At 40.1% G+C, this 144,179-nt stretch overlaps 3 protein-coding genes across 5 annotated transcripts; all 3 read left to right on the top strand.

Moving 5' to 3' along the window:
* Nucleotides 1-26,307: 26,307 nt before the first annotated feature.
* Nucleotides 26,308-113,656, top strand: EXOC6 (exocyst complex component 6). Of its 3 annotated transcripts, none has more exons than XM_058810091.1 (22): nucleotides 26,308-26,511; nucleotides 47,213-47,384; nucleotides 48,673-48,720; nucleotides 48,834-48,924; nucleotides 49,824-49,869; nucleotides 55,929-56,133; nucleotides 57,207-57,362; nucleotides 58,002-58,070; nucleotides 61,427-61,510; nucleotides 61,593-61,639; nucleotides 62,030-62,150; nucleotides 64,059-64,130; nucleotides 64,729-64,826; nucleotides 65,925-66,030; nucleotides 67,855-67,964; nucleotides 68,999-69,110; nucleotides 69,914-70,048; nucleotides 73,000-73,179; nucleotides 81,770-81,911; nucleotides 89,655-89,728; nucleotides 111,589-111,701; nucleotides 112,534-113,656. In XM_058810091.1, the coding sequence occupies exons 1-22, from the start codon at nucleotides 26,390-26,392 to the stop codon at nucleotides 112,664-112,666; spliced, it is 2,436 nt and encodes an 811-aa protein (XP_058666074.1). In that variant the 5' UTR covers nucleotides 26,308-26,389; the 3' UTR covers nucleotides 112,667-113,656. The 3 variants fall into 3 exon arrangements, with proteins under 3 accessions (XP_058666074.1, XP_058666073.1, XP_058666072.1); XM_058810090.1 differs by lacking the exon at nucleotides 26,308-26,511 and adding an exon at nucleotides 28,621-28,710; XM_058810089.1 differs by lacking the exons at nucleotides 26,308-26,511; nucleotides 112,534-113,656 and adding an exon at nucleotides 28,621-28,710 and having other exon boundaries at nucleotides 111,589-111,705.
* A 708-nt stretch (nucleotides 113,657-114,364) lies between these two features.
* On the top strand, nucleotides 114,365-121,559 carry LOC131561417 (cytochrome P450 26C1). Its single transcript, XM_058810702.1, has 6 exons — nucleotides 114,365-114,556; nucleotides 114,631-114,855; nucleotides 114,976-115,251; nucleotides 116,856-117,011; nucleotides 120,425-120,925; nucleotides 121,197-121,559. Exons 1-6 carry the CDS (start codon nucleotides 114,365-114,367, stop codon nucleotides 121,557-121,559), a joined length of 1,713 nt encoding a protein of 570 aa, XP_058666685.1.
* Nucleotides 121,560-125,245: 3,686 nt separating this feature from the next.
* Nucleotides 125,246-128,042, top strand: LOC131561407 (cytochrome P450 26A1). The gene is made up of 7 exons (XM_058810691.1): nucleotides 125,246-125,434; nucleotides 125,632-125,856; nucleotides 125,946-126,233; nucleotides 126,342-126,491; nucleotides 126,816-126,950; nucleotides 127,167-127,319; nucleotides 127,512-128,042. Exons 1-7 carry the CDS (start codon nucleotides 125,246-125,248, stop codon nucleotides 127,851-127,853), a joined length of 1,482 nt encoding a protein of 493 aa, XP_058666674.1. The 3' UTR covers nucleotides 127,854-128,042.
* The last annotated feature ends 16,137 nt before the right edge of the window (nucleotides 128,043-144,179 follow it).

The following is a 144,179-nucleotide window of genomic DNA, read 5'->3' as shown; positions in this document are numbered from 1 at the left end:
TTGTTTGCTTGTGGCAGGGGAGGCTATAAAACCACAAGATAAAAATACTTAACAGCCAACTAGCAACTCCCTTTAGAACAGGTGAGATCTGAATATCCATTACCCCAGAGTGTGTGCCATCCTTCACGTCAATACAAAGTGGTGTGAAGGAAAGGCAGAAGTGTAGGCTCAGAAACTATGATAAAGTGGGTGTTAATCTGATTTTTACCACTCTATTAAAGCAGTAAAGTATTGCTTTCTCCATTGCGATATATATTTTTGCAAGGCTTCTTACGGGCTTTAAAACAACGACAAAGATTTTTGTACCCTTTCATAATGTGTATTTGTAAATCAGAATAAATAAAATTCTTCCTCCTCCTTCAATAGCTTTATAATTTTAGCTGCTTCCCATCTGGGAGTGGTACAATTTAGCAACAGCCGTAGAGGGCAATGCACACTCCTCCTCTTGTCTTGCCAGGGATGACACAACAGTGGCTCCCCCCGTAGCTCTGTGCAGGGGACAGAGCCCCACCATGGCAGGACAAGGTGGAGAGCTGCCAACACCCTGCGCCCTCAAGATGTGAACCTGATGTTGGGGTCTGCTGGGTGGTTATCCATGTCTAAATCGTACCTTGTGCCTTCCCTGGGCTGCCTCCCCTTGTTTGGTGTCACCAGCCCGAAGGGAGGGCGCAGAGCCCCGCGGGGCTGGCGCTGCGTGCTCGGCTCTCCCTGCCTGTGCAGCAGAGCAGGCACTGCTGTGTGCAGCTGCTCATTTGCCTAACCTGATGGTAAACGCTCAGGGGGCACTTCTCCATGTTCTGCACGTTGGTCACAATCGACTTATTAATTAACATAGCGGTGGGAATCAACGATCAGTGGCTTTGTTTTTCTGTCTCCCTTCCACTAACTTGCTTTTTGCTTCAGGCAAACAATCCAAACTCTGTCCACATCCTCAATCCTGTAGAACAGGAGTGATAATACCTGCCAAGGAGCTGTTTGTGAGCTTTGCTGAGCTCTTTAGCATCCTCAGCAGGAGGCAGCGTAGAAACATACAGCAAACCTACTATTTCAAAACAACCCGGTTTTAAGTCGTGGCAAAGAGCTCCCACTAAGCCCGGGCACAGCTCTCAGTCCCTTCCGGATGGTCCCACCATTCCTTTAAGAAGTTGCAGCCAAAGTAGCTCTTCTGGCCCTTTTCTCCCCAGTCATTGTTCCCACACACCTTGTGAAGACTCACACTAGTGGAAACTAACCACTTTGTTTGTGTTTTTTCAGGTTAATTTTCAGCAGAAGTTCCCTGAGCTAAGTGGCTGCAGAGTTTCCTGACTGCTCATACTCAGAAGAGGCAGGCTAAGAGCTCTCATCTGAGCAGGTCCAGGGCTGCACCTTCCAGTCCTGGAGGCATTCAGGTTAGCTTAAATTTAAATTAAATGCTTAAATTTAAATTAAATGCTGGGAAATCTAATTCTCAGCAAAGCTTCTCCAGGTAATGATAGGTAACCGGAGCAAGCCCTTTGAGGCACGTAACCTCACCATGTTTGTTAACCGTGCATCTTAACCTTCAGCACGGGTGAGAGTTTGGTGTTGTGGGTTAGCTGAAATTCAGTGATCCACCATGTTTAGGAAACAATGAACACACAAATCCTGGAGTGAGCCTTTTCCTGGCTGTCTGGCTAGGGATGGAAGGGAAGAAGGTCTGGCTTGTGCTCTGACCCTGCTGTCTTTGTAGCCCTGTCTGAGCTATGGCCTTGCAGAGGAGGAGCAATCTCGGTATCTCAGCCCTGAGCTGCGGGTAAGCTCATTAAAAGCTGCGACTCAGCTGAGGTTTTCAGTAATCCCCAGGTGAATTGGAAGATAAATGGGTTATATAAGTTTGTGAAAGCCACAGAGTTAAGGAACTTTTCTGGGACAGTGACAGACTTCACTTAACACCTTGGAGACATAGTAAAGTAAGTTTGTAAGTTAAACAGAGTATCAAGAATGTCTCACATAGTTTTCTGTACTGTTGAAGACCCCACTCCCAGACAACAGGATAATATAAGCAAAGTACTTGAATCAGTATTCCTGGCTGCTAAGGTAAAGATCTAGCAATAGTGCCCATTATCCAAAGTGGTATTTCTATCATAAAAGATGGGAAAGCTGTTATCTTTTTTTTTTTTTCTTTATTGCAGAAGTATTTTTTCAGAATTGCTTTTTTGTTTTATTTAGAAATGTATATATCCTAACAGCAATGGATGACTTGCATCATAAAGTAGTGCGCTGTTAAACAAATGTAAATGTGAAGAAAAGGTTTAAACAAATGCTGGGAGGTTTCTGAAAATGAAATTGATAAAATAGGCTTAATAACTAAGTGTCCTAATCCAGGCAAGAGGTTAATAAGGGTTCCCTCATAAAGGGTTTTTGATACCTGTTCCTGTGAAGCTTGCTAGCTTTTGTTCAGCTCTGAACACAACTGCCTACAGTAATGGTAGCTGGAAAGAAACAGTCCACATGTGATTAAAAAGAAAGTACTGCAAATGCTACTGCTGGTAAAACGTCCTGGGTAGTGATGGCTGTTTTCTCATAGTGCAGTTTGTCCATTAGTGTGCATAATGAGCAGCTAAAGGCATTAAATTACACAGTTGAGGGGCTAACCTTCTGTGACGGACTAATGTGTGCTCGACCAACAATTGATTCACTTCAGGTTCTCTTCAGGTTTCAAAAAAAGCACTACAAGTTGAGAGTTGGTAGCTTTTTGCTGAAGTTTAAAGAAATTACACTCGACTGATCAATGTCCAGAGAATCCCAGGACTTTTCAAGTAGGCACTGAAAACAAACCCTGCCACTGCTCTTGGCTTTGCCAGAGAAGTCTATGATAACATTATAAAGGTCAGTGCATGGGAAGCATAGACAAATACACCAGTTTGGAGTATGCTTTTTCACTGTGCTGGATAGCTCTTTAAACCCAGTGGAATTACATGGTCCTACAAGTCTAGTCTACTTCAAGGAAAATGTTCAAAATTGTCTTTTACTATGCAGTTATTAGGAGATCCTGCCATGTCTCCTAAAGTATGTGAATATTATTAAAACTTATTTCTATATTTTGTTCTTTTTTCTGTATGTATATGATGGAAAGAAAGCACACACAACTCATAGGTCATGTTAAAATGACCTTTGGAAAATTTGAGGTGCTCTCGTTTCTTCAGCGTGACGTAATTAGGTTTTAGTCCTGAGCAGAGATACTGGAAAGCTCAGTTGTGTCACAGTAGTTTGCATTATACTTTTACCTTCTTGATGGTTAACTTTCTTGATTAGGAAACACTCTCTCCCCTGGGAGCTTCAGACAGAGAGTTCTCTGACAGGAAAATATACTGAATCCTGTAGATGTTGGGTTTTGTACAGAAAAAACTGTGTGGAGAGATGAATTGCTAGAGAAGCTGACAACTTTTTTTTTAAACTTGTACACAAGTAACAGGTTTTCTGGCTTTTTTTTTTCTTCTTTTTTTCCTCTTTTTTAAAGCAGCTTATTCAGCTGTAAAGATTTGGGTTTGCTGCTTAATTAGCTGTTTAGAATTGTACACTTTGCATAATCACTATTTGACTACATTTTGAAAAAAAAGGAAGTTCAGTCTATTCGTTACTCAACTAAAACAATCTAAAAGGCCAATCATACTTTCTGATGTCTCTTCATTGCAATGGAATTTTGAGGTAACTAATTCTTCTAGTCAAAGACACTGTGACTTCTGCCTGATCAGTATTATTTCAATCTTGTGCATGGTCTTATCTTTCAAGTAGAATTTTCCATAAGGGGAAGTCAGTATATTTCAATATATGGGGACATGAATAGTTTACTCGACTTAGGGCATATGTGTGGAAACAGCAAACTGCTCTGCAATGTTCAATGTAAAAAATCAAAACACAAACTGGTATGCAAGTATGTATGTGAGTTCTTACTTTCCAAGATTTTTCCATTTATGCATACAAATGTATGTGTATTGAGGTAGATGAAAACCTCTTCAAAATGTTTTGTACTGCTTGCTTTTTATGTTGCAGAGGGACCTGAACATGCCTGCCAAAATTCTTATTCGGTCATACTGGAACAGAAAACGAACAATATTCTTCCCCGAATTTTTAAACACATAGCTATCTTTTGTAACTGATAGCACAGCTAGCTTAATGTTATCAGCATTTCTGTGGCATTCTCAGTGGCTCTGACATGTGCAGTTAAGATTAGCAGGACCGTTACAGCCCATTCTGAAATCCTCTGCCAGGCTGTATTTGAGAGAGCCACCTTCATCACCATAAATGCTGACCAAAATGGGCTGGGGTGTGGGACCGACATCTCCAAGAGGATTTTAGCAGAGCCCTTTCTCTGCCATCCTTTGCACTCAGGTTCCTGCTCCAAGCTCTCTTTGTCCTTCCCCTTGTGGTGCCTCCTGCCCAGAGGGGCAGCAGCAGCAGCAGGGTTTGGGTCTGGGTGCCCTCTGCTTCTCTCAGGGGCATTTGGGGCACTGCCACTGCTCAAGGCCTGGGCTGAGGGGGAATGTAGGGGTGGTGCTGGGGCTCAAGCACTTCCAGGCAGGTGCTCACAGAGTTTGCAGCAGTATCCCTTAGTTCCTGTTATGTCTCTTGTCTATATTGATGAAAAGCGCATTTCATGACAAAGGCAGGAAACTTTTAACATGAAAACGGTCAAACTGTTGTCACAATTCAAAGCAAATATGAAGTCTGGATAGAAACACAATATAAACATTCCCAGGAGAGCTTTCTGAGACTTGTTATGCAGAGCAAAGTTGGCAGAGTGTTCCATTTGCAACGCTAAAAATCAAATGGGTTTTTGTTTGTTGTTTTTACAAAATTTAAGTGACATTTTATTTATTTTAAGGATCGGTTGCTGACGCACAATATTCCTCTGTCCACTGATTCACATCAGATGAGCACTCCTTCTGTAGCCCCAAGTGTCTGCACGGCAGGCTCGTATTTGCAGTTGAAAAATCAATAATTAATTCATAGCCAAGATAAAGAGCTCAAGCCCATTAAGAGATTACCACCAATGTGAAGATTTTCAGTTGTATTCATAGTAAAGGAGGAGGAGACTGAGAATGTTTGCCACTTAAGTTTAGTCTACGACCCATTTCTGCTCTTTCTAAGCTGCCTATCACTGGGTTATCTAAGTAACAATAAGCTAGTCACTCAAGTGTGATACTAAATATTGGTTTCAAGATAACTTAGTATAATGAAAATGAAACTTGTTTTGACAACGATAAAAATGTTTGTTCAAAATTTTTTACCATAATTCCCAAGTGAATAAGCAGTCCTTGACTTCCCCAAAAAAAGTATCTGAATTATTTTTTATTCAAAACCAACTTGCAACTGATACATATAAATTGTTATCTAACTGATTGCATTAATGTATCTGCAAGAGAAATCTTTCCAGGGAAGGCAATGTACAAAAGCTCAGAATAAAATTAGCAAATATGGAAGATTAAAGGGAAAGCAATCAATTTTGAATTTGATAAAAAATGAGTGAGTTTCCACATTTCTAATATAATGTAGAGACAATGGAAAAAGGCCTAAATTGACAAGTACTAGTGTATTTTATTATTTATTTTAAACATTTTTACTTATTGCTGCCACTATGATAGTTACTATCTCATAAATCACATAAGCCTGTAGACATCCACAGCATTTGGTTCTTTGCTCAAGTGTTAAGAGGCTATCAGAAAAAGAATCAGAAATAGGCCTGCTATTTTCTGCAGCCTCACACCCTGACAGCACAGTTATCAGCAATCACTGGACTGTGCTTTCATTTACCATTTCTCCAGAGTAAATCTGATTCTCCTCTTCTCCTCCCTGCCTGCCGCACAGATTCCTGCAGGGGCTGTGCCCCATCGCTGTGGCCCTCTCAAACCCAGCCCTCTGAAACAGGACAAAGGAGAAGGCTGCTGAAAAGATGGTTTGTTTTCTATAACTTGGTGTTTCACAGACTGGAAGCCCTGTATAGCTGTGCCTTGGCTCAGCAGGGTTGTGCTGTGGGCATCCTCAGCCCTGCTCTGACCACGGCTGCCTGCAGGGACACGGGAAGGTGTAGACCCAACCAGCAGCGTGTGGGGTACAGGAAGGACCAGAAGAAATGATGATATTATGGCTCTTTATGTGTCAAGAAACACTGTACAGGCAAGTCCTTGAGAATATCACAAGTAAAATGTCACATTAATTTAACTGATGATTGTGCTGATCTTATTGCTTCTCAAACTTGCAGTAGCCAGAGAAGTTTTTTAAATGTTTCAAAAATAGGTAGCATTGGATTGATTTTTAATATACTGCAGTTGTTCTCTCACTGGTAACACAGTCTGAGCTCCTCAAAAAAGGAGGTTCAAAAGAAATGCACAGAACTGATGAATGTTAGCAGAAATACTTTGTACAGAACAGGTTGTAATGGCCAGAGTGGAGCCTTCTGGTGCCTCTGATGTCCAGGCTGGTTCCAGGACATTCCCCTGTGAGGTGAGAGAAGATGCCTGCATAGCAGGTGAGCTGTTGCAGAAGCACCTGTGGAATATCTTCCAGGCTTCAGGGATTTCTCTGTGCTTTTGATAATGTGTAAGTAGTTTTCAAGTGTTGGTTCACCCTTTAACAGTTGACTATGAATTCTTGATGCTTTGTATTAGAAATTGCACATGCTTTGAACCTTTAACTTCCATGGGTTTTTATTTTGTGCTCTAGTCAGTTTGCATATGAAGAAATACCTCCATATTTTAAACATTTTCCAAATTCTAATAAAAAACCCAAACAACTTCTGGTGCATGTTAAATACTCCCATTTGAAGCTCATTTCCCCTGTGACTTTCAGTGTGAGGAAAACTTGGCTGCTCAAAGAATCACAAAATTAATTCAAAGTGATTATAAATATAATAAATTTCTTGGCATTTGAGGTGACATTGGTGCAAAATTGGGAGGAAATTCCATGAGAAGGAATTAATCCTATTTCCTACAGGATTTTTCCCTCATAGAAAACAAATCTAGCCTTATTCTTTAAACAACCCCTCCTTATTCCTCCATTTGACTAAAGTTTTTAGTTTAGTTTTCTTTAAAACATTCTTTAAAATGTGAGTAAAAAAAAATTAGCTAGGAGGTTTCTGAATTGCAGGGCAGCAGCTGCAGCACAGAAGCCTTTGGGAGAACATGGATCTGGAGCTCAGAATTAAGTGTAGTTCCTCAAAGAATCATTTCAGCAATGTGTGAGGAGAACTGCTTCGCAGTTTACTGAATCTTAGTCACTTGTGCTTTGGCTTTTGCAACAGCCACGTGAAAAAGAAAGGGTTATTTATTAAGAGCAGAACAGTTCCCTTTTAGTTCTGTAGCAATCATGTCTCTTTTTTTCCAGTCCATGGAAAGTGTTATCTCAGGCAGCTTTGTGCAGGAAGTTCTGTTTATCACTTCCTCACAGTTGCAGTTTGTCTAGGACTTAAATATATGATATCAGATTGCATCAAAATGTGGGCCTTTGTGTGCTTAACTCATCAAAGGAGTGGACCCTCAGGACTTGATATCACTCCACTGCATATGCAGTCATGTAGCAAAACAAAGTCTATCTAAACAGGACAGGACTATTTCTGTTGGTAGTGTAGCAAAGCTAGCAGAATTGGTGTAGTTTCAGGTATCTGCACTGTTTCACTTCTTGTTTTTAAATTTATCACTTTTTAAACAGTGACACGGTTTGCCTGTTTTTACTATGTAAACTACAACGAAAACAAAAATATTGCTTCAACAATCAAAAAAACTCAAAAACCCCAGACTCAGATGGGATTTACTTGGTGTACACTGTTGGGTTGTCTGCTTATGTGACAAAAAAAAAAAAAAAAAAAAAAAAAAAAAAAAAGAATTCTAAAGTTTTGAATCCTTGTCTTTTCAGCTGGCTATTGCTCCCACAAATCTGAAATGGTAGATGGTTATCTAGACAACTGTGTGTCAAATGAGCTCACTGAGGCTGTAACAAATCCCAAGAGTTACTGCAGGAGGTTGGGTGCAGGTTAGGAACCTGCTCTCCCACCTTGGTGGCTCTGTTTCTATTTTCCCCAGGCTTGCCAGAGCTCCCTTTGCAGCAGGGCAGGCTGCAGTGCCAGATGTTGTCACAGGAAGTCTATTCAAACTGTGGAGCAACACTTCTGCTCCCAGGACAGCTCCTCTGCGCTGACTCTGGTTTTTGCCAGCACCCTGCCCCACGCCCCTGCAGGACCTCACCCAGCTCTGTTGGCCCTCCTGCTCCTCACAAGCTGCCTCCGTGCTGGCTGATAAGAGTCCAGGCACTGCACAGCCCCGGCTGGGAAGCTGCAGCTTCAGCTCTGCTTCTGCTCCTTCCCACACACTTCTGGTGGGTGTTTTAACCATGTGATAGATGCAAAACTGAGAATATGAAATTAGGATAGTATCCACTCCAACGTCCATGATGTGACTCGCCTTCTGATTAGTAAAATCTCCTAGTACTGTTCAAGGGAGGAAAAAGAGGTTTAAATGACTCAGCAGTAAAAGACAAAGTAAAAGTGTCTCTTCTCTTCACATCTCTTTTTTCACCGGAGAAAGAAAAAAAAAGTTGTTATTCTTAGAAGGTGGACACAGAAACAGATTGAGGGCTTTTTCCTTCTCCCTTTTCCAATTATTTTAACTGTATATTAGTTGATGAACATGATCAGGAGATTGCTCCAAATCCCATCAAGCAGCTGCTGGGGGAGCCAGTCAGCAGTGTGACCTGAGCAGAGCCATCCCATCTGAGCACAGGGCCCCCAAAGCTGCTGAGATCTCCTGGCAGGTGCTGGCAGAATCCTGTCAGTCCTTGGGTGCAAGCTGGGAAATAATCGAGTTTGCCAATTCTGCTGGTGTCCACTCTGCCTCCTATGCCAAGGAACCCTGGGGGGCTCCTCCTTTTGTCTTCCTGCCTTTGGTTGCTGCCTCCTACCACGTTTTGCACAGAAGGGGTGGTGTGGGCCTTAGCACTCAGTAGAGCTAAAGAAATTGTTGAAAAATGCAGGACATGCTGCTGTGTGCTGTAACTTTGAGCCTTGTCAGTCCTTGTGAGGAGTGAACTCTCACTTCTGGCCAGAAAACAGGAAAGTGCATAAAGCCAAGGACTTTTTTAAAGAAGTTGAACTTTTCTCCCTTTTTCTTTCAGTTAGATTATATAGCAAAAGTGAAAGTCAAGAACATACCTCAAAACAACTTGTCCTGCTCTTCAAAATAGTTTTACTTCGAAAATAGCAGCACTTTGCAGGAAGTAAATGTGCACTGTTGCCTCATGAAGAATATGTCTCTTTTCACTGCTGTGAGGGAAACCTTGCTTTTATTAGTCAATATGGATAATCAGTTCTGTGAAAAAGACTTTACAGCTACTAATCAGCCATATAGTTTTTCACATACACATTTGCACAGTGAAAACTGGAAGTTTTGTGTAGTTCTGTTTTGTGGAACCTCACACTACCCTACAACTGCACTCTACAACTCAACTGCCCCTTTTTTGAATTTTTGTTTTTTTTTTTATTAATAAAGTCTTAAATATTTAAATAGATGATGGTGCCCTGTGTCAGTGAGGATGTACAGCAGGTCCACATCTCTGGGGAGTCTGTGGCTTGTGGACTCATGGACTCGAGTGTGCATAAAAGGTCTGAACAACTGAATTACTAATTAATCTTTCTAATTAAGCCAATGCCTTTAAATAGAAATCCTTTGGTGGTTCTTTTAAAAGTTGTTTATTTCTATTTTTAGAGGGGTTGTATTTTTTTGCGGGGGTGGGGGGGTTGCGTTAGTGTCACCCAGTTTGGGGTTTTTCAGTCCTCATTCAGAGCCCCATATCCCCACGTGGAGCAGGATGTAAGGTCATGTCAGCTCTGCTTAAATCCAAGCAAGGTTAGCCAGAAGGAAGAAGCACCAGCTTAATGATTTCTTGGCTTGGGCTGCTGTAGGACTCCTGGAGATGCTAATGAATGTTAATTTAAACTTCTTATCACTGCACTAGCAAGACCGTTCACACGTTTTCCACAGCCGCCACGAGATTTAGGCTGTTGTCCTAATTGCCATTGTTCTGGCTGCTAGCTATTATATTTACCACAAGCTGTTTTCATCTTGTTGGGAGCATGGTGCTAAACTGAAAAACACCTATCTTAGCAATTTGCTGCCTTCTGGAAGCTGAAGCAATTACAGTGGAGTATGCAGACAAGCTTCTATACAATGTGTGTAAATTTCTGTCTGTGGTTCTAGTAGATAAATTTGAGTTCCTGGAACCTTGTACCTGATTAGAAATGTAGGCTCCATAACATAAAGCACAGCACACAGTCTTTCTGGAAATGTTAAAGTTCTTTTTATTTAATTCTTTTTGAAATTAAATGTAACAGATTTACCAAGATGTATGTGATCATGGTAAACCATCACGCCTGATCAGGTCTGAACTTATCCCACAACACAGCATAATGGGGGATCCACGACCTCAGTTTGTGTGTTTTTACTCAATGACTCTGTCAGAGATGGATTTTCCTATCCCACAGAAGCTGCTCAGAAGACCACAATATTTGCACACTCATGGTGGTACCAGCCTGGAAAATTACTTCAGGAAAATAAGAGCAAAGGAGAGAGACCCTTCTCATCTCAGTCCAAGACAAATGGCTACCTTAATCTGGGACCAAATTTTTCTCACTTAATGGAGTTTGGTGTTAGACTAGCTACTTGTGGCAGCTACATGGTATGAAAAAGCACAGTCCCCTTTCAATCTTTGTGCCATAATTTTCTGCTGCCTTTTGTGCACCAGGAGCAATAGCTGTCTGACCCAGCAGCCAGCCAGCCTGGAAAGGGACAAGAAAAAAAAAAAAGCAGTTGTATCCAATATATTTTCTGCTGTTCTCATTCCTTGATCCAGTTTATGGAGAGGTCAGGAAATTTTTGCCCTGGGCAACAGATCCAGCATTTTGGGCAACAATGCTCTATAAGGTTATGCTCAGCAGTAAGTTAAGATAAAACCTCAAATGTCTGACTTCCTAAATTGCTTTCTTCTCTTTCATATTTTTAGGTACAGCTATTAACCTACTTTAAAAAGGAAATTCATATCAGAAGTCATAGACTTTTATTTTGAGATTAATTTGTCCAGAAAAAAAACTTTCTAAGTTTAAACCAAGCTTAAGGTTGCCAAAGAAGTTTGGTTACATGTATACCTGTTTCATTTTTCATACTCATCTCCATTTCCTTCTTTTGCTGGAATATTTCCAGCCTCATCAGAACCCAAAAGTACCAGAAATAAATTAGAGACACCCAATTTTGCAAAGCATAGGTCTTCTTTTGCTGAGAATCCTGAGCTAGGACTTGGGAAATCTGGGTTCAATTTTCTGCCTTGCCACTCATTTGGAGTTTGATACTGGATAAGGAGTTTGGTACAATGAGTCTCTGCTTCAGGCACCCACCTGGGAGTTGGCTGGAGCAGGGAGATCATGGGTCCAATCCATGCACAGGCCATTCACTAAAGGGTTGGACTCAATGATCCTTGTAGGCCCCTTCCAACTTAGAATATTCTGTAGCTTTTCTCTATTCTCTATTTCCAATAGTTAATCTGTGGTTCCACACTGCTGTGGTGATCGGAGCTGTTTGTGAGCACAGAGAGGCTCTTTAAGAACAACAAAATGCTGTCACATTTAGACAAACATAGGATTGGGGTTTGTTTCCCAAATAATTATTTTTATCTTGTTTCAACCTGCTGGAGAACAAGCAGTGTTTGTTTCTGGAGACACATTGTCCCTGTCCTAAGCAGCTCTGTGAGGGTGTGTTGTGACAGTGCCACTGCTGGCCAGGTGACCTGGAGTGGGATGTGCTACACAGCCCATCTTCAGTGGGGCTTTGCAGGGACTCCCTGAAGATGTACTGTCTCCAGTAAGACATTTGAATTTATTTTTTTTCTTTAAGATCTAAAAGTTAGCAAGTCTTGAGCAATGAGCATATTCATGTTTGTATTCAGCAGTGTGACTTGCTGGGCAGTGCATCTATAAGTTACATGTCTGGCTCTGAATTCAAGCACAGAAGGGATGATCTGACCCTAAGGTTAGAGATCCTGGCTCTGGAGATGAACTTGCCATCTCACATAGCCACTTTCTGGTGACCCAGTCTGGGTGTTCTGCACATGGAGAGCTGTGTTCCCAGATGCACAGGAGAATGGTGAATTTGAAAGGTATAAATGAATGTCTGAAGGGTAGCCACAGCTTCTCATCAACCTTGACTCCAGTTAATGATCTGAAGAATGTGCTTGTTATCTTGGGGAATGGTGAATCAATTCACCCGCCAGTTTTAGTGAAAGTTTTGCTCTTTGGGACTTGTATTTGCAAAAATGAATAGAATAAGTGTAGCACAGAGCCAGGTGTTGACAAGGATTTTTTAGCACTACAAGAATCCTCAGCTATTACATTATGACCACATCAAATTCCATGGTCTTTCTTTAGCCAAAAGATACTAGGAGGCAAGGGTGTAACTTATTACAGGTATGAATAATAAATTATTAACACATTACTTATTTTCATGAGTAAGCACATCGAATGTATCCTGCTAGATTTCATGACTCAAATTTTTGAAAGGGCTAAATAAATACAAAAATTAAAACATTTAATAGTGAATATTCTATTAGTTAGAAATTCAAACAACACAAACAAAACTAATTGCAGCAAACTATTCAGCAAAGCACATTGCAAAAAAAATCCTCACAGGTAATTAGATTCCCAGAAAAAATTTAATCGCAGCTGCCTCAGCAGTTAAAAAAGACAAGTATCAAAGTTTATTATAACATTGCTGTGTAATGGTTTACATATTTGTCCATTGCACTTAAAAAGAATAATTTAAAAATTATTCTCAAGCAAATGACTAAGCTCTTTATAAAGTGCTATTGTACTCACTGAGTCATTTGCCTTCATCATTAGACAATGACTAAGCTATCTTTTGAATCTTAGCTATGTACCTGTATAAATAAATTACCATCATACAATTACTGTATTATTCTATTTTTAAATTTTCATAGTGTTGTCCAATTTTATATTATGTGGTTTTGAAAAGCTGTCTACAAGAAAGAACATCTGTATCCACATGTGAGTTTAGTCAAAAAGACTGAAGTTGAGGTCAAAGGCACTTTCATTGCAGTAAGTTCTAGTGACAAATGAAAGATTGTTTTGAACTTGAAGCCACTTGGACATCCAACCTAAGTATTTTTGTTGTAGATGCAAAACCTGGAACCTGGAATTGTTTCTACCTGCTTCAGAAGCACTAAGAAAACCAGAAGTTGAGTAAACCAGAGTAAGATGATGTAGTTTTCAGTACTTGGTACACTTATCATTCTTAGATGAACGTTTGCCAAAAAAAACCAAATTGGTTACTGAGGTGTTGTGACGTACAATTGACACAAGACCTTTGAAAACCTAAGCAAACGTGTTTGGGTTATGACTGGATATGATGCATAGGCCACATATGTCTCTGAAGAGTTGCATTGCATTACAGCAGTGGGTGAGGTCCTAAGATTGGATTTGATATTGAATATAAACCAACAATAAGAACTTCAAAGTTAGTTCCACAATTTTTAAGAGTTTGTCAGTAGTCCTTGTTGCAGTAAGTTCACATGTGGTGAACTGTGTATAGAAGACCTATGCCTGTATGGTTATCAACAGTCTGATTTATGAAAATGTGGTGGTTTATGCTAGACAAGAGTTTTTGTGGGTGACAAACATTTTTCACACCAATCATTGTTTCAAAATCCTCTTGTAAAGCTGTTTTGAGGAATGGAGTTTGGGGGTTGGTTTGGTTTTTGAGGGTTTGTGTATATCTCTCTGCTTTCAGTTTGTGAGTATGGTGCTTCTAAACCTATAAAAACCAGGACTCTGCAAAACACTCCCTTTTTTACAGCCTGTCTAGACCTCTAGAAATTGGGAGTGTCCAGCACTTAACAACTGATGGCTGAGTGTGCATATAGATTTGGTTAACTGCATAAATGCCATCTCCATCCTTAACTCTGAATTTTTGGCACTAGTCAACGAGTGATTTACTCTTAAATTAACGAGCAAGTGCAATGAGGAGTATCTCACCAGGTCTGCTGTACTGTACCATTATCAAAAGGTAAATACAAGTACACCAGCCAGAATCATCACAGATTCATAAAATATTCTGAATGGGAAAGGACCCTCAAAGATCACCAAGTCCAACTCTTGGTCCTGCACGGGAGCATCTATGTGCCTGAGAGCATTGCCCAGACACTTCTGTTCTGTTGTACGGGCAGCTGTCACCTGCAACAAGCAGTTTTCCTCACTGCAAACCCTGGGCATGGCTCAGGGCATGGCAGAAGCCATCTGGGTGCCAGTGATCAGGAGGAATGAGGCACACAGCGCAGCAGGAGACTGGATGTGTGCAGTGAGCTGCGCTGTGCCCCCAGAGCCTCCCCACATGAGCACCTGTCCGGGTGAGAAGGTTGTGCTGGGGATGCCCAGGTGAGGGATGCTGGTCCTGGAAGGGTCTTGCAATGACCCCTGTAGCTAAGGAAGAATTGAAGGGCTCAGGAAAAAGTGTTCTGAGACTCTCAAAGATGTTGACTGCCACTGGCATGGGACTCCAAGAGGCCCCAGCAATAAGGATCTCAGTGAAGCACTCAACCATTTAAAGTGATCTTAAAATGCTTACTATCTTGCAACCAGTAGAAATGTTGAAGTAGCAGGCAGGGAGATGGGGTCCCTTATTTTTCTGGATGTTTTGAAACTGTTTCAGCTCTGAAAAAGCAAATCCTTTTGTGAATGATTAGTTTTCTTTAAGCCTGCTTGCAAGGGGTCATCCTGAAACTGAGAGGTAATCCTGTCTCTGTCTCTCTGCTAAGCTAAGCTGGGCTTCAGTCCAGCTGCCAAAAAGGAAAAAAGGGAAGAAAAAAAAAAAAAGAGGAGTTTATTAAACTAATTAAAACAAAACAAGAATGTTCAAATTACTTTCTTTTAAAACACATAACTGTCTGGATTTGAACTAGGTATTTATTGACCAAAGTTTATTATTTCTCTCTCATTTTTAATCCTGTTGATGATGAAGTATTTTAAGTAGTACTGGTTAATTCTTCTTATTAGAACATTTCCCTTCCTCTTTTCCCTCTTCACCTCATGCTTTATATCTACAGAGAACATCAGGTAACAAGGCAAGCCTGGCTTCTGACCAAAAAGGTATTTTAGCTAGAGATTCATTAGTGTGTACAAAACCAGCCAGCCTTGTTTAAAGGCACTTCTTACACAAGAAGAAAGGGGTTCAATTACCATATTTCATTTAAAGTGAAGATTAAACATCTTTACCAGGACAGTGCACTAATCCCATGAATCCTATTTATGTTGAAATGTAGTGCTATTGGCAATAAACAGCAATTTGAGAAGTCATAACCCAAGGAAATAATTGTCAAGTGACTTTAGAGCTCCCTATAAATTTCCTCTTCATGACTTTGGCAGTAGTGTTCAACAACAGAGTTAAATATTTGTTTTAGGTGCTCCTGCCTTTAACAGACTAATTAAAAAGATGGAATTCTTTGATTCTATCTCAAATAATTTTACTTCTAATCTCTCTTAGGCGAAGTCAGCTCTGTAAATGGAACTAAACATATTTTTTTTTCTGAATAGAGACTTTACAGTATAGCAATAAATTCAAGCACTGGGAAAGTAAATGCAACTGAAGTACCCTTAATGATGGTATTGTGTAGTTGTTATGGTTGTTATCCCATGACACAGACCTTTACCTTGAAGGCCATAAATTCTTTGAGAAATAATTCTAATGGGAAGGTGCATTACTTAAACATTGTGTTTCAAAATGATGAAAACCATGATTTAAATTTGAAAAACCAAGTCACACAAACTGAAGTAGTAATAATGGAGGGGAATTAAACTTTAGGCTATCATGCAAACCTTCTAAATTTGTATTTCCTGAGAAACTGCACAATGGAGCTGTTCCCAGAGCTGCTTCTTCATCACACACATGCCCGGAACTTGCCATCAAGGATCAGGCCCCCATTCTGCTCTGCTCCTGCAAACTTAAAACCAGTGCCCGAAACAAAAATTGTCAGTCTAAATACCTGACCCACTGAAGTCAATGGAAGATTTTTCATTGATTTTAATGATTTAGTTCAGGAGCTAAGTAAGTATTTCTAAGACAAAAATCAATATTGTCCCACAGTGGTAATGTTTTCATGTGCTTCTATTGATCCTTTTGACACAGATTACAGGATACCTTGGCACTGTCAACATACCAGGTTTTAACAAACTGATTTGATTTATTAACACCTTTGATTAACATCTGAAGTAGCAAGTATTTATCAAATGTCAGCAAACAAATGTTCAGCAGACAGGTCACCACAAAAAAATGACTTGTTGCACAATGTAAGCTGAAGTTCAATAGGAAAAGGCTTTCTGTAAAATCAGTTTATGTGAGAGCCCTACCATGATACACACAGCATAAGTTGGGCATTGAAAAACTGGGGTTTTTTTAACCAACTGTATAATCAGGTCTAAAAAATGCTCTTACCTCCCCTGGAGTACCTTTACTTGCCTCCTCACATGAATGGTGAAAAAAGCATTTCCATGACAGCACGATTGTAAAAACTATGCCAAATTTTTCAAATCCAATGGAACTTTGTTGTTCTGTCAGTTATGCTTTATGATTTTATAACCCATCTTCTACATAAATACAGTGAAATGCATCATTCTCTTTCAGAAAGACTGCAATCCACTGCTGTATTTGGAGCATCTGACTTGGAAGTCCTGGGGCATCAGAAGTGGGACTGGTTGTCAGTGATATTTACAATGGGATTGTTCAATTGACAGCCCTGTAATTTAGCTTTGCCCCTTTATGAACCAACCAAAACCCTTCAGTCATTTCTTGAGAATGACTCTGAAGTCTCTAATTCAACTTGATTTTTGTATAACTACTGGAAAAAAATAAATAATTCATGCAATTTAACAATTGTATAGTAGTAGTCTAATGGTGCACACCTTTCTTCCTACGTAAAAGAAAATCTATTCTTTCATGACATCAGACTCTTCCACATGATACTGTTTCTCAGTCTACTAATAGTCACCAGAATGATCCCCAAGTTTAAATTATCATTTCCTCCCTTTGAAAGGATCTTTTTCTGCTGGAAGAATATTTGAAACCTTTCAGAATTTTCCTGATCCAAACTACAAGTTACTTCTGACACAGACTAGGATGGGCTACATTAATTTGTATTTTCCAAACCAATATAAAGCCTAATTTGCTAATGGAATTGGTAATCATGTGTCACACATAAGCTCTTACAGTATGAATATCTCTAACAGTTAAATCAATCATAACAAAAATGTGGATATCATGTAAATCTTATCAGGATCACTAAAATAATGGCACCTCTGTTTACAAGGTGTCGATTGGTTTTAGAGGCTTTGATAATGACTCCAGACAGTCAATAAATACAGAGACTTTTACATGGCCACTAGGAGCCGAACTAAACTATCTAATCTTTTTAAAATGACAGACAACACAATGAACTCTGAACTTAATCCCCTCCAAACATTAAGGAGACAGTTCAGTGCTTAAAGTACTATTCAAACTCAAACCCTACATTAAACAAAAATCATTAAGTGTCTGATTTAAACACACAGGAAAATTCAGAGGTAAGACTGATTTTCCTTCCCCATTGTGCCTGGGCAGTGGTCTGTGGTGGGCTCCAAGTCTGTCGGTTGCTTGTCTTGGGCAAGGAAAATACCTCTGTGACTTTTGAAAGTTTGCAGTCAAAGCATTGGAAAAAAACCCTTTCAAACTGAAGGCTTAATTGCTTTTTGTCTCAGTCAGGCAAAATTTCCCCTAAGGTTTTGAAGCAGACATGGGAGACAATGTTACATGCTACATTTCAAGTTGCAAAATTTACACTGTTGGGCTCATAACCTCTGAAAATGATACATTGCCTTTAAGAGGAAAAGGAAATTGTAAATGTAAAGCTTATGTTACACTGAGAGATGGGGGAGGATGGTGGCAGGTAATGGCTGACATATAAGTGGTGTATGTATATGTAAATATATTACATCACCCTTTATTTCAGCTTGTCAATTTTTGAAATAAATAAGAGGACCATTCAACTGCAGGACAGTTTCATCCAGTAGTAATAAAGTAAGGGAAGAGAAAATAGAAATATCTTTTAAATTATCACTAGCAATTCTTCTGAGATGATTGTTTGCTTTCTAACATTATCAGACTCCCGATTTGCAGCGCAAATCTGAATCCTTCCAGTACTGCTAAAAGTTCATTATTACCCCGTTTTCCATGAAATGCATCTTCTCTGTGCCTTTTGTTAGTTTGCCTTATAAACGTACCTCTCTGGACTATGAAAAGAGGAATTAATCTGTTCTAACCTTTTCAGTGCATCCCTTTTGCTTCCCAATGTAAAATCTAATGTGAAAAATGTTTTTGTTTTATTCTTAATGTGACTCAGATATCTTTAATATCTTTCCTGGCTAATTGGAGATAGGATGTGTTAAATATCTGAATTTCTAATTAATTAATTCCACTGAATAGCTAATATTTCCTGAAATCTTAGTATCTCAGGTAGACTGCTGTATGCAAAGGGGGAAATATAATTTAAATTGTAATTTGGACTTCACATTTTTTAATTACCAAAATCTGCTTCCATTGTAGAATGCAATTTGTTGTCTGCAATTTTGTTTTATAGTATCCTCATTGCCTTGGTAAATTTCAGTGTGCAAATGGCTTCAAATATTTTATGTTATTAACAATGGTTCTTAAGTCAGGAATTTCTGATATTCCCACTGGCTGGGTTTTGCCATGATTAATTATTTAATCTTGTCTTTCCTGCAGTGCTTGATGAGCAGACTATAGCTTCTTGTTGTTGTCACTCAGATGAGCTACATTATCAGGACAGCCTTAATCTTACAATGGATTGTTATCTGTGTTCTCAGGATGAGATCAACCAGCAGAAGTGAGAGTGTGAGTATTTATTTGGCATCAATGTGAGATATTTTAAACCATTTTCTAAAGTCTGAATTTACATTAACTGTATACAAACTCTATATTGATTTCAGACTCCAGTTATGCTAATAGATTTTCCTTACTGAACAAAATATTTCAAGATATTCTAATTTTAAAAACTCTCTAAATCCTTACTTTAGAATATTTTTTATTTTTTATGTTTGGCTGACAGGTTTTTGATAATCAGTACTTCCTCTGGTGATCATTTGTGGTAGAATTAGTGGAATTTCATGACAGCCTATTATACAGCACTTTTCCTTAGCAAGAGTTGCCTTTCCTTTCCATGGTGGCCTAATTAGTATTTCCTGAATCAGAGAATGGCTGAAACATTATGAAACATTAGCTGAAACAAATAGCTGAAACATTATGAAACATGAAATGTTTCATAAGGAAAAAAAAGGAAGATAAAGTACCAGAGCTCTGCCAGGTCTGTGCTGAATGAAAATCCACAACTGCCAACATATTTGGCTTCTGTTTTTTTCCTTCTTAATTTTTTAAAACTTTTCTTAGTCCTTCTAATAGATTGCTTCCTAAATCTGCCCCTGATTTGTTACCATGCATTTAAAGACAAGTACTGTAGTACATCAAAATCTTACAATAGGAAAGTTTGAGTTAAAGAACTGTGCAACTGGTTGTGAATAACATCTAACCAGGACCCAGCTAGAGCAGAACTACAAGTGTCTATAAGATATACTGCAGCATCTTTTACTCTCAGAAGCTCCTTGGTCCATGCTTTCTCTCCTGTTCTCTTTCCTTTACCATGAGTTCCCAAATTCACTGCATTTGGGCATTGCCATCACACATCAAGTTATAACTAAGATTAGTTGAAGGCATCTGTATTCTTTTTTCTCTATTTGTACCAGTGGTAGCAATGACAGGGTTTAAGAAAGCTGAATGATGCCTGCTGGCAGTGTGGGCAAAGCATCCTCGGCACGGGCTGGATGGCAGAGGACTCCCAGACTCACTGTGTCCCCTTGCTGTGGACTGTCCCTGGTGCACCTCGTGTAACACAGGCCCCCAGCTCTCCTCACCGTGGTGCAGCAGTGGGGACCCTCCTTGGCTGGCTGTGCTGCTCAGGGCAGCTTGCTTGGAGGGCCAAGCTGTCCCTGTGCCATGGGGCGCTCTGGAACTGCTCCTGGGGCTGGCCTGCTGGCTCAGACCTGGTGTCTGTGGAGGTCCTGCTCTCCTGAATGGAAACCAAGTATTGCTTTTTGCATAAAATCCCAGGTGTGTCATGGCCAGTGAGCTTCCAAACCAAGAAGAAAGACAAAGGTGTGACTTTTTTTTCCTCTAAAAAAGAATAGCATTTACCAAATCTTTAATTCCAAACAGTGCAGCAATTTCACAAGGAGTACTCAGCAGTTTTCCAATTTTTTAATTGATCAGTGCCCTTACTTTGTCTATATGTGTATTTATAGCAGTGTAACACTAAACCAGATTTGCCTTTGTTTTTGTGATTTATGCATTTTTTTTCTTGAACAGGAAAGCATTCATTATCAAATGTTGTGAGAACAATACAGTAACTGGAGGTTATTTTATATGAAAATATTGTTGATTGTTCCTCCTCTAGAAATCTCTCTTGGCAGCTCACTTCCTGCCAAATGAATCAGCAAAAGCTGCTCATGAAAGTTGTTAATATATAATACAATCACCCAGAACTGCACTTGGTCCTTATCTATAAAGTCCTTTTGTGATCAATGATTCACATCACCTTTTGATTACAGTCTCTGAGCACAAACAGTTTCTTAATATAAATTAATGGCCTTGGAATTTCTAAACAAACATTCCCTTTTGTTTAGCATCATTTCCTATTTTCATACCAAAACAGAGTCTTATTGTAATTGTTCAGTTTTCACTGGAAAAAGTGTTTGTGGCCTGGAATGTTCTCAAAAAACAAGCGGCTCCTTTCAAAGCTAATAGTGTTGATTTACAAGGTCTAACGTGCCATGTTAATTGAATATAGCTAGGAAATATTACAGAAAAGCAGCTAGTGTGGTATGACACTTTAAACAATGATTCTTGTACTCATTTACTGGAAAAGAGATTTTTTTCTTGAAGTATAGTATTATTTGGCAATGTTGTTTCCTTGGTTGGTTTTTCTTTTTTTTTTTTTTTTTTTTTCATAGTAATAAGACCCAGCTATCTAAGCAGCAGATAGTCAAGGTACTTCCTTTAAATTTCCTGATTGCTGCTAACACTACTGAATAGGCATGGGTTCTTCAGCAAAATGAATACTGAAGATTTCCTCTGGCCAGATCTGACTAGAAGAACAATTAAATACCAACCATCATGCAGTGATAACTTAATGCTAACTGTTCCCTCTTGCAAACTTCAGGGAGCACGAGTGAGTGGAGAATGTAGCAGAAGCATAAGCCTGACCTGCACAGAACTGGAGCAAAAAACTAGCTGATAATATTCCTTTCTAAGGCAGAGTTATTACTTAAATCAATTAGGTGGAGTTCTAACTAAACTGAAATAAGAACCTGAGAGACTGAAAATGCCTATGGAGATATTTAGTTTAATTAATTATTAGCTAAAGTGATTCAAGCCTATATTCAGATAAGGTTGGTTTTTTTCTTCCTGAAGTATTAAAAGAATAAAGGCCATGATAAAAATGATCAAACTTGTTAGTGGGTTGTTCATAGTAGTTTCAATTAAAGCAATTCAGTTTGCAGTGAGAACAGACTCAGAGTGGGCACCGTGTCTCTCACTCACCGTGGCTCAGCTGACAGAGCAACTCATCAAGCTGGGACCACTTGGCCATCACCAGTCAGATGTCCATCATGTACTCATCCTAACATCAAAAGTAGTTTTAATTTCTGACTTGTTCATATCCCGGACTAGAACAGGGGCTGTTTTTCTCAGGAAAGTTCTCCTGGGTTACATAAGGAATATAAACATTGTGGCCATCTAAGATTGGATGCTCTTAAAAGTGTGGAGAAATAAAAGCCCTCCTGTTCAAGGACAGTAATGTCCTCCAGAAAACAATCTGTAATAGAGCTCCCCACTTCCTATAAAGAAGCAAAGCCCTCAGGCTCCCAGGGCATGCCCTTGACTCAGGGTTTTAGTCAATGCCTGTTCCTTAAAAGCACTGGTAAGCAGAGAGAAAATTTTTTGTGCATCAGTGTTTTGTTCTGTGGAATGATAAAGATGCTACTTTGTAGCATCATTCAAATGCTATGCTAAAAAAATACGGTTTTTAGCATAGCATTTAAATGAAAATGAAATAGTATTTGTTCTTCAATGGCAACTAGCATGATATAAACATATTATATATATATATATATATATATATATATATATATATATATATATATATATAAAATATGTAATGACAGACTCTCCTCTCCTTCCCACTGTAGTCAGACTGAAGCGCCTCTGTTCAACCAGTAGTTTTGATTACTTTATTGACTCTTACAAAGATAACATCAGCACCAGCTAAGGATCTCTCCAGATATTTTTAGGCACTTGCAAGATGTCAGTGAAATGCCAAAAGCAGTTAGTGATGCACTGCCCTCCTAACAGGAGAGATGTGTGCTGTTCTGACAATTTACCATAAAAAAAGCCCCATGTGAACCCCCAAATGTGAACACTGTTCATTCAGTATTTTGGTGAAGATTGTTATATACTCTGTCCAATTCTTAAATCTAGTGTAATTAAAGCAAAAAAACAATGTATTTATGATTTTGACTACTATTCAGAAAACATCATTCACTTAAATGCTCTGAAATTAAAAAAGGTAATCTCCCTGCTGATATCAAATGTACTGGCTGTATATTAGGCAAAAAGAAAAGGCAAAAAATTGCAGTGGTAATTCCATCATCTCCTCATCTGCCTGTTTTCCTTAAGAATCATTTGATAGGGTTGTTGCTACCATGCTTCATCTGAGAGGCAGAAATGGGTCTGGCCATCAGAAAAACAGGCACAAGGGGAATAGAAGCAGTCAGTTCAGTTTCTAGGGAGAATGAGCTGGTTTGCAAGGGTCCAGTTTGGGGATGAGCCCAGGAAAGAAGGCAGTAGCAGAGCAGGAGATGCCAGAGAAATGACTAATGGCATTGTTGTCCTTGTGGAGGGATGTAAAGAGGAGATATCTAGGCAATGACCAATGAAGTAATTTATTATGGATGGCATTGCATGTGAAAATTATCTATAGTAATTCCATTTGAGGGTGAATATTTTCCCCTTCTCTCTTTTCCATGATTCATTCAAAATGGATTGCAATCCAACTGGGAAAGAAAATGAAACAGACTCAAAGCTGCTAATTGTGCACTGGCAATTGCAAAAAAAGGAAGTAATCTGCACTGGAATTGCATACCCAGTAAGGACCCTACTCTACAGCTCATTACACTTTTTGTAATGGTCATGTGGGTAAAATGTATTTTTAAAGTATCAACACAGGCAGGAAAGATTTAAACCAGCAGTTCTTGGCCCTCTGGTATCCCAGTAGGGTTGGGGAAGAGTAGGAATTAGGGGAGGAAGGGGAGAAAGTACGTGGTGAAAGTGGTTTTGCTTTAGATAAGCCTCTGCATCCTGTTTCACAATATTGTTGATAATTTGCCTCAATTTCCCCTCTTGCTCTCTTCTGAGCTGTGAACGATTTTTACACCTTCAGCAAGAAATAGGTGCTTTGGATCATTTTTTCAAAGGAAAATCTCAGGATGATTGGAACAATGGCAACAGCTCTATATCTTACAGAGCCTGAGGTTTCTGCCTGTCCAGATAATGAAATACTTCCTTCACAGAAATAGTATGAATTTAGCCAGCACAGAAAATACCTTCTCATTTTCTGCTGGGGACTTCTAGAAGAAGTCTCCTCAGGCTTCTTGACCTGGTTAAATCTGAACTAGTACAAGTACTTAGTACAAGTATGATGCCTCAGAAATGATAACATCTCTTGTCCTTTTCTGCATGGAGAGTACCATAAATTAAAAAAAAAAATTACTTAGTATAGTCTTTGGTGACAAACTATTTAGTTGCAGCCTCCAAGTATGTTATGTATAGTTGTGAAGCAAAGCTACACCGTTCTGCCAGAAGCAGATGTCAAGTGCCTATACTGAATTTGTCCCTTTGTCTAAAGATACTTTATTTCCTTGAACGAGGCAGTTCCCTAAAGCCTTTTGAGAGTGGCCCTGAGCTCAGCTGGAAACAGGAGAAGCTCCTGTGTGACTGAAAGCTGTAGATGTTGGGCACATCTGACCAGCACTGGAATTGCAGTGGGGAGGAGCAGCTGGCAGACGTGGGGAAGGGGAGCACAGGCTGGACAGACAGCACGGGGTAGAAGCAGGGTCAGCTGCAGCAGGAAGGGCTTCTGGCAGGTTTAATGTACTCCTGCCCACAGATCTGGGGTCAGATACAAATCCACCACTGTACCTTGGATCATCATCTGGATGTCATGGTCTTAGGTTCAGTGGGGGTGTAAAACACTCTGGAGAGCTGAGCAGCCAGGCTTGGGGCAATCCTGTCCAGAGAACCAAGGTACTTCAACAGCCACTGCCACAACTGGAGACTGTAACATCTGCCTATTCCTTGGTCATTCCCCTTTGTATTTGTTTGCTTCTTCTTACATTGTTTTGCTTTGTTATTAAACATATTTATTTCCAGGCAGCTGTGATACCAGCAAGAACATTGGCACAACAGATTCAGAGTCCTGTTTATTTTGGTTAGCTGATATCCTAAAGTAAGCTACTGTTTAAATGTTTGGGAGAGGAGGAAGAAGAAATTTTATCCAAAGCCTCTGTAAGAATTGAACTAATTTAAAATCACATAAATATATTCATAAAAGCATTTTGTATAAATCATCATGCTTCCATCACTGCATTCTATTTTTATTGCCAGCCACAGTGTGTGATGGCTGGGTGTAGATGTCTGAGGCATCTCTGATTTACCTGCCCTGCCTCTGCTCTTCCACAGTGGCAGTAGATGTACTTTCTTCTATCACACGAATAAGCTTAATCTTGTTATAATATTTGCAGTTTACTTTCACACTGTCACTTTATAGTTGTTAAATTAATTCTAAATCCAATGACTGTTAAGATTAGAAATTAGTAGTTTCCACATCCATCCTTTCATCTGCGTTTGTGTGACATCCAGTGGCTGAATGGGTCAATCACAGGCTCCCATTTCTGGTGAAAAGTGTAAAAATTACTCTCAACTCCATGTAGAACATGAAAGCAGGAAATGTATTGCATAATAATGCTAACAGAGCATTTGCTTAATTTTGATTCAAAAATAAACTGGTAATTAAAGCAGCTTGTTCAAGGAAACACACTGCAAATTTGTAACCTTAACTCACTGCAGCCTTTAGTGTTCTTTCCCACTGCTACTGATGTGAACTCATCTCCTCAGTGTTCCCACTGGGCACAGAGAAGTGAATAAACTGTTTATCACCCTGCTCCTAAAGGAGTAATCTCTGTTTTCCTGCACTTAACTGTTGACTGCATCACGAGTGTCTGAATTAGTCAATTTTGTCAGGAGCAGTACTGAGCTTAGGAGCCAAATTTTGATTAAACCCCTAGCAATATTTTAAAACCCCAAAATGTACTGATTATCCAAATGATATTGAATTAGGCTTCTAAACAGTTCTTTAAACTTAAAGATCTAGAACTTCAGTCTCATGTTTGAAATGACTGCCTGAAATTAAAGTAATTCATGGCAGTTGTGCAAGGTGTTTTCTTTGCCATCATCATGAAAATGATATGACAGCAGCACTGGTCCCAACATGTCATCCAATTTTTTCCATGCAGGTAATAAATTAGTAACAGCTTTTTTTTTGCTCATACTCATAAACCCCACAGTTATCTCAGAGCTTTTTCTGCAATTTGTTATTAGAAGTAGCAACTACTAATGCTGAAGAGGAAAATTATGAGAACAAAAGTGTTTCTCTGTTTTTCTAATCTGCTTTATGAGATCCATAAACCTTTTTCATAAATCCAGCTAAGTCCTTGTGTGCAAGCTTTTTATATAGCAAAAGGAAAATATAATTTAAAAAATAATAATTTTAATCTCATAAAACTTAACAGAGAAATGAAGCATTGATGTCTAGTGCCTGAAATTCCTTTAAAGTTATGTTTTCAAAATTATTAAATTTCAGGTTTAATATTTATTTCAAAGATGTAAAAATATTATTTTGGCAGGAAATTTGTTGTTAAGACTAATATATATTGGACACACACACACAAAAGACTGTGCAGGCCTGGGTAGTGCATACGAGGCAAATGATACCAGCAGACAGGAAAAGAGCAGCTGTGCACCATTCTTGGACACAAAGTCCTCAGGAGTCACGAGGTTAGCACAGGATCTCTTTTTTATGCTTGGTTTTGCTGACTAGAGAGCCACTTAGTCAACTCTAATAATCAGAATAAAAGTCCTCTCCTAAAGTTAGATTAGTTTTATGCTACTCTATGGCAAGGAAAAGCAAGTCAAATCTCTCAGAATTGTATCTAGAAGAAAACAAAGATCAGATATATGAAAATGCCCTTGCTGAGATCCAGTCCTTTGAGCTGCCTCTTGGAACCACCATAAGGTATGCTTCTTTTTAATAGTATTATACTCTTAATGATGGATTGTTCCTTCTAAAGCTGTTCTTTCAGTCAGCAAAATATATTAGAAACTTTGTTTTCCTGACCCTGAAGCCTACAAGAAAGCTGAGTTTAATTTCAATGTGATTGGCCCTCAGTGAAAAAGTACAAGCCAAGGTCACCTACTCTGCTCTTTCTTTTCACCTGGACAAAGCGATCTGTTTCTGATGGCTGGCTGCAGATTTGTGAAAAAGAAAGTGCTCTTAAAAATGAAAACAAGGAGAAATGTTCTCTTTTGTGTAGCAACTTTTTAAAGTCAACAGCTACATTTTAAAAAATAATTTACTGCTTCTTAAATTTTTAGTAAATGCAACTTTTGTTTTAATCACCAAAGACAGAACTACTTAAGGTTTTACTGTTGATATTTCGAAACGTCTGAAGATTTAATTATTTTTGTTTTGTTTGTAGCTTATGGAAACTGTTAATTAGTAAAAGTGCAACTGAAAAAATTCCCCTGCATATTTGTCCTTAAAAAAAGTAATTATATATAAGATTGTAATGTAATTTGTCTAGGTATATTGTCAGTATTTGTAGAAGAGTTTTAAAAATAGCCTGCCTGGCACTGTAGGCGCCAGGTTGCAGTAACCATCAGGCTAAAAAAAGAAAATTAAATTTACCCCGAAAAATGTGTCAATCTATAACTTCAGTATTTTGGTGATGGGAAAAAAAAAAGAATGTGGGAAAATTGTTATTGCATTTGAGTGATTTCTTGAAGGAAATACTACAAGTGGTAGGATTTTTCCTTTTTTTTTATTATGCAATTTGTAAGCACTTGTCTACATTCAGAATAGTCCTTGTTGATTTAGTAGGTGAATGAACAATCTGAATCAACACTGAATATGATAAAGGCACAGGCACAGACAAGACGTGCATCGTCTTTGGTGCCATTTATTAACTCGTGTACAGGTGTAGTTGCACCAGGGCAGGACAGATGATGAGCTTGATAATAGTAACTGGAAGGATGCCAAATGCAATTGCAGACCTTGATGCATTCACATTTGTCAAATGCTGTCAGTTCCTTACTGGAAAAAGTAGCTACACATCACCCTGAAGTTTTACATATCTGGCCTATTGCTTTACACAAACTTCCCACTTGTGTGCAGATAACTTTGCCCAGAAAGCAGGTGCATCCTGTCTCCTGAGCATGCAAAACCCAAGGATTAGTTAATCCCCGGCCACAGGCCACAAAGTGTAAAATTTACATAGAAAATAGGTTATTCCTCCTTCGTTGACACATGAAGCTTTGCTGTACAAAGCACTAGGAAACATTATGCTAGTTTCTAGTGAAATACAGCAAGCCACTGCACATAGAGGTGCACTTTTTTGGTTTGTCTTGGTTTTGTTCTATTTTACCCCGACCCCCAAGTTTCTATCGTGTAAAGAATGGAAGGAATGACGACTGACATAACCTGAATGCAGAAACCCGGCAGAGCCTCCGCCTCAGGGGTCGGCGCTTCCCTCCCTGACGGGACGGGCACGGTCAGCGTGTGCGGGAGCAGTCGAATCAAAACAAACAAAATAATAATAATAAAAATAAAACAAGACCACACCATGAACTAGCCACAAGACCAAACCAGAACTAGCTCAGGGGAAAAGGTCCTGTTGAACCCTGTAAGCCTTTAAGGCGTCTGTGCAGCGCGGCGGGCAGCCGGTCGGTCCGGGAGAGGGGTCGCACTTTGCGCGTCCCTCGTTTGTCACAGTGCCCCGAGCGGGTCGCACGGGCAGGCGCCGGGCAGATGCAGCTGCCCGCGGTCTCTGCCGGACACCAGAGCCCGGAGATGCCATGGGAACGGAGGGGCTTTGCCGGGCTCCCCGACTTAGCCCTGCCCCTAACAAGGGCAGCGCAGCCCTGCCGAACTGGTGCGAGCCCGAAGGGCGCGGCCTGGCGCGACCTGCGCCCCCTCACCTGCCGCAGCCCCTCCCTCCTCCCCGCCGCCCCGCGCCCGGCGCGCACCGGCGAACCCTCCCCGGCGGCTCGCGCCGGCCCCCGCCCGGCTCCGCGGCCGCTCCTCCCTCGGCGCCTCCCGCAGCGGCGCGGCCGCCGCGTCCCTCCCATCCAAGATGGCGGAGAGTCTCCCCGAGCATGATCGGATCCTGCAGGAGATCGAGAGCACCGACACGGCCTGCGTGGGACCCACCCTGAGGTGCGGGGCGCGGGGGCCGGGGCGCCGCCGGCGGGTGAAGCTCCCACGCCCTGCCCGCCCGCCGGCCTGGGAGCCGCGGCGCGGCCCGGCCGCGCTTTCTGACAGCTGCTCCCCAGGGACGGCCCGGGGCCGCCCGCAGCGCCGCAGGCGGGAGCGGCCACGGTGGATGCGGAGGGGACGCGCGGCCCCCGCTGCCGCTCCGTGGGGGCCCGGCCGCCGCCCCCCGTCCGGGCGCTGCGGGGCGGAGGGAAGGGGCCGGTGCGGCGCGGGCAGGGAGCGGGGCTGTCAAGCCGTGCCACCGCTCTGACAGGGAAAGGCGACCGAGCGGAGACGGCGGCCGTGGCCCGGCTCCGGGCTGGCCGCTCCCTGGCATTGTCTGCCGGGCCCCGGCGGGGCTGGAGTGCGGCCTCGGGACGGGGCGGCCCTGGGCCCGGCGCGGGTGGCCGGGCTTGGGGCGCCCGCCGTAAGCCAGTGCCGGGCTCTGCCGCCCGCACTCGGGCACGGGCAGCTCCCTGGGTGTGCCGGTACCGCCGGGTCTGTGCTGAGAACGGGGCCGGAACCGTATCGTGGGTGGGTGTTGCAGTGCTCCGATATCAACCTCTCATGATGCGGTCTGAAACCCACTACCCTGGTCTGTTTACCTGGAAATGTGACAGTGTTTAGAGAATGTCTGGTGTGCCATGACTGCAATGGTTTGGTTTTCTGTCTTTTTCCTCCAATTCTACATGCTGCTAAATGGCTTAGCCTGCATTTTGAAAAAAAGGTTTTGCATAACCTTTCCTGTTAGAGGTGAATGTGGAGGTACCTTTCAGTTAGAGCTGGGGAGATAAGGGCAGGGCCTGTGGAGAATGAATTGGGTTGTAGAGGAAACAGGGGAAAGGGGATCTTCATCGTGGAGCTTTGCTGGTGCTTCCCAATTAAAGATGTCTGAAATAAAAAAAAAACATAAGCACTAGCCAGACGGGGGAGAGAGAACTGTGAATGATATCTCCTTGAAAAGATACAGTGAGCCTGTGTGCAGAAAACTGGAAAAGGCAGTTTGTGTGGCAGCGTGCTGCAAAGCAGTGAGCATGGTGCTGCTGGCTTTTCCTGCAGTGGGAATGGTGCCTGCTGGAGAGTGTGGACAGGGCTGGGAAAGGATGAACGTGGGCTACATGGGTGGGAACGCAGTCCTGAGAAATGGTGGAAGAGAAGTTCCTGTTACATGATGCCAAGTGGGTCATTTTGCCCATCATAGCAGCTGATTTTGAGGTTAGCTACGTGTGTCTACAGTGGATCCTCCACAGCTGGGAGGTGGCAGTCTGGGCATTTGTGTGAGGCTGGGGCTGATCAATCTTCTGAGAGCAGCGCCCATGGGGAATGTGGTGGGCTCCTCTAGACATCGCACGGGGACTGCTTGCTGGCTCAGTCTGGTCTTGGAGGTCAGCTTGGAGCAAACTGCACTCTGACCTTCTCTCATGTTCCTTAAGCACAGCTGCTGTTGGGAATTCATTGTGGAGATGCTGAAGCTGAGCATCGCAAGGAGCCTCACCTGTGGGAGTCTGTGGGCTTAGGCTGATGGAAAGTAGCTGGGATGCTTTCAGGCTTAAGTTGTCCCTGGAGGCAGTTTCACCATGTTAATCACTTAACAAGCCCAGGCAGGTTAAAGCTGATGCCTGCAAAAAACCACAACAAAATATTAAATATAATTGCACTTTCATCACTGTCTTCAGTATAGAGCTTATATCAGAGTAACCTGTAGAAAGAAAAGAGTGTTGGGCTACACAGCAGACGAAGGCATCCACAGGTGTGGATGGGGAAGGGACCATATGAATCTCTTAGCCATATTAAGCATTTAAAATGTGCTGATGTCTTTATAAATTCTAAAACTTAATTTCTTATTTTTTGCATGTTTCTATCCTATCACCGATTTTCCAGTAAGGGAATTTTACATTGCTGACTTTCAGGATTTTTAGGGAAAAAGTGGATGTTGGTCTGATTTAACCGTAGTGTTCAATTACAAATAAAAAAATTTAGGTGAAAGAGTGGTTACACCTGTCTGAGTGTTTTGAAAGAAGTCCAGCAAACACCACAGAAGTATGCTTCTCCCTAAGAGCAGCAGTATTTAAGATCAGATCTTGAGCTGTCTGCTCAGCTGTATGTTACAATTTGTGAATTGCTGTGTGAAACTGAAAAGTCTGAAATCCCACATCAAATTACAAGATCTATTTCAATGAAAGAAGCATGAATGTAAAATGGAGCATTATTTTCTGCATGAGATCTAGGTTTTTACTCGCTAAACAATGTGAATCAAAGAAAGGAGTTGAGTAATTCTACGTGCAGTTGCATAAGGCTACAACATGAAGTGATCCATTGATTTCCAGTCACAGAAGCTATTGAAGCCAGTTGTCTCATGTAATGACTGAGATTGCATTAATTTCGTTATGTGAAATGGAATATTTTTGTTATCTCTGGGTTATAATGCTGGGAGAATGTTTATAGCATTGCCACATCAAATAAAATACCAACATACCTACTTAAATAGCAGAACAAAAGCGGGGGCTTGAGGTGAGTGGTTTGGATAAGTAGCATGAGGTAATATTAAATGGTGAAGAATGGAGAATATGCAAGATCTGACTTATTCTTAATTGTTAATATCAATATATTAATGTCTTCATAATGCATCCATGCTTCACAAAGGAAGTGTACATTTTTCTCGTGGGCTGTATGTAGGTTCCATGGAAACACATTTTTGCTCCTATTTTTCTTCAATGTTTTGCTTGCTGTTTGGGTATAGCTGCTCCTGCCAGGGTGCTGTTTCCTGCCCTGCTATAAGAGTGGCAGCACTTGTTTTTGTGATACAAAAAATAATAACATTTATAGATATATAATGTTTTTGTGTATAATTTACTGGTAAGGAATAACATACAGACTGATTCTGCAGGTGATTTTCTACTGCTGAGATCTACCCATAAAGAGGAATGTGAAATGCAGGTCCTTTATAGGAGGAATCAGCATACAGCTAGTGCAGTTGGGATTATTTACTGTTTAGGAGAGTTAGCTACTAAAGACTGCTCTGCATCTCAAGAGAGGAAGAGATTGTATTGGATTAAATTAATTTTCTTTTTACATTTTAACTGGATGGATTTATTGATTTAAATTTGCTGCTATTTTACTTGCATCTCTAAATTCAGTGACACATGCTGAATCATTATAAATGAGACCTAAGCCAACATGCCTTTCATTAAATAGGCAGACTGTGTCTATAGCAAGCCAGGATTATTTTTTTTTCATCAGACTCTGTGAAGCTTTTATCAGCATCTTTTTGGCTTTAATGGCTAACAAAATGAGATTAATGACAAAACTTGTTAAAGGCTCATCACTCTCACCTTTTTATAGAACATGTTAATATCATGTAATTCATGTTGCATACATACTTTTGAGTTTCTCTCAGGGACAACTATCTCATTTCTAATCTTTAGAAAGTAAGTGGAAAAAGACAAAGAGAAAGAAAAGCAGTTCCCATAATCCTCTCAACAACAACAGAAAAGTCAGAAACTTAATAACAAAAAACTTAAGGCTCTCACTGAACTCTGGGTTTTAACACTTCGTGAATAGTCAGCTGGACAGGCTGTGGTAGCTAGTAAGACAGATTCTCTTCAGAAGAAAATAATTGACCTTATTTGATGGTTAGTTTATGGTTGGTTGAAAAAGGTCAAAGTGGAACTCGACAGAGTAGAAGTTGTTCTGCCAGGGCCCTGTGTGCTATAGATATGAGTTTCTTTGAGTCTGTAGTAGTGTGTAGTATTTTAAAGCTTTTTTTTTTTTAAATAGATGAATTAACTCTTAAACTCTAGCTTGGCAAAATATTTCATAAGCATATGGTAGACTTTCTCTAAACACTTCATCTTGTGAGCTTTGCGTCACTGAGTCTGCGGTGTTCTGTGGTTCCCGTACACAGCCTGTCAGGGGAGTACCTCCATGCCCACAATACGTTGACTGAACAAAAATACAAAAGTAAAATTAAATATAAAAAGCTGTGGGGAATTTGATAATGGAAATTCTGTTGCTAAGGTGAAGTTGATAAGGAGGTGCTGTGTCTGTTGAGGTATCTGTCTATAAGCAGAATGTACTCTGTAGCTTTAACTGACAATCACAGCTTGGAAAGTGCTCCTCAAAAGTCAGTGTAAAATTGCTTTTAATTCAATTCTCTCTTCCTGAAATATGTCATCACAAAGCCGTTGCCTGGTAGATGTTAGAGCTTCTTGTAGGCTGCTCTAAGTTGTGCTGCCCATGAAACATCTTTGAAGAGTTCGTAGAGAGCCTCCTGTGAAGACATTTCTCTGTCCTGTTGTCTCTGGCTGAACAAATCACAGCCGCAAGCACCGTTCAGTTGATGCATTTCTGCCTGATGCTGCAGTATGCTGCAGTCACCTTCCCCTGGTCTAGGACTGCATTGCACTGGTAAAAGCAGCACTGAGCTGAGACTGCAAAGCAGAATCATTTCTGTATAGTGCTGCATTTTTCTTGTTCAGATTAAGCAGAGTTTGGAGGTTGGATATCATAAATGAGTTTGGCTGAAGTGTTAAATTGATAGCTGTTCATTCTGGGCTTCTGTCCTTGTGTTGCAGAAAAGCCAAAAGTGAAAGCTACACTTTAGTAAGGCATCATTAGAAAAATAAGCAATTTTGTCCTTTACTGATCAAGGTCCTGAGAAAATTCAGAGTTAGAGATATGGAGTAATTCTGCTGCTTTTACTGGGTTGTGGTACACTTTGAAACTGCAGGTGCTTTGCCCAGACTGGGGTCTGTAGTTTGTATTTTGGAGATATTCTTGTATTCATTGAGGGGGCCTGTCCAAAGCAAAATGAATGAAGTGCCTAAATGTTATGTAACTTCTGTTTTACTGAAAGTGCACATTGCAGTTACCAGCAGGCATGATTTAGGTATGTGATTCTGGGTCTTCAGCACCACAGTTAGTAAGTGTAGCATAGGCAGTATGAATGAAATCTGAAAATGTGGGAAGATTTTACAGCACTACACAATTGCAGTCAGGGAAGTACTTTTTCTGCCTATGGTCTGTTGGGATTTATGATGTGGTTATCCAATAACAAAATGTGGTTGCCTTCATTTTTCTCCTGTGGTCTTACTTGTCTGGTAGGATTGTCTAAAGTTATTTTTCAGTGTTTTCAGTATTTTGGTTTTGGAGCATGAGCCAGCAAATAGCGTTTTTGTCTATAGCTTAGTCTTGTTTTAAATATAGAGCAGACATAAGAATACTCTGTGATCATCAGCCAGTGCTTTAGATGAGAATTTTAATGGTTTGATCATATATTTTGATTTCAAATGGTGTGGTAATCTTTTACAGAATTGTAAGCTATTGGTTTGAAAATCAATAGACCCTATCTTTATTAATGGTCTGTCTTCAAGCCCTTCTTAATTTTCAAGTTAATGCCTTTTATTCCTGGGTTCCCTTTCAGACAGAAGTTACAACGTAGCCCCAAAGAACTGGAAAATCCTTGTGTGATAGCTGTGGTCTCTTTTGGATCAGGACTGTACTTTCATGTATATTGTTGTGGTTTAACCCCAGCCAGCAGCCAAGCCCATCTAGCTGCTCATTCACTCCCCCACCTGCAGTATGGGGGAGAGAATCAGAAGGATAGAAGCTGGAAAACCTGTGGGCTGGGGCAAAAGCAGTTTACTAGGAGAAGCAAAGGCTGCACACACAAGCAAAGCAAGGACTGAACTCACTGCATCCCATGGAGAGGCAGGTGTTCAGTCATGTCCATGACAGCAGGGCCCCATCACAAGTAGTGGTTATTCTGGAACACAGAATCACAGAATGAACTAGGTTGGAAAAGACCTTTGAGATCATTGAGTCCAACCTATGACCTAACACCTCCTCATTAACTAAACCATGGCACCAAGTGCCACATCCAGTCTCTTTTTTAAACACATCCAGGGACAATGACTCCTCCACCTCTCTGGACAGACGATTCCAGTGCCCAGTCACTCTTTCAGTGATGAATTCTTTCCTGATCTCTAACCTAAACTTCCCCTGGTGCAGCTTAAGGCTGTGTCCTCTGGTTCTGTCAGTTGCTGCCTGGAGAAAGAGACCAACCCCACCTAATTACAACCACTTTTCAGGGAGTTGTAGAGAGTGATAAAGTCTCCCCTGAGTCTCCTTTTCTCCAGGCTGAACACCCCCAGCTCCCTCAGTGGTTCCTCTCAGGGTTTGTGTTCCCAGCCCCTCTCCAGCCTCGTTCCCTCCTCTGGATGCACTCGAGCGTCTCAATGTCCTTCCCAAACTGAGGGGACAGAGCTGGACACAGCACTCAGGGTGTGGCCTCAGCAGTGCCGAGCACAGGGTAAGGGTGATCTCCCTGCTCCTGCTGGCCACACTGCTCCTGATACTGGCCAGGATGCCTTTGGTCTTCTTGGCTGCCAGAGCACACTCTGGCTCATGTTCACTTGGCTGTCGACCCCCAGGTCCCTTTCTGCCTGAGCACTGTCCAGCTGCTCTGTCCCTGCCTGTAGCACTGCAGGGGTTATTGTGGCAAAATGTCATCACTCCAAATGTCTCCTCCCTTCCTCCTTGTTCCCCCACTTTATGTTCTGAGCATGATGCCATCTGCTCTGGAGCAGCCCTTTGGTCAGTTGGGGTCACCTGTCCTGGCTGTGTCTCCCCTCGGCCTCCTGGCCAGCGTGGCAGCACAAAAAGGCCTTGGCTTTGTCTGAGCCCTGCTCAGCAATCACAACAACATGTCTGTGTTATCAGCCCTGTGTGCAGCACAAATCCAAAACACAACCCCATACCAGCCACTGTGGAAAAAATTAACTCTACCCCAGCCCAAACTAGCACATATATTTATCTATCAGTTTATCTTTTATTATAATAGCTAATTTCTACTTTGTAAGTGGATTGTTATGGAGTAAGGAGAATGACCTGCTTGCTGTGAACCAGTGTATCCTAAAAGAATAGAGGATTGCTTGTAGTGTCAGTTGCAGATTTTGTCACTTGGTGTAGGATTTGATGGTATTCCAAGTACTTAAATAGAAAGACAACAGTCCCATAAAGCAACTGTCTATGTGATGTATATTGCTATGAAAGAGCAATTTTTTTTATTGCCTAGTCCATTATATAGAGTCAAAAGGGCATTTGAAGAGTCTGTGCTGTAGACTGATTAATCTGTCATACAGCAGCAGAACTGCAGTTCTGATTTTTCTGTAGCCTGGTCAAATTTGCCATTGGTAGCAAAAGTGTTTTATAAGGAATCACTTGCATTGCTGCAAGTTTCAACATATTACTTTTCAGGTTTTTATAAAGCCTGAAACTGTTCGCAGTCATGTCTGCGCTGCAATTTTTTTTGTTTTGAAAAAATCTTTAGGTTCAGTGCTGATTAAGTTTGTCATGAAATATGTGTCTGCAAATCAGGTTATCTTGATCTTTTTTGCTGTTCACACATCAGCTTCTGACTCAGTTCTTGCAGTGTTTTCCAAATGGGCAACTGCCAAGTGAAGCTTTAACCAAGGCAGTAACCTGTGTGAATTGTTCTGAAACAGCTCTCTCCAATTTCACAGGCATTACCAAAGAGCTTGTCCCAGTGTTTAGGAAACAAATTTCAAAATACATGAAAGCTTTTATAAAAGAGGAATCATCTGATACATCATCATCAGAATAGTGTACTTAATAGATGTTTTATGTAGTTTGTGTCATTGTTTCATTAAAATTCAGCCTTCTCTTCATATGAACGGCTTATGCTTGTGCACTCTTACCTCAGTTAAATTCAGAAAATCCAGTTCTTATTCCTGTCATCTCTTCATTGACTTGTTTGTCAAGCTGATTTTATTCAATGTCTGGTGACCCATATTTTGGACCTGCCATGTGCATAGGAAGTACATAATTTTACATCCTTCACAAATGCCAGTCACGTGTGTGCTTACTTCCTTGTGAATCTTTTTGGAAAGCCAACAGCATATCCTGTGCTCCAGCTTTCTTTGTGTGTGTCTGAACCATTGATATCTACCTGAGGAACTGTAACATAATTCAGTTAAATATAAGTCTGGTTTTGACTGTTAAGTGCTGGTGTATTTGCAGGTTTTGTCATGTTGCATTTATGTATTATACTACTAAAATAAGCTCATTCAAATTGAAGAGGATTAATATGTCTTGAATAATGCTTTTAAGATAGTGCCAGAAAAGGATTTGCAAATAGGAAACTATTTTTATGGGTTGTAGTAAACTATTAAGTACTAACTCATTCAGAAATACAGTCCTAGCTTTGCATCAGCATCAGGTAGTCACATGAGATTTTATCTTTCTGAAGGGCTTGCTGTGGCTAGTTGTGAAATCCAGCTGTGGCTGGTCTTTATGGCTATTTTCTGGTGATGTTTGAAATGCCCAGACCCAATCCCTGTCACCACAGAGCTTGGTATAACAATCACAGTTCAATTTGAGGCTCAGCTTGATGAAGTACTTTCAACAATGCAGCTTTTCCTCATCTTGTACATGTCTAGTACAGAACTATCTGTACTCCTGAAAAACTGGGTCCTTCCTGTGCAGGAAGGAGTTAATGATCTCTCCTCGAGCCCGGCTGAGGCCCTTCCCGTATCTCAACCTTTGCCAGTAATAGCAAACTAGTAGGGAACTTAATCACTGACAGAGGTATTAAGAAGGAAGGAAACAGATTTTAGAGTGCATCAGCCTTGATGGAAAGATGTGGCATTGGACAGAGAGGACCTAAAAGACACTGGGGATTTTTTAAAATTTATTTATATAGCATGAGAAAAGTGTTCAGTTCTAATACTGTGAATGGGATTTTCACTGTGTCTCAGGGAAAGTAATTTGCTTGCAAAATTGCAGTGAGTGTAACTTGCAATTCTCCTGGGAATCAGAGTAATACAAAATTAATAAAGCATATACTGTCATATATGTACCTGGGGGATGCTTTTGAGACATTTCAGCTTCAAAAGGAAATGTTTAACCTATCGAGTTTTGGGACTTTCACAGTTTGCACACTTCCTTAGGCACAGAGTGGCTTTGAAGGATTTTTACCCCATTTTGTTCATAGAAGCAATGTTTTCTTACAAGTTTTGTTTTCAGTTAATTTCAATATAAAACATAGGGCTTACTGTTTTATACTTTATATTTGTTCTGGTATGTTTCATAAACTTAGGAAGCTGCAAAGAAATGAACAGATTTTCTTTGTTCATCAAGCAGGTAAAGAATTGGAGTTAGTCAGTTGCATCAACACTCTTAATGGCTTCCTAACTGAGAGAAACACTGAGTTTCAGTTCAGCTTCTGAATTGAAAACAGACTTTTTTTAGAAGTCATGTTTTACTTTCTTCAGTGATCCTTGGAGATATGCAAAAAATATACAGCACAGGCTGTTGTTTTACATGAATTAAATACATGATGATTTTTTTATATGTAGGCTATGTGAGCTCATAAAGTTTAAAAAAGTGAATAATATAAAATATTTGTAAAATACATGTTTTGGTTATATGTTTTGCAGAGGAGTGTGATGCAGGATAGGATTGTCTGGTTTGATCTGTATATAATAGAATACATTCTTAATCCAATTGGTTTTGTAGCTTTTTAATTACTGGGTGTTTTATTTTATCTGGAACATCTTAAATTTCTGAAATAATGTATTTACATCTGTATATGTCGATATTCAAAGCCTATTGAAATAAGTAACCTACACATTTCTGACATTAAATATTCTGTTCTATTTCATATGTCTTGGGAACAGACATATGAGATTGTTGAAATATGAAATTAATTTTCTTTTAAAAAATGGATGTGTATTTATCTTGAAGATTATGTCTCAAATGCTCTAGATAAAGTTGACAGATTACCTAGAAGTTGTAATAGAGGCCTAATTATTTCTTGTACATGTGTAATAGAAATCTCATTAAATTTTTTAAAAGAACTTGGAAGCTCACAATTTGGTTTACAGATTAATCCGTTGCTCCTGAAAGATAATTTATGTAACAAAAGTCTCTGGAAGTATTAAAGGAAGATAAAAATATTGCTATACAGACTTCACTTTCCTACTTTATATTCTATGAAATAGCATAGGTTCCAGGGTTCCAGCTACATCCCCTTGTATCCATGTAGGCATGTGAAGCAGATGGCCAAACTTGGCACTTCATCGCGTGGCGATGCCAGCACCAAAGCGAGCAAAGCTGCCGTTTCCTTTGCTGCCTTTTTATCTACTATTACAACACAAAATTAGGAAAAAAAGTGGTAGCACAGCACTTGTTTTTCAGTTTCTTACTTCATACATCAGTAAGTCACACAAAGGCTCAGCAGGAAGAGGCATCTCCTTGGTCAGCAGTGTAAAAACAGGAAGGAGGAAGTCTATTGCAAATGTGGGTGTGCTGATTATCAGTTGGTGTTTGGCTGCAGAGGATGTCCATTAACAGCCATCAGCGTGATCCATTGCTTATCCAGCACGAACAATGAATGCTCGAGTGCTGCTACTACAGAATAAGGACCCTGCTTATAGGAAGTAATGTTAACTAACAAACTGTACTGGCCCTTTCCTGCTCATAGAAACAGGATACTATTAGTGAGAACAATTGACAGAAATTGCACATCCAGGAAAACCAGGCAAGCAAAGCATAACAGCTGAACTAAGATTAATAAAATCTTTTCTCTGAATAGGCCATAGCTGAGTTCTGTGTTGTTCTGGCATGTAATGTGAGCTTTTAAATAGAGTGGAGAGATGTAATTATGAGTAAGAATGGCAGAACTGGAGCATAGGTAGCATCTGGCACTGAAAGGCTGCTTAGGTTTTAAGAAATGTGCTTATTACCATAACTGCAATTGAATTACAGGAAACACCTGGACATTATTTTATAAAGCTTTTTAGGGTGTATGCAGCCACCTATATGAAATTACTCCATGGAAAAATCCCTACAAAGTTTGCAGCTTGTGTAAACAGAAAATATCTTTGTATATTGTAGGACAAAGGAAGTTTCTGCAGTGTTTCCTGTGAAATTGCAGCTCAAATGGAGTGTGTGATACAGTATCATGGTTAGGGATGCCATGGTTATAGTCACAGTGTGACAGGGCTGTTTTAAGGGCAGAATCTTAATTTGCAATGTCACTGTTTTCTGCTTGCACTGATCCCACTGAACTCATAATGCATATTTAAATTGTAAATATTACTTTGTTTTTGAATTTTATTTAGTATAGCTTAGTGTTGTTAAATTTTGGGATTTTATTTCAATGAAAAGAAAAATAGGGAGAACATCTAGGGGATTACTTCTTGCAGTGTCTATGGGAACTAGTTGGGAGCATCTCTAGCATCAGGACAAAATTGGCTTTGGTAGCAAGATATGAATTCTAAAATCATGATTATCCATAAGTACAGTTTCTTCATTTGAGAGTTGGTACATTTGTGTGTGCGTTTTGTTGAAAGTATTACTTTGAAAAATTGAATAAAAAGTGCATGTTTGGGCAGATTTCTTTTTTTTTTGTGCCTCATTTAATTGATCAAAGTAATTATAATTTTTTCCCCTCATGGTGCTTCTTTTGAAGCTCTACAAATGAATCTTTTTCTCTTGCTTCTGTTGAAGGTCAGAAGTTGCATGGTCAGACTTACATTCCATGTCAAACTCATACAGCTGTTGTACAGATATGTACAACATATATGTGTAATTCCTGTCATTGTCACGGCATTCATGGAGCTGTAACTGATTGGCACTTACTGAGTGGTTATCAGTATCCTGAAAGGAATGTGTACATACAGTTTTTAATTGCTTCATATGTCTTGTGCAATCAGGAAATGAAAGACTTTGTGGCAATATAGGCAGGGGTGGGGAAACCTGCAATTCATCCTAGAAATGGGACAGAACAGGATGGTTTGGGGGAGGTGTGAAAATGGTGAAAGGTGGCAAGTCATTAATAAAAAGTTTCTTTGTCCTGTAAAAAGATTGCTGGATTTTTTCTTTTTTTTCTAACTTTTTTTTTGACTATTTTAAAATACATGATCTGATTTAAAAGTCTGTGCTGCTGCTAGAACTTATTATAAATGATTACTAGAAGAATTGTTCTCTCAAAAAGTTTACAGTAATGCTCCATAAGCTCACATTTGTCTTTCCTGAATATAGATTGCAATTAAAAGTTGAATCATTGCCCATTTAAAAGAACACACAAAATAATCCCAGAACCTTTAAGAAATAGTAATTTTTAAAAAACTCCAGTGGGATTTATTAAATATTACTTTATCATTATCTAGTAGACTGTTCTAGTAATGATTTTTAAGTGAAAGAGTTATCACCAACCAGGAATTCATATTATCTTCTGAATTACTATTTTCTTATGAAAGTATGGGGATTTTATTTTTAATAAAATAAACTCTTCAAGTTCATTTTTTTTTGGCCTAAAGCCTGGGTTCCGGAGTAGTTCTTCTCTCCTTTGAAAAGTTACAGCTATCGCTATAGATATGAGAAAAAGTTAATTTAGTTCCCATTCTGATTATTCTTGAAATCTATTTTTTATGCTAAAACAAGAAGACTACAGTAGAAGTTTTACTTAGGTCTGGTTATTGTAATTTTCTGGTCTTGAGGCCATAGATGTGGAGCTAGACAGGAGATGAGGAGGGGAAAAAGCAAATTTGGGGTATTTGCTGAACTTCCAAAAATTATTTTGGGCTCCTCTTCTTTTACAGTTAATAGTCTATATGCACTTCCATTGTCTGCCCTTCCAGTAGTCCACTCAATGTATTAAATTAATTCTTGGGCTTATACAATTTTTTTTTTGCTTCTAACTTTTTATTTCCCTCCTCATTGCTGAAATTCTCATCCTCTTTTACTCCTGCCTACACTCAGACATTTAAGGACATCTATCCTGATTGCATGCACAAATATTTGTGTGAAATTATAGCAGAAATATGATTTTGAAGGGAGCCTGTAACCATTTGTGAAGATGGTTTATGATGCTCACTTAGAGTGATAATATGTATGTATGGAGTTGTCATTATGGAATAGATGATTTCAGGATAATTTATTTTGAATATTTTTTTTAAAGGTTGTGTGGAATTCTTGGCATGTTAAGTTTTAGTTCTCTGGAGATTTTTGATTACTTAACTGTTGGTATTTTTATGCATAGGATGGTGCCCTCTGGTGCTTCAGTATATTTTTGCATGTAAACACAAAAGTCATCAATAAGACCTATTAAATACATGTTTTTCATATTGTGTTTCAGTTTTGAAAGTAAAAGTTTTAGGAAAGTTTATTACAGTATAAAGTAAACTTATTTTATTGTTTTCAATTGGAAAATGGTTGCATATCTGCAAATCCTCCTTCATAATTTCTTGAGACCTGAATTCAAATCTGTTTATGCTTGTTACTCTCCCTTCAGTCTGCTTGGTAAGAAAGATCAAGGTAAAAATATCCCCATTGCAATAAAATGTATCCAGTGAACTCAGACAATTTTCTCCTTTAGGTCACTCTCTGCTCCTAGTTTATTTTTTTGCCTTTTTCACGTACTTTCTACACTATCTTCTTTTTACCTAGACTGGCATTAATATGACTCATCCAATTGTTGGAATGAGTTAAAAAAAACCCCCCAAAAAAGTCTCAGTTTATATACAGATTTCTGGGAATATAAACAGATATCTGCACATTACCAGGAAAGTTGCTCAGCTCTGCTTCTGTTCTTCGTGGATTCCCTGCTTGCCATGTTGCTGAGGAGAGAAACCAATACCAAAATGATTTGCTGTAGTGGTGGTTGAGTAGTCACTCAAGTTAAAGCTCTCTCATTCCAGATTGAAAATTGATGATGTTATGTTGGTTTGGTTTTTTTGGGTGCCAAAATCAAATAGAAACTTCTGTCTCCAGCATTAGTGATTTTCTCCTTTTTTTTAATCCAGTCTGAAGACTCATACCAAGAAAAAAACTTTCCTGTCAGAGTTTCATGATATGAATCAACCACTAGTAGTCTATAGTTGTGCAGATCAGAGGTTGGAAGCAGTTTTAATAAAAACTAATAATGTCTTTCAGCTTGACATGGTTCAATTTGTGCTGTATTTCAGACCATCAGCGTCCACTTCAGGGGCCCATAAAGCTGAAGGGGATCCTTGGGGCTCTTCATTCAGAGGCGTATAAATGTAAACAAAACCTGAAAGAACTGTGTATTACACATGTAAAAATTCCTTTGGTATCCTAGGAATGACACTTGCTACTGCTGGATGTGAAACAATTTACAGTGAGAGAGTGATTTTTAGGGTAGACATAATTGCATGTAATTGTCATCTCCTGAAGAAATGGAGCTGGAAGGGTTACTGCTTCCTCACTTGCTTTCCGGCAGAAGTCTGTGTGTGTTGTAAATTCAGTTAATTTTGTCTTGTAATTTTAAAGAATTATCTCTAGGATGCTTTTAGAATTTCACGTCTCTCCAAGATATTGCAGTATTGGTGATTTGTCTGCTTGATTATTTAGCTCTCAAAAGTGGAGAATTTTTATCAGCATCTCTAGCAGTGTCATAATCTGTTGAAATGTACACTTTCAGATAATTATTAAGAGGTAGAAATAACTTCATTTAGATAGCTGTAGGTAATCTTTGAAATAAGTGTATGTATGGAAAATGAGTTTCCGTATCAGAAATGAACTATGGCGTGTGGTGTTCCCTAAAAGGTAAGTCAGGTGTGTATTGTCTCAGTTGTGTTTGCAGGTTTGAGAAAAAGCCTAATTTCTGTCTGTGGCCAAAGATGACCTGGCTCTCCAGTGTACACTTTAATTTTCAAGAAGGCTGGTGTTTTAGGCCAGACATTATTCTGAAGCCTCTGAAACTGCATGTGTGAGGTGTCCTCAGAGGACAGTGTCCTCAGGGAGTCAATAAACCTGTTTATTCATCATCTTCTCACCTAGATGAGAATGTTGTGATACGAAGTGTGAGTTTTTTTAAAAATACACTGACGATTTATTTCTGTAAAGGCAAGCAGCTCTGTCTCATGTGCTGACGAGCGTTGATTTGTTGTTCCCACAAGATGGAGCTGTTTACGTACGTAATTAACATGGAATTTATACTACTAGTGCATTTTAGGGAGGTCTGACAAAGTACTGGTTTAAATCACAGGTCACAATTTTATTAGTATCCTTACAGAAAAGGGTACAATGTACAAGACAAAATAGTAACGATTGTTTTAAGAAGGTAGGGTAATCTTGTGATTAAGGTGTTGGGAGATACACAGTATTACTTTCTTCCCCTTTATTTTGAACATTTATTCCCTGTATTATTTTCAATTAAATATTGTGTTACTACCCCTGAGATTAAAAACCAGTACTTTACTATAATTAAATTTAAGTATAAGCAGCCTTAATATCGAGGAAAACATAATCAGCACATATATTTATAACAGTGGAAACTCTGTTGCCTGTGCTACATTGTATGTAGTTCAGAACTTCCGGCTGTGTTTTCTGGAATTTTTTGATAACATTTTAAAGAGAAATCTTCTGATTGCAAAGGATTTCCTTTTGTCAGTATTGTAAGAATATGTCTGAAAGTCTTGGCACAGATGTGAAATAGATAGTTATCAAGGCAGCAATTGGATACCCCCAAATCATCAGGCAATAGTTAAGTCCAAAACCACACACAGTGCGTTGCTACCATCAAAGAAAGTTTGGTGGTTCCTCTTGTACCATCTTTTTGTAGTCTCATTCTCATTTTAATTATATTTTCTTTACTGAGTTTTACTGCTGCTTTCATTTATGCTTACATGACAAAATTTACAGTTTGGGCACATAGTGATAGATAGAAGTCCCCTGTCTTTGTGATAATGATGCTCCTTTCTCACTTTTCTTTGAGAACACTGGAAGGAGACCTAAATTTGGAAGCTTCTTCCACCCTTAAACAAAAGGCTAAAGAAGCAGTAATAATTTGAACTTTTTTTCTTTGAGGGTTTTTTTTGTTTTGGTTTGTTTTGTTTTTTTCTTTAGCATACAGTGCAGTGTAGGTAGTGAGTCTAGCCCAATTTGAGGAAGCTAATGCTTGCCAGATATCTGTGAAGACACTTTGATTATCTGGTCCTCCTAATATTTTTTTTTTCTCCAAGAGCTCTGAAGACAGTTGGATGCCCCTCTGTGTCCACCCTGCAGCTTCCAGCATCTCTGACCCTTTTCTTAATGGAACAGCACTCACATGGCTGTAATGGGTATTTTGGAGTGCTGGCACATCAGTCATTGAACCTTTTTCTAATCCCTTCCCCATTTCTGTCCAGGTGACAGTGCTATGGCCCACATTCTTGTCCCTGTGCATTCTCATGCAGAACATCAGGCTGCCTAAGGAAGCCTCACTCAGTGCCCACTGTGTCTTGTACCTTTCTTTCCTCCCAGGCCAGGATGCTGCTTCTCCCTCCAGCCAGCACTGAGTTCTGCATGTGGGTGTTTCCCCTGGTGATGCAGGTCACTTCTGACCATGCACCAGAGCCCTTTAAAGCTCATCCTGGGCAGCCTTGAGGGAGCCCTTTCAGGCAGTCTGGCAGGAGCCTCAGGAGGAGACACTTCTGGGCACACATTTGCTCCTTCCAGGTGTCATTTCAAACTGTGGTGGTAGAAACAGTGAAGGATAAACTTGATGGGTGAACAATCTTATTTTTCCTCTGGTGCACTTTGGAGGAAAGAGCCTGCTTTCAGTACCATAGCCTTATTTTCCCATCATAAGGGGGTATTACTGGAAACTTTTATTTGGTAGATTTTTCCCCTGAATAAGTATCTATAACAAGCAGAGTGTAAGGAATTGACTTTCTTCCCTAGCCATGTAGGACAGCATATTGCCTTTCTTCTGTCACTTGGGTTCAGTTGCTTCTCTGAATATATTGTACAAGGTCAAAAGGAACTCAGGAAGTATAAAGAATTTTATAACAAGAGTCTTTTCACTCTCTTCTGCAACTTTTCTTCTTTGAAAGGTCATGTTCCTGTCAGACATTCAGCTGTAGGTTTGTTGTGCTGATGATGAACTCAGATCTCAGCAAAGTCCAGATGTCTGGTTAGAAAAGAGAATCTTGAAGAATATGGGAAACCACACTTCTCCAAGAAGATTAGGAGGGAAGTAGTTTCTTACTACTTAAGGGTTTTAGAGGCTGTGACTCATGGTTGCCTGGGTCTTCTCCTTCTGTAAGTAACATTGAAACGCTTGGAATTTCAGCTTTCTTTTCTTTTCTTTTCTTTTCTTTTCTTTTCTTTTCTTTTCTTTTCTTTTCTTTTCTTTTCTTTTCTTTTCTTTTCTTTTCTTTTCTTTTCTTTTCTTTTCTTTTCTTTTTTCTTTTCTTTTCTTTTCTTTTCTTTTCTTTTCTTTTCTTTTCTTTTCTTTTCTTTTCTTTTCTTTTCTTTTCTTTTCTTTTCTTTTCGTGAATGTTTTTGAACTTTTATTTTTTCTTAATCAGCTTCTCCTTGTAAATATCTAGAGAAAACTTTATAATTGTGAAAGGAAATAAGAGGCTAAAAAAACAATTTAAAGATTTTTAGTAACTTTTTTTAACGCTTGTAGTTTGCCATACAAATGTGTTTGTATATGTATGATTAAATCATTCTCATATTTCTGTTCTCATTCTATGTGAAAAGCTACTTCAGAACTACCAATCTTTGCTGTTGTTGCTGTGTCAAAGTATTAATCAATTTTTGGAACTGTCTATACCTAGCCTTTGTTGGGAGACTCCATACCTTTGATTTTGGTACAGTTCTATATAAAGCCTCTTTTCTTGCTTACTCTGCCAAAGTCTAAAGCCTTAAATTTCCCTCTGCCTCCTTTGCCCCTTCTCATGCTCGTGCATTTTTCCATGCAGATTTCTGTTTCTGATGCTGCTTAACAAACTGCACCAGTAATTTCTCCCAAGTCATGTTTCCTGCTGGAGTTCTAAGTGAATTATTTGAGAATTAGTAAAGTAAGCCAGAAGACCTGATTGTAGCCCTTGCAGCAGTTAGGTGCTGTGGAGGAGGCAGCCTTAGGTGTGTGCACGTCATGGTTTTGCCCTGGGAGCTGTTGGGCAGGGATGGAGCCTTGGGGGTTCCCTTTTCCCGCGCGCTGCTCCGGTCATTCCGGCTGCAGGCCCCCGAGCCTGATTGAGTTGGATAACTCTGCTGTTAGGAATACCAGGAAAGCAAATTTGTATGTTTGCACTTCTTTATATTTAGCAAAGAGTGGAATTTGATGGAAAAGCGATCCATGCTATTTGAGGTGGTTGGAGAAACTGATTCTTTTGTACCCATATTTGAGCATTAGGGCATAAATAACAGACCAGTGAGGCTCAGGTCAACCATGATGTAACTGGTTAAGCACCTGGATTAATGCCATAAGGGCTGGGTTTTGTGCCATCAGTTCTCAGTTTTGTGCCATCTTTTCTTCAATGCTGATTTTGATGGAGTGGATGCACCAAAGGATGCCACCAACATCAAGTGTGCTTGCTATTATTTTCTTGTTAAGACAGATAGGTTTCAATAAAGATGGTTGCATACATGCTATTTTCAACTGGTGAAAAAAGTAAACTTTTATTTTCTTATTTGTATTTAATAGGTCTGTATATGATGACCAACCAAATGCACATCAGAAGTTTATGGAAAAGCTTGATGCCTGCATACGTAACCATGACAGGGAGATAGAGAAGATGTGCAATTTTCACCATCAGGGCTTTGTGGATGCTATTACAGAACTTCTTAAAGTTAGGGCTGATGCAGAAAAGCTAAAGGTAAGGAACAAGTTTTTCAGAGTTTCATATATCACTGTCGTTGAATCTAAAAGAAGGAACTGGACTCTTCTGCTGAAGATTAATTGAGTGTTTATCACATGCACTCTGATGTGCACAGTAAATTTTTACAAGTGAATTCATCAGGATTTGTGATTAGAACCATGTTGCCTGATACAGTAATTTATATTTACAAAGCTGAATATTTTATTAGATCTCATTTTGATTTTTTAAATGTATGTTGTCAGAAAATGCTACCAAATTATTTTGCCTTTTTATAAAGCCTTTCTCAGAAGGTAAAGGACAGCAAATGATAAACACAGTATTTCTTAAAAAGGTCTTTTCTTAATCATGTTTTTATATGTCAGACCTTAGAAGAATCGAAAGTCCTTATTAGAAAACTAAAAATGCCACAATTATGCGTGGAAAAAAACACTGTTCTTTACTTTATAATGAGCAGCAGAGTAGGTGATGTTAGTAGTTTTCATGAGATATGAGAACCAAGATTTCCTCACAGATCAGAATGCAGAATAGTGAATTATGAGATACGTCCCTTTTAGCTCTCCTTACACTTTTGAGAGCAAAATATGCCCACCAGACAGAATGAGCATAGTTCATCAGAGGTTATGATTAGAAGACCATTATATAAAGGATATTCAGATAACAAGAGACCAAATACAGCATCAATGAGGTCATTGAGCATCTTTGTTCAGAAATTAATGAGATTTTTAATAAACTAGAATGTGCTTCCTTATTATGATGACCTAATGAGTCACTTACTATGTGGGAAAATCTGAGGTTGAGCTTTGCCTGCACCTGCAGCATTAAAATGTTGCTGTGGTTTGGAGATTTCCACGTTTGATGTTAATCAACCACCCAGTGTTTGCATTCAGCAAAGTATGAATGTTTAATTACCATAAAATGCAATCACCATTTCTTACAGACAATGAATGGCCCATAGAGCTCATTGAGGTTATCAAAAAGGGACCAGTGGTCAATTGGGTCAATGATTTGAATTGTTTGACAGACCTGCAGAAACAAGGAAAGTTCAAAAATCCCAAGTAAATTTGAGAAGTTTGCCACAGAATCTGTTAGAAAGAACTGTCATAAGTAATTGAATTTAACAAAAGCCCTTTGCGATCAAAAGTTCAAGTTCAAGCTGTAGAGTTAATTTGAATTTGCATTTCTTTGTTCTAAGTTTCTCAGGAAGCATGATCTGATTACAAGGGTGAGCAGTCACATCAGGGCAATATATGCATATTTGTCTAACAAAGGTGAAATTATTTTTAAGGTCCAAGTTACTGATACCAACCGAAGGCTTCAGGATGCTGGGAAAGAGGTGAGAAAATGATGCTTCCTATATGGACATTTTGAATATTTGTAGCAAAATAAGTTTATTTGCATAATTTAAGTGTGATTTTCTTTCCTTTTTTTAAATAAAAAACCTTTAAGGTGATAGCCCAAACAGAGGAAATCATCCGATGCAGAGTTCAACAGCGGAATATTACAACAGTTGTGGAAAAACTACAGTTGTGTCTTCCAGGTGAGTGACCTACAGTGAAATATGATGGCAAATTAAATAAAGTCTCAATAGCCAAAAGGAAAAGTCTTCTATTTTTTCTAAGTTCTGGTCCTGTAACATCCAGCTTAATGAAAAAATGAATAGGTTTTTTAAAAGATGCCAACATGAAGGTTCCATATCTTTTGCAATATTTGACACAGAGCAATTGCAACAATGTCATAAGCAGTGAGACATTTAAATGGTGCAAACCATGTAGCCACGTACAGCTGTGAATGAGTAATATTTTTAATATGGTAAAAAAATAATTTCTTGCTTGAGAGGGTGGGTTTTAGTGCTTGAAGAGTGGGGAAAATACTAATGATGTTCTTTCAACATTGTTCTTTTAGCTCTGTGTCACTGCAGGTGTTTTGAAATAAGCAAAAAGGCTCTAAATGTTGTTTCAGGGAAGTAATATTGTAGGATTGCACACAGCTCCATGAGGGTTTTATCTTGTTTGTCATATTGGTGTAAAGTGCATTTGAAAATTTTTCTTTATAAAGTCTTGTTGTTCTGAGTACAGTAGGTGGTACTGTTGCCTTTTTATGGAGACAGGCCATGGACTGGTAATGCAGATCAGGTTGTGGCATGTAGTAAGTGAATGAATATGCTTGATATGTATAGTTTTGTCTGGTTTTGGTTAACCTTAATTCTTTTTAATTTAAAAGCTGTTAAGGGTTCAGTTATTGTTTTCATACTTTCAGCTGCATTCTAGAAAATTTTTTGCTAGGTTTATCACGTTTATGCTACAGTAGGAATTAAATAAGGTAAATATAGCACATCCTTTTCTATTTCTAATTTTGCCCTTTACAGTACATATTTTCCTCTTTTATTAACTAAAGCCACAATATGACTCACAAGTTAATCTGCTTGCTTTTATGCAGTGCTGGAAATGTACAGCAAACTAAAAGAACAGATGAGTGTAAAAAGGTGAGTAAACTTATTTCTATGAGAAAAAAAATAACATTTGTGTGTAAATTGACAGAATAGCAAACACTTATGTAGACAAGTAAGTGTTCTTAGTTTGTAGCTTGGTATATGTGTAGTCTTTGTTTCTAACACTGATCTGTGTTTTAAGAACATTTGAAAATGCATTAAAGAACTTCTAGGACCTTACTGATTGCCATGAGAAATAGTGCTTACTTAAATGGGTATGACATGTAGTGAAATTATTATTATAAAATATGAAATTAAATTTACTGGTTTTTATTACTTAAAGCACTTTAAGAAGCAAGAAAAATAAGACCCTTAGAGACTGAAGGTCTTTTAGAGTACATTACTATCTGATTAATATATCGTGATATATTTAAATTAAATGCATAATACCAGAAGAAAGGACATTTTACTCCTTATACCTTTCTTTAGACCTATCTGGTTTCTCTGTGCTTTTTGTCTAAATGGGACTATGGGAATGAAGATAATGTGTTGTTTGGGGGTTTTCCCTCTTTGACAAATTGACTTGTTAATAAGAATTAAAACTATAATTATAAATTAACTTCTAGGATAATAGTTTATAACTGATGCATGACCAGCTGCTCCTTCCTATCGTATCACCACTTTTCATTTTCTCAGGGAGCCGCTCACTGCTGCTCTAGTCCCAGAATCCCCAGCTCTCCCTCCCTCCATGGCAGCTTGGCTGCCCCTGCCCCTGCTTTATCTGCATCCTGTCCCACTGGGGCTGCTGCCTGCACCATACACACTACCCCAGCTATGCCAGTGCTGATGTTTTCTTCTTCATGATTTCCCCATCATCACTGCCACCGTGATCCCTGCCTGCTTTTCACAGCGCCTCAGTCACACCAGTGCTCTGTGCCTTTCTGGGCTCCTCGTTGCTGGTGGTGCCTCTTTGTGCACTTGGCACCACTGCAGGGAGCTCCTGCTGACAAGTCTGTCTGGACAGGGCTGTTCCATTTGGAGCTAGCTGTGCACAGTCAGTTGGCTGCAGGGCTGCTATGTAATATAGATTTACTTTTGGACTGTTTGTCTGGATTTTGGTTTCTGGGTAACCTACACCTCCTACCATACTGTTGGACATCTGAAAACCCTCAACAGCAGCCACTGTGTGAGCAATCAGCTCTAAAGCCTGTGTGCAGACATGTCCAAAATGCTTCAGGTTTACTGTACACATCAGATCTATGGACATTGCAGCAGATCTGATGCATCTTTGACAGTCATATATGTGTTATATGATACCTATGCATGTTTGCTTTCCAGGAGGTCTCCTGCAGAAATACAGAAGCTTTAAGAATGACCTTACAGCTATGGCACTATGGTGTCTCTTATTAAAATTAAAACTTGCTATGTGTGAACCAGTGTGGTAGATCTCATCAGCTTGACTGCTATACAGTGTTACCTCTGAACAGGACACTGCTCCAGCATCTGCTTGGAGTAGCTGGCACATAGCAGTAGTAGCAGCAGCATGTTGTTGCAGTGTTCCTGGAGCAGCTCTGCAGAAAGATGTAAACAGACCCCTTGCTACTCCAGTCAGAGATCAGACTGAAGAGTGTGCTGTCTGAATGACACCACTTCCCTGTGCAAGGTCTATTGTGGACAATGCTACATTTAGTGTTCTGAAAATATTGAAAACACTGGGTTCAGTGCCTGCATGCTGCCTACCCTTGCTCTGTCAGGCAAGGCAAGCAGCATTCCTGGTTTTAGAGTTGTAGGGAAAGTTGTAGTTCCTAATGTCATCATGTAAAGATCATTTAGGTGAGATAAAATTGCTGATGGTTTTTAGCATTTTGATTCTGTATTTGCTAGTGCTTTTGTAAAGTCCACTGATGGTGGATGTGCTTTCTGAGAAGCCATCAGTACTCTTCAAATCTTAAAGACTTCTATCTGACAATTTTCCCCTGGAAGTTGTTGCCAGACAGGAAGTCTTAAAAGTCAAAGGACTCCTGAATTGAGGGGTTTGGACATGTTATTGTCATACCATAAAGAGATCTAAAGGAGAGGGGAGATGCCATAGCTTTGATGTACCGTGCCTTGAAAACACATGGAGTGAAGAAGGCTTAGACTCTGCTGCAGGCTACTGCTGCAGCTCAGATAACTCTTTCATTAGCTATGCTACAGTTATTATTTTGCCTGTGACTTTCCAATTCCCTATAATACAGCCTACAGGTGGCTATTCCGTGGAACTTGCCGGTAATTCAACTGGTAATTTCCTTGTGGCTCAGCAGAGTACATGTATTCTGGCTTTTATCACTACTAAAAGATAGAGCAACTGCAAGAACATCATAGTGTCAGTGCAAAGACCTGACAGCTGATGTGTGCACATAAAAGGGAATTCAAAATTGATCTTCCTAAGTTTTGCTGTGAAGGTTTTTCATGGAAGAGTCAGTAGCAGTCACAACCCAAGACATAACAAGGCAATAAGGACTGTTTATTTTAGGCAAGGATAATTTCTCATAAATCTTGATTGAGATTTGTTAATGCAGCAAAGCTTTCACTGCTCTTTTTTTATAAAAAGACATCTTGACTTTCTCTGCTTGTGGCTTTTTAGAACATATTTTTATTATTCCATTGTCTTACAGTCTTGCACCATGAATAAAAATCTCAATTCTAATGTTTAAAAGAAGGGAAAACAAAAGTGTGGGTATTATATATGCTTGTGGGATAGTTGTTACTGAAAAAAGATTGGAATTTCATTTCCTTTTTCCATGGCAGATCTCCTTTAAGATAATGCAGGATTTTGGATCTGGAATACATGCTGGTTTGTGCAGGTGAAATAGAGGTTTACAGAGGGGTCCAAAAACCATCTATTGATAGCAACTTTTGGTTCTTTACCAACATGGGTAACGTTTGAACTGATGACCTAGAGGTGAAAGGCTCTGTATCCTATTTATCTGTGTCCTGAGCCATGGATAACACAAGTTGACAAGAACTGTAGTAGTGAGAGGAAGTAACTGCAGAATCTACTCTAAACAGACACAGTTGGCTGGAAAGAGCTGCAGAGGGTTTAAAGTCTTAGCTGAGGAAGCACAAAGGAGAAGAGTTGCTTCTTTGCTGCTCTCCCAACAGCCTAGTGGGGGCTATGCACTTACACAATTCGAGCTTGAATTTTCAGTAGCAGTATTGAAAAATCCCAAGGAACTCCCTTAAATGTGTTTGGTAGCAAAGTTTTAGGTATTTACTCAGTGGAAATGTAGTAAGCAGGACTATACAGTGTTTCCTCTAAGGGAAGTCCTAAAATTGGAGAATGCTACTATTTTTTCTTTGTAAACTAGGTTTGTTTCCTTAATTAAAATAAAATGAGGGCTTTATCTCTTGTGTTTTTTCAACAGGAAATTTTGAGATATAACTACATGTTTTTTTACTTAATAAGCTTGTGTGCAAATAAAGTACTCTGAGTAAAATTCAGTCTTTGAGTTCATCTTGCTCCTGATTTGTGTAATTTCTTTACTGCTGTAGTTTAACTTGATGGGGCTTTTAAAGTAAGTTATGGTACTTCTGTTTACTCCCTCCAAACAACACTATGGTGATAAAAATCTTAAAAGTTCTCTTTATAATTTAGAGCATAAAGAAATACTTAATATATACTAAGATAATAGTAATTTTCTTTTAATTTTGGGATTTTTGTGTGTTGATACAAAGAATAAGATGATGCAAAACACTAATATTAATTTTTGGAGGGTTGAGAGGTGGTGGTTGTTTCTTTGTTGTGAGGTTTTTTTAAATTTACTTTTGTGTTGTGAGTTGGTTTTTTCTTTCCTGATTCTTGCTGGTATTAAAGGTTCCATTTTTATAGTTTTAGTAAGATACATTGTACAATTTTCTTGTTCTGATGTTGAAACGGATCAGTTCTGCACAGTCTTATCATGTGACCCATATTGGTGTTTCAAACTTGTGTCTTCAGTTTGAAAAAAATTACAAATTTTGCATTGAGGAGCATATTGTCCCAAGATCAGCTCAGAAGAGTAGATAGAAGAATGCTGTATTTATATGAAAAAAAACTTTGAAGATACTTCTTTAATTAATTTGTAGTCAAATGGGCAATCTTCACCTTATGTGATTGATGATACATGATGAGAACTAATAATATTGTCAATGCCTTCATTATTGAGTTAAATCTATGGAAAGTTTTAAAATCTAAATATGTAAATATATCACTCTGTGAAATGATATCCAAAACTTTTTGGTTTAAATCCTGACCTGCAGATGACCTTCAAATTAATAAGACTTCAGTGCTTTATCAGAGCAGATGTTAAAAGGGCAAGGTCCTGAGCTCCATATATATGTAATTAGTAAGGGACTCTAGAATGGATTTAGAATGGATTATGTTAATTCTGATCTTAGAGCCAGCAGTCAAAAACCCTTCCAGATGAACTAACAGTGTTCTGATAAGCTGATCTGTATAATTTAAATAAAAAGCTTTTATAAGATTTTGACGGTATTATGGTTTTATTCCCCAGAAGTCTCACCATGTGGCACTCGTGGCCATTTTCTATTTAGGAAAACAAAACCCGCACACATAAACCCCCCAGACCTTTTCTTGTGTGCAACATTCCCGTCACCTTATGTATGTTTTATATAAACCAAGCATATAACAAACAAAAGCTCCTAATTTACACTTGAAACCTCTTTATTTGCAGTCTTCTGAAAGCAGCTCTGTTCTGGAATAAAAGAGAGGATTTTTCCCATCCTCCAGCTATGCTGAGTTGTTAACTTAGATATGTCTTGATTAAGAAGGTTCAAAACACTGTCTTAATTTCAGAATTGAACAAGAAATCATGGTTCTAGTGTTAGTCATTTGTTATTGCTTGTCTACTCAAGGAAACCAGAAGCTTGAATTACATTTTTTTAAAGTGTTTACTTACTATATTTAAAAAGTAATATCTAGAAACTAAAGAACCATAAAGGACATGTCTAGGTTTTCTCATTTGAAGGGATTTTCCTCTTATTCAGCTTTTTCCCTCAAAATCATTTGGTAATTTTTAAAAACAGATGATGTTGGACTTTAAGGAAGGAAAAGGAATTAAAATTATGAAATAAAAGGTGAAGGATATTACTCCACATTTGTGAAAAGAAAGGGTTGGAACTAGCAGCAAATTAACTCCATCTGATCTGAGTGTTTCTGCTTTTCCCGTTTAAGACAAGGTAGAAGACATTGGTTTACCTTATTCTGTTCTAATTGGACAAACTAAATTCATTTTCCCAACTCCCTCCAGGGCTGAGTAGCTGGTAAGAATACTACATAAAGGGAACTTATTGTCACATGTGCAATTGGCTGCTGTCCTGCTCATGTTTAGCCTGGTTCCTGTGCCTCTCTTTAAACTGTGGTTGAGATCACAGATTTGTTTATAATGTAACTTTGTTGATTCAATGTAGTTGTTTTCTGGATGGGATAGACTGTGTTTTGTCAGAAGAGCTAATAGGTTTGTGGTTTACAGCAAAATATAATACACTGCTGGAAAAAAACATTGGTCAGGATAGGTGTATACATGTATTTTCTGACTAAGGATGGTGGAAAGAGGGTGGGTGTAGATGTGTGCCTGTGTTCACATATGCCTGAAGACAGCAGATATCTGTAGGCATGCTTTTTCAAGATTTTTTCCATTGTTTGGTGCAGTGTTGGGTGATTGGCAGTTTGTGTTTCAGAAAAAAACTCCAAATCATAAAAAAACCCCTAATCAGTTCATTCTAGAAGGGCAGGTGATGTTTATGGCTTCAGTGTCTCCATTCTGCAGGATGCAGACTGATAGTCCAGCATAGTTGGACTATTGATCAAAACTGTTAATATTATAGGAGTCTACTTAAAGTTTGACTTGGCTGAGTGGCTCTTCACTGGGTTTTTTTCCAAACAAAAGTATTATATGGATGACCTTTTGATTGTTAATTTTTCTGAGAATAGAATAAATTAATTAGATTTATTTATTAGAATACAGTAAATTAATATTGATTCCATGTGTGATATTGATATATGTATTTGAAAATTTATTTTACCAACTTTTTATAAGAAGCTACATAATTTTATTTTAATCTCTTTATAGATACTATTCTGCTTTGAAAACAATGGAGCAGCTGGAAAATCTGTATCTTCCTAGAGTTAGCCAATACCGCTTTTGCCAGATAATGATGGAAAATCTTCCAAAACTGCGTGAAGAAATAAAAGAAATATCCATGTCAGATCTCAAGGATTTCTTAGAGAGTATTCGAAAGCATTCTGACAGAATTGGGGAAACTGCCATGAAACAGGTAAGCCAGCCAAACAGAATGACTTCAGTCCTGTTGTTTACTGAACATTTCAGTTTCATTAGTCTGAAATTACCCCTCAGAGGTTACAGTCATCCCATAGACCTCTGAGTAAAGGTGGAGAGCTGTGAAATACAAACTTGTTGTGTAGTTTCCATCAGTGTCCTAGACAAGAAGTAGTTTCCTCCCTGAGAAAGGAAGGAGAGATGCTGTATATCTCAGGTTTCAAGAAATTATGAAGTACTTTGAGTAGTCAACTCCTGGACAGTCTGTATCTCAGCAGCTACTGCACCAAAACAAAGAGCAGCCTATCTGGCCAGCTGGCCTGGATGAATTAGACAAAAGAAGTGTTGAGATAACAGCCTAGTTCTCTCTAAAGTGCTACTCATACAGAAGACTGAGGTAAGAGCCAGAAGGAGACTGAGACAGCTGGAGGCCTTGCTCCATCACAAAATAATCTGCACTTGAGAGCACTACTACTAGGCAAGCTTTAGAGCAGTTAATGCTTTTAAAATTTGTTCAGAGAGCAAATAAGGTTTTAATTTGACTTCTTGTTGACAGAATTGAGGTTGGGTTGCCATTTTGTCATCTCAGGTTCTTGTAAAATGCAGCATTGATTATTATAAATAAGATTTAATTGCAAGGTTATGCTGTGCTGCCTTCAATAGTAAGGGCAATATGGTGCCTTTGATTTCTATAGCTGACTGCTCACTTAGACTTAACTGAAGACAGCAAAAAAAGTATCTGGGAACTCAGATACCTGTTTTTCATTTAAATATTGATTCTCTGCAGTTTATGATCAGATAAATTGCATATTGATTTTAAATTTTTTTTCTGCCATTAAAATGTCATTCTGAGGGTTAGGGAAAAGTTATGCAGGATTCACTTTTGAATTCATTTATCATCCCAAACTAATTAAAGGCAAAATCACTGGTGTAGGCTGAGGGTGTGCTTGCATCTTGTAGTTATACTGATGTGTATTCAATTGCAACATCTGTTTTTCATGTCCTAGCATATACTCATCAGTATTGAAATTTGATTTGCATGCCTCTTACTTGATTCTACTCTTAAAACAGGCACAGCAGCAGAAAACCTTTAGCTCTGCTCTTCAGAAGCAGAATAACGTAAACTATGGTCGGAATATGCATTTAGGTAGAAACAGGATTTTGGAATCCAAGAATGAAATCACATTGAAGCGAACATTTGAAGATGAGGATGAGCATGATGAGGAGGTAATTTTGTACTAAATCAGTTAATCTTATACAAAGTGAACAAAATTCACTGTCTTTACACTTTGTTTAGATGGTTAGTTAGAAAAATACACAGAAGACCTTCAAGGTGTACCAGTTCAGATCAGCAGTTGAGGGTGAAAAATTACTGCTAAAATATTATTTGTATTAATGCTAGCTTTAGCATTATGTTTGAGGACATTCAGTTACACAGGACTTCCAGTTATTCTGGAATTCAGTTGCAACTTACATCATATATTGTCTGCCCACTGTTAGTGTTATGTGGTCCACTGGAATATTCTGGTGTTGCTAAATCCTGCATTTTGGTGTTGATGACCTCAGCTTAGCTAAGTACTCTTTCACCTGTCAAGTACTCAATATTCCTAAATTAAATAAAACAGTGAGTATTTAGACTTTTAAAGCTCTGGAAACACAGAGAAAGGAGTGTGGTATTATAACACAAGTAAAGTTTATGACTGTAATGCAAAAGGAAGAGAGATTGGAGCAATTGTTTATTGTTTTCCAATAGAAGCTATTTTTGAGTCCTTATTATATAGACAAGTTCTGTAGGTAATATGTCCCATTTTGCAGATTATATGCATATATGTTTTATATACTCTTGTTTTTCCTTTCCTTCTTCAGGTTTTAACTGCCCAAGATCTTGTAGACTTTTCTCCAGTCTATAGGTGTTTGCACATCTACTCTGTTCTGGTATGTGTTAAAGTGACCTTAAAAAAAGAATTAAATATTTGAAGTTACATATTCATTTTCACATTCTTCATACTCTTAATAGTTCCCAAACAGGCAAATGTATTGCTTCTAGTGTTAGTAGTTCTGGATGAACCAGCTGAGATGGGTGTGGGTACTCAGGACATGAGTTCATGTGTTCTTTTGTATGCATAATAAAGGACACTCCAGAACTCATTTATTACCTAAGTATATTTGTAAAATATGCAAAGTATATATGTAAAATATGCATGTTTGCCTTAATACTGGTATCTACACTTTCACAGTTCCCACAAGTGTTCCATGTTAGCCAAATATTTGGATGAATGTTACAAAACATAGGAATATTCAGTCTGAATCTTATGGAAATTAGAGTAGTAGCAAAAATAAGAAGCAAAATCTGTAGATTCTGACAGGGTGTGCCCAGGCAGATTAGATTGGATTCAATGGCAGAGACACAATTGCCTATTTTAGCTTCTGTTAAAGAGATTCAGTGCACAAGCTTAAAAGGAAGAAAACATTTTTTTGGAAACATGGTACTGAATTATTTGTTGTTTTTTTCTTTCCTGTGTCTCATTTACTTTTGAAGTCAGATTACTTATAGAATTCAAGTACCAGTGACACATAGGTGATGTACTTGTAAGTATTGCTAATCCTACAGTCTCAGCTGCACCTGCCTTCAAGCATTCAGGCTAGGTTGTCTTCTTTTTATGGAATACTTGCAGCTGTGGTACATGAAAGCTTGCATATTGAAATACTGTTTAAAATGTAATTTCACTGGAACTTTTTTTTTTATTATTAAGAAAAAAATGCAAACAAAACCATCATTAATTGTTCGTCTCACTGAAAAGTTGGGAGGAACAGAGAAAGTCAGGCTGCCAGAACTATTGAAAGAGTGAACTGTTTATTTTAACAGAGAGCAGTGTGAAATAACACATTAAAAGGAATGTGTAAAACTAAGCATACCAGTTGACAACAGCTGCTACTTCTTCCTTTAGTATAATAAAGGAAGAGGAAGTAAATTTGACGGATGACATTTAGAAGTAATACATAATTATATTTTTCACTTTGACAAGGATCCTGAAGTTCCAATCACCCTTGATCCAAAGATATGCTTTTTGGGTTTACACTGAAAGTTTTCCAGATTCAAATTTACTGGAGACAGAAAACAACTTGGAGTGATCCCTGATATCAAAAAGGGTTGTTGATGTAGATTCCTGTATTTCCTGCCAGCATAATTTCCTTAATCAGCCGTCATAGCATCATCTAGAGTTGTGCATTAGCAACTTTTGGGAGTCCTTCTCATTTACCTTGTGTTGAGTTTAGAGAACTTGATGATGGCAAAGAAGGGGAGTTGATACCAGATGGCTTTTCATTTCTATAATTAGAATCCTGCAGCAAATGTTATGTTCTTAATGAATTCTGTCTCTGCTACAAAATTGTGGAAAATATTCTAATTTAATACAGTACAGAAATTTTCTACTCTGCTGCTTCATGTTGAAAGAGAAAGCATGGTTTTTTTATATACCTCAGAATATTACACAGCTTGTGATTCCAACCTAGTGATAGCAAGATACATACATACCAAACACAGAGTGTATTTATGGGCCAGTAACCTTTCTTTAGACTAGAAACTTATGAGAAATGTACGTAAAGTTTTTCTTTAACCCGTGTATTTTGTGAGATGCTGTATATATAAATTCTGGTGAAGATACCCCTGCCCCTTTTGCTTGTACTGTTACCTTTTCATAAAACACTGTATCAATGTAAAACAAGTGGTGTGAAATAGGATTTGATATATTAGCAATATTCCTAAAATTTATAACAAAACATGAACTGATTTATTGTTTCTGTTGATGGAAACTGTAATCAGTAATTAATGTAAACATGTAGCTTTGGAAGCTGGGCAAAACAAATGCATTGCTTTTTTACATTTTATCTTGCCTAGGCTTTGCTGATTCAGTAAGTGAACCATCAGGGCTGTTGGTGTATTCTGCTGATTGCTGCAGCACATGTAGTTCAAACTGAATTGTTAATTGTGCCTGCATAGTATAGTGTGGTCTATAAATAATCATGAGATATTTTACATCTCCACTTGTGGTGTGGATTTGAGAAGAACAGCTAGTCCTTTTCACTCAAGAAGCTTTTGTCAGGACTGGCTGGAGATTTGATACTGGAGGTAGAAGTCAACAATCTGAAAACTGCACTGAATGTTTGGGCTGGAGGTGAATGGTTGTATCTGTGATCTTTATGTTTGTATGAATTGGAGCATACTGTGTAAAGTTCTGCTGCAGTAGACAGTGCTAGTAAATTTGCATCTTGGTTTTGAGTGGATTTTTTTGTTTTTAAGCAAAGTCTTTCTTTTAGGCTTTCTTAGGTTAGCAGTATTTCTAAATATACCTAAATATTCGTTGTTAAATAAATATTCATTATTAACTAAATTTATATTTTGTAAAGCTTAGGTAGGTAATGCTGGATCAGTAGGATAAAATGTCTGTAATAATTTGGAGACTTTTTGGAAGACCAAGTAATGGAATTCTAAATAGCAGTGGCCTAATAATAGGCTCATAAAGCCAAAACAAACCTTAAAAATGCTAAGCTGCTTTATTTTGCTTGCATACAAATTGCATGTGGTTTAGTAGATAGATGAGTCAATGTAGCACTGATTTCAAATGGACAGATGGTTTCTACAGAATGGTCATCTTAATGAGATGAATAGGATGTCACTTGAATTCCTCATAATCATTAGGCACAGAAGGTATTGTAGTTTTGAGGATCATGATAGGAAAAAAATCTAATTCCACACTCTTTATAAATCCAGAAAGAATAAACAAATATTCAATAAATCTCATATGTGTCTTTCTTCAGGCAAAGCTGATGCAGCTGAGTATTCAGGTGTGTCATACATTCAGAGAAGCATTTTTGTAACAACTTTATAATGCAGTTACTTTCTTGAATAACCTAGAGAAATGTTTTAGGAGACAATGAGTTTCAGTTATTACAGTAATAGGGAATATGCCATGTCTATGAGTATTAATATACTCTGAAAGTTGTAGTTTAAAAATGGACATACTGTTTAAAATGCATGGTGTTGCTTGGCAAAATGTAGGCATGTGAGCAAAACTTCTATTTACAGTACAGCCTGTAGGCTTCTCTATAGAAAAAGGTAATTTCTGAGTATTTCATGCTTGCAAAACTTTGCTGGTGTCAGCTGGAGGCTTACATGTGGAATAAATGCAAAAAATGTGCTTAGTTTAAGAGAATTCTACCTTTAAATTAAGAAGGGCCTTTTTCACACTGAGTCAATATTCTTTTTTTGAACTACTTATGTCTTTTTTTAGGGTGATGGAGAAATATTTGAAAATTACTACAGAAAACAAAGGAGGAAACAAGCAAGATTAGTTCTGCAACCACAGTCAAGCATGGTAATCAATACTTTCAGTTTTGCATTGATTTGAGTTGAAGCTAATGCCTAGTTCCTGAACTTGTTTTCTTTTTCATTGAAAGCATGAAACAGTAGAAGGCTATAGAAGATACTTCAGTCAAATTGTAGGGTAAGTTTTCTAAATGAAAATTTATTTCACTTTTACTGTGTTGATTCTTAATTCAACCTGTGTTCTCCTGTTGTCCAAGAACTTTCTTCTGCAGCAGGATTCAGTTTCTGCACAAATCATGTGTGGGTGGTTATTGCAGGATCTGAGCAGGAAAGAGCATCCAGATCCTGCCAGCAGGAGGCCCTACAAGGGCCCTCCAGCAGCCTGGGCTCCAGATGGCATGAAACAAACTTTTCACATTTTTCCTTCATTCTGGATGAAGCACAACACCAAACCTACCAAAGTGTCGCTGCTCCAGTGGGGAGGGTTTTGGCTATGCTTGAGTGTGAAAGGTAGTACTTGTTCTAATGTTAGAAACAGCTTAATAATTTCAGTATTATTTTGTTCTAGTTTCTTTGTAGTAGAAGACCACATTTTACATGTAACCCAAGGATTGGTAACCAGGACATACACTGATGAACTCTGGAACATGGCGCTTTCCAAGATCATTGCTGTTCTTAGAACACATTCAGTAAGTGAGAAGCCTTATCAGTATTGCAGTTTAAATCCTCTTACTTCAGAGCTCTGTGTATTTAAAGCTGGGATAGCAACAGAGTGAAAAATTACACCTCATGTTTTCTTTTTCTTGTGATGAAAAATTGCTCAGATTTGGGAGGGAGCCTGCCAAGCTTTTGTTTTTCCCAACAGTATCAGGCTGTGATCCACAGCCATGGGCTATTTGCATAATCCTCCACTGATTTACAACTCACTGGGTCTTCCAAACCTTCTCTTAGTCCAGCAGTTTAGAATATGCAGAGTTAATCTGCTGTTATTATTGCAATCCTTCCTCATTAGTCTCAACTGACCTCTTCATTAGATCAGATTGAATAGTTCAGCACTGAAAGCACCACCAGGAAATAGTTCCTAATTATCATTCCAAATGCTGTGTTTCCAAAATAAACTCCAGCAGCAAAACCCTTGCAGCTCTCTCTTCAATGCTCTGGTCGTGTTATGTTTATGTTGAAGTAAAGGTATTAGAGAAATTCTGTATCACTTGGGTATTTCAGTGCATTCAAGTGTGTCTCCTAAAGTTATATTCCTACCTTAGCTGCAGTGATGCTGGATGCTCTTTCTCATTCCTCTGTGAAAAACCACTGGAATACACATTGTTCACTCAGACTGGCTGATAATAAATTGCTTCCATGTTTACTATTGGTGTAACTTTTACTGTCAGAAAAAATACAAGAACTTTATCTTTCCCCTTTGAAGGTTTGCCAGCAGCATTTTCTTTATGCAGTGTTGTTTTTTATTTTTATTAAAAATGATTTTTAATTCCAGAAGCATTTTATATTTCATATATCCTGGGGAAAAATGGGGAAAAAGTTGAGATTGCAACCATAGTTACAATTTATTAGCATTAGTGGTACGTGAGATGTTCTCATAGTTTTTTACTTCTTTTGAGAGGATTATTGAGATATATTCATCCAGCATTTTTTAAAGCTAAATACTTTGCTAGTTAATTATCTCCATGTGGATTTATAAACTTATATAAGAATATGATAATTTAAAGGTTGAAAATAATGTAGCCTCTAAAGAACTCTTCAGTCTTGTCATGTTCTTGGTCACTATTTCTTCTCTATATACATAACTCCCATCAAACTCAATTCAATCCGAATCTCTCTAACATCATCCTGCTGAAGACTAATGTTTAGATAAATAAACCATACTCTTCCTTTTAATAAAGTATGCCAAGAGCAAAACTTCAAGAGAGGTGAAACAGGTGTATATTGTCTTCAACCAATACTTATTCTCATGCAGCTTTAAATTATTTTAATAGAATTTTTTAACTTTATCCAGTATCTCAAATAGTGAAGCTGAGGTGAAAGCCTTAGTTGTATGACTCTACTCCTCTAAAAATCAAATTTCAGTTTCAGTCACCTAGTAAATAACTTCATGTCTTGACCTTTTATCATCCAATTAATCCAATTTAAATTTGAAATTATTTAGAAAATATTGTATTAAGTTTCGCCCATACAACTGGAAAAAACTGTCTGAGGTGGTGCAGCATTAGTTAGACCTAAGCTTGGTGGTCAAAAGAATGTCCTGTGGAACCTCTTTGACACTGATTCCACCAAATGTGCTTATGTGCTTATTTTAGTGTTCCACTAAAATAAATGTAGTTTGTTGATTTTCAATCTCAGTACACCTTGCTAGTACTTACTGAATCACATATTTTAGTTGACTTTTTCTGAACTATTACACCACTGATAGTTATATAAAAATTTAACAAATACTTTTATGTAGCTGGACTAAGTAAAGACAAATGAGTCTAAATTGTTTTTCACTAAGGCTGGAGAGTTTAACCTATGATACTATTCTTTGAAAATGTATGTCCCATATTTTAAATTCTTTTAATAAAATCAGAATTTCTCACTTTCAGTCATATTGCAGTGATCCTGACCTTGTTCTGGAACTGAAGAATCTCATTGTAGTATTTGCTGATACTTTGCAGGTACACACTGTATTACTAATTTACCTGAAATTCTTGTAGACAGATTTTACCTTTAGGTGACTGCAATGTTTGTGTTTTCGTAAATCATATATACAAATCGAACCCAAAATTGCACAGTAATATTAAAAAAAAAATTATTTCTTGCCTTAGGTCCTTATTTTCATTATTATGAACTGAACATATGTGTTCTGGGCCATCCAGCAAGCATCAGTTACTCATCTCTGTGCAAAATCAGTGTTAGTTTTGTAATTTGTGTATGCTCTTGTCTTTTAAAAATGCTTTACTTCTCATCATAAAAAATAACAGCATTCCAGTAGTCATTAACTCTTTAGCTGAAAGACTAAGTGAGCATCATTAGAAAGTATTCTTGCAGTTTTTAACAAACAAGGAGAAATGGGGCAAATTTTCCAATGCATAGGATAAATACTTTGGTAAAATTTTAATAAATCAACATGTAGTAGTGTGCTAAAAGTACTGTAATTTGTGTTATAGAGATGATAAGATTGAATATAAGTCTTACCTCAGACTTGTGAGGTGTTGTGAGAGGAATTGAGTGTATTGGTTCTTGAACTATCTCCTCTTCATTTTCATCCTTTAGGGCTATGGTTTTCCTGTGAACCGACTATTTGATCTTTTATTTGAAATTAGAGACCAATACAATGAAACTCTTCTTAAAAAGTGGTCTGGATTGTTCAGGTTAGTAAATCAAAGTAGTTGTGCCTTTTGTATTGCATTTATTGTTTTTGTCAGAGCTCAAGTTTTTATGATGTAATTCAGAAAGAATTTGTGAACTCAGGTGTTATTGTGCATGAATCTCAGGTTGGTTAGGACTAAGATACTCATCACATGTGACTACTAATTAGAAGGAGAGACATCAAGTACTGCTTCTCTAGTTAATGGAAAGAGGGAAGGTCTCCAAAGGGACATTATCAGAGAGACAAGCAGGAGAGAGACATCTGTTTCTCTTCTTTAGGAATCTGATAATTCCAGGTTATTGCAGTAGGGCTTTAGTTTCCTGATTTAGGTTGTCTTAATATCTGCTGTTGGCTGATATGCACATCTGCCTGACAAGCTACTGACATTGCCACTATGTCTTCATGTTTTTTTAATGAAGGATGTTTTCCATCACTTCCTTGGGATCATTTGATTGAAAAAAACCTAAACTCAGGAATAGATCAGCCTGAGACTGGCCTCCAAAGTCTCCTTGCAGATAGGGTGTGATGTCTCAATGTGCAGAAATTGTTTGCTATAAAATATTTTATTACACAAAACCTTACTATTAAATTGACCACTTAATGTTCTCCAGTTCTCTGTGATTCTGTTACAGACATTTGACTAGTACAGAAGTGCAGAGGGTGCCCAAACAAGGTGACCATCTCCTGTTTGAAGCTGTCTCAGTCATCTCCATTGACCATATGTAGCTCTGGTGCCAGAGTGAGACACTCTGAATATCAGCTTTAGTGTAGGAAAAGTGCAGGTTTCCCTAATCAGTAGGTATATTATGGTTTATTCTGGAGTGGATTAGTTGCTGTAAGGTTCCTTTGCTGTATTAAGCACATATGAAAACACTTCTGGGTATTTTTTTCCTCTATGATTAGACATGCTGTAAAGAGTTAAGATATATGATGTATTTCCAAAGTAATCAAAAATACTTGGGATGTGTAAAGTTCTTAAAAATTTTTGAAGTTGCAGACCTAAGTGTGGTGAGAAAATTGATACTTATTTACACATTTTAACACCAGAAAATACTATAAGTTACATGTCCAAATTTTTTTCACTTCACTTACTCACCAGGGATATTTTTGAAGCAGACAACTACAGCCCTATCCCTGTAGCAAATGAAGAGGAATACAGAATTGTTATTAGCAAATTTCCTTTTCAAGATCCAGAACTTGATAAGGTAAGGGAAACTTTTATGTTATTAAAGTTTGTGGAAATCCAGTTGAAGACACTAGGGACAGTAATGATTTCTATAATTAAAAAACAATTAAAATTTGAAAAGCTAGGTCTATTAAGAGGCTTAATCACCTTCTCTGTGTGTAATTATCTTGTCATAAGTAAGTATAAAAATGAAAGGTTGAGTTCATTTGCTCAGATGTTTGAGTGAATAATGAAACCCATTGTTTTGTAAACAAATTAATAATAGAGTTTAATTGATGAAGTCCTTATGTAATTATAATGCAATCTGTTTGTAGCTAAATTTTGTTGCAACTCATGTTTAATTACTCAGTATAACTGTTGTATTGCAAAAATACATGTAAAATAGAGATTGGTTGGAGACAATGATTTCTGTATTTCACTTTAAATATTTATGTTTGAGCATGTGGGGCAAAATAAACATGAAGGGACTGTGAATAATTCTACTGTAATAGCACTGCAGTAGGATGTCCTTTTGTAGCCTCAGCCATTCTTTCACTACAGATTGTGTTCACAGAAAGACGATTAACCTGTTCTGCTATTCAAGTATGATTTTAGAAACACCAATGGAGAAGTAAGAGGCTCGTGATGGATCTATAGAGGAGCACTAGGTCTAAGAACCACATGACAGTGGGAGTAGCTGCTGTAGGGGGAAGCTGTTTTATACAAGATCCATTGCTACAAATACCTGCAAAAGTGAAAAGTTGTTTTAATTCTGTGGTTCAGCAGGGATTTGCCAGCAATTGTAACAGCTGCATGTCATTAATACAGTGCTGCAATGAAAATGAAAAATTAAAGGAGGTTTTTATGCTGATTTTTGAATGAGATTCCAGAGTGCTTTCTGGGTGCATTCCTCCATCAAATTAAATTACTTACCCATTATAGTACTAAAATAAATTAAATAGAATGGAAATCCCTTACAGTATTGGAAATATACTATACCCTGGATACTATTTAGCAGGGTATATTTTGCTAATAATCTGCAGAAATTTTTAATTTCTACTGAATAGTTTTATCTGCTGTACATATATGTATGATTACTACAAAGCTTTGGCTGCTATTGATGGATTCGTTTTTCCTAAAGATAAATTGAATTATTCATGGATGATACCAGGTGTTAATTATTTTTCTCATGCATTAGTCATAAACAGAAAAATAGTTTTTTTGTAAATGGCAAAAATTATGTGTTCAGTGCAGAAATACCTATTTAGTCTGTGTAGGTTTGAGTGAATTTATTCACTTTTGTTCTCCCAAATACAGTATCAGCTTTAAAATTCAAGTAAGAAGCATGATTTTATTATTATAAACATATTACTATTTCCTACATGTTAATCCAAACTGCCTTGGTTTTGTGAACTTTAAAAAATAGTCTAAGCATTCTCAAGCTACTTTGAGAATCCCAGAAGTGTTGAACTTCTCAAACTTTTTTTTTTGCACTGTTTTGTTTGTGAAAGAAAAGTTTGTATTTTTGAACCTCTTATCCTGTTTACATCTATATTATTCACTCAGATTAAAAGCAGTTTGAGACCTGCTTTTTAATGTATATTTGTAAATTGCTTTTTCCGGGGGCATCTTGAACTACATAAAATCTCCAAACTTTATTGTAATTTAAAGTGATTAAATTCTCTTCTGCTTATAAGCTATTTAAACAGATGTAGAAGTCAGCTCAACACGTGCAGCTTTGTATTTGATGGAGATCAGAAAAAGTTTAGTTAAATTAAAATGTTGATAATGTTAAATGGCTTTCTAGTTGTTTGGTATAGTACCAAGTTCTTGTTGGAATCAGTATGATCTCTTATTTCCTCAGCAATCCTTTCCAAAGAAGCTTCCAATGTCTCAGTCAGTGCCTCAGATTTATATGCAGGTGAAGGAATTTATTTATGCAAGCCTTAAGTTTTCAGAGTCACTTCACCGCAGGTAAGCTTGAACTGTCAGGAGTGTGGCTGCAAAGTACCTTGTACTTTTCAGGTGACCTAAAAATACATATACTAAAATGAAAATTTTTTTCATATTGTTGTGTACTTTCTCGCTGTGCTTGTTTAATAATTTACATATATAATTCTTCATATATATTTAGTCTATGATTCCCAATGCTGTAGCATGTATTTATCCATATGTGGGTATGTAGATACTATACAACATGTGCATTGGTGAGTGTAGCTTGATGGGGTAAACAGTTTAAAACACTGCTGAGGTTCCTTAAACAGAATTGACCAGTTAGAATAATCTAGAGAATTTATTTATTTAACAAAGCATGTAAAGATTGAAAAGAATACTTTGATACTGACCATTTCAGAAGTAATTGTTTAGTATCCCTGACTACTTCCTTGTGTTTCATTATTCAATCCTTTAAGTTTCCTTAGCAATGATTTCTCCTGCAAAAAAAATGTGCTGTCTCCATGTTCATTCCCTTTCCTATCCCCCCTTGTTCTGGGAAAACACAATTCACAATTCACCCATTTCCTTTCCTCTTCTGGCCTTCAAAAGCTTAGTTTTAATTGGATAAAATAGAATTCAGAGATCTGAAATCTGGAAGGGATTTGTGGCCTTGTCACCCATTTCTGCACTGTTAAAGATGTAAATTACTCTCTTTCACACATTCTTAATTGATACTGTTTATAATTTACACGTACTAATGAGCACATGTTGACCCCCTTAGTAACTCATTAAAACCCACAAATTACTCTTTACTAACATCTGTGTCAATAAACATGTCCAAAATCTAAAAATAACAGATTTTGCTTCAGTGTTGAATTGCAGTTACTGGATAATTTGGTAGGTGAAAGAGGTGTTCTATCTGCTAGACCACAGAAAACTTGGAGCAGTCAAAATTTAAATGCACATAGAGAATTCTTAGGATTGAAAGTACCCTTGACAGGGAAGAAATTTAAGTATTGCTGTCAAAGTATTGCTACATGCAGCATAATTATAAAAATAATATTTTTTTTCAGTTCAACAGAAATAGATGATATGCTCAGAAAATCTACAAATTTGCTGCTTACAAGAACTCTAAGTAGTTGTTTACAGAACCTAATTAAAAAACCTCATATAGGTTTAACAGAGGTAAGTTTTGAAACACATATTCAAAACTATGGGTTTTAAAACAATCCATGCTAAAACTAATTTGGTAAATGTAGATACACAGGCATTGACACTGCAGTATGAGAAAATCAAGTACTGTTTGTTTAACAATTAAAAATGAGAATAAGTATAAAAAGCATCAGTTTCTGTTACATACATAAGAACAATACAGTGTTGGGTCTAGTTGGGCCCAGGGATGCCTTTTGAGAGAGACATGACAATGAAAGAATTTTGTGTTTTTTATGATAAACTGAGAGTTGCAGGAAATAAGCCAAAGACATTTACACTTTTGTTTACATGCAGAGCATGATTTGTGTGTTCTGTCTATCAGTTAATACCATTAATGTTGAGCTTCTTTCTATAAAAAATAGAGTGGAATGGAATATAAGATATACTTGAATGTGTAATTCTGCAGACAGTGTTATGACTATTTAAGAGCAGTAAATTTAAAAAATCAAATGGTACAAATTAGTGATTTTATTTCAGCAATATATTTTCCTTTATTTTCCCTTTTTTAATTCTAAACTATCAATTGGATTTATTTCACTGGGTAGGTAGATTTCACTGAAACTGTTTTTGAAATGGCATAATTTGTATTTAAGCTACATTATTACTCCTTAGTGGTATTTAAAAGCAAACTTGAAAACTAACAGGAAATAGGTGGTAACCTGAAATACTGAAATGAATTTCTAGTAGCATTCTTCCTGAAAGAAGTAACCATTTACAAAATTAAATGACAATAGGTGATATAAAAAGATTTTTACAAGAATTTTTGTTTCTTGTAGCTTGTTCAAATAATCATAAACACAACACACTTGGAGCAAGCCTGTAAATACCTTGAGGATTTTATATCTAACATTACAAATATTTCACAATTGACTGTTCACACTGCAAGACTTTATGGACTTTCTACATTTAAGGTATGGTATATCTCATCCATTATATGACTATGTCTGAAAATTTATGTAAATGAAGCATTTTAAAACAAGAAGGGTAAGAGCAAAGCTGCTTGTCTTCTCATCTTTGAATCTAAAATAATTCTGAACTCTTAAGCATTCAGTTGAACACTGAGTAGTTAAACAGTGGATTTTTATGTTATTAGTATGAGCTAGAATATGTTAGTACATGAGAAACCTCAATATTATCTTTCAAGTGCATTTTTTATTAAGTTGTGAAGTGACAGTTAAAGCTTAACTTCACCAGAAGCTTTTACTAAATTAAGCTCCAGTTTGTGGAACTTCTCCTGTTTTCTGAATGGAATCAAGCAAAACAGCTACCTTGATCTAAAATGTTTGTGTCTATTTTTTATTCTACAGTAGAATTATTTTGTGATGTATTTTCAAAGGGTGTAAGTATTGGTATAAAAGAAGTATTAGCAACTAGTGCTTGAACTAAAATGATTCTAGGATATTTTTGTAATTTAAGCCACAAAACCAAAGTAAAAGTCATCAGGGATTCTACAGCAGCTGCAACTTGAACTTGAGGTATTTGGTATTTTTTCCATGCACACTGAAACAAAGGAGAGTGATTTCTTGTATTTATGGGATAAAGAGAATTAATCCTATTGAGAGAGTTCTGTTTTCTGCAATTCATTTTATCTCTTGATGCACTATGTGGTCTCTCCTACTGTAATATACCCTCTGGCATAAATGTTAAAAGGTGGGTGAGGTGGAATAATTGCAAGACACTTCATATTTCCAATTGATAGCTAACGATTCTCCCATTGGCTGTTGCTTGTTTTGCTAATGATTAGTGCATAAGGCAAAACAGAAGGGATGTGGCCTAGCAACCATACTTGGTTACTATTGCCTTCCCAGCAGTTTCCCTAATTTTGGTCTAGGGTGTCTAGTTTGCTTGTTGTGTCTTAGAATTTGTGTATCTATAGCTATTTTCCTCTAAGGGTAATTCATTATCTTTTTACCAATCAAACATGCATTCAAAACCACTTAATACAGCCATAGTCTTTGATTTCAGTAAGAGGTGAGATATTCTTTATCTTTGAATTTCATTTAAGAAGTGCATTTGCAAGTTGAGCTACATTCTTTGTAGGTTGCTTATGCTGTTTAGCAGTTAGGTTTAACACTCCTACAAACTAAGTTCTGTTGGAGGGATCCAATACTGTGTCCGTTCTTAGTGAGTTTGCACTTTGGAAAAATATGGGACAAATGCTGACAAACAGAAGGGCTTTTTTGTGTGTGTGGTTTCCCTCCTGTCTACTTGCCTGGAGATCTTGTTAGCACAATGTTCTCCAATTATAGTGGAAAATTCTTTTCTTTTAATCCCTCTTTCTTCCCTTTTCTATTGTAATGAAAAACTGCTCACAGTTCCCCAACTGGGCCCTCACAGAGTTTGGTATGTTCTGCTGTTATTAAATTCATCTCCTAGTGGCAAATTGTGTCACCTCCATTCTTTCAGAGTGGTCAAAAATCTCCTTTTGTTAGCAGCATTGGTCAGGTTCACATTCCATGAGATGAGCTTTTACATCTACACTGTATTTTTTTAATGGAAGACAAAAGCAGAAGGACTAGTCTTGCCATTGCCAGAAAATAATTTTAATTGTTAAAGGTGATACGACCACTCCATGACTTTGATTTAAAATAAAAAAAAAATTCCAAACCCAAACAAAAAAAATTAAGAAATTTTGCTCTAAGCCTAGGCAGATACATTTGCAAGTCCCATCATTATAAATTGTTGCAACTGAGGTTTTGTTGTTAATCAGAAACTTTAAATGTAGACTTGACTTTAATTGAAACTTTCTTAGTCATTACCGTCTACAAAATTGTGGGTATCCACATACTCCTTTGACATGATGACGGGTTGCCAGATTCTTGCATGTTGGATTTGGAGAGCTGTTCAGTGGAGCCTTTCTCAAGTTGATTTGACAGTAAAAATGCTATTTTTAGGGAATCATACTTTGATACTTATTTATGGCAGGGCTGCGTACTTTCTTGTTTACTCCTGAAGTGCGTCTCAGCCCAGGGCCTGATTGAAGACTAAATTTGTCCTCAATGTGAGGACACCTTTAAGCTCATAAATTTTTATTTTTCTTTTTGCATTTCTTATTTATGCTTTTCTCAAATGCCATGTTTTTTGGATTGCTTTCTTCTAGAGGAAAGTAGCAATGGGAGTTTCATCTGCTTTTTGGTTACTTCAGTGTATCCAGACTGTTTTTACCCTCTAAAAACCTTAAGCAGCCAATCCATTTGGTTTAAATCAGAAGTCTTACTTGAATTATTTCTCCATATCAGTTAAGAAAATTTTATGTTGAGACCAAATTAGAAAGATCTCAATATCTTTAAACTCCAGGCTGGCAAAAGTACAACTTTCCAGCAGCACACACACAAGCACGTGCTCATAGGTCCTGTTGGATCTCTGAGGAAGTCCCCTGTACAAAAGAGGCAGAGACAGCATTGTAAACTCAGCTCTCACTAAATGCAGAATTTGCTGTTCCAAAAAGTAGAATCCAGGGTGTGGCAAAGTAGGAGCGAGTAGGGGAGTGCTCTGCATCACGGTATGTGATGATCAGGATATCTAAAGGAGGATGAAAAATAATGAGTATTCTCCAGGTGTGCAGCTTTAAGACAATAATTGCATAAAAAACGTGATTGCTTGAGCTCAGTCCATAAAAGACAAAATGATTAGATTCTTTTATTATTTTCTTCATAAAAGAAAAATCAACTTTGTGTCAGGATTGATAAATTGTAAGGCAGAATTAAAGGTGTTTTTTGAAGTACATTAAAGTACCAAATCCAATAAAATATTTTTTAATCTAAGAAAAACACAAGACTTCAGTTTCATTGATGGATATAATTTTATCTGCATTCAATAATATTTTAGAATTCTGACAAGCATTGCACACTTTTTTTTTCAGGATGCAAGGCATGCTGCAGAAGGAGAAATATATACAAAACTTAACCAAAAAATAGATGAATTTATTCAGATTGCTGATTATGATTGGACAATGTCTGAGTCAGATGGAAGAGCCAGTGGATACTTAATGGACCTAATTAACTTCTTAAGAAGCACGTTTCAAGTTTTTACTCATTTACCTGTAAGTGTTCAAAATTAAGTTTAATTTCAAACTATTTGATCATAATTTTGTTTTGAAACAGTAAGGATTGAACAAAAGGTTCTGGTTTTTTATTTGTGCACATGCTGACATGTATTTTTAAGCTTTTCTCAGCAGAGAAATATTGTCAAATGTATATCAGTATGTTGGAGCTCACCCATCAGAATACTTAAAAAATACTTTCGAGTACTTTAGTCTAAATATTGTTACCAGCAACTAATTTACATAGTGTAAGAATTCATGCAGTTTTCTAGAGCCTTTTTGGTGTACCATGTTCGTTTTGTGTGCACATGCATTGGTTCAAAAAATGCAGAATTGGTGTAAATCCTACATTTGTGCATAAGATTGTGTTGTGTTCTCCAAGGTTTTTAGCTAAATATTTTTGATCATAAAAAGTTACTTGATTCTGATTAGCCGACCTTCATTGAATGAATTCTTGCTCATATTCAAATATCCTGTGTTATTTTTTGTCAGGAAAAAGGGTTCTGTTAACCTGTCTTATGTATGAATTGTTACATTGTGTTGTCTGATTTCCCCTTGCTTTTAGATAAAAAAGACTATTTGTAATTTGGCTTACCATCGTAATGGTTTATAGGTTTATAGTTCTGGAGTAACTTCAGTAAGTAATTCAAGCTGCATCTGCTTTTATCAGCTTGTCTTTGGTTGTTACAGTCACACTGATGTCTGAGTGCTTTGCCCACCTGCAATGCTTAGAAAGAATAAGTCCTCAATGCATAGAATGTTTTGAGGCTTCAGACTGAAAGAAACAATTTCTTTATGTGCACAGCAAGATGTTGAAGTTGCTGGCATAGCAGGCTGATCTTGTCTTCCAGATATCACACAGAGGCTGTGATTCTTCTGTCTCCCGTTCTTTTAACTGACTCAAAGACAAAGGCCACTCCAACTGTATCATGTGATACTGATGTGAATGTGTCATGTGAGGCATGTGCTTCTGTGCCAAATCAGTGGAGCGTTTTTTGATAAAGAATAGCAAGTTTGTTAGATAGCGTAATTCATTGTAACTTAGTATACAAAGCAGTGTGAACAAATGGCACTGCTCCTCAGTGGCCATATGCATATGGCAGTTAAGGGATGTGAAATTTGTAGAGCAAGATGTATAGAAGTCTGTCATGAATGTATGCTGCTAAATGGCTTTTCAGAAATGAGCCACAGACAAAATTAGGTAATGTGTTAAGGGAATGCAAAGAAGCAGCTGTGGCATTCAGACTTAAGAAGTGTGGAAGGTATAGAATTATGTGCCTGGGGGTACAAGTCAGCCTTTGGAGAAAGCTAGTTTCTGTAGAGAGGTTATTCTGTAATTTCAGACTCTGGTCAGGTAATAGGCAGGATGAAGAACTGTATGGACAAGTAGTCTGATGTGGCAAGAAGTATCTTGTAATGTTTTACTTATCCTGCATCTCATTCCCTGTCTTATCTTGACCAATTGTAGAAATATACAGTCCTGTGAATGTTGTGTGTGACCTGTGGAGTTTATATGAAAATGTGTGCACACTATGGTGATTCTAGTTAGATTTGTACTAGTAAGTTATTTCTGTTAAAAAAAAAAAAAAAGTAAAAGTATTTTCCAAGATTAGCCCAGAACCAGGTTCTATAACTCGTTAAAATAGTAAGTGCTTTTGGAATGATAAACTGAGCTAGATTTTTCACATGTTGTAATTAAGGTTTGGAATACTTTTAGAATTAATTTTCATTAATGAATTATTCCAATCATGTCACAGTGTCATTTCTATAGTAATTTTTGTATGGCAGAAACATTCCACTGCTCAAAATAGTTTATCAGAACTTTTTGTGTAATTAGCAGTCAAAGACCAAATCCCTAGCACACTGGCCATAATTCTAATAAGGAAAAGAGTGGAACAACTAGAGAGGTCTCTTCTCTTCTGCCTTTACACACCCAATTGTGTTAGAGGGCATTGGGCTAGGACTAAGGACCCTAGTTGGCCACAGTAGTTCTTTGTTGTCACACTCCAGGGTCAGTGACTCTCTCTTTGGTATTGTTTCAAATGCTAGTCTGCCTGTAGAAGCGTTATAATATGTTCTTTAACATTTTTTTTGTTGCAGTTAGTGGGTTCCTCTCATTAGAATCTTGTTTTATTTTTGTTGTATGTATAAGCTGTGTAAATGCACAGGGATGTGTCTCCCTTTGTGCTTTTATGTGGGGCTGTACTGAAGTGTTGCTGTACCAATGTAGACATAACTTTTCAAAAATGAATCTTACATTGTATATCTGGATTTTGCAATTTTTATTCTTTTCATTGGAATATTAGAACTCTAAATCAGGTAGATCATGAACTGTACTGAATCTGCACACAAAGTGATAGAAGTTAGTTGGGGTCTGATATCTCTGTTGAATCCCTGGAAATGTCTTGTGTCTCCAAAGCTTTTTTCCCCTCTCAAGTTTTGCGTGTTAGTTTTCTCCTCTGTGCTTGTTTACTGTACTTAAGAAACCATTTTGGAAAAGAAAACAGCTTTCTTCAACCCTACAGTTATAAAGCCATAACTTTAATGTTAAAATTTATTGATGGGTCATGTTATATTTAGATTCTTACTATCCTGAGCCATTTTAAATATTGCTTGAACAAAGTATGTTAATAACACAGAGATAGCCTCTTTAAGCCATAATGGTAAACATAGCATTTATTTTTCAACCTAAGACTTTTGAAGTATATTCTTTCTTGTAATGAAAAGCTCTTGAAAGGCATTTCAACAGACACTTTGAAGTTTGATATTTTGGCATACAGTTCCTTATTACAGAAAAACATGTTATCACCAAATTAGTATTATTTAAGTTATAATCTCTTTGTTACATTTCAACAAAATACTATATAAATTCAGAGGTTTAGAAAACACTATTATGTAGCTATAATTGTTCTTTTTGTACGCTTTTTCTTATCTTTTATTGCTACCAATTTTTTTATTCTTTTTTTTTTTTGAAGTTGACAGTACATCTTAATTTTTTTGTTTTGACTGCCTTACTGGTTTCCTTCTCAGCATAACAACAATGACCATGCAGCTATGTCGGTAAGTAGATGCAAGGTGAAGAAAAAGCATGTGAACAGAAAAACTATGAACTGCCTGCAGGCTTATTGCTTCAATTTTTAATCATTTAATAAAAAGACCCTTTCTGTTTTGCTGATAACTTGCTGTGTACCTTGTGTGGATGCATGCAGGGATCAGGTTAATGACTAACATTGGGCTTTCATACACTGGGACAGACAGCAGGAGTCCTAAAAACCTTGCAGAAGGTTGATGGGGTGTGCCTTGCATCCCAAATGAGGTAATTTAGAGGCTGAGACCTTGTGAAAGAGAGGTCAGGTATCAAAATACAGCTATGAGACATGCATACAGAATTAGGATAGACTGATATAACTGAATAAAGTAATCAGTGAAAGTTTTATCGTTCCTCTGCTACGTTTGTCTGGGGTCAGGGGAATGTGTGTACTGGTGTTCTTTATTTGCTTTTCCAATTTTTTTATAGAAGCTGATGAATTTAAGAATTCTCCTATCCCCTGGTTATTTTTGCATTGTAATTTTTTTTCATACGGCATAAACATTGTCATGATAATGAAAGTGATGAGGTTAATTTACTAAATAATTTAAACCTGGAGAATGAATCTAGCAGTGGGCTCCCAAGTTGTTCAGAGCCTAGAGCACAAGTTATTAGTGGAACTGTAGGGAGATGGAGTACATAGTCTGTTAAAGAGAAGGCTGAGGAGAAATCCAGTGGCAGCCTACAACTTCTTGAAGAACAAATACAGAACTGGTGGAGCCAAACTTCTTGGTTGGACTGACAAATTCAGATGTAGCTGTGGTCACAGGTTGAAGCTTGGGAGGTGGAGCTTTGATATTAGAGGGAAGGTGTTCTTAAAGAGAGTAGTGCAGTGTTGAAGGAGATTGCACAAAGAGGCTGCTGAATTCCCATCCTCTGCTACTTTGAAGGGTCTAAGAAAAAAGATCTATGGACCTGAAGTAGTGTTGGCAGCAGTGCTCCAAGTAGAAGGTTGGACTAGATGACAATGTTGGTTCATTCCAATCAACACTTCCATCATCTGAATACTCAGTGTGCTGGTGAACTGTCAAGCTAATAGGTGTCATGAGCTCTGTGTTTTGTGTAGAAATGTTTCCTGTTAGTATTGTGTAGGTCTCAGGCTGATGGTTATTTCATGATTGAGGGCTAGCGGAATTCAGCAATATAGAACACAGAAGCTGTGTGGCTTTGGGGAGGTTATAATTGGAAAGTCATGCAGTTTTTAATTATTCTGTTTTCTGAATTCAGAAGAATTTAGTCTTTTGGGATTATGTTTATGTCCCATTTTAAGTTAATCTTGCAGTTGATAGTGCCATTAGATGCTTTGAATCAAAAAGCAAATTAAAGCTTCATTATACAGCCATTAATCTCATGAAATAAAATGGATGATCGAATTTGTTATTAAGAAACTACCTTTTTTAGTTTTGTTTTGAAGAGTTAGGGGAAAATGTTTCTTTGTATTTCCAGATCAGTTAACTCGAAATTATGTGGACCTATATGTAAGTGGTTTAATCTGAGTTTAGAATTAGCTGAAATTTTATTCTAGATATGTGCCTTGTCAATATAAAGTTGGAAAAGAGTGGCCATTGAAAAAAGACTGTTGCAAATTACTTTCAGTTAGGTATTTTTAATTGTTTTGGTAGCATTTGGGGCAGAGACTGGAAGTAAAATTGATTCTTAAAAGTTCCGTTCATGTTTTTATCATACTTGTATTCTATCAGTAGTTCAAAAGTTTGAGGTTTTGACCTTGAGTGATAAAATTTGTATGTTTAATTTATTTGCATTTTCAGAAAGAATAACATTATGTTATTTCATATTGCTATAATAATTCTCCACCTTAGCATCTTAGAGTTAACGGGTAAGATTTTATTTTCTTTTTATGCTGAGGATGGCAGTTTGTGTTATTTTATTGTTTCTGTGATTGGCAGCAAAAGCCTAATTTCACAGCTTGCAGTGAGGGTGAAGGGGTGGTGGTTTTCTGCAGCTATATTCAAAAACTGTCAATCAACATCCTCCACAGGCTACTTAGAGAATGGGTTTTCTTACTGACTTCTCCAACTGCTGCTTCATGCTGTCTTTGATTGGCACAGCCTGGCAGGGAGGATGGATGAATCTGTCACTGGCTGGTTAATTGTGTTGCTGGTCTCAGCCTGACATCAGGTCTTTGACTCCTAAGTGGCTCAATACAAAACAAATTAGCAGATTGTAGTCATATTTCTCATTCTATATGCTTTGACTTTGTTGAATGTAGTCCATAAATCATATTGACTGACACCATAGTGAATGATGAAAGCTGCTTTTGAGACAGCTAGCATGGGCTTTAGAAAGCAGCACCGCGAAGGTGCCGGGGAAGGATGCATATGGCTGACCCTTTGGGAATTTCCTAGGAGCCAAATGTCTCTTTACTACAATTGTTCTTAGGAGAAAAGCTTTTGGGTCCTATAAAAAAGGATTTAATATGTCAGCAGATTCTCTTTACAAGCTCCTTTGAAATATAAGAAGTTTGTCTAAGGGTTTTCTCTTTTTACAAACTTGTATTTCAGCAAAATGTGGAGGCTGGGTGAAAAAACAGTTGCCTTTAACACTGTTAGCAGGTGTTTTTGAGTATAGAATAGGGTCCTTGTTTCCTAAACTTTACACTGATTGAGTGGAAGAATAGGTTTTGTAGATAGGAGCAATTAGCATAGGCACAGCAGAGACAATAGTAGTGTCTCCAAATGGGTGGCAACTGGGGCAAATTTGAGAAGCCTGCTGAATCTCTGCATGCTGTTGAATATAGGTATTTAATTGCTAGATAACCATGGCCACCCCCACCCCCTTAAATAATAATAGTAATTTTAAAAGGCAAAAAACCCAAACATCAAGACTGTTTTAAAATTAGCTGATATTTGTTCAATCCTGAAAAATAAATGTTATTGCTATGTTCACAAATCATTATATTTCCTCTTCAAAATGCTTTATGAAAATTTGGCAAGGATTTGATGATGTGGTAGATGTTGGAAATTTGGAGATGAATTTTTAACTAGATTCTATTTTTCAAACGCGAATGTTAATTTTATTCTTTTCTGGGTATCATACATCCAATGTAATTTGAACTGGGAAGTGCTGAATTTTGAAGAGGATAACATAGTATAGTTCACATTTCTCTTAGTTAAAATTCAGCATTTTGATAAATATGCATAGCTTTATTTTTTCTCTAAATTTGAGACAATTAAGTGTTTTTTAGTAAGTATCTACTGTGTATAGTAAACTTGTAGTATTTGTTGATGTGTCATTTGAACAATAAGCCTGTAGTTCAAGTTACATAGTTGGAAATAGTTTATATGTTAGGATGTTTCCATTTTATGAAACTTCAAAACCAACATTACATGTACATGTATTGATACTTATTTAAAGTCTTAGTGGCTTTAGCTGTGTCATTTCTGTATTGTAACCATTATCTTGTGCTCCAGTACTATTGATATTTGCCAGAATGTAACAATTAACTACACATGCTTGTTAGAAATATAAAATTCTGTCATTTATTTAAGATAACAGATGAGTACACATTGTTTCCATATGAAATAAACTGAATGTTAAAATTTTTCATGACAACCTATTAATCTGGTTGAACTTTTATTACATTACAGTGGCAGCATAAATAGGACATGGAGCTGATTTGATGGAGCAGTACATTAAACAGAGATGCACTAGTTGTTCCATTAAATCAAAATGACATTTCCATTAAGTATTTCAAATGCACTACACTGTAATTACATGAACTGTGGCCCATTTAGTCCCCTTCTCACCTCCCTTTTTTGCCTATTCTTTTTTTCTACTCCCCCCCCCCCCCATTCATATTGATATTGTTCTGCTTGGGGAATAGAGCTGCATGTCTCCCAGTATAATTGCTGTTGGGTTTGGGAGACTTTTAAGCATGCTGTTCTTGTATTGTTTCCTACATTCTTTGTTGTCAGTTCATCTATTTTGCTCAAATATGTTATTTGCTTTTCTGAGATTTTCAATTAAGAAACTGACATGTCATTTTAGACAAAAAGCTCCTTACAGTTCAAGGTGTCCTAATGCTAGAAAAAAATCAGCAGCAGCCATTTAATGTTTCAGTGTGAATGTGAGGAGAGTTGAAGGCTTTCTATTGTATTCATTATATTTTAATTACCTTTTAACAACTAATGGATTTTTAAAGCATGATTTGGGGCCAAATTTGCTTTCTCTTATGAAAATTTTCTGCACATGAAAATTCAGTCATCTTAGCAAGTTGACATATTAAGGACAAGATCTGGCTCTTCAGATGCTGGAGCAGAATTTTCCAAACTTTTTGAGACTGTGAACTGTCTGTTATAGTTGTTCATTACTTATATGTGTTTCTGGGAGTCAACAGTGAATTGATCAACCTGACTTTGCAGAAAACAGCTGGGGAACCATTACTTTAGAGAAGCAGGTGACATCACTGTACTGATGGATAGAAGTAAAACAATAGTGCCATGTGCTCCAGTAGCTCTGTTATGTTATTAGGATTTCTTTTGTATAAATGTGTTGTTACCTTTGTTTCAATATCATTGTAACACACACATCAGTTGAAAGCAGTGGTTTCAGTACATTAATCTACAGAGATTCTTGTAGTTGCGTTTGACACCCAAGATCACTCTGTTTTAAGAGATGGCAGTGCTGTGAATGGAATAGTGCCATCTGGTTTGGTATCTGGTCTCAAGTGGTTTTCTTAACTTTAAGGTAGAATTTTGTTATCTTTAAATTTTAAATAATTTATTCAGGTTAATGTCTGACTTTGTGTTTTGTTTTTTGACCTCATGTTGGGAAAATTGTCTCAGTTACATGTAGATGATGAGGAGAGCAATATTGCCAGCCAGACTGTGATTGGGAAATTATTTCTATTTTGTACAGCAGAGGGCTGCATTTCATTTTGTAAGCAGTTGATCACTGACAGCACTGATTTATTAAGCACCTGAGATGATGGATAAGCATGAATTTTTAAAGTAATTCAGCAACAAACTTTGAGATGGAATCTGAGTAGTTAAACTACCAACAATTAGCACAAGCTCTTACAAGAAATGCCTCAACCAATTGCAGTCATTTTGGTTTATGTGAAGTTGGGGGGTTATTTAATTTGCTATTGTTAAAAATATGCTGCATGTTGATTTTCATTACATTCTTGCTTTCATTCTGTTTGGGTTAAAAATATTTAAATAAATCCACAAAGCTGTTCATATGCTTCAGCAACTTTAATTGCCATTGTTTTGGAAATGTCCTTGTATTCGTGAAGACTGTTGGATTGCTGGAAGAAATATCCATAATTGCTTTAACATCTATTTAATCTAATTCTCTGTTTGATCTAATAGAAACAAATCTAATAGGTCAAAGAAATAACAGGAAGTGTGATCTCTCTCCTTGTAATCTAAGTTTTGTATCATTAAGACTTAGAATGTATATTAAAATCCAATCAGATGAGCAGTTCTTTAGTGACGTATCATTTGTTTCTATTGTAAAACTTGTTGCTTTTTCTACTAGGGAAAAGTGGCCCAGACAGCTTGCATGTCAGCCTGCCAGCATCTTTCAATGTCCCTAATGCAGATGCTACTGGACAGTGAATTAAAACAAATAAGCATGGGAGCAATTCAGCAGTTTAATTTAGATGTGATACAGTGTGAATGTAAGTATATATTCCCATCTATATTTGTCTTAATATTGAAAAAAGTTATTTAGTGTAAGCTATATCGTGATCCTTTTCCATAATCTACTAAAACTTTGTCTTTTATTGAAAGTAATTTAACAGTACATCTTCTTGTGAAAGTATTTATAAGTAAGTATGTTGGCATTCCTGGGAAATTTTTTTAATGCAACATTTCTTTTTCTTTTTCAGTATCTAAATTGAAACATATGTTGTTGTTACTCCTAATGGGATCATAACCACTGTATCCAGTAAAGATTTAGTTTAGTACAAAATTGCCCAAAACTACTACATAAATATTAAGTTTTAATGGTTAGGAAAAAAAGTCAAATGTCTATAAAATTCCAATGTTTTCTCTTGAGTTCATCTATTATGATACAGATATTTAAATGTGCTGTTATGTAGGGTTTCCTCACTCCTAGAACTGCTACTGCCTTACTATGCAGAATAATAGTACTCATTTAGTAAACAGTTTTTTTTAGATGCTTAGATGTTTTTTTGCTGTCACTGTTCAAAATATGGTATTAGAATTATTTTACAAACTGGTTCAATACAGCACTGAAGGCAGGATTAATTACCTTGTGTTTTGCATGGAGCTTGTGGCTCAGGGTGAGCTGTTTATCTGTAGGAAGGAAGTTCCAAGAATCGGTGTTAGGACTGGTTGTATAGTTGGTGGCTGAGATACAGTGGAAAGGCTCACTAGAGATTTTTTCAATGTGTGTTTTCAGATTCTTCTGCTCTGTTGTTTTTTGTTGGTGTTTTTTTTTTCCCCAAAGTATCTTTGCTGTTATGTATTTGAAGCACAGAACTCAATCATTTTGGTGACAACTGTGAAATGGGGCAGTTATTCAAGTCATATCCTGAGGCTTTTAGTTTGGATACATGAAAAAATTTGGTGACTATTCCATTAGCAGCCACCTATGGGAAACTGAAAATATAATTTCAAGCAATTTGGTTAGTATCACAAAAGGTTCTTGTGGGACAGACTTAGGGGTGTTTTTGACATTTTAACCATATGCTTGTCTTTCCTTCTCCTGCTTTATTTGTTGCATTCCAGCTGAACTCAGTAACAGGCAGAGCAGGCATCTTTCTGACAGTCCCTCACTGTCCAGCCTTAAGGCCTTTCAGGGCATGGAACAAACTGACAGGACTATCAGGGTCAAATTGATAGAATATTTGTAATTGTGACATTAAAATTCTGTGATTGTACACGTCAACCAAGCAGATCACGGTTTGACTTTTTCTTACTTTTAGTATGCTTGATATTGCAAATTTATCAGTGTACTTTTCAGGTAGGTACATGGGAGTGTGTTTGTGCATTTGTGTAGCTTCCTATATGTAAAAAAGATACCAGTTGTTAAAAGAGAAATTACACAGTATTCATAGCACTGACATCATAATCATTCATCTTAACAAGCTGAATTAATGGAAGCACTAAACCATCAAGTACCTTCTGAACACATGGTGTAACAGTGAAGAAAACTTGTCCATTACAGTATTATTCTGTTTCTAATATTTAAAATATCAGCACAGTACTTCACTAGTCTCTGTAGATGACTAATGCTGTGTTTCACCCTGGGATTTCTAGCAGTACAGGGATAAAATGCATGTCTTGCAGTTGACTTTCACAGTATGAGCAATATATTCACAGCAAAGAAGGGAGAAACTCCACTGTTTCCAGCTGTCATCTGGTCTTTGGCTTGTTTTCAGACTGTTTCCTTCTCAGGCAAAGGCTGATATGTGCCCTGATTTGTGTCATCCTAATTTCTGTTGCCATTCTGTCTACCATCTTTGGTTGATGCACAGCAGAAACTTCATCAGTGAAGAAATCTTAGTAGAGTTTTATTTAGTCTAACATGATAACATTTCATTATTTTAAAATAAAAAGGCAATATAACTGTAAGACGACATGGTTTTTCATATGTAGCTGTTATTCTGAGTATATGGCATGGACAGGACATACCAAAGCTTTGGCCAAAATAAGAAAGTTTCATAAAGCTAGTAACTTAAAAACTGGAAAATACATTCTTCCACCACTGTGTAATTTCTAGCATGGGATGTACAAGGCTAATAGAAGGAACTTAATTTCTTCCTATGTGAAAAGCCTTTAAAGCATAGTAGGAAAAATTATTTTGCACAGAAACCCTTTGAGCACCTTAAATACAATTATGGAAGCTTGTCAGAATGGTTTGTTGCAACAAACCACATTTTGCAGTCTGTGGAATAAAGGAGTGACACAAGGTTTTACTCAGACTGCTTTGCTGATGTGGTTTCATTCATAAGGTCCATCACAGGCACATTCCGGGCCTCACTGTGATGCCTGTGATTTATGTTCTTGCTCATCACCCTCCCCCAGCTTTATTCTTTGATGCTGTGGGATTAATGGATACGACAGTGACATTTCAATTAGTGCTTAGAGTGGGCGAATAATTCACAACTGTTGGGAGTTTTCTACTGTATTATATTAATGGGTTTGACATTGTAATTACAATGGAGTATACTCATGAATTTTGAACTAAGAATTTAGATGATATATAGAAAATTATTAATATCTGAAGACAAAGTTTTAAAAGTTCTTGCCAATATTGTAGAATTTTTTTTCTGATCTTAAACATAATTTTACTCTTTCTAATATGAACTGGAGAGATCTAAATAAAATCAGAAAAATATGATAATTTGTTAGGTTTTTTTCTTTTCTGTTTAAAAACAATGAACAGTCCAAACAACAATCCAGCAATCTGTTAAAGTCAGTAAGTTCTCTTCTTAAAAAAAAAAAAGTCATCATCATCTCACGCTTCTTCTGGCATGTTTTTTGTTTCCTTCCAAACATTCCAAAAAGATTTGAGTTTTATTTTAATTTTTCCTGTTCTAATGAAAGTATTTCTCTACTTCCTCTGCAAATTTTATAACCTAGAGCAGTGTTTTACCCCTGTATTTTGTACCATTCTTTCTTAGTGGTTATTTTCACTAGGATGATTGAGATTAGTGAAGCACTGTTTAGAAAATAGAACGTACTAAGTCCCATTGAATAAAATCCAAACAGCAGTCTTTTTCTTGAATATTACATTTTGGTTCCCCAAGGAAGGAAATGGGTTGGGAAGGGGGTGTTTCTGTTTCTTGAAGATGAAATTCAAATGTGGGTTACTGTATTTCACTTTACAGGAAGAAAGGTGTGCATAATAAAACATTAGCTTTTCAGAGGCACCATCCAGATCTGCTTAGCTTACATCAGGTTCTTATTAAGGAATTCAAACTTATCTAAAGTTGTAAATGTTGGAAGAGCTAAATGTTTTTGTTTTTTCTTATTTATTTATTTTAACATGAATTGTGAGGCAGGATTAGTTAACAGAACGAAATATGGGTGAGTGAGCATCCTTCTTCACCCAGATATGAATGGGTGAAAAGGTTTTGGGTCTTGCCTATAAGCAAGCAAGGGTTAGTGGAGAGTTAGTACAAAGTACTCTGTATTTTCCTGATCAGCCCTCTGTGTGGCTTCCTGGCAGTCCCTCCTTTCCCCCACTGCGTGGAGAGTGGCAGTGTCCAAGAGCAAGTGACATCCTGACCAAGGTGTTGTCTCTCTGCTGAGCACCAAAAGTGGTCTCCAGGTGGGCATACCAGAAGCTGGGGAGCTCAGATACTGCATTTCCTTGAAAAGGCACATACTCTTCTCTGGAGGCCCCTTGCTTTACGTGCCTCCTGTCCCCTCTGGGCAGTCAGGTTAACCTCTCTGGCTGGAGGCCATCCTTCATCTGCCGCCCGCATGTGGCAGCGCGGGGGCACAGGAAGCACAGAGACCTTGCTGGCACCGGGGGCTGCTGCCTGGCCAGCTGGCAGCTCCCTCAGCAAGGCTCCCTCCAGGCCTGTTTGAACAGCTGGAGCATCCAACAGGGCTGCAAAGTGGCTGAGATAGTCGCCTGATTCTCTGCTCTTCCTTTAAAAATACTTCTGTAGCTTTGCTGTCCCGCCTGTGAACCAATGCTATGAGGCTGGAGTTAAACTGTCCTCATTTAGCTTTTGATTCAAACTCTGGACTTTGGTTTTTCATTTCTTCCACTGAACAGCAAAACTATTTGTCAAGAATTAGGTTCTGAATTCCCAGACCAACAGAGAGGCACAACCAGATGATGCCTAAAAGATGGGATTTTTAACCAATAAAATTAGAAGACCTGTTAATAAATCTAGAATTGTGTAGAAATTCAGTGCAATTTACAGTTAAAGATATCTTAAATTCCATTTAGTAGATACAGCCTTTATCTTAAATCTCCATTAATACATATATGTATATATGTCTATTCTCATATATCCTGTATACAAAATGTAATTATAAGATCAAAGCACAATATTAAAAAGAAAATGGACTGAAGTAATCTTTGCAACATTTATATTAATCATTATAATTTATGTGTTACCTCCCATCCTGTTTTTGTATATTTGTTTCATTTGATCCTATCTTCTTTATATTTCTAAACTCTCTGTTACAAGGAAGTATGTTGAGATTTAACGTACTGAGGACCCACATTGTTCTTGTTCTAAATACACAGTATCAGCAAAGCAGAGGAAGAGAAGATGTTAGCAAAAACCTTGTGAATACCAGATTCATATAATGTATATTTTCAACCGATTTTCCCAAATATTTGAGTTTTTGATTCAAACTGCCAAACAGCCATTTGTTTGCCCCTAAGAGTGACAGTTTAATAGTGATCTTTGCATTTCATTCTCCTATATTATAAAATTCCAGAATGCTTTTATGCATATTAAGCCAAACAACAACCAGCCCCCTACCTCTGCAAATCCTCTTTAAGCCTGGAATGATTGTAGGGGGTGAATATTTTAAAAGATGTATATATGACAGTGTTTCATTACTATCTAGAAAAGGGCCCTTAGGACAAAGACATTAAGAATGTTAATCCTGTTCTTATATCTTCCTAATATGCTGTGCAGTAGAAAATATTTAATTAGCTTTGTAAAATTGTTAGCAAAACTTAAAAGCCCTGTGCTGAGGGTGGAGGGGGAACTGTCTGACTGTTACCATAAGTAGATTATCTTTTTGCCCTCTGAACTCATGAAATTATAATAATGAGGCAAATTCTATTGTAGTCGCCTGTCAGAATGTTCCAAATGTGAGAATAAATGTTTGTGCTATAATGAGTGTCCCTAATGTTGTAAATGCATTCGTAGTATAAAATTGTAGTTTAAGAGGACAAAGCTTGTACAACAATTAGGTTTGGTACATTATGTACTTCTTGTTCTACAGCTGCCATGCTGCTAGGTATTAAGTAGAGAAATGTAATTATTCTGTATTATTTAATGCATTGGGATAAATTCCAAACTCTCTTAGCTTGATGAGCACATAAAAGATGCAAATATTTGCCCTGTGGCATGTAAGAGTATTCTGCTGTAGGAAAATATCTCCCGGAGTGTAAAGTGCCAAAAGCTAACTGAAAAGACTTGCCAAAGGTCACAGTTTTCAGTTATATTTATTTTTCAGTTCTGTAACCCTTTTTTTGCCATTGATCTTCTTTCTCCCAGTGCTAGCTATAATTGTGGAGCAGCTGGAAGAGCTGAGGTTCTGGTGGGGGAAGCTGATGACAGTGTACTGTGTAAGAACAGAAAGTTAGGATCAGATCAGATGATCTGGTGGGCCTTACCTTTCTGCTTTAAGGGGTGTAGAAAAGACTCCTTTTTACCACCACGCATATCCTCCTTATTAATGTGCTACCATAGCTCACAACTCATGTATCTCTTCTCATCTCTTTGCTGTGGAGCTTTGCTTAGGATTCCGTGCTGGAGTGTGGTGTTGTGTTTTAAACTCTGGGTTTGGCTGGCCTCAGAGCTCAGCTTTGCTGTCCTTAGAAAGGGTGTTGCTAGTGGCCATGAGATACCTGCAGAGGACAGCCATGTAGACAGACACACAGGCTTCAGCCTAGGCTGTGCAGTAGGGTGCCTAAGGTTCCTAGGCTTAGGCATCTTTGTAATTCTGAAGGCTGGTGATTGTACAAGCTGTTTTGTCTTTCCTGATTTAAAGAGTTTATTATGAGAAAACTCTCCCTATAAAATACTGAATGTAAGGTATGTTTTTCTACTGTTTTCTTTCTTTTTTTTTTTTAAGGGCATGTTTGTGGTCAATTAAAATTCCATTGAAACGCCTCTAGAAAGTTGGTGTTACTTATAAAGTAGGAAGACCAGACAATTTAAAATTCACACTTGAATACAGTAATCAGTGAGCATTTGCCAATGTTACCAGAACTTGTCTGTGACATTACAATGGTCTCCCTAAGGCATTTGATTGTTATTTTTTTCTTTAGTTGATAAAGAATAAAGTTCTATTGCAGTTGAATTCATTCTCCTATTACATGACTCTCATAAAATAACTTTTGCACTAGTGTAATACATGTAATAAATTCTGTTTCTACTGGTAAAGCTGCTTCTCTAATACCATATCCATCTATTACCTAAGCTATTTTTAAGTATTCTGAGATGGTCCTAGTAGTTTCTTGTACCATTTAAGTAAGTATCTAAAATTGTGTTCCATGTAGTCATTTTTAGACTTGTGAAATAGTCCGTCTGAATTCATTAGTCTGCTTTAGGTTGAAACCATACATTCAGAAGTAAATGTTTGAGGCCATTATTTTACCATCATCTTAGCTCAGACAGCAGTGGTTTTCTGAATTTTACCTCCAACATAATCCATGTTTTCTAACTAGCCATTTAAGAAAATATATTAATGATTTCATATAACTTCTAAATGTTAGTATTAAGAGCACTAGAGTTTAGCGCTGGATCTGGAAATTGGATACATTTGTTTTGTTTCCTCTACAATTGAATGACCTGTTTCTCAAACTTGGAAAAAAATATTACCTTTCACTGCCTTGGATGCTCTTCTCTAAAGCTGTTGCAGTAGTATCTACTTTGTTTTGTTCAGAGTTCTACCTGAAGGGCGTAAGAAAAATACTCTCAAGTTCTTTTGAAATAAGATATCTAAACTGAGTGAGGATCTGAGGCATATGTTGTTTGTCTTTGTTGCTAACTTGTGACTGGGATAATAACAACAAAAAGTGCATTTATTCTTAAGTTTAACAACTATTGATCTTTTCCTGGTTTATACAAGTAGTTGACTTTCTTTCACTTTCAGTGTTGCCATTTTTGTATTATAAATATATTTTTGCTTGGCAATTTTGACAGCCAATTTTGGGTTCAGAATGAGCAGAAGTTCATTACGGATAAGCAGGCTAAAAGGCATGAGCAGGCATTTCAGCTCTGCACTGACCATGGCATGTAGGGCTTTCTACCTGTTGTCTACACATGAAACCAACTCTCACCTTAGTGTTTGTCTTTTAATGATGTTTGGCTGGAGGTGAAGGTTTGCTGTAACAAAGGCAGATGTCTGAAAATACATTGACAGCCATGGAATTGGTATTATTTTGAAATTCTTCAGTAATCATGCACCTCAGGCTAAAAAACATCTTGGTTTCTGTGGTTGTAGCATTACTACTGGGTTAGAACTTGAAGAAAAATTTCTAATAATACTCCTACAAATATTATTATTTTGGATTATGGGAAAAACTGTCAAAAGGTTGTTTGTTGATTTGTTTGGTTTAAATCACTGTGAATTGTTAAACTATTCCTATGAAACTATGCTACTTAGCATTTATATTGCATAGAGCTTGATTTTTCTGTTAGACTAAAAAAATCTACATCCGTAATATTTTAACCTTTTCTTTGCAGTGTTTGCTAGTTCTGAGCCTGTGCCAGGATTCCAGGGAGACACCCTGCAGTTAGCTTTCATCGACCTCAGACAAGTAAGACACTAGTTGGTGTTTTTTATCCTTCTAATTTCCCCTTCTGACCAATGCTGAAGTTACTAAATTCAAGAACCTTTCATGGTTTTGCATTCCCATGTAATTAGTTGTGAAAAGCAGTTATTTGAAGTGTTGTTAGTGGCACTATTCCCTGTAATTTAGTATAAAACTGTTTCTCCAATGTGTGGTTAGGGGGCACTGTGCTACTGGTAGTACTGTTATGGGAATACTGGATTGAATTTTGGTCCTGACAATTTTGTGAAGATCCTGTGATGTCTTTTTGCAAAAGTGTACGTGTCATCCTGGTGTGTGCTGGTCTGATTCCATTGTGAGCATTTGCTTCTGTCTACAAAACTACTCTCTGGATAGCAGAATCAGGCATCGTATTATTTAACATTTCCTTTCCTGAATTTGTTGCGTAGAATTCTATTAAACTGTTGGAAACAGCTTTATTCCCACTGGATGATCTTTATTCTACATGAAATTTAATTTAATTATATTTTAAATGCTGTAATATTGGAGGCACTTTTCCACAGACCTTGCCAAAAGGAAAGCTTTCCCAGACTAAAATCTACTAAAATCTTGTCAATTTGGACTTACAACCACCATTATAAAGAATCTTCAAAACATTTTCATGCTTGAAGTTAGCTTTTACAAAGGATTTATTATTTCACAGAATTGTAAGTATCATATAAATAGTGAAATGAATAATTTACTGCACATGGGAGATCTTTACCCTTCTGCAGGTGTTGGTGATATTTTTCAGTGCCATTATGAGCCTATCAAAGTCATTAAAAAATAAGAGAAAGTAGAAAGAATTCTATACCAAATACCAAATGAGAATATTTTTGCTTTTAATAGTTTAGTAGTTTTTTCACAACAAGATTATTAAAGGGCATTTCAGAAGGGAAGCTTCTTGAGGCAAAAGTATTTAGATTTCTCGTGGTAGTTAGAAAGGACTTAGTAAAATATTGTGTCTTTTTAAATGAAAAAACTAAAAGCTAGAGTTGTCTGTTACATTCTCACAGTAATATAATAATGAACAATATCTACAGTGGGTAGGTGTGTACAATGTGAGAAGGGTACAGGATTATGGCTACAAGACTTGTTCATGCCACAAGTCTTGTCTTGACTGGCAGCCTTCCTCTTTTGGATTCTCTTTTAACTCTGTTTTTATTGTCAGTGTTAAAAGAGCTAAACAGCTTCCAATTTGTACTTAGATAATTTCATTTGAAGGGAAAGGATGTTTAGATTTTGGCACCATTTCTGTCATTTGCCTAAGTGGAGTCCTTGCAGAGCCTATGTTTGTTTCAAGGGAAAACATGATTTCCATATATGCAGAGGGGTGTGTACATCCTGGCTACAGGAAGTAAAGATTTTCATATGTTTTAAGCACTAACTGAGGAGTATGTTACTTAAGTAAGTATTATGTTGTTTATGATAGCTCTTCATTTATGTTAGCAATTATATTTAGAATTCTCTCAAGCACTTTGCAGAGGATGCTCTGTAGGTCATGTGAATTTGATTGACTTAATATATTTTATAAACAGGAAAAGTGTGAGCAACTCTCTATTGGCTTGCAGCTGGAGCTTGCAGATGTAGAACAGCTCTAGCATATTTGATTTGGTTTGGTTTTTACTATATTTTTGTGTGCATCACCAAAAGGTATTTCAAGCACACATCAAAAACTTCTACCATTTAGTAAGGATTTTCAGTGCTTTCCCTCTTTTCCTTATTTGTGATGCATTTCTGTCTTAATAGGGTAGATGACAGTTCTTTTCAAGAATACTTAGAAAGGCAACAGAGCCTTTTTCAGAAGGTTCTTATAAAAGGTCATGCTTCTGTTTTTTAGTTTGAATTTGATACTTCTTCATGAATTGCAGGATATGAAAGATAAGGAAGTAGGTCCAGTGGTCAGGTTTTACCTGCCCACCCGGACTGTGCCCTGAGGTCAAACTCCTGATATTGGCTGTTTGGTACAGAGGAGCTGATGACAGGTAGGGGCTGATACAAGGGGGAAAGCTTGAACCATATCAAAGCTAAAAGGCAGGAGATTTGGGACTCAGTGAGAGACTGTAGCTAAAAGATGGATCAGCAGGATTGCCCTCTTCTTAAAAAGCAGCTGACCTGCAAGGGAAAAGACTTTATCGTCCTGCCAATCACATGGTTGCTAATGGAAGCCAGTTATCTCAACAACAGCTACTCCCTCTGTGCTGTACCAGTGCAGTGGGTTAGATTAATGAGGATTGGGCAGTAGCATATTCTAGCATGTTTTACTAACAAAGTACAGTCACTTACAGGGAGCCAGCTTGGAAGACAGAGAGAGGAGCTACACCTGAATGATTACCATGTAGGGAGGACCAGCTTTGAGAAGAATTGCCATAGGTATTTTCAACCTAACCAATTCTTGATCCTCTGTCTTTCCCTGGAGACAGTGTGTAGGCAGCATGTTGCCCCCAGCAAGCCCACTTTCCTTCTTCCTTCCACAGACATAGAAGAGCAAACAGAAACAGCTGGCACAAGAAAGAGTTGTGTCTAAGAAGACAGCAGTAGTTAGTAGCAGGAAGCTCTAAGAGGACAGAAATCACAAAGGAGCAAGCCCTAACCAATGTCCCGTTTGAGCCACCTTGGTCTCTTTATGCTATTCTCCACTCAGGACTTTTGTCATACTTAACATGCTCTTTAAAGATCTCTGTAATCTGAAGAAACCCAAGTCAATAAAGATTTTTGTGCTATTTTTATCACCACAGTATCTCAGCATCTTACGCAAGTGACTTGGTGGGGTTAGCTGATCCCACTTGATCATCTAGAAAGAAGCTTGCAGTTCCAGCTAGTTTAGCAGGCAGAAAATTGGGGCAGATTCATGGATCTGTGCAGCTGCAGTAATTGTGTCATGCCTTATGCCACTTGTCTTAGCATATGACCTGAGGTCACACCTAGGTGCACCCTTTGACCCCACTTAAAGCCATTGAGGGGCCATCTCAGTAAGGCAATTATCAAAGTGGCATGTGCTGCTTTACAGAGACTGTCTCTGGCATCTTGTGGAGATGACCCAGCTCTCCTGCAACTTGCTCTCTGACAATCATTTCTTGCTACTGTCTGTACAGGGAACCTGGGTAAATAGTGCAGTTTATTCCCCAAAGTAGGGAAGAATAAACTTTGGCGATTTTGCTACCAATTCAGATCCTAGGTCAATTGGAATTAACCTTCCAAAATAAACAAGTCTTCGTTTGTCTTACTCGAATCGTCTCTGAGGAGGAAGCACAGGCTCTGACATGAATGAGTTTCTTCCTGGTTATGATCTGTTCTTTACCGCCTAAAGACTAGGGTTACAGTTCTGGAACGTGAGGCAGTTTCTTGTATGTCCTGTACACTTAAGTACTGTGAGGATAAGACATGAATATTATAATTTGTGTGTTATTCTTTGGAGAGCCAGTGTAGTATGTAGTGGACAAGAACAATAACCTTGTGGTAGGCTGAGAGTTCAGCAGTTGCTGTCCTAGGCCAAATGTCCTGATTCTTAACTGAGTGAGTGCTAACAGATACCTATTCTTCAAATCAAATTATTTCCTGCAGAGATATAACTAGGCTGCCAACACATCTTGACTTTGTTTCACTTTTGACTTGACAAGTTGTTCTTCATGTTTCTGCCCACCATCAGCACTGCTTCTTAGGGGCTTCTTCCTCTGTCTCATCTCAGACAAGTACTCATCTAGCTTGATGATTTGTGGAATTTCCTTGTGTTGCTGGGTTGAGGAGAACTGTGTCTTATCTATGTTCTTTTGGCACTTAAGTACATGTTGTTAACACCTTCCAGCTGCTGTCAGTGTTGGTCCTGCATCAGGCAGCAGTCTCAAGTGAAAATAATCATAGGCTGTTAGTAACTGCAGAGTTAAGCAACCACAGTAGCAGTATCTCCACCCACATGGCAAACAGAGTTTACAGTCTGATGGTGGTGTCCTTCAGATGGAAGACCAAGGGCTGTGATCCACAATGTCCATAAGCTCTGCTTAAGTGTGGGGGAAAATTTTAGAAGATTTTCAGCAGTTTTGTATTTTCTCAATGTTAGAGATAAATTGGATGCAAAGTCATGACACAATCAATATGATTATTATAGAGAGTAATTTATCATAGAAACATTAGAAGATACATTTTTGTCAGATTTTTGTTCATGGTGTGTGTACATAAGTATGTGTCACTTCTAGGAACTGAAGTTATTGGTAGTATGCAACATGTATCCATCAGCAAATCCTGATATTTAGAAGTATAATACATTTTCTTCTAATTCTGAATCATTGATAGTTTATTTGGTTGCTTGTCCATTTATACTGGAATGTATTTTCTGGTGAGAAATACTGCTAACCTTGTGAACTGTACTGTTCCATGCAAAAAATGTAATGTAAATTTATTTGAAAGAAGAAGTTGTTATTACTACTTAATATAGTCCTCCTCTTTCTTCCCATTCATTACTGAGACATAGCATTGTCATTCTGAAGTAACTCAGAGGTAACTCTGAGGTAGGTAGGTAGGTAGTATGTAACAGACCACTGGGCTTCAATCCTCGGTACAGGATTTTCTGACACTGAAGGCAGGGTGACAGATCAGTCTTCCCCACTGTTATGCTTGCAGTGTTTAAGTTGAATTAATTTCCTGCGGCAGTAACTACGTTTCAGCTCTGGCTTGTCTCCGATTCCCAAACGTGCAGCCTGCCAAAGCTCTTGCCATCTGTATTCCCTGTGGAGAGTGCTCTTGAGCCCTTCAGAGAATAAGTTGCAGCCTGTTCCCAAACCTGTTGGCCATAAGTCTTGGAGGCTGAGGGCTCACAAGGTGTGCTCTGGCTTCCTTTACACGCTGCCAGCCCACAGAGTGCCTAGGCTTTGAAATTAGTGGGGTACACCCACCCTGACCTCTGTTCTGAGTCTTGAACTGAAAAAACATTAGGAGTTTTCAAGAGGGAGAAATCCCCAACAGTATGTTTAGGAGTAAGTCTTAAAAACTTCAGAGTTTGAAGATAAAAGTAAGACATTTTTCATAAGGCAACAGTTTGAATTTTTAATTAGAAAGTAGTATAGAGCATTTCATCTTTTGCTTCCCGAGGGAAATGGTTGCTGAGACTTTCATCTTTGCAGAGGCTCTTTCACAATGCTTACTGATCCCTTTCCCCCTGTTATGCACTCCCCAGCTTCTCTGAAGAAGCAGAGGAGCATGTTACATCTGTAATGTGAAGCCCAGCCTCAGGCTGCTATGTAATGGGATTTGTGCTTCTCTAGTTTTCAGTGCAATGCTGCTTATTTAGCTAAATGAAGGAGCTCAGGTTTCAGACAGCAACAAAGCAGGAGTTGCATCTCCCTGGATTTCAGAGTATGGACCCTCACTTTGCTGGAAGAGGAAGGCAATTCTTCCTGGACTTTCCTTTCTCCATAAATTGACTTGTTACTAAGGCAGGAGGGCTTGAGGCACACTGAGCAGAACAGGCACAAGTTGACGTTCAATATCTCATGTATTTGCATCATACAGTGGTAGCATGCATATGCATCTCTGGGTTTAAAATGACAAAAGTTATTTGAGTATGACTGCAGGCAAAATGTGCATTACCTGCCTTGCAGGGAAGACACAATATTTCTTCAGAGTACTATATTCTTCCAAGTAAACAGGAATTCTTCACACAAATGTGACAACTTGTTTGTAAGTACTTATATTCCCCGGTGGAATCTCTTTTGATTTCTCCTTCTCAGCTGTGTTCTGCAAAGCCTGTAGTTAATCACAGTAGGCTCAGATCACAAGCTGTGTGTATAGATATTTGTGAGGATGATCTCAATCAGTGCTCTGTACACAGAAACAAGCTGGCTCATCACTGGGATGGGATTTATACCTGCCAGCTGGTAAGAATTAGGAAGCTTGGGAAACAAATGCACAGAAATTAGCAGCAGGGGGTCAAAAACAAGCATGGCTTTGGATTCACTATCTTGATAAGGATTTGCAGAATCAAAGCAGAATGGCAAGTTAGTAATTTCCTGGTAGTAAGTATTCCTACCCTGTAAGTGCCAGAAACTAAAAGCACACATGCTGGGTATTAGGTGCCTGTGTATTCTTTGGGACATTAAATCATTCATCAAATTCAGTGTGAAGCAGATTGTATCCAGTTCATGTAAATACTCCTTTTTTCAGCAGAGAAGTGTCAATAACATGCTGATCATGTACCAGGTTTTTGCTCTAGATCATGGTGTACTAACAATGAGGGGCCATACTTGAAAACAGGTTTGAAAACCTCGATGTACAAATGCTGTTACTTCACTAGCTCTATCAATACCTCACTTAACAAAAATGATACACATATGGGTGTTTAACTACAAGATACCCCATTCCATCTATGACAAAAACCTACTTAGTAGTTTCTCCAAAGGAAAGTATAGGATATTGCACAAAAGGCTGTGAGGTATTAATGTGTAAGCAGAATGCCATCTCTTCATCAACAGTAAGGAATGGCATAGGTACCTAAATCATGGAAATTATAAAAAATAAGACAGTTCCTTATTGTTTCTTTTAGTTAATTTAAGGGATACAATTTTTTGAGTTCTCCTCTTACTTAATGAGATACACACAAGAACTAAATGAGCCAACAAGAAATCTGTACTATATATTTAGAAACTACACAGAACTTGGGAAGCATTGACTCAGCTTGACTTGGAGACCTGCAGATACCAGTCTTTGAATAAGATGAATGCCCTTTGAATAAGCCTCACTTAAGGCATTTTATTTTGTTGTTTGGTGATTTTATAATTTTGGAACTGAGACAGGAAATCACATTTATTGATCTGGTTTGTGTGGGTGAAACATTTAACTTAGAACTGTGCAGAGCAGTTTCATCTTCTAAATGGTACCATCATGGAAATCACTAAAAGTTTCACTGGAAAGGTTGATCAAAGCAGATATGAAGGAAAAAAAAAAAAAAGAAGAAAAGAAAAATTTGGCAAAAGCTGCTGTCAAGACTATTTAGATGGACATATCTGAATCTCTGAATACTACCAACTGTCACATTTAATCAGCTTTAGGCTCTTCTTGGTCATCATCACTTTTGCAAGTCACAGTTTAGAAATAGTTAATCAATTAATTCAAAACCTACAGAGCTGTTGTTATGATGAAAACTTCATATATCTGGAAAACCTTTCCATTCAAGAAAGCTCATCCCATAGTTACAGAGGAAATTCATATAAGACTGGGACCTAAATTTTATCCTTGGTAGTTGAAGTGATCCCTAGAATACTCTGCATGTAATGTTAGAATGCAAAGGCTTCTGTTTCCTTGGGCATGACACTTAATTTCTTTAATAACTGGCATGCTGTGGAACACTTTGTGAGGTAGCCATTTCCAATGACATTATGAGAGAAGGCACTAAATAAACTTTGTCTGGAGAAGGTTTTATTCTTTTGCTGAAGGACCTGTTGGTTGGAAAGTTTCAGAAGGTTCACTTCCAGATAATTTCTCAATTAACAAATATCTTCCTTCAATTAGAAGCTGATCTGTGTGCCTGTTATGTTTGCAAAATCCTGCTTACACTTTGAATCACTGACATGCATTCTATTCAGTGGAAGTTATTAAATGAAATGAAGATTCTCTTTAGTTATTCTTTAGCAGTTTTGCTCTCATCCGGTCCTTGCCTTTGTCATGTAATAAATTATGTACGTGCAAGGAAGAAAGATTTGGGTGCACAACTTTCCAAAGTTTGTGAATACATTATATCAAGCTGTTGTCTTCCTGCTGACAGCCAGTTGCTGCAAGATCTCCACTTTTGTGTCTGGGCCCTTCTGTAGCCCTGAATTATGGATGGAGTTCAGTTTTGGAGCCCCATCTCCCCAGTACTTCCTCTGAATTCTGTGAGCAATATGTGGTTCCTATGAGTAATGAAGAAACATTGTTAATTGAGCAAGACAAGAGAAGAAAATTATTAGTTTCCTTCAAGTTACATGTTATTTGAATTCTCTTAATGTTTCTAAGTCCTGCTCTCCCATTGGGGAGCCACAGAACTGGCAGCTGTGTTAGTGTATTAGGTAATTTCTGCCCCAAAATCTTACATTCTCCAGCCTTATATAAACTGGAGGTACCACTGGTATGTAGTATGTACTGAGCAGCCCTACTAACCCTTTAACCCTACAGATTTGCCTTCAGTATTTTTTTCAGTTGCATCAATCAACATACTTAGGTTTCATTCCTTTTCTAAATTATCTGTCAATCACATGCAGCAGACAGAATACCCCATTTTTTTCCTTTTGCTAGTTTCTTCTGTGAAAAAGAAAGTCCATCTCATCTTTGTGAGTCACTGTGGTGAAAATATAAAATCCAGTAAAGTCAAAGGAGTGTTTTACATCAGGAAAACAAGACTTTTTCTCAAGCTTCAGAACAATAACAACACAATGAAGGAATTGCATGGACATAGTAAGGCAGTGACTTGAATTGGTGAAATGTAGTTAATGAATGTTTATTCATTTGGATCATAGTATCTTAAGAAAAAAGATCGTATGTTCAAAAGTGTTTATATAGGGTGTACCATAATGAGACACTGATTTGCAATTGGCTGTCTTAGAACTGCAGAAATACAAATTAAAAAGTATTACTCTGTCTAGCTAAACTGCCTTCAGTCAGTCAGTGAAATTTGGGAGATGAAGTTATTACAAAGATACCAATAGCTGGCAAAAGAATCATTGAATTTCATCCTGGTTTGTTATAACTGGTTTCTGAATGAAGTGCACTAGTTGTACTGTAAGCAGTATGACTGAACCAGCATGTTCTCAGGCACAGCTTGTCATATATGTTACCATTTATGGCTCTTATGGGTGTGTCAGGTTTGGAGAAATTTATACTTTCACAAATTGTGCTATTTTAAAGAAGAGTGGAATAACAAAGTTCACATGGAAGGTTCACATATAGATTGTGTCCTCCTTGCAGAGGACTTTATCTAGAGCATTAGTAGCAAAGGAACAGTGCAACTTAAAGACCCTGCAGTTACAGAAAGTGTGAATAAAGAGTGAATAATAACAGAAATGCAGAAATAAATCAAAATATGAGTAGATGGAAGCACTAAATGATGGGGAAAAAACTTAAAAATATGGGATGAGGTGATAAAAAGATTAAAAGTCAATTTGTGTCTGTAAATGTACTTTGTTATTCTTACCTTTCTCTTTCTATGTTTATAATTTTTCATGGTTTATGCTGAGACCCAGTAAGAACGTCTGTTTTTAAACAGTAGAAATTTGAAGAGATGTTTTTACCCAAAAAAAGAAAGGACTTTCAGTACACAGTTAATGATATTTAAAGTCCCTAAAACCATGGGCTTGCCTTATTCCCAGGAGCACTCAAGCTTTCCCAGTTTTAGTAGTGTGCCTCCAGGAAATCATTCAGAAGGACACATAATTAGCCCACACTTTCCAGAGTGCAAAGTGTAACTTGATGCAGTTAAACCAGAAGACAGTTTTTATCTTTTGATCCTGTGTCAAATGTGTCAGTTGAGTAGCTTACCTGAGATCTGTAAGACAACATAGGCCATCAGATATTTTCCCATAGAAAGGAACATGCAGTAGGACACACACAAACTCACAATTTTAAAACTTATTTATTAAACGTTTAAAACTTACTTATTTTCAAAGTAACAGAAAAAGTGGCCATTGTAAGTGGCACAACCCAATGCATTGAGATTCTGTTTCTTTTTGCCAGTCTGAAGTTTAAAGAAATATGTTTGCCCTTGCTTAGGATGTATGAAAAGGAGAGAAGTGGCTCTTTCACTTTAGGCAGCAACAAGATACTGAGTCTCCTGGAAGGGTGAATGTGATACTGTCATTCCAGTGCACATCCAAATGATAGTTCTGGGAGTGGTAAAATGCTCAGTATAGTGTCTACATCTTGCATCCATTAACATGCAGAGTAGTTGAGAGAGTTCACAGTGAAATGGAATAATGTTGAATAACTCTTAGACAGAAATGCCCTGGTAACTGGGTGGGATGGTGGGGGTGGTTTGTGTGTGTCAGGATGAGGTGGCTGCCGGGGGGACCTGTGTAACTGATATAGAAAGGCACAAGCTGAAAACTCAAGTGACACTGTAAAACGGCCCTCATAGCTTAATTAAATAAAACCAATAATGCGATTTAAACTTCTTTGAGTTAAAATTACTTTAATAAGGGTGTTAATTACTAGAGGATTAACACTGCTTACATGTGATAATAGATCTGGTCAGTCAATAAAGGGTGAGAATAATGTTCGTTTAAGAAGCCAAAAGAATCTAGCACAGGATTACTCCCTAGAAAGGGATAACATTTCAAAGTGGCAAGTAAAATCAGGGGAAGATGTTTTCAAATTGCAGGAGGCATTAGAGGCTGAATTTTGCCATCATTACTCAGCAGAAGTTCCATGTGTACTGGGATCTGTTGGAGCTAAAATATTAAGAGTAATTATTGCAAATTACATATAAAATAATTTATAATTATTTGGTCTTCCAGGGAAATCATAAGAAATCATTTTTTAGATAAAACATTTAAAGAAAATACTGTCCATAGGATTGAGGAGAAAATGCATAACCTAAAGGGGAAAAAAAGCATTTTCTAAAGAGAATAATTTCTTGAAGGTGTATTTCTTAGAAAAGAAATTGTATTGGATTATTGCCTTTAAGCAAAATGGGGTTTTCCCCTAATGTGTTTGCAAACCACAGCCCGAGGAGAAGATTTTTTGCAAAAACCCAATTTAGAAAAGGAAATTTCGAGGTATCCAGGTTGCAGCTTGCTGGACTTGGAAGCCTTTGTTAAACCAAGTTATCTAGACAAGTTAGCAAGACAAAACCAGGATTTTATATGGGCTATAGTATTTGCTAAAGTGTTTTGAGAGTCATTTGATAGATATAAATAGGGAAGTAAATGTTTTCTTGTAGCTGAAGAGGAAAGTGAAGATTGTCCATGAAAGAATACGAGAATTTTTTCCTAGTGATTTTGGCTTTCCTTTTAACTCGTCTGTATTTGCATTCCTGAGCTACTGACTGCTGAATTCCTTGTCCAGAGGTTCTCAGGTCTAGCATAGCTTTCCCTAAGGGATGTAACTTCATCTGCTATAAGGGGTGGTTATGCAGCCATACCCTGAGTGAACTTCTTTGGAAGAAATAACTATCTGTTTACAGTAAACTTACGATGGCCACATCTCTAAGTATCTGTGCCTTATGGATTGCACTAGATTTTTGTTTCTGGATGCAAACAAAATTATGCTGGTTTGTGGCCTGTTATGTCTTGAATTTCAGTGGCTTTTCACGTATTCTAGCTCAGCACCCAAGATCAGCTGAGATGCTTTATTGAGCAGTTGCTGTATTTGTATCTGCTTTCTGAAGAAGCATTTCAAACAGACACTTTGTATATAAAATTATAAGTGTTTTAATGGCTGCCTAAGACAGGAATCTAGCACACTGTGGCTGTAATTTTTTACTTTAGATGTGCAGCTTTTGAGAAATGCACAGATGCTAAAAGAAACTAAACCAAAAGAAAGTTGTTAATTAAAAAATAATTACTCTGTTGTGTTGAACCAAACTATTTCCCCTTACCTGCTGTAGAACCTCAGGTTATCTCAGTGGAAGTGATGTGATTCATAGTACACACTGTAGATCATGGACTTCTGTGGAGATTTAAGTGCTGCAGATTCAAGAGGGCTCATAAACCTTGTAGACCTGTTGTATATCCTCCTGTTAAGTTGAATCAATCTCTGTAGCAGTGTAATTTCAGCATATTTCATGGATGTAGTTTTCTCTGGTGTTTTTTCCAAGTCAGAATATGACAAGAAATGGCTGGAAAGTTGGGAGAGGGAAATGCCCTGTTCACTGAATCCCTAGTTCCCAGCAGTGCCTGCACTGGTGGTGTCCTGGGTCTGTTCTTGAGCTGCAGCTTCACACAAAGAGCTGAAGTCTTCTCTTCCTCTGTAAGCACAAAGCTGATGCCATGGAGCTGTGCCATGCTCACTTGCCTTCCCATAGGCATCAGTTTGCATTTGCATGCCAGGGCTGTGTATCTAAAGCTCCTTCCTTTAATTCTAGAAGTAACTGGACTGAAGTTTAAACTTGGAGATGCATACTTGGGCAGACCTCTGCAGATGATTAGTTCTAGGGTACAGCAGCCTGTCTAGATTAGGTTAGTGGGTATACAAGGACAGTTTTGGAGTCATTAGAACCAGCATTTGTCAGATAATGACTTCCTGTGGTATGGTGTATATGCACACTTGTAAGACTGTAGGCATCTGGAGTTACTCTTATGGATAGTGCTAAATGTTAAATGTGGCAGATGGGACAAGAGTGTTCAATTCCGGAACACAGTATGGAAGTGGAAGTGAGTGTGTTTTGTATTTGAATTTTATTCTAGTTACACCAAATTAAATTAATTTTAATTAGATCCACCTCTAAACCAGAGAAGGTAGTTAAATTTTAACTTTAGATTTTTAACTTTTTGACAACATTTTTATAGTGAATCATCTCAGATGGATTTTTATGGGAAGGATTGAGACAAATGGTACAGTTTTAATCCCTGAGAAGTTTACTTTAGGACAGTGTTCCTCATCATATGCTATTTATGGCATTATTTCATAGACAAGTGAATAGTTTAAAGCAAACCTGTTGTGAGTCTAGTGCCTATAGAAAATTAAAGATCAAATAAACTAAACTATAAAATTTCTTTTTAGTAGATGTCAATATTTAAGTACTACTGGCAAACCTGTGTTTGGAAAAACAACCAGACGCCAAGCGGAAATGCCAGCTGAGATTTACCTCTGCTGTATTAAATCCTTCATAATTTGAACAGTTGAAATTGTCTTTTCAAAGTCTTGTCCAGGTGAGAGGCAGATGGCCTGTTTGGGGGGGCTGCACTTGTCACCCCTGTGTGCTGTTTGAATGTGTACACCTCTGCATCAGGAGCTCAAAACCAGAAAAAATGGTGAATGACCTGACCATTGCATAATACACAATTTTTAATCCACACAGATTTTGCCATTGACATAGTTTTATGCTTTGTCTGAAGGGACTTTGTGTACGGACTAACACGCTTGACAGGAGCAATTTGGCCGGAGCCTGTGCCCTCTGGAGCCTGACTGTCTGCCAGGCTCCTGCTTTTCAAACTCTTCTCTGCTTCTAGACTCAAAAAATGGTTCTTTTGCTACTAGTCCAGCTTATTCTTTAATGATGAAGAACACCACACTACATAATAAACATTTTCACTGTAATTAAACAAATCTTCTTTGAAGAGGTATTACTTGTTGCTGTACTGCGTGTTTCATAGGGCCTAGCTGTTTATATTTGTCTCAGAAACTATTTTTCTGTGTCTTCTGATGTTATATCTTGGGCTGCTTGAAGTTTTAATGGGATTTGTAAAAATTATATGTTGTGAGTGTTTTTCTGGTTGTGGTAACAGCAACAAGCTTGTTCACGTGGCTTCAGCAGCAAGTATTCTATTTTATAGGCAGGCCTAAGTTCATTTGAAGTGCCAAAGAATAAAAAAAAAATCATGAATGTAACAAGACCAGGCATTTCTTAAAACATAACTCACGATCCAGATTTTAGGAAAGAATTCTGTCCCTTGCAAGGATTTTTTCTTATAAAAGTATATGAACACAAATAACTTCTGTTTTCTCCTAGCATAGCAACAAATCCCAATGGTTCATCTGTCATAACATTATACATTGTACATTTATGAATGTGTTGAAGATTGTATCCCAACATTCAAGATAGTGACAGATACAATTTCACCTATAAATTTGAAACAGATGGTAGCATTTAAATACAAAATTATTTCATTCTTGTGAACATTTCAACGTCCCAAATTTGGACACAATTTCTAAATGTATGGTGCTTAAAAGAAAAAGGCAGGTTTTAATGCAGTGGCTTAAAAACTGAAAGACACTGCCTTTCTAACACAGACTATCCTTCCTTTGAAAATCCAGGGCTCAGTTTTCAAAGCATTGTCTAGGAATTTAGCGTGCGACCCCCATTGACACTAATGGGAATTGCATAGCTAAGTCCCCATAACATCACTTTGAAAATCCATTTGTTGTACCAATTCAGAAAAATGACATAAACTACGGGGAGACATTCACAGATCAAGAGAGCAATGTACACTTTGAAATACAAGACCAATTTGTGTTATTCCAGTTATGTGATCAGTAGAAGGGATTCTGAAATTCACCACGTTCACAAAATAAGTCACCAGGTCTAAATAAAACAAAATATTTTGGCAAGTGGCAGGCAGACTTGCTAACCAGGCTAACAAGATGTTTGTCAGCAGTAATGAACACCTACTGATTAAGTGATAATTGTGTTTGGTTGGTATGGTGTTATTCTACAGTTAGCAAACTCTTTTTTTCTTTCAAGCTGGACTTAGGTATCTACATTTTAAGTAGTTCTGTTGTTCCTTTGCAACAAGAAATGTTCAGAGTAAACAAGACTTGTCTTTGTCCAGTTTTGATTCTGATCCTGGTCCTTTATGTTTTGTTTTCCAATTTAGTAAGTGTTCTCATGGAGCTTTAATTAACAGGAACATAACTTGGTGAAAAATGAAGGTGTTATCTTCATGGTCTTGCAGATGGTTTTTGTTGGAAATAAACATGTGTAACATATGTTCATGTATACTTGTGCACAAAACCTAAGCAAAGATTAAAACAGTGTTGTTGTTGTTGTGTAGCTGTGTTACTGCAGTGCCTATGAGTCCCAGTCATGGACCATGGCCCCATTATGCAGGGCAGAATATAAATAAGTGTTTTAACAAAAGAAAGACAGTGCTGCCTCAGAGTTCCCAAAGCAATGAGATTATAGCTCCACTGAAAGGTTAACGTTATGTCAGAGATTATGAAACAGCAACAGTTCTGGTTGACAGGCTTCCTTTTGGGTCCTGAAACCCATTTGTCCTTAAAACAAGGCAGGGTGGGTTGGTACAGTGTGAGCTCCTTGGAGTAGGAAATGTTTTGGACTGGAACATTTGTGAGTGGCTTTTGAGAGTTTACTATGTTTAAAATTTAAAAGTCGCCTTCATGTTTGGTGCTTTGCTTGCTCCAAAGCCCAATAAAAGTATAAATAATTGAAATATTAATGTGTTTGCTCTGTCTTATGGGCCGAAATGATACATAGCTAGCAATAGTCTTTTTTTTCCCTAGGCCAAAAGCCATGCATCCTCAAGGAAAAAATTGTAACATTACTTCTGTGTTTTTTCGTAAGAAAAGATTGGGTGTAGCTTGCAGTTGTATATGCCTGGCACTATTCATTTCCCAGAAGAGTTCACTGTATTCTAGGCTTTGGTTTTTTTTTAATTAAAGAGGTCAAAATCCATTATATCAAAATTTCAAAGAATTTGCCAATTAGCTGTAGTCTGTGATGCCCAGCAGGTGGCTTTTATACTATTAAAGGGAGATTGTTTCCATCTCTGATCAAAGCGAAAGCAAAACAAAAGAAAATATAGAATATTTTGCTGTACGCAGTGCAAACCACATGCTGTGTAAATTATGTGAAAACTGTACATGAGAGACTGTTCAGTCATCCCACTTCAAGAAAAGGTTCTGTATATTTTCACACTGATCCTTGCGAGGATTTCAGTGGTAATGTCTAAGTCTGTTTAGATTACTGATTAGCTGAGAAGGTTAGACAGCTTGCTATTTCCTAAAATGAAGACTTTAGCATTTTCCTTATTTAAAAGTAAAAGTAAAAACGCACAATTAAGTAGATAATGAATTTACTAGAAGTGAAATTAGACAAAGCTGAGCGTGCTGGAATGTTTAGGATGCAAAAAATTTCCAATTTGCACTTTTGAATGAATCTAAACTTCCCTTATTTTTGCCTACTTAAAAGAATGTTTGTGACCTTTTGACCCTTTTGTTATCCCTTACTCAGAAAGGCCTTTATTCTGTAAGACTTAGGTATAAAAAAATAAAAAGAGCATTAATGGCGTAACAGTCCTTTCTGATCACCCTGTGTAAGATGTTTATGCAAAGTGTCAATAGAAGCAATTGGCCTAACAGTGTGACAACCTGCTTTGCTTGGAAATGGGCTAATCTCCTGTTTGGGTTATCCAGAGGTCAGGTAAGGATTTCTTTTTTCGCACTCCCCGTAGCGCACGGGTACATAACCTGCAAACACTACAGGGCAGAAATCAGAAGCAATCGAGCCTAAGGATGCCACAAAGCATTTTTAGTTAATCCTGACCTGTTTGCTTTTCCTGATTTTTTTTTCTTCTGCTTTCTTTTAGTTTTTCCGTTCTTGGTCCCATCCCCGAGAATCTGAGTGTATAACACACAATGATAACAGGGACTCTACCAATTTCATTATCTGCTTCACTGTGTGGTTTTTTCTTCTTCTTCTTTTTTTTTTTTTTTTTTTCCCCAAACAGGCATCATCCCGCTCGTTTTTGAAGTTCACGTGGAAACCTACTTTAAATCTCAGTTTTTGAGAGCTGCCCCCTTTGCCCTGTCACAGCAGGCTGGAACTCAATAAGAGCTCAGGCAAGCGTAGCGGGCCGGGCAATGGGCCTTGGCGGGCTGCACGCTGTGAGCTCCTGCCTCTCTGAATCAGCTTCTGTGTGTTTTTATAACTGCCTTTTTTTTCCCTGTTAATTATGCCCCAAGGCTGTGGAAAGACAGCATTTATCTGTTTCAACAGACTAAGCAGCAAGTGTTCTGACATGTTTATCAGGCAAATTGTACCTGACAAAAGGTAATTACACATGCAATCAAGTCCAGAAGTAACTGGGTGATTAGGGGTTAATAAACTGTTTAGCATAAGAAATACTGTGAGCAAGGAGAGTGGGCCAGAACTGACATAACTGACAGTGATATATTAAAAGAATTACTTTTCATTGGATGGAATATTTGACTTTACTGAAAGGTAAGTAGGAAATTAAGTGTACAACTCAGTTTTATCTCCAGCTCCTGAATCACTGGTGCCATTTGTACAACCAAAGCTATTTGCTGATGCTCATGCTGCTTCAGAAGAGATTGCAACTTGCACCATTCCATCTTGCATTAAGCTACCTTTATAATTTACAATTAGGATTTTTGTAGTATAACCAGCACAGGGTGTAATGGACACTGCCCCCATTTCCATCTGCAAAGCTCATGTCTCCTCCTTCTGTCTGTTGCTGTGCTCACTCTGTGCATAGCTATTTCCCAAAGTTGCATTCTCTTCCAAGATTATTCCTGACAGTTGCCCAAAAGTAAAAAGGAAAGGGCATCTGTATGATATCTGAGGATGTGACAAGAGGCTCAGATGTCATTGAAAGGGCCGGATGGTCGATTCCAGCAGTTCCCAGTGCACAAAATTCTCACGTAATTACAAGATGGCCTAAATACAGGACTATGGCTGAGCTGCTCTGAACTTTAGGTAATACAATGCAAAGCTTTAGTGAGCAATGATAAAGAGTAATTTCTATTCAAACACGGCCATATCACCTAGATACTGGGAAAACGCTAGAGAACTAACTTTGAGGAATAGGTGCAAGTGCCCTATTTGAAATCAGAATTCTGTCCCTAAAAGTTTAAGATCTTTCTCTCATAGCATCAGTATTATAATGTTTTGTCTTAACTGATCCTGTTAGCTAACAAGGTCTTACAGTAGGAGTAACCAAACCTTTTAACCAAAACATAGTTTAGTATCTTTTGAAATAAGTCTTCCAATTAAAAATAGCAGTGTTACCTGTGTAATGTCAGAAATTACTATAAACTTTTACGTAAATACACATAAACACCTTTTCTTTTCCTAGTGATGTTTATTTCTACAAAGACACCTAATGTTTATACATAAAAGGCATCTAGAAAATACCTACACATGAAGGGAAAATTACAGAATCAAAGCAATGTAGAGTATAATTCAAAATAAAAGTGCAGTACAGCAACCAGAGGCTTAAGTTACCTATAATGTTAGAAGTATATATGTGACTAATAATGTAATGGTTTGGGAAAGCAACACTGTTGCACGTACAGTAGAAGAAAAGTGCTGCTCTCTGATCATCAGCCCTGATGGTTCCAAGATGCTGGATGAAGGTTCCCCTTATATCACCTTTAGAAAAAGCAAAATCTTCTAAATAAGGTGGAAGTGTGAACTGTATCTTGTAAATGTAAGTAAGTGGACAATACATAGGATGTTCTTGGCGGTGTACAGGAAAGGCTGAAGCTTGTTCTTTTTTTTTCCCTTGTTCCTTTTTTTTTCCACAATGACTCAGACACACATCTCTGCAAATTGTTCCTAGTCAGAAGGGAATAATTGCTACTAGAAAAGCATATTCTTCTTCATTATAAAATACTTGGGTATAGTATTGCCTGTCTGAGCTTATTCTTATTTTTCATGGTTATTATGGGATGAAGAGCACAGCAGTGCCATTGTTCTTGGGTAGCAGAGTACATATATTTAGTTTATTTGGTGCTTCACAGTGTTTTTGCTGCATGATAAGCTGGTTCTGACTAAACACCCTTGGGTGGCTCCTTATGTGGGGCTGAGACTGCCTTTCTGTCAGGTTTTTTCCACACGTGTTAACTTAGGAAAGATGGATGTGCAAAATAAACATTTTTCGTATTGTAATTTCAAGGCAAGTTGTGCACAGTGTAACCTTAAAGAAGTTGCAGCCAGTAGCACGGGTATGATGTGATAAAACTCTCTTGCCTTTGGCTGATTTTTGAGGCTGGGAAATGCTTATTGCCAGGACCTACTGTTTGCCCATATTTGACCGTGTATGCCAGTGTGGGGCATTCCTTGTTAGACAATACATTTCATTTTCAGTTATTGTCTCAGTAATAGTGAAAGCTTTAATAAATAAAACAGTAGTAGGGAAATGTTGCTTTAACTTGGCCTTGATTTGATCCTAGATGCGGCGGTAAAAACTACTGTCACACAACCAGCATTGGGCTGTGCAACCACTGAGCCTGGCTGCCAGGGCAGATGTAAATGATAGGAATGGCCAGGACACAGATCCCAAGAGCTGCACACCAGACAGCTCTTCCCACCCCACAGCATGCAGTATTTGCTGTCCAAGCCCACTGCGTACAGGAGTGTGCCACGGTGCAGAACTGCAGCTGTGGTGGGACAAAATGCACAGTGCATAATTGTGCACAGCAGCAGTCTGGGCTCCAGCAGTGTCTGCAGCTCCCTGCCACATTTAATCCTGATCCAGGACATGATTGTCACACTACAGCCCCTGAAGAGATGCACAGAAGGAGGGAAGGGGGCTGTGACTGACTGGCATGTGTCATTTGATTGCATGTCTGGGCCTTTGAGCTACCTGCCACGTGTCATGACAGCTGCTTGAACTTAAGAGATTTATTAGCATGAGGTTGGTTGTGTGCAGCTCTTTGACCATGCATGGAGCAGGGAAGGAGCTCTGGGTACATCACCCTTGCCAATAGTGTCTCTTTAGGTGTTCATTCTTGAGGTCCAGGACTGTGTTGGAGTGCACAGAATATGCTTCATGTTCTGTGTGACATTTTTTTACCTCGTGTTAAAAAACAACAGGCTTCATGGTTTGTTTAGAGCCCTACATGCTTACTTGTGTTTGGCCAGGTGACAAATGAGGTGTAATCTTCCAGTCATTGCTATCACTGAGATTTCCCAGAGCCATGGCACAATCAGTTGAGTCAACCCTTGAAAGCATTGTATGTAACTCACTCATGCAATATTGTCAGGGAAGTTTCTTTGAACTTGTCAGCACTGTAATTGTGTCAGTCATCAATGGCTTTGGCTGCACATTGCTAGCAGGATACTTTAGGTACCTTTCACCCATATGAGCTTCAGGGTTGTTTAAGATTTACCCAGAATCCTCTATTTCAGTGGTACAATAGGGATAAGAAATGAAATCTTTCACTTCTTACTCATTGAATACAACTGCAGGAACATGGGTCCATCCTTAAGGACCATGTCCCATGTGAAGCCCATGACAAGTAGCACTGTAAGTAGCAATAAGTTATTAATCACCAGATTATATCGTTTGGGTTCCTGTCAGCTTTATCCTCACCTTGCCTTGTGCATCTGCCTGTCCTATCTTTCCACTCTTTTGGTTGTGTTTTAAATTACCTCTGTGAGGACTGGCACCTGAACTGTGTAACACAAGTGATGAGTAACATGCAGCTGAGGCTGTGAGTTTCACAACTGAGTTATCAAGCCTTCCCAAGTCTGTTTGCATGGTGAGTGAAGGCATGTTCTCAGCAACTCAATAAAATTGAGTTGTGGACACCATCTTGAGAAAGGGCATTATGGGAAATAACTGTTTGAATTTGATCTTGGTGCTTATTATGGATATCTAGTCAGCAGAGAGGTGAAATTGCCTCCTTGGGTTTTAGATCCTTTCACCTCTATGAAATAGTTAAATGTAAAATGTGAGTAGGTGTGTCAGAGGCCCGTTATAATGCCAGGAAATGTTGCTACCTAGTCCCAAAAAATTATACTACAAATAAGGAAGAAGTAATTAATTAGAAAAATATGTATTTAAATTAGACGCTATATTTGAAAGTAACATAAGAAAGTGGTTTGGAAGTGGAAAACTTTGCAAAAGAGAGGCATTGAAATTTGAATCTGGGAAGACTGTATGTATACTTTTCTGTAAATGAATTGGTTTTATGATTTTGGGCATGAGCATTGCTGGACTCTTCTGACAGTTTGTCACGCTGAGAAGTTTAAGGCAAGGTAAGGTTCTCTGGGGTGCAGCCCTCCTCTTAGTGTAGCCTGAGAAGTCAGAGGGGTGAGCACCTGCTGCACCTCTGCCTGTGGGAGCAGGGACTGCCACTGTTGTGTCCCAGCTCTAACAGCTCTGATCAGGTGTAGCAGAAACAAATGTTTGAAATGAACAGTTCTTCCTTGAAATAGCAAAATGATGTGACTTGCAGTAGTCTGTTACATTTTTTTCAAGTAGTTTTGTTACACAAAATCCTGTTCCAGCCCACCTTTCCAGCATTACTGATTGAGGGCAAGCAGGGCTCTAGGTTACACTGAGGACCCAGCTCAGCAGAGCAGCCTCGGGCCCTGCACGCTGGGGCAAAGTGTTGTTAATGGTTCCCAAGGCTTTTTTTAACAGTAGGTTTGGCTAACACGGGACAGCCTGAGAACAAGCCCTTGTTAGCCCTCAGCAGCAGGACAAGGCCAGGCCCCAGACGCAGGGGGAAGCTGGGGTGCCCCGCCATTGACGTCAATGGCAGTGGGGCCCACTGGTGCGCAGGTAGCCGTGGGAAAGGCATCCCCGAGCAGGGCTGCCTGTGCCCTGGCCCCTGGCAGCCTGGGCAGGGTGCCCAGCGGTGCCTGGCCTGCACCCTGTGATGGTGGAGGGGCAATCAGGCTTTGAGGGCCGTGAGGGTGCTGGAGGTTCAGTATCGCATCTGATTGTAAAAGCAGGCTGGTTTATTGTTGAACAGCAGCTCTCAGATCATGAGTCCAAGACATGATTTGAAACTGCAGCCAAGCGTAGTATTGTGGTTGGAGACTTTTTGTTCCTCCACTGAAGTGTTTGGGTTTGTTTGGGCCAGAAGTGTGCCCAGGGCTTGGCTCTGAGTTTCAGGGATCAGTTATAATGGAGACTGCAGCCAGGAGGTGTTTAATTCACTTTAATTGGACTACCTGAACCTCGTTTAAATTAGTGTGAGAAGCAGCAGATACTAGCATCCCTGTCTTGCTCCCCACGGTAAAGCAAGTTCCTAAATACTAAATCGTGAAGCCATCAGCATTCCCTCCTAGGGCCAAACCTGCACGGCCGCCTCCCTGCACATTGAAGGAGGTGAGAGACGTTAAAGAAAAAATGGGCAGGTGAAGGGGGGTGGTGGCTGGGCTCGGCGGGGGCTGCACCCGGCCTCTCTCCGCAGAGCCTCCCGCACTCCGTCACCCGCCTCTCCCCCCGCAGCTCCTGGACCTCTTCATGGTGTGGGACTGGTCCACCTACCTGGCGGACTACGGGCAGGCCACCTCCAAGTACCTGCGGGTCAACCCCAGCACGGCCCTCACGCTCCTGGAGAAGTAAGTGCGGGGGCCGGAGCTGCCGGCGCGGGGTTGCGGAGCGGGGCCGGGGCCGGAGCCGCCCTGCCGGGAGCGGCGGGGCCGGGCCGGGCCGCGGGAGCAGCCGGCGGCTCCCGGATTGCCTCTCGGGGCAGGGGAGACGCTGAGCTTTGGCCGTGGTGAAGCCGGTGCGGGCGTCTCGGCCGGTCTGGCGGGCGGGCAGGGAGGGCAGGGCGCGTTACCGGCAGCGCGGTACCAACCTGCTGTAAAAACCGCATCAAACAAAACACGTTGTGGTTTAAATACGCTTTCTAACATTGTTTTCTCTTCTCTCCTGCCTGCGATGAAAATGTCTTTTGCAGAGTTCACAGAGGGTATGTATCGCCTATATTGTTACAAAATACTGTTTCTGTAACTTGCCTAATTTCCCGAATTTCGTTTTTGTATTCGTTGGTACGGGAAATCAGCAATATAGATGCCCGTTATTGACGGTGAACAAAATTCACCCATTCGCTGAGTCTGAATTTACCATGGAAGCAGATGATACTAACGGGCTTTTTGACTTGCTTCTCTCCTAAGGCAATTGGTAGAATCAGGGTCCTGCTGAAGGGGTATTTGCTTAATACTTACAGGTTATTTGTGAAGTAGTATTTGTTGAAACAAACACATTCTGTGCTTCTGCATTGCAGAAGTTTAATTTAAGAACACATAGTGAACAGGTTTTGTAATCTTTCAGTTCTTATTAGCAGAAAGATCAAAAGAAGAACATTAGTAAACCAGTCTAAATACTCAGATTTTTCCTTTTCAATTTATGTTTCTGATGTGTTTGTCATTTGCTTTTTTATTTCTCTAGAATGAAGGACTCCAGCAAAAAGAACAACATTTTTGCTCAGTTCAGGAAGAATGACCGTGACAAGCAGAAGCTAATAGAGACTGTAGTAAAACAGCTTAGGAGTTTAGTGAATGGTATGTCCCAGCACACATAGGCCTCTTAAGTCGACAGTATCTCATCACACCAAGAGGTGTTTCTTATCCACTATTTCTACTAAGCAAATGGTGATACCAGTTAGGACTTTTGTTTGACCGAGAAAAGGAAAAATGCAGTAGATAGATTGTACATGTAGTCTTCAACAAACAATTCTTTGTACGTATTTTTAATGGGTCGAATACTATTTTGTATATTGTAAACAAATGGTGAAAAATGAGGTTGTACAATAAAAACCAGCACAGTCGTATTGTACATGGAAGTGCTCAGCTGTAAATATGTTATTTAAATATCTGCAGATATGGTGTCCAAAATTTTGCTCCGAGTAGGAATTATTTGAGAAATGATCCCTTAGTTGCCGTTTTCTAGTTGAATCCTAATTTAAAGTTTTTAAGCTTGAGATACTTGTGTTTCAGATGCCGCTTACTGTTTTCCTGCATTAAATGTATATTAGCCCTAAAGTGATTGGACATAATTTTGTATACCAGGTTTTGTAGTCTGGAGGTATGAAAAGGTCTTCTGATTTTTAGTACCTTTGAAAACTACCGGAGAACTAGACTTGATATCCATTTAGCATTAGGACTTACAGGCTTTGTTCTCCAAAAGAGTTTAATCTTGAGGTTGTGAATGTAAATAACCATTTGATTTCTTTATAATGTGACATGTTGTTTCGTTTTGGTTTTGTTCCTCAGGGTTACTATTTCTAACTGTACTTTTGTAAGATCTCGGGTTCTTTATCCCAGGTTGCAGTAAGGAATAGGTTTGCCGCTGTTGTTTTCGTGCCGCATCTGTTTGTTAGTTTGCGCTTTCTCCTGCCAGCCCCATCCCAGCAATTGGCATTTTGTCCCACTACCGGTCTCTTTGCACTGTCCCCTCCTGGCTATTTTAGACACTTAAGAGAATGTCTAACAAATACAAACCAAATGGAACGTGTAAAAATAATGTACATTTCGCTGTATTTTTAAGTTATTGACGGTCTAAATACAGTAATATAAACCTCACCCGTATTCCTGTTTAATTTCACACACGGGAGCACACCTCGGAGCCGGTTTCGCGGGACCTGTGCAGGTCCCGACTCACTGGTGATTTTCCCCCGGGGAAGGCGGCCGGGGGGATCCGCGCGGCCCTGACGGCGGGGTGCGGGCCGGGAGCGCTGCAGGGCCGCCCCGATGCCGCTGCAGGCCGGGGAGCCGGGGGCGGTGGGGCTGCGGAGCAGGGCTGGGGCGCTCCCTGGTCGGGGGAGCCCGGGACGGGACTCGCTACCTGGGCAGGCCGGCCCGAGGGGGCGCCGGGAGCTGCCGGCGGGGCGGAGAGGGTGCCCCGCACCAGGAGCGGCCGTCCCGCCTCCGGCTCGGGGCGCCCCGAGGGGCCGGGCGGGGGCGGGAGGGGCGCCGGCCCCCAGCCCCGGGGGCTGCCCCGAGCCCCTCGGCCGCTGTCCCCGGCCCTCCCGCGCCAATCACCGCACTTGGCCGCGCTGCTTAAATATGCAGCGGATACGTCATCTCCGAAGGTGGATCGGGCGTAAGTGGCCAATATCTATATAAATGTGGCCGAGGGGCGAACCGGCAGCAGGAGGCGAGCGGGGCCGGGCGGGCAGCAGCCGGCAGGGCCCGTCGCGCAGCGCCCGTAGCCGAGTCGCGGGGCGCCGGCCCCCCGTGCCTGACAGCCGCACCCGGCCCGTCCCCGCCGCCGGAGCAGGATGCCGGCCGGGCCCTCCTGGCCCGAGGCGGCGGCGCTGGTGCTGCTGGCCCTGGCTCTGCTGATCACCCTGTGCCGGCACCTGTGGGCGCTGCGCTGGAGCCTCAGCCGGGACCGCGCCAGCGCCTTGCCCTTGCCCAAGGGCTCCATGGGCTGGCCTTTCTTCGGGGAGACTCTGCACTGGCTGCTCCAGGTGAGGCGCCGGGGGACGGGGCGGGGTGGAAGGGGCTGGCGGGAGCCACGGGCTGACCCGCAGCTCGTCCCCAGGGCTCCCGCTTCCACAGCTCTCGGCGGGAGCGGTACGGAAATGTCTTCAAGACCCACCTCCTGGGCCGGCCTGTGGTGCGGGTGACAGGCGCTGAGAACATCCGCAAGATCCTGCTGGGTGAGCACACGTTGGTCAGCGCACAGTGGCCCCAAAGCACCCATATCATCCTGGGCTCCCACACTCTGCTCAGCTCCACGGGTGACCTGCACCGCCAGCGCCGCAAGGTGAGCCTCACAGCCACCCTGACAGGGCACCCAGCCCAGGCAGCGCCCACGCCTGGCCTCGGTGGCGTGTGTGCCCCCCCTGCTTTAACTACCTGCCTCTCTTCCCCCTTCTCCTCCTAGATCCTGGCCAGAGTGTTCAGCCGTGCCGCCCTGGAGAGCTACCTGCCGCGGATCCAGAAGGTTGTGAGCTGGGAGCTGCGGGGCTGGTGCATGGAGCCAGGCTCTATCGCAGTTTATTCCTCCGCTAAAACCTTAACTTTCCGCATTGCAGCTCGGATTCTTCTGGGGCTCCGCCTGGAAGAAAAGCAGTTCAAGGATCTGGCCAAAACTTTTGAGCAGCTGGTGGAGAACCTCTTCTCCCTGCCCCTGAACATACCCTTCAGTGGGCTGCGCAAGGTACTGCCGCCTGCACTGCTCCCTCTGCCCGGGGCAGCGCCTGGGCCCTGGCGGCACAGACCCCCTGTCCTTAGGTCCACCAAGGGACATTTCTGATGGGCCAGGACATCTGCAACACCCCATTCTAGGTCTGAGGGCTTGGTGTCTTACCTACCCCAGCCATATCCCCTTCTCTCTGCACTTCTCACCTGCTTTTGGCTGGCTTCCAACACCTCTGGGCACTGGCTCCAGCTCATTATTCAGCATAGGGCTCCTCTTCTCCCTCATCCCACATATTGCCTCTGGTGAGTCCATCATGTCTGACCCTATCCGATCTGAACTCATGTCAGCCCACGGCAGAGGCGTCTGTGGGCATAAGCACAAAGACAGGTGGGCACAGCACACCTCAGCTTAGCACTTCCTCTGAAAGTCAGGCAGGCTGAGAACTTAAGGCCCACTTATAGTCCTCGGTCCCTTGTAGTCCAGCAGCCCAGAGGCAGCCCAGGGAGACAGACAGTCTCCTCCACCTCTTTCAACCTGCAGTTTCTTCCCTGCTGCTCTGTCCCTCTGCCTGCCTCTCCACACTCCTGCTCTAGGTATAGGTCCTGTGTACCATTCTTCCTCTCACATTCCTCCCTCCTCTAGCTTTGGGTTTTCCATTCTTACCACAGCTGAAGTCTCCTGTCTGCTTTAGACAGGTCTTCCCTCATCTCTTATTTCCACTGTGAGCTCTGTCCTTTTGGATCACCTTACCCAAACAATCTCAGTTCTCCCCCATCCTCCCTGCTACTTTTCATCAAAGCTCTTGTTTTCCCTGTCCAGTTTCCCTTTGCAGGTTGTCACCAGTAGGAGCTTTCATCCCCCTGCCCTCTCTCAGGTCAGCCAAAGCCTGTCTGGCCCCAGACCAACATCTTCAACTTGCCTTTAGGTCCCCTTGTCATTCACCTTGCTCCCTGCCCTGTTTACTTTGTCCAATCCTTCCCACCTCAAATCTAAGCTTTTGTATCTTCTTCCCAATATCTGGCCATGGCCATTTTTAACTTCAAATTTCTGGTCCTTGTGGCTTTTGCAGGAGACGTTTTTATAGAGAGTTATACAGTGTGACTCCATCATCCCACGTTGCAAAGGCATTGCTGATCACTTGACTTGCTGAGATCTTACAGGAATGTTTTGCTGCACTGGAGTGCAACATAACTGAGCTGACTGTGATTAATGTGTCTATCCACTATTCCCATGTAAAACCATTTGTGCCTTGCTGTCTGGACTCAGTTTTCTTGTTACCTTTTCTTTTCCCTTGGAATAAGCTTCCTTTGCACCTGACACAACTGTAGATTTGCCCAGTGCAGATGCCTCTGAACTTTGTAGCATGGGTTTACAGTTGTCTTTTCCTCCCAGAGAGTTTCTTGGGACTTGTTGCATTTGATTCACAACAGCAAGGCAACAGAAGGTGCAGCATTTCCCCCAGACTGCTGCCTCTTGCAAAGCTCTGGGGCTGGGCAGCAGATTAAACAGTTCTTGCTGTTACAGGTCCTGGGATTAAGGATTGCTACACTTGGGTTCCCCTGGTCTCTCTAGAGAGTGGGACAGTTCCTAAGGTTCTTCTGAACTGTGTGTGCCTCTCACAGGGAATCAAAGCACGGGACATACTACATAAGTTTATGGAGAAGGCTATACAGGAAAAACTGCAGAGAAACAACCCAGAAGACCACAGCGATGCTCTGGATTTCATAATGAACAGTGCCAAGGAGCATGGCAAAGAATTCACCATGCAGGAGCTAAAGGTAAGGAGAGCCTCTGCCTTGCAGTGCCACTCCTGACTCAGTGGCTGTTTGAGAGATGTGGGCTGAGGGCCGGGAGGAGGCTTGTGGGGAGCTGGGGACCACCCCCAGCTGCTGAGGACACCAGCTCCTGCACTCAGCACACTCTTATGCCCTTGTAGTCTTATGTCTCTGCCATAGAAGGGACCTTTTAAAAGGGAATGAATGCCCTTCTACCTTTCCTCTTCAGGGCCACCAGCCTTAGCCTGATGTGGGGTGCTGGTAGGATTATGTGGCTGTGTTAAGGCTCTGCATGTCTGTGCACTCAGTAACCTCCAGGACACTCTCTTGGAAGTATTCAGAGCTACTAGTGTGCTTCTCAAACACAGCCCAGCACCCAGCCTAGGGCAGGGTGTAGATCACATCACTGGACTCCTCAGGGCTGTGAGCCCAGAAATTTCTGAGGTGATTAACCAGAATAGGTCTAGGGATGCAGCCTGGATTCCAGGTCATTCCCTATCACCTCCTCATTCATCCGATCATGTAGCTTGTGGATTGCTGTGAAGAATGTGATGTATGGCTGTGACATAGGGATGAGCCCAGTAGTCCTTAATGAGCCAAAACCACCAAGTGAGTGTTTTGCCAAAGATCTTGGGAAAAAAATTTGTCTTTAGTACTGCATCATTCATAGTTCCAGATCACATGGTATCAGTGAATGATAGATAGCATTGCATTTATATAAGAAGTTTTGAAGCAGTTTTGCATGGGTACAGCAGCTGGATATGATTTTAAAGTATTTGAGTATAGTTTAAAGGTAGTTTTACTATTTGTTTAAGTATTTCAGGATAACTATCCAAAGACTAATGTTTTATAAATATTTTGTAAAAATGCAATCGCTAAATCTAAAATATTTGAAAAACTTTGAGCAACTATTAGATATAATTAGAACCAGTATACATTACTAAATAAATTTTATTACAATTATTTATTACATTATTTAATCTAACAATGTTTTATTATAATGTGATTTTAAAAAATAATTGACAGATTCAAAATGTGATTGATTAAGATGAATTAATCTCTGTTATTCACATTAATATTATGCAAGAATAATTCCACAATCTCTCATCATATCCCTGACTCTGACCACAAATGGAATAAGAAGATATTAAATGTAACATAGATTGAGTGACATGGCAGCAACCTTGGGCCAGCTGATTCAAATTATAACATATTCATTTGTTGAAATGTACCTTCATGGTTAGAAAATTTCTGTATTTAACAAAATTAATTTCAGACTGAACTGCCTATGCTTGCAATTATGGCAATATTTTCCACCCTAATAAAACAGTAGTAGAGGTCTCATTTAATGAAACAGTGTAATTGGATAAAAAGTCCAAAGCTGTCTCAGAGTTGTGGATATATCTGTCTTTGACAAACACTTCAGACACTGGCACAAACTAGTCACTAATCTGCTTTTTGTTCAAATGATCTGGAAAGAGAGTTTTCCCAGAAATTTTGTTAAATACACTGTGATTTGTACTGCTGCTATGAACTCACCAGGGCCCTTGAAATGTAAAGGTCATTAAAAAGATGTTGCTTTGCCAACAATACTGTTTTAAAATATTTTAAACCTTGCGAAGATTTAAAAAACCCATCCTGTATAATAATGCTGTCACTGGCTGGGTGTAGTGCTGCCCATTCTGCCTCTCAGGACAGGCACAGTACTGATGAAGCAGCTTGGGAATATCCTGCCTTCCAGTCACTGGTTCTGCTGGCCTTGCTTGCAGAGGCAGGGAGGGAAAGCTGTGACAGCAGCTTTGACACATGTTCAGCAGCACTGTCAGAGGTTGATGCAAAGAGCATAAGGGCTGTTGTTTCAAACCTAAGAGCTTGCCCTAAATTCCTTGCATGCTATTGAAATGTCTTGGGGTTTAATTGCATGTGGTGGAACTGAGAGGTTTCTTTTCATCTGTGTCTGTTACTTGTAAATGTAAAAATTCCTGCTAATGTCCGCAGGAGGTGTGATAGGGGCTGACAGGGATCTGTTGTTCCAGGGGTTTTATTTCAGCTGAAAGATGCCCTTGAGAGCTGCACTTTTGCAAAGCATCTAGACCAGCCAATATATGGCACTAGGGATGGTAGCAGAGAGTCATCTTTGTTACATTATCCTTAACTTTATCAGATTTGAATCCAAGTATCTTCAGCCTTCAAGTGTTCTTCTCTGTGTTTGTGGCTTCACCTCTTTAGAACCGATTGTGTCAGAGCAATTTGAAGTCCAGACACAGTCATGTGGAAGGGAACTGCTCTGTGTCCCTGTGGGATTTTGCCCCTGGGCTGGAGCCATTAGTGCTCTGTAATACCAGTCAGGTCCCAGGCCTTCCAGGGGGACAGTTCCTGGTACTCCTCCCTTTGGCTTCTCCTTGGCTTTTGTCTCTGGCCTCAGCACTCCCAGCCCTATGCTGTGGAGCCACTGGCACCTTCAGATGGTGCTGTAGGTTTGAGCATTATGTTTGCTGTCAGAGATGTATCATGCCATGGGCAACCCTTAACTTTTGGGAAACCATTTGCAAAAGTTGGTAAGAGGGTGCTGCAAACAGCCCCCAGCAGCCTGGCATGTGCTGCTCCATACAGACCCTGCAGACAGCCCCACAAAGGCTGGGCTGGGGGGCTGCGAGGGGACTCCTGACCTTGGACAAGGCACACATTGCAGATTTGGCTGTGCTATGGTCCATGTATCTGAGATGAGTAACTTCCTAACTTGTTATGGATACCTCTGCTGTGGAGCTTTTGGGAACTCTGCTGTGCTTCAGGCTGTACAGCTTGAAAAGCAAGAAAGTCCTTTGCCTGGTGTGTGCTCCCTGCTGGCTACAGCACTTCCCAGGCTGACCTGCTCTAGCAGAGGCCTTCATGCTTTTGACTCTTGCCTTGAGTCCCCTCCCAGGTAAGATCAGTCACAACTGGAGATGGATCAAATACAACCCATTTAGCTGCCAGCACATCTAAAATCTGTGCATAAACCACTGCCTATATCCACTGCCTGGACAGAAAAGTAAAAGTTGGGTGCAGAGGGGAATTGGCAGATGATGATAAAAAGCATAATACTTGAAATGTATTTCACTCAATGTGCTATAGTACATGGTAAAGTGCTGCCTTAAAATTGGTAAATCTTTTGAGGAAAGCTCAGAAGAGCTGGATTGGAGGTAATGTGTACTCATTCCAGCTGTGGTTCTGCAGCAGTGCCTTAGCAAGTGGATGTCCAGTTCATACAGAAATGCTTTGGTCCCTGCCAACCCAGGATGAGTGTGGGTTTGGGGAGAGCAGAGTGGGGGCCAGGACCCCCTGCACAGGGGCGAAACCTGCAAAAGGTGAGAACAGTCTGAGACACAATCTCTTTGAAATGTTATTCAAACTTGTAATTTTCACTCCTCTCCCAGGAATCAGCAATTGAGCTCATATTTGCTGCTTTTTTCACCACGGCTAGTGCTAGCACCTCTCTGATCCTCCTGCTATTGAAGCACCCCTCAGTGATTGAAAAAATAAGGCAGGAGCTGATGTCCCATGAGTGGTACCAGCAGAGTGAGTGCTGCCCTGCAGGACCCTGCCTGGACACCCTGACCATCCAGAGCAGGGACAGAGAGAAACCACTTTCCCGCCCCATGGCCAACGACATTCAGAAGGAGCAGAGCCAGCCCCCAGCCCCAGTGGAGGAAGATTCCCTCCAGCCCAGTGCCGTGCTGGAGCCCACTGTGCCCCGGAGCAGCCCCGGCCCCCAGCTCCCGGCACCGCCGGGGCAAAGCTGTCACTGCCCCGCAGACATCAGCCTGGAGAAGCTGAGCCGCCTGCGCTACCTGGACTGTGTGATTAAGGAGGTGCTGCGAGTGCTGCCCCCAGTCTCCGGAGGCTACAGGACGGCACTGCAGACTTTTGAGCTCGATGTAAGTGTCCCGCACTCCAGCAGGCTGCTAAAGAGCTGCTGCCTGCCTTGTGAGCAAGCACCCTGTGTCCCGCGCAGTGGTGGCGCTTGGCAGTGTAGCTCAAGGGGAAATGTCACCCAGCAGCCTCTGTGAGTCCCAGCTGGGCTGGGGAGAAAAGGAACTGTAGAGCAGGTGGGCAGTGCAGTGGGGCTGTCTGCAGGCACCCTCTGCTAACCCTCCAGTAGCACAGGTATGTAACAGCCCTCTCCTCTCTCTTCTCTGCCTTCCCCAGGGCTACCAGATCCCCAAGGGCTGGAGCGTCATGTACAGCATCCGTGACACCCATGAGACAGCAGTTGTGTACCAGAGCCCCCCCGGCAGCTTTGACCCCGAGCGCTTCAGCGCCGGCCGGCCGGAGGCTGCGGGCCGCTTCCACTACATCCCCTTCGGCGGAGGGGCCCGCAGCTGCATCGGGAAGGAGCTGGCCCAGGCCATCCTCAAGCTGCTGGCCATCGAGCTGGTCAGCACGGCCCGCTGGGAGCTGGCCAGCCCTGGCTACCCCCGCATGCAGACCGTGCCCATCGTGCACCCTGTCAATGATGGGCTGCAGCTCTACTTCCACCCCCTGCAGCCCAGCCAAGGCCACGAGGCCTGAGCTGGTGAGGGGTGCACTGCTCCCCTCAGCCCTGGGGCCGATGCCCCTCCACAGCTGCCAGGAGCAGGTCCCTGCTGCCCCAGGCTGGGAATGCTGCTGGGTTACTGCTGGACAAAACCTTAAAGGTCTTTCTATTTTCCTCTCCCGGTGTACAGGCTGGTGGGGTGTGCAGGTGCTGCAGCAGGGTGTCCTGCAGAGCACTCCTGAGCACTGGGGCAAAACCTGCTGAGGATGCTGGCAGGGTGCCTATGCCATGGGGGCTCAGTCAGCCCCTGCCCCATACAGGCCTCCAGTTACCAGGGATGGAGAGCAAAACTCCCAGACCCACAGCTAAGACTCCCAGGGTTATCTCCTGTAGGTGTGTTATAGGAGAGGCAGGAGAAACATCCTGCACACTGTAGCTTTTTAGATGAAAAAAGAGGGAGGTGGAGGGCTCTGCAGGAAAACACAAGCCAGAGTTGCCCAATCCCCAGCATCAACTCTAGCTAGAATAATAGGGTGTAAAGTGTTTTTTATTGTAAATATTTAATCTCATTCATGCACTTCCCATTAGAGCTGGCACAAGGAGGATATGTCTCATTCACCCACTAGTAGCAGCTGTGTATGTTGTGCTTTTGCATCATAGCTGCTGCTTGGGGTCTGCCATTAAACTATCTCTGAGGTCCCGCCAGGATATCCTCCCCAGCCACAGCCTGCCATGGGATTGGACTGACGCAGGGGGAGGGGGCTTTGGGGAACAAATGTTTAGAAAACAGACATTTCTGAATGTGTCTGATTTGTGGTACAAAGTCCCTTGTTCCTGATGATGCTGTTCACATTGCAGAGGGGACATTTGCAAGGTGCCACAGGGCCCTGTGGTAGCTGGCTGACTGGCCAGACTGACTGTCACCTCTGTCAGCCCAGCTCTGCCAGGAAAAGTGTCAGGACAGCAGTTCCATGCATCTATCCAGAGGTGATACCCAAGGCTAAACGTGGGTGCTGAGGGCACCCTTGTAGATGGCTTTTGAGTACCCCTACAGGGTATTTCTCTCCCATGTAAAATAAAATGAACTGAGTCCTGTTGTTTGTGTACTGAGAACAGAGCTGGGCACAGGTCCTTGATCCACAACAACACATGTATAAATTTCTTTCATCTTCACTTCTACTCCCCACTGTCATGCATTCTGTGTGAATGCAGTGGGAAAATAATCCTCCTTGTCCCTCCAGAGCACCCCATGCCTGGTGGTGTCCGTGTGCTCTGTGTGAAGAACCAGCTTGACCTGTGAGGGCCAAAACATGGCACAAAGACAGTGTCCCTTTGGAAAGGCTCTGGGGAGCTCTCCAGGCTCCTGAAACTCTATCATCATTCTGCTTGGGTGCTAGAGATGGCCTTGCCCTGGCCAATCCCCCTTGCCTGGCCATGCTGGAGCACTGCAGCGACCACCACGCTACCTCGGACAGAAACCTGGCTCCCAAACGTGACAGGTCAAATCTGGAAGAGGTTGAACTGCAGGGCTGAGTTAAGTGCTATTGGCAAGTCGACCGTGTAGTGAACCAGAGCCTCTGGCCCTCCTGACCTTGTCCTGAAAGGTGAATCTTTTTGCCTATCAGAGGTGAAATCAGTAGATGGTGGCTGCAAGTGGCAATGACTAACGTTAATTAGCAGGAGCTACTGGCTGGCTGAGACCGCAGGCGACTCAGGGTCTCACTGCGGGCAGGACTTGGGCAGGGCTGGGCCCGCAGCGTCCGGCACCCCGGGCAGGAAGGTCAGGGCTCCTCCAGCAGCGCACTTAAAAATTACCCTGAGCGCCAGCAAGCCCGCTGAAAAATGTAACATGAATCTAGTTTAAAAAAAAAAAAAAGAAACAAAAAGAAACTGATAAACTGATTTTGTTTGCAGATAAACACGAGCATTTAACAAATGAAGTGTAATAATTGTTACTTGTAATCAAAGTTTGTTCATATTAGGCTGTTAATTTCTTGACCCCCTTCCAAGATGTTTTTAATTATCCCTTTCACTCTTTACCATTTGATTCTTTTCAAACCGATGGCTGGGGAATACACAGCTGGGAAGATAATAAAGCCTTCCTGTGGCAATTATCGGTGCTCAGGCCACCGTATCTCGTTATTTTGATAGACAGTGAACTTGGCGCGGTTGCCGGCCGGGTTCACGCAGATGTCACGGTCCGTGTTGTAGGTCACAAGCAGGTCAGCGCCCGGCAAGGGGAGAGCGCCGGGTCAGGGCGCGGCCGCCGCTCCCGGCCAGCGCCGGCCGGGCCCGCGGCGAACCCCGAGGGGCTACCGGCAGTCAGCACCCTCCGGGGGGCTCCCTCCTGGGCAAGGGGCTGCGGAGGCGGGCAGCCCCGCTCCAACAAGGCATCGTAAGAGGAGGGCGGGTCTCGTGTGATGCGTTGATTGTTAGAAAAATAATAATTAAAAGCGACATCTCCCTCTCCCCTACACAGACAGACATACAAAACTTCCAGCGTTTATTGAGCTTGTCTGGAACAAGAAAGCAAAAGTAACAGGGAGGGAAAAGATAAAAACGGTAAAGAAAAAAAAGTGTATTGGCCGCAGCCGTGGTCGGCGGAGAGCTCCGCGCTCCGCAGCCGCCGTCCGCGCCGGGCGCCCCTTCCCCAGCGGCTCCTGCGCCGGCAGCAGCAGCAGCAGCAGCAGCCCCAGCCAGCGCTGCCCTCCCGCTGCCCCGCTCCTCCCGCCCGGAGCCGCCGCTGCCGTCCGGAGAGCAGCGCCGGTGCCCGCCCGCCCCTCCGCGCCGCGCTGCAGGCGGGGTGCCCGGCCGTGCCGAGCGCCTCTTCCCGGCCGCGGCAGCCCCGACGGGATGCCGGAGAGCCTCAGGCGAGGGTGGGCACTGGATCCCGGGGAGAGGAGCTGGGAACGGCGAGTTTGGTGTTTCCTTTCCGCGCTCACCTCCTTTTCCCTCGGTGACCCGCGCTTGAACCTGCATCGGGAGTCTGAGACGGACTGCTGCCGGCGGCTCCTTCCTCCACGGCCGGCAGAAATACAAGCCATGCCTTTCGAGGTGAACCAGGGGACAGCGGAGGCTCCTCCGCCGATGCCCCGGCGGCTCTGCTCAGGGGGTCTCCGGGCTGCCCCGGCACGGGGCACCGTCCGCTCCGGCCGCCCCACGGTCCCGGCCCGGTGTCTCCCGGGTCCGGCCGCTACATCGCCGTTCCCAGCCGACAGCGGAGGCGGGCGGACGAAGGAGCTCCGCAGAGCGCATCGGCGCCGGGCGGCAGCGCCGCGGGGTAGGACCGGACAGCCGGGCCGCCGGGTGCCGGCGCGGGAATTTCTGGGTGCAGCCGCTGGTCTCGAACGAGCATCGGCGATAAATCCGAGACGAGGAGGCGGTGGTGGCCGACCACCGGCTGTCAGCTGTCGGCGGCGTCCCGCAGCCCACTCACCGAGCGCGGTGCAGGGTCAGCGAGCCCGGCCCCCGACAGCACCTTTCCTTCCCCGGCAGCGGTCTGCGGCGGGTAGGATGCGCTACGCAAAGCAAATAGTTAAAGATTTCGAGGGGAGGAGCCAGGCCGCAATCCGCAATTAAAGATGAACTTTGGGTGAACTAATTTATCGGACCAAGGTAGGGGTGGGCAGCAACCTGGGAAGGGTATAAAAGGCGGCCCGCGGCGAGCCCAGCCCGCGCACTCGGAGCTCCCGGGGGGCTGGGCGGGAGTCGCTCCCCAGTCATGGGCTTCTCCGCCCTGGTCGCCAGCGCCCTGTGCACCTTTCTGCTGCCCCTGCTACTCTTTCTGGCTGCCGTCAAGCTCTGGGACCTGTACTGCGTGAGCAGCCGCGACCCCAGCTGCCCGCTCCCGCTGCCCCCCGGCACAATGGGGCTCCCCTTCTTCGGGGAGACGCTGCAGCTGGTGCTGCAGGTAAGGCCAGGCGATGGCGCGGGGAGTGGAGAGGCGCCCCTCTGGAGCCAGAGCTCCTCGGGCTGCAGGGGAGGGAGAGGAGCGGCAACTTTGACAGGCTCCCGTGCCCAGGTGGGAAAGAGCTGCCCTCCCTGCCTCTTCCTCTCATGCTTTCTAAAATTTATTTTATCGTTTCCCCCTTCTCATCTCCTGTCTAGAGGCGGAAATTCCTGCAGATGAAACGCAGGAAATACGGCTTCATCTACAAGACTCACCTCTTTGGGCGGCCCACGGTACGGGTGATGGGCGCCGAGAACGTGCGGCACATCCTGCTGGGCGAGCACCGGCTCGTGTCCGTGCAGTGGCCCGCCTCGGTGCGGACCATCCTGGGCTCGGGCTGCCTCTCCAACCTCCACAACGGGCAGCACAAGCACCGCAAAAAGGTACGGGCCGACAGCGGGCGGGGAGCGGGCGCGGCACCTCGGGGCGGCGGCTGAGCCTCTGTCCCGTTGCTCCTCGTCCCCTCGGGCAGGTGATCATGCGGGCCTTCTCCCGGGACGCCCTGCAGCACTACGTGCCCGTCATCCAGGAGGAGGTGAGCGCCTGCCTGGCGCGGTGGCTGGGCGCCGCCGGGCCCTGCCTGCTCGTGTACCCCGAGGTGAAACGCCTCATGTTTCGCATTGCCATGAGAATCCTGCTGGGCTTCCAGCCCCGCCAGGCCAGCCCCGACGGCGAGCAGCAGCTGGTCGAGGCCTTCGAGGAGATGATCCGCAACCTCTTCTCCCTGCCCATTGACGTGCCCTTCAGTGGGCTCTACCGGGTAAGGCTCACGGCGGGCCAGCAGGAAAGGCGGCCAGGGCACGGGAATCGGGGACCGGGATGGCGGTACTGTCTGAGGCCCAACCTGCTCTCCCTCCTGCTCGGTCAGGGCTTGCGGGCACGCAACATCATCCATGCCAAGATCGAGGAGAACATCCGTGCCAAGATGGCCCGCAAGGAGCCTGAGGGGGGCTACAAGGACGCGCTGCAGCTGCTGATGGAACACACACAGGGTAACGGCGAGCAGCTCAACATGCAGGTAAGGTTCCCCCGGATTAATCTCTTTCCCTCATGCCCCCTAAGAATGTCACACTTACCTTGTGGGGACAAAAGGGAGAGCAGGAGATGTTCTCTTTCTCCATGAAATAAACCTGCTAGTGTTGAGCACTAGGATGCAGAGGCTGCAGTCAGGCTGTTGGATGGGGAGACATGTCTACAGGGAGCATGAGCACCACCAACCACCTCCATCCAGACCCCTGGGTGTCTGTTCCAGTTTGGGAATGATGTACAGCATTGCAGTGGTTGAGTGGGCCTGGTACTGTGTTCAAGGCCTGGTTTAAGCCTCTTCTATCCTTTGTGTAAGGAGCTGAAGGAGTCTGCCACAGAGCTGCTGTTCGGGGGCCATGAAACCACTGCTAGTGCTGCCACGTCACTGATCGCCTTCCTCGGGCTCCACCATGAAGTCCTGCAGAAAGTGAGGAAAGAGCTGCAGGTCAAGGTTTGTGTCTTCCCCAGAGGCATTTCACAGGAGGGGGCAGTGGGAGGAAGGTACCTCCAGGACAGATATCCAGACAGGGCTCCCTTTGATCCAGGTGGTGCTCTGTTTTGGGGGTGGCAGGAAAATACTGCTTGTAGCTGAGGGGCAGCTGCTTTGCAGTGCCAGGAGCCCTGGCTGTGTGGCTCATGAATGTCATGGCAGCATTTTCCTTTCTAGGGGTTACTGTGCAGTTCCAACCAAGAGAAGCAGCTGGACATGGAGGTCTTGGAGCAGCTGAAGTACACAGGCTGTGTCATCAAAGAGACCCTCAGGCTGAGCCCGCCTGTTCCCGGAGGATTTCGGATTGCACTCAAGACCCTTGAGCTAAATGTAAGCAAGGTTTGGGCAGGACTCCTCAGAGCAGCTGCAAAGTATTTTGTGTTCATGTAGCCTGTCTGCCTCAGAGTGACCTGCAGGAAGCCAGGAGGGGAGGTGGGGTGCACTGATGTGTCCTGTTCTGTCACTTCACATTATTTAACACAGCAAGGTGCTCCACATCTCCTTTCTCTTCTTTTTTTATAGGGTTACCAAATCCCTAAAGGTTGGAATGTTATTTACAGTATCTGTGATACACATGATGTGGCAGACCTCTTTACCAACAAGGAAGAATTTAACCCAGATCGCTTCATGTCTCCATCTCCAGAGGATTCCTCTAGGTTCAGTTTCATTCCTTTTGGTGGGGGCTTGAGGAGCTGTGTGGGCAAAGAGTTTGCAAAAGTCCTTCTAAAAATATTTACAGTGGAGTTGGCTCGGAGCTGTGACTGGCAGCTGCTGAATGGACCTCCTACAATGAAAACAGGCCCCATAGTGTACCCTGTGGACAATCTGCCTACCAAATTCATCGGTTTCAGTGGCCAAATCTGAGAGCTCAACCCTCCAAATGGATTCCTATATAGCATTTAATATGTACATAGTAACTTTTTATAGTAACAAAGGCCTTTAAATATTTAAAACTTTTAAATGTACAATAGTTATTTATGTCTTCTAAGTATTTCAAGAGGCTATGATATTTTTTCCCCCAAGCACTACAATTATGGGTCTCTGATTCATAATTAGATAATGTTATTTCTATAGAAATAAATTTTCCCCTATTTAAAACTATCACTGAGAGCTGGCCAGCTAAGCATTTGAAGACATTTCAGGATGGTGTATGTATAAGAAATATCCAAAAAGCATTCAAAACAATGGTAACTAGCTACTCATCCAAAATACCTGAAATGGTTATTGTTTGAGAATGTTTTCAGTATTATTTGTGTCTAGATTGTATGTTTAATGTGTGAATTTTAAGTTTGACAATAAAGTTTATTTTTGATGATCCTCTGTATGAAGATCTGTGTGTATGCTAGAGAGTAACTTAATGGATGTGACTCCAGGGTTTGGATGTAAAGCCAGATCTGCTTCTGTGAAAGAGGTATTTGCTATTTTTTTATTCCTAACTCCTCCCTCCTTCACATGTAGTTGCTTATTGTGAGTAGTTAATTGTTATAAATTTTAGCTGTAAATGCAAGAGCAGTACAAAACTGCATGCTCACTGAAAACTGCATGGAGTGATAGCAAGTGCTACAGGTCTCCTTATCAAGCACATCATGTTGAGCCACAGTAAATCGGAAAGAAAAGGAAAGCAGAATAATGTCACATAAGTTTTTCTCTGGAGCTAGTTGAGGAAAAAAATCCACAAATGTCCTCTCCTCCCATATTAGTGCTGACCTGTGTAAACACACCACTGAATCTTGTTCTGTGTTGAGCTTGCTGGCTATGAATCTTTACTTACGAAGGTTCTCTTATCAGCTGGTAGAGCAAATAAAATCTGCTTATTTCTCCTTGAAATGCAACAGCTCTGACTAGGTGAGAGATAGAGCATGCATTTGGTTGAAGAACTTCTTTCCTGGAATTCAGCAAAGTGAAAACTAAAAGGCAGGCACTAATGTGAATTGATTAACAGAGAATCAACTGTTGAGATGCAATTCCCCGGGGGTGTGTAAGCAGGGCAGATAAAATGCCCTAGGCATGACCCCTATTTTGGCTTAACCAAAAGGGGTTTTGTGGCCACCCCAGCTTACTACACCTATTAGTCTTCCCTCAAAAGTCAAACAACATAGGGTGGCTCTATAAACATCTGCAAAGTAAACCAATGTAATTCAGTGTCATGAGCACTTGTAGCACCATATAGAATAGTTAAATTTTTTGTTTACTTCTGGAAAACAGTCACTTTTTTATTATGTTCTCACAAGATCAAAATTAAGGACAAAGCTAAGTTGCCCAAAATAGCTGCAGGTACCAGTTGCCCAAAATAGCATCTATGAGGTTTGGAATTTTTTAAAGGGGCATTTCTGTAATGCATTTGATATGTTTCCAGCTAGCATTTTAAACACGGGGGCGTCTAACACATGGCTTTAGACACAGCCTACATGTAACTATCAATCATTTTTTGTACTCAATTTTTTGTAGCCCCAGAAAGCATTCTTTTTAAATTGCACCTGAGTCATCCTGACAGTGTTTAAAATCTTAAATATTTTCTCCTGTGCAAACTTCTTGTACCATTATGTTTCTCAGGGACTTGATGAATAACCTTAGTTTAAACCCCTTTATTGCCAATATAGTAATGGAAAATTGCAAGCCTTGATCCTGATTTGGAGGTGATCTGGAGTCTGGAAAACAACAGGACCCTTGTCCTGGTATTCTTTACTAACATTTTATTCTGTAACATCAAAATGTTCTCCAAATCCAAATAGATGCTGATATTCTCTAAATGTTTTGCTTGGTTTTAATTAAAATATTTTATATATGGGAACTTTTTGCATGGTCTTCATATTATTTTAGTTTATATTTTATTTTTATAAAGAATGGGCACCCAAGTGCTGTCTGAAGACTACAAACACTTTTACAGTGTAAGTCTAAGGTCATACATGCAAGTCTTTAATTTTTGGTTTTGAGTCAAGTTTGCATGGCTTTTATGTTTGAGGAAGAAAAAAAAAATCTTATACTTAATTTGATTTTGTCTGGACATCTGGGGGCACATCCTCAGCTGCTGTAAATCATGACAACATAACCTATGTTAGGTACTGCCCCTGTAATAATTTATGTCTGTAGCTAAGCGCTCTGTCACTGCTGTGCAATTTAGGCGTCCTGGAGCCAGCTTTAACGCAGCTATCCTGAGAAATGGTAGCAGTGCAGCTACAGTAAAACGGAGCTCAGTGTGGGTTAATTGCTGAAATATTTGCCCAACTTCTTGAGCGGGTGTTACAGCCGCTGCTAATCTCCTGCGTGCAGCTGTATTTTGACAGCTTGGACGCCGGCTGCAGGCGGGTTTCAGGTGAGCTCTGCTGCGAGCGCAGCTCGGCGGGGCTGGCGCGGGCAATGCTGAGCTGTGGTTGCTGTTTAGGCGCTGCAGCCCGAGCCCCCACCCCTCTTGTTACGCCGGGTCCAGGAGCTGATGTTGTTGAAAAATTGCCTACCAAAAAACGAATTGCTTTTTGGCCAGACCAGGTCCTCATTCCGGCTGCCCACATGAGCATAGTTTGTGCTGGGGAGCTGCGCCGAGGCAGGAGGAAGGGGATTTCATATTCCTCCTCTTGGTTAGCCTGTTATTTAAAAGAAAAATATTTGACCAGGTCTCCCTTCAAAAAATCACACACAATTTAGAAGGTGCTGTGCTTTGGTCCTGGAGTAAAAAGCCATGATTTATATGTAGCATGCTGGTTCTTCCCCGAGGGCAAGGTGAGCTAATAGAACCCACACTTCTCCCAAAATCATGTGAGTAACAGCTCCTGCCAGCCAGCAGCATCTCTAAAGCTTAGAATTTCTAAACTATCTGTTAAGTTCTGAATGTGTTGTTCTTAACAACACACAGTTGGATCTACTCTTTAATCAAAAGGACATTTATGAATTACACTGATGGAAATTGGCATTGAGGAATGCTACTTGATGAATCAATACTTGATTGAAAGGTAAGAGTATTTCCAGATAAGGTCAAAACAAGTAAAAGTGAATTTTGATAGTGGTTATATGACTAAGAAAAAAAATGCTGAAGACTTATTGGAAATTATTAAAAATAACTTGATGAGGTTTATTTATTTTGTCCTTGTGAAACAAAGATATGTTACTTGCATGTTGCTTTCAGCAGTTGAGCTGGGAAATATTTTCCTTTGTTATGGTTCATAGAAGCACCTATTTAAGGGACAATATAGTTTGAAGTCTTGTATGTTTAAAGTTTGAATTTTATTTTATTTTATTTTATTTTATTTTATTTCCTTACAGGAGTCTTTTCCTGGACCTTGCAAGATGAGAGGCTGACAAAAAGGTTTTCCTTCTTTCTACTCATTTCAATCTATTGTTTGTTTTCTTATTTTATTCTGTTCAGTGATTTAGAATTAACCTTTGGAGTGGTACTAAGAGAAATACTTAATAATATGTAAAATACTTAATCTTTGACTTTCAAGTTGCATTTTCCTACGTGCTACAGGAAGTTTTAAAAAATGTTTTTACAAATCTGCATGTAGGCATCTTTGAGAACAGAACACTGCTGTTTTTTGTTAATTCTATGCATCTGCAGAGGTTTTCAGGGTGGATGCTGATAAAATAATATGTCTGTCTTTTAGAAATTAATGTGCATAAAATTAGAACCCTTGTTCTATTTTTTTGTCATTGGAATTGATTTCATGAGGTATAAATTCTGAAAATTTGCAATCTCAAAGGGAGCTGCACTGCCTTGACTACCTGAAAGTCCAATATTACTTTTGATATAATCTTAAACACCAATTAAATAGATGAAATAGCCCATGTGTAAGTAACCTATTGCTGAATTTCTTTACCTGAAAATTACTGCATATCATCTTTCCTAGAACAGTCTAACAGGATTGTATGCAAGGCTCCTGGATCTTTCACAAGGCTAGGCAGGACATTTACATAAACCAAACTTTAATTTACTGACTTGTGCAAAGATTTAGAAATTTTAAAATGCAGACACAAATCCTGAGTTTGAGATATACTGCTGGTATGTTCCAGACCCAAATTAGTGAATTTATTTATGGCTTAAAGGTACTATGTTACATGTAGTTGTCCTCTATTGTAACAAAAAAAGAGTGGGGTGGGTTTGGATAGCATTTAATTGAGATAGTTTTGTTTGCCAGGTGGTTTGTATTGTAATTTCTGTGTCAAGTTATACATCCAGCATGCAATGCAAAACATATACAGATTAGCAGCAAAAATTCAAAAAGTTTATTAGTTGCAACCATTAGAGTGATAGATTAGGAGAAAGGAAATGTAACTGGCAGCAAGTTTAGAGAAGACTCATTACTAGACTGGCTTGCTTCACTTGTTTAATAATGTCTTACAAAAAATGTTATATGAGAAGTTCAATGAATAATGCAGCCTTCATTAAGTTATGTAAATGAATGTAGCTTCGTGGGTGGGTTAGAAATAAAATATTTAACAAATCTGTTTATATCCAAAGAGTAAAAGCAGCGGAAACAGCTTTTAAAGAATCTGAGATTTAAATATTTAAAAGGTGACAGACAGAACTTTCCTATTAAGACATAATAGTGCTGTTTTAATAGGTGTTTACAGCTTGCCTCTCAGTTGCAACATAGGCAGGGCAAGATATTAGGTGTTCTCAGTTAATGAAATGTTATTTGTGCCTTTATCAGCAGCCCCAGAATTGCAGTTTCCTTGTATGCCGTTAGTGCCCCGGAGACGTGCAGGGCTTGTGTGATTTGCAAGGCTGGAGGAATCATTTCAGCAAAAGTGACTTATGATGTACTTGTTTGCCAGGTCATTTTGTTCACAAATACACAATCATTCATATGTTGCTAGATTTCAATGCTTTTCTTTTCCCCAATTTATGACCATTTAGGAAAGCCTTAGAATTCATGGGTTCAGGCTATGCTGCTGTGCAGGATAACAGTCACAACATGAGAAAATGACAAACTCAGGACTAAATCAGGCATAGACAACATGTTCTCCTACCACATCCACAAATGCCAACCTTTCTTAGGCTTCTCCCAAAGCAAATCCTTGGATTTGGGCCTCACAGCTTACGCAGAAGGTCAAAGATTGTTGGAGGCTGTTTTCGAGCAAAAGGGGGAATAAATTCCAGAGCTGAGGGCCTCTCACAGGATCTCTCTAGAGATAAAAGTGACCAAAATGCAGTCAGTACCGTTTGCACTCTTGAGGAGGAGGCAGGCCCATAACTTCCTGGGGTGGTGAGAAGCTGAAAATATTGGTGTCACTACAGAGATGTGGGTCCTGAGCAGTGCTCCAAGCACAGTTTAAGGAGGAGATTCACATAGGCACACACCTACCAAGACTTGTTAGGTCATCTTTGTTAATGCTGCTTGAAGTGAAATAGTTTCCTCCAGGAATTGCTATTTTGAGGGTAAAAGCAACAATTTAGGTTTGGGATTTTTTTCTGCTTGAGCTCTATAGGGTCAATTTGCTATATCTGTATCTCAGAAATATACTGCTTTTATAAATATCACCAGAACAAACATGTTTTCAATATTGAACCTGAATTTTCCATGGAATTATAGCAGGTCTTGGTTTCCTTGGCTTGCTGACTTACTTGATGGAAAGAAGCAAGAGGCTGTGGTGGGCTTTACCTAAGAGCCTTTATTTTATATCTGAGCCCTCCTGAATGAGCTCACTGCTTGTATCCTGTGGGAAAGCATGGAAGGAACTGCATATTGCTCTGCTAGCAAGAGCACTGCCTGCCTATGTGAATAGAGTTGGGGTTTTCTCCCCCCTAAAATCTACATCGTGCACCTTCTCACCGAGCACGCCGCGTCTCTCCAAACGTCCCTTAGAAGCCCAGGAAACAGCAGAGTAATCGGAAACTGCTCCCTGACCTGGCAACAGCCTCCTCTTCTGTGAATTGTCCCGGCAATAGCCTCCTCTGTTGTGAATTGTCCTTAACTTTGACAGGAATGGAAGGAGATAGGGTGGGGACAAAGGGAACAGCAGCGAGACCAAGAGCGGCACTGCTCCGGCACCACTGCTGCCCTGGCTGCCGGACACACAGGTGATTTTCACCCTGGCGTCATCCTCCTTGTCACACTTGTCATCCTCCTTGTCCTACTGTCTCTGGCTCTCGGTGGCGTTATATTAAATATATATTATTGGTGTTAATGATGCTGCCTGCAGCACTGCAGCAAGCTAGCACGTGCATTACAAATCTAGCAGTAAAGAGAAAAATAATTAGTTTTGCTTGAAGTGTTAGCATGTTGTGATCTTTTTGCTCATTGTATGACATGAAATGTCACAGATCTGTGACATTTCTGAGGGAACTTTTCCTTTTAACTGGGACGAAGAGCGTGTTGGTCTCTGAAATTCACTAATTGTCAGTCGGTATTTCCAGGAAAAAAATCTCAAATTTCAACCACACGGACATGCACAGCAGAGTATATTTTACAGGGATTGGTTACTTGCCTGCAGAGTAGAACCATCCACTTTTTATGGAATTGTCTGATTTTTCTCCTCCTTTGCATACTGGTAGTAATTTTTTTAATCAACAGTTTGCAGACGTACTTATTATCAAAGTATTCAGGAGGAGAGAAAGGAGACAGGCTGAGCATGCTGATGTGGAAAACCAAGAGTCCTTAAGCAGTCAAAGGTACTTGTTTGTTTTGGTGGCTCCTTGGTGATTGTCCTTTTCACCTTTTATTAACCTGCAAATGGATTAGCCCTCGTAAACTAAAGAGAAGAGACCAGTGCACAACCCACTGCCCCAGAGATAAGGTCACAAAGAGGGGACGTGTCCCGAGTACAACCTCGGAGAAGAAATAGAAGTCTGAAGGCATTTACACGAGGCTGCCATCGCGCTTTACTAGCCCTACTGTGATTTACCGTATCAGTTCAACTGCTGACACCTTTATGTCCCTCCCTCCTATCCCAGCAGGCCGCAGAGACACAGTCCATGATAGATGCTGGTGAACTTTTCCTCTGATCACCTTCTGAAGAACTTTCCCATAATCTATTGTTTTCTATCACAGTGGAAAACAAAACAAGGGTTTTTTTTTGACTTTCAGTTACCAGCTATTTTGCCCTAACTTTAAAGCAATGTACTGAATTTATTACATCAGTGTGAAAGAAGTTTTAAACTCTTGTCTCTTTATCCTACTCCCTGAACTTAACATGGTCCAGAGTAAATCAACGTAATTGCTGTTAGACCTACATTGTTGCAGGAATGTTTTATATTCCATGTTGTCAGTTATTTAGAACAGTTAATTGAAATTGCAACCATAAAGAGAGGAAAGCTACAGTTAAGAAATTAACTTTTTTTTTTTAGTGCCTGTGGCTACTTGTATGAATTATATAAAGAGCCTACACTAACTTTAATGTAAGACCAAAAGTGTCTGGAATATCTAAAAGGAAAAATACGTTTGTGGATTCAAGGCAAGTATTTCCTTTAATTGACTGATTAAAATATAAGAGCCCATTCTGGATTGAGAGAAGCAGCTGGCCTATAGTTCTTCCTTATAACTCCAAAATAGTTACCAAAATTTTGGATTTGCCTCTAAATAAATAAATGCCATGGGCTACACCTGGTTTGTCTCGTCAAAATTCAGCACCAGTGTTACAGCATGGGGGAAAAGAAAGTCACAGCAATGTTAGCAACGGGTATTTTGAAGAGAGTGCACTTGGAAGAGGGGGAAACTGTGCCACACACCCTCCTGAGTGTTCTTCCTCTGAGTGTGCCCTCAGCTGAGTTCCTTGCTCCTGCAGCCTGCAGAAAGGCGGGGAAGTGTGTACAGAAGCACCAGTACCTGTGTAACGGGGAGTTAAGGAGTGGCTGGGCTGGGAAGGAGATATCCAGGGAAGGCTAAGTCAGCACTTGCCAATAGTGACCTGATTGCAGTGCTGATCAGCTTCATCCTTCATCCTAATCAGCAGAGAATTATGCTTAGAAGGTCTAACATAAAATGCTCCCAAATAGGTTTCCCCAATTTTGTGCAAGGCTCTGTGTTCTCTCTGCGTTGTGAGTGTTGCAGATTTGAAGTTAGTTTAGGTTTTTTTTTGTTGTTGTTTTTTTTTTTTTGTATGTTTTGTAAAAAATTATTTTGTAATGGCTTCTCATCATTAACATTGCTGTAGAGGAAGATTTGGCTTAATGTCATTTAGCAAATTATACGTCTTGCTATTTTTTTCTTCATATACTCAACTTCATTCACTCTAAGCTCAACTTCTGGGCTCTGCTCTGTTAGCACGGCTGCCTGTGGTCTTGCAACAGTTGTTCTTCTTAGCACAAGTGGCAAAAATACAATTGAGATATGATAAACCCATCTTGTATTCCTGAATTCCTTAAAAATGATTGCTTTATCTGGCAGCATGAAACCTGCAGTCAGGTTAGGCATAGAAATATTTATTCACACTACACGTGGGCAAATGCATATAGTTATACATCTAGCTATACAAAGTCAGGTAGAAATATGAAAAAATGTTTTAAATTTCATATTACCTATACTAGGCAAAGAAATACAGATGCACTGTGGACTTGAAGCTTAACCTGTCACCTTTAAAGTACACTGTGTGATCCACCTGGCTTCTACTTCTGTTGTACTTCTTGTTTGCTGAAAGCTGGAGGAAAGACAAGAATTTCAGCAGCAGATTCTTGATCAGACACACTGTCCTTGCAGCCACAGCAGAAAAGGGCAGGAGTGCAGTCAGGCACCAGCTTGTGGCAAGGTCAGAGTAGGTGCCTTCGTGCCTGCTCATCCTGCTCAGATGGAGGGACATAAGTGTGCTGAGGAAACAACAAGTGGGGAGCACAAAACGCAGCCCTTTGCTGCTGGTTCTACTCAACACTGGCGCACCTTGCAGCTCCTGCAGGCTGAGCTGGTGCAGGCACCCGGGTCACCTCCCTGCCAGCCTCCTCCTTTCCCATCTTCCTTTCATCTCCTGCAGTCTCTGATCCCTTCTATCCGAAACTTCCCTTCCCTGCTGCAGGCCCTGTAAGAGGGTAAATGCAGTTCTCCTCCCCTCGGGTTCCCTGCGCCTCTCTCCCCTGTTCCAGCTTTCCCTTTCTCCCCGTGTCCCTCAGCAGCGCTCACGGTGGCCCTGTCTCCCTCCATTCCCGTCTGAATTGCCTTCCTCAGTCTCCTACCCCTAGTGAAGGCAGACTCTCCAGTCTTTATTTGTCTGGGAAATGGCTCATTTAACTGGGACAGGGAGGATGGGCAGGGATGAGAAAGGGCCATTGTTATGCTGAGAGCAGTTAATGGGTGCCACCAGACACTTGTGCGATCTACAGACCGTAGCAGAAGTCCATTAAGCAGCGCTGGTACTGCCCAGGCCCACCAGGGTTTCCCACTTCTCCCTCCTCAGTTTGCAAATTTTTGTCCTGCTGGTCTGGTACCATTCCTTGGCATTTTCTAATGAGTCTGATGGAGCAGTCAAAACACACCACACTACAGAGGGAGAAACACCCTGGAGTTGAGGAAAGGCCTTATGATATGGCTGCTATCAAAGGCCTGAGGCTTTGATTTGGAGAGCTGGCAGTCCCTCCGTGGATGGGAAGGACTGGGGATGGAGCTGCGCACAAAGCTCCATCCACACACAAATCTCCATCCACACACAAGGCTCCATCCACACACAAAGCTCCATCCACACACAAGGCTCCATCCACACACAAAGCTCCATCCACACACAAGGCTCCATCCACACACAAATCTCCATCCACACACAAAGCTCCATCCACACACAAGGCTCCATCCACACACAAAGCTCCATCCACACACAAGGCTCCATCCACACACAAATCTCCATCCACACACAAATCTCCATCCACACACAAATCTCCATCCACACACAAATCTCCATCCACACACAAAGCTCCGTCCACACACAAAGCTCCCTCCGACTCTGCTGGAGCACCTGGCCATTGGCCAGCTTTGTGGAGACAGGGTGGCATTCTGTGGCCCAAGCCATTACTTTCTCCTGAGCATTTAAACATGCCATTAGAAAAAAAAAAAAACAACCCACAATTTTCCTGGAGAAAATATTTTTTTTACAGCAGATGCTCAGCCTTCAGCAGATATGTAGGTCAGCTGCAGGGTCTGGGTGTCCTTATTTAAATAAGGAAGTCTTCCTTTGTGTTCCTGTAGAAATTAGGCTTAAGTCATGATTGGACTGGAGCTCTTATGGTTATTAGGCAAAACCACCATCTTAAATAACTTGGGTTTTTACACCAAAAATCATTCATTTCATAGTACTACTACTTTTCATGGGCCTGCCCGTTAGAGGCAATGCGAGTATTGGCTCAGTTTTTCAGTTCTGCTGTGTGGAGACTTGAAAGTTATTTAAATGTTCACCTTTCCCATGTTGTTTCTCTTTCTGCCTCACCCCCTCCCTGAATCACAAGTGTTGACTTTAATGCTCAACATGAGCAGTCAGTCTCTCAGAGTTTTCCTGTGACCAAAAGAACTGAAAGATGAGTAAGATTCTCCAGGTCAGAAATTGACTGTTACTGATTCATTGAAACAGATCCAAGTGGCTCTTGGAATGTCTGTAAATATGCTGTAATGAATCACTAGTGACCTCTGAGGGGAAGATAATGTGTCAGATATTGCCTACAGATATGTCTTGTAGACTGGTATGGAAGATGGCTGTTTTGATATTCCCCAATAGGTGCAGGGAAGGCACTTGAAATAAATTCTATTAGGAGCAGGGTGGCTGGCATATGGTGTTATTCCCCTTCCAGTCACATCCAGCTCAACTCAGCAGTGGCTGGCGCAGTTATCGTTGTCCTTTAATGGTCCATGAAAATGAACTTTTGATCCCAGTCCTGTTTTAAGTAAACAGATGACCCCATCAAGCAACACCATCCCATTTCGGAGCTCAGCACAGGCTAAAGCTAGCAGTAAAAGATCTGCCATTTACAGACACTGCTAGTGAGCTGTGAACTTTCATCCAGGGGGTGATGGTGGTGAAAGGACACAGGAGGAAGTAGGAGGAGTGACACTTGGGCCTTACCAATTTATCGCCAGGTTTTTTAAACTCTAGTTCCTTCTGTCAGAAGAAATGTTGGCAAAGAAGGATATTACCCATGAATAAACTGGTGAGGAAGGAAAGGTTAGTAACCCCTCCTGCCTATCCTAGAGGCTGCCTGTGTAGTGGCAGGAGAGAGTTCACATCTGGTGCAGCTGTCCCTGCCTCGGTGGCGGCCCGACACCCTGCTGCTTTTAGCAGGAGTGATGCTGAGGGATGGAGGGCAGCACACGTGCAGCCCCGGCCCTGAGCTCAGCTGGGTGATGGAGTGAGGAAGTGCCTCCAGCTGAAATTGTGTGCAGACTGAACTCTTTCCCATTTCAGTGCCAGAAACCAAAACTGCTGCAACGTGGTGTGCTTAAAGGCTGCCACAGGCCACTTCAAATTTGATCTTTAAAGTGTTTTTTCAAGACCATGAAAATTCACTGTCTATAAACCTTTTTTTTTCAGATTATTGCAATCTTCTTTGTTAAGCCAAATTCATTAGTTTAAACTTAAGGACTGCCTTATACCATAAAGCTGGATAACCTTTTTTTCTTGTTTGTTTGGGGGAAGGGAGCTGCACAGCCTTTCACCTTCCAGCTTTACAAGCAAAGCTAAATTTCTGGGCAATCACTGCAAAATGCTTTTTCCCTCCCCCTCTTCCAGTGATGGCTGCAAACAAAGGTCTTTAGGGCTGGCTACTCCAGACTTCAGGACTTTTAAAGGTCTTTACTTGACTGGAGATCAAAGGTTTCTCCTTAAAGAGTTTATCACTCAGACAACTCTGCAGTTAGCATTTCAAACTGGGTTTACAAGTCAAATAATTTAGCAATTTCTTCTAACCATGTGGCCTTATGCAGAGGCTGCTGGATGCCAATTATAGCACCATTATGACATGGAGTGCAGCACTATCTATTGACAAATGTGTGTATCCTTTTCACCATTCTTTACTGCAGAAAAAAGGAGGTTTCCACATATTCTGAGTAGGTCCCAGACTGCTCAGCTGGGGTTTGAGTTTCCTTCCTGGGATTGTGGATTCCTTCTTTGTCACCTTGAGTGTGGCTCTTCAGCTCTCTGTGCCCTGGCAGAAAATGTTTTTCTCCTTGGAAAGCATGAGAACTATGGAGACAAGTAACAGGATGGTGGGCATTATTATCATTGGTGTAAAATGCAGCAATATGACTAAAACAAGATCTTAAACACTGCTCAAATGTCCCTGACCATTGACACTTCTCTTTTCAATGTTGCTATCAGACTGTTCTGACACGAGGAAGAAGGGATTGGTGTGTACAGGCCAAGCCAATGACCAAAATACTGTTGTCAGCAAACTTGCACCAGCACATTAGCTGCTTGAGTCCAGAGCTCTGTTTATTTTCTGTGCTAGGTTATCATCTGTTATGTTGTTGTAGGTTCCCTTGCTGTGCTAACTACTTTAAACACCTTCCAAAAGTGCACTGAACAATGACACTAGCACCCATCTTGGATTCATATAGCTTTTCCTCTCATCAGGCAAAGGAATGGAGCCATTGAATTGTCTTGGGGATGGTGAAGCCTAGGGTGAAACTTTTGTTCCTGTTAGTCCTTTACACATGTCATCACAAAAAAATATGTGTTTACACATGTTGTACTTTAATTTGGGTGTAAAATTATGGTGGCAATATCAGCTGCCCATTAAATTGTCAGAAGAGTAATACATGGAATTCATTGAAAGGGAGGTGCCTAGGCTTGCACAAACAATCAGCCTGTTGTAAGCAGAGCTGTGCAAGAAGTATTTTATATCCCATATATCCCTTTATGCACCTGGAGGGAGGTTTTTTTCTGCCTGCTAACTATGGAGGGTCTGACTTTGGCTGGCAATTCCAGAACAGAAGCATTTTATGGTAGCAGAAAGTGAAAAAGTCAGTGGGTCAGTTTTTTCAGACAAAAGGCTGAATGGTTTCTCAGACCTCCTGTACAACCAGTATTTAGGCAACATTATTACTAGTAGTATAGCTGGCTAATTGTTTTCAATTCAAAGTGCATGGAACAGTAAGGAAAATGTCAGCATGCTATGGGTAATTTGTGGCATACATTTTTTCCAGATGGACTTTCTGTCTTGTACGTGCCAATCATGATGTAGGCTGATATGTTCAGAATTATGAGTGACTGAGCACTCAATAGAAGAATTGCGTGTTTTTATGAAAGAAATGGTGTGTTCTACCTGCACCTATAAGCATGTGAAAGGCTGGTTAAGGATAGCTTTTAATTTAGGATATATTAGGTGTACATTAAGTACAAATACTCCCTCTAGTTTTACGTGACAGTGGTATCTACTGAGAATCCTGACAACTTAAAAATGTTAAATTCTTAGGAAGCATTTTGATCATCAGACCCTTTCCCCCACAGAGAGGGTGGTTATTTTCTACATTTTTGGAATTGTATAGCTTCTATTCCCCAAGCTGACACTTTCTACAAGAAGCCAAGGTCTTTCACACAAACACATTGCAGAGGAACACAAAGGGTGTTGGATCTTTCTTCTGAGCAGATTTTGCATGTTAGCCTGTCCTTGCACAGTGTCCACACCATGCAGAAGGCTTTTTCAGACCAAAATGAAAATAATGACAGTGGTATGATATCCAGAGACCATTGTCTAACACAGGGATCATGCAATGTTATGTACAAAAGCAGGATATAATTCGGAAGACATCATTTGAGTTGATAAAAAAAATTCCACTTGAATTTGAACAACCAGGCTGTATCTAGCCAAAACGTCTTGCAGACTTCTCTAGCAACCCAATCTTTATGCAGGAGTCCTATAAGGAGGCTCTCTTATTTATTTTATTTTTATTTAAAATGTCATAGCATCTAGGAACCTGTAGCATGAACTAGGAGTCTAAAAGAGCATTTTTCAACACATATTTGTTCTCAACAAGCTACAAACCTTGAGGGCCCTAGATGCATTAATTTTTTACTAGATAAGCTTAGAAGAGGGGAAATAGCAGTGATGTTTCCCTTTCATCTAATTGCCTACTAATGCAAGTTGCCCTCCAAGACATAGGAAACATGAGTCACACCTTGGCTGGGTGACATGCTGCAGCCTCTTGCTGGGAAGGTATTCCCAACCACAGAGCCATCAGCAGCACCGTGGAGGGTTCGGCTCAGGGCACAAGTTTGACCTTACCTGGAACTGTGCCAGACCATGATCAGAAATATTCACTGCTCTAGTCAGGAAGCAGGATGCTACCACAGGAGCTGGAGTGCTTCTCTGAAAGTGAGAGGCTTGGCTGCACCTTTAATGAAGATGTACCTCAAGAAAGTTGATTAGGATGGGTTTGGTGTCAGTTTCGTTACCATGTTGGTGAGATGGCTGCTTGAGCATGGAGCTGGTGTGTTCAACTCTGCTTTTCACAGTGCAACCTTAGCTCTGCATAACCCATTCTTTCTAATGATGATTATGCTTGATTTTTGAGAGAAGAATACTTTAAAAGATCAAAGTTAAGCTCCTAGGAACCCTAATGCCAAAGGCTCAGGTTTAACCCTCTGTGATTTAGTTCAATTGTTTCTTGGGATGACAGTACAGGCCAGTGCACTCAGGAGTCTATTTGCCCATTGCAGGCCTGGGAATAGTGGTTAAAACCGACAAGAGCGAGGCAAGAAACAGCAACACTGACTTACTGCAGAATGCTCATATTTCCTAATGGACTATCACCTTTTTTGTGCCTGAATGTGAACATTGTCCACTTTATTATCTCTGTCTGGAAAGAGGAATTGAATAGAAGATAGTCACAGACCTGAACCTTTCTGAGTGATTTATCAAGTAGTAGGAGAATTCTCAATATGAGGGTTAAATCTGGAAAACAGCTGTGTTATGAACTGAATCAATGCAAAATACAAATTCCTTGTTCTCTCATACCCTATTTGGTTTGTTCATTTTATTTCAATGTAGTAAATGGGGATCCAGTTTTGCATTCCTTGCTCAAATGCACAATTAATGTAAAAGAATCCCCTTGTCTGAAAACAAGTTGTGAAAGGTCTGAGTTAAAGCAGCAGGACCAGGCAGTAAGTCATACACTGCAGAATAATAACTTCTTAACATAATACCATCATGTGCCACAAAAACTAGAAACTAAAATATTCACACTGACCATAAAAATATCTTTCTACACTTCACCACATCCTAAGGTATGTTTTCTTTTGGAAGTAATGTATAATATATTCCTACCATTACTATTGCTTGGTGAAGTGGCTCTTGCAAATTTTACTGTCTGCTGAAGCAAGGTGGGGGGAGGAAGTGGAGGGAGAAAGGGCTTGTTTGTAATTTTAATTTTGAGAGAAACTATATTAATATGTCAATATCTTGCAGGAATCATTTTACAGATAGCTTTACTTTGGCAACAGCATGGTAATTTTTATATCAGAGCTAGTAACTTTTTTCAAAAGCAATATATGTTATCATGGCACTGCTCCATAAAAGACTTTCTTTGACACTGCTGTCACAGGTAACTGCTATCTAGTCACAAAACTCATTCTCAAAATGTATTAAACTTGGCTGTCAAAACAGGTACTTGCTTCTACTATTCTTAAAGGAAAACTCTCCTTCAATGTCCCCTTTCTAATAGTTAAAACCTTCTTTGAAATCTGGAAAAAAATTACTCAGAGCTAGATTATAACCATTTATTCTTGCACTAATTTGGTTTTAAAATTAAGAAAGGTTTTTCCATTTTGAGTATAGAGAACCATTCTAGCAGAATTCACTGTATTGCACCACACAAACCTTTTCATTCTCTTCTCCAAGGTCCTGTCAGTACAGCAAGTTTTCTCTTTAGTCATTCAATTGTGAACAAAGATGAATTTAAAATATGGGCTAATGTGAACAGTATTCCAGATGAGGCTTGAACAACACCTTCTCCAGTGTTATGAATGTTTGCCTATTTCCACTGGAAGTGCCTCACCTCATATATTCCAGGATCACTTTTGGCTTTTCACAGCCATATCATGTTGGCAACTCAGTCTTTCCATGATCAGGTAATACCTCCTGACCTTTTATTTTTCCTTCAGTGCTTTCCAGCTGATGAGAATTATTGGTCTCATCTTAGTCTAATTTTAATTCTTGCTATTAGTAGCTAAACATTCCCTTTATACATTACTTTTCATGCCACTAGCACACTCAGAAAAATGCCACACTCTCTAGTGCCATTCTCTTTTGGACACTACCACCCTCTTGACTTTTTGCCATCTATGAAATGAGAT

The sequence above is a fragment of the Ammospiza caudacuta genome, chromosome 9, assembly GCF_027887145.1.
Source record: "Ammospiza caudacuta isolate bAmmCau1 chromosome 9, bAmmCau1.pri, whole genome shotgun sequence".
Classification (NCBI taxonomy): domain Eukaryota; kingdom Metazoa; phylum Chordata; class Aves; order Passeriformes; family Passerellidae; genus Ammospiza; species Ammospiza caudacuta.
The sequence above is the reverse complement of the archived record's forward strand: the minus strand, read 5'-3'. Positions and strand labels throughout refer to the sequence as shown.

Coding starts and splice junctions, on each gene's coding strand:
- LOC131561417 (XM_058810702.1), top strand. CDS start 114,365: ATGCCGGCCGGGCCCTCCTGGCCCGAGGCGGCGGCGCTGGTGCTGCTG. Junction 114,856..114,975: donor TGCACCGCCAGCGCCGCAAG/GTGAGCCTCACA, acceptor TTCTCCTCCTAG/ATCCTGGCCAGAGTGTTCAG. Junction 115,252..116,855: donor CCTTCAGTGGGCTGCGCAAG/GTACTGCCGCCT, acceptor TGCCTCTCACAG/GGAATCAAAGCACGGGACAT.
- LOC131561407 (XM_058810691.1), top strand. CDS start 125,246: ATGGGCTTCTCCGCCCTGGTCGCCAGCGCCCTGTGCACCTTTCTGCTG. Junction 126,492..126,815: donor GCGAGCAGCTCAACATGCAG/GTAAGGTTCCCC, acceptor CCTTTGTGTAAG/GAGCTGAAGGAGTCTGCCAC. Junction 126,951..127,166: donor GGAAAGAGCTGCAGGTCAAG/GTTTGTGTCTTC, acceptor TTTCCTTTCTAG/GGGTTACTGTGCAGTTCCAA.
- EXOC6 (XM_058810091.1), top strand. CDS start 26,390: ATGGCAAGGAAAAGCAAGTCAAATCTCTCAGAATTGTATCTAGAAGAA. Junction 47,385..48,672: donor CTGATGCAGAAAAGCTAAAG/GTAAGGAACAAG, acceptor ATTATTTTTAAG/GTCCAAGTTACTGATACCAA. Junction 62,151..64,058: donor CTGTTCTTAGAACACATTCA/GTAAGTGAGAAG, acceptor TCTCACTTTCAG/TCATATTGCAGTGATCCTGA.